The sequence below is a fragment of the Aquarana catesbeiana genome, linkage group LG07, assembly GCF_042186555.1.
Source record: "Aquarana catesbeiana isolate 2022-GZ linkage group LG07, ASM4218655v1, whole genome shotgun sequence".
Lineage (NCBI taxonomy): Eukaryota > Metazoa > Chordata > Amphibia > Anura > Ranidae > Aquarana > Aquarana catesbeiana.
In genome coordinates, this window is record NC_133330.1 from 168,388,551 (window position 1) to 168,532,729 (window position 144,179).

Here is a 144,179-nt window from a genome sequence, read left to right on the forward strand (position 1 = left end):
GCAGTGTAATAATTTGCTTGCTATGAAGTGGAGGGATAATAAGAATGTTTTCGTTCTTACCTCCCTTTGTGCAGACACGACGGTCCAAATTACTACGGCGACTGGTGTTGTGGAGAAACCCCTCTGTGTCCACGAATATAACCGAAATATGGGAGGGGTGGACCTCAATGACCAATTGTTGGTGCCGTACCTAGTTACCCGTAAGGCCAGACGCTGGTACAAAAAAGTGTCTGCTTATTTATTTCAATTGGCTTTGCTGTGCTATACAGAGCTTCAGGACGGACTGGATCCTTCCTTAAATTCTAGGAAGAGATCGTCAGAGCCCTTCTGTTTCCAGATGGTGCTCCACCTCACCTTCCCCAACCAAATGCAGTAAGCCGGCTGCATGAGAGGCATTTTCTTTATGTCCTCCCGAGTACCCTTACCCAACGAGCCCTCCAAAACAGATGTCGTGCGTGTCTGCAGCAAGCGCAGATATATGCGTGACACCCGCTATTATTGTCCCTCCTGTTCTAACAATCCTGGTCTTTGCATTGGTGAATGTTTTGAACGCTACCATACACTGGTTGAGTATTAGCGTAGGGTACAGCACTGCACAGACTAGGACACACTTTCACAGGGTCTCCCAAGATGCCATTGCATTTTGAGAGACCTGAACCTGGAAACAGTTACAGTTACAAAAGTTACAGTTACAAAAAAGAGTGTAAAAAAAAAAAAAACACAAAAAAAATATAAAATAAAAAAAACAAAAATAGTTGTCGTTTTATTGTTCTCTCTCTATTGTTCTGCTCTTTTTACTGTATTCTATTCTGAAATGTTTTATTGTTATTATTTTTTATCATGTTTGCTTTATAGGTATGCAATTTTTTTATACTTTACTGTTTACTGTGTTTTATTGTTAACCATTTTTTTGTTTTCAGGTACGCCTTTCAGCTGCAGAGCGGATTTATTTATCTTGACAGCAACAGCGTTTGCTCCCACGATACATAAAGCCGTGACTCCAGCGCTGTTGGAGGTGATTTCACCACCACAGTTACATACTTCAGCATATATGCCGAAGCATGGGGGCAGCAGGGGCGGAGGAGCGATTTGCTCTTACTGTAATACTGTAATGTTACTTTATTTTATTGTTAACCGTCATTAGCTTAGCAGGTACGCCATTCAGTTGCAGCGCGGATTTATTTATCTTGACAGCAACAACTTTTACTCCCACGATACATAAAGCCGTGACTCCAGCGCTGTCGGAGGGGATTTCACCACCACAGTTACATACTTCAGCATATATGCCGAAGCATGGGGGCAGCAGGGGCGGAGGAGCGATTTGCTCCTACCTTTTGCGGGAGAATGCCCCCATGCTTCAGCATATATATATATGTTTTAGGCACAGGTTGCGTTAAATGTTTTATTTTACACTATGTTTTTTTTTGTATTTACTTTGGAGGTATGGTAAGTCTTACTGTTATACTGTAATGTTACTTTGTTTTATTGTTAACCATCATTTGCTTAGCAGGTACACCATTCATTTGCAGCGCGGATTTATTTATCTTGACAGCAACAGCGTTTACTCCCACGATACATAAAGCCGTGACTCCAGCGCTGTAGGAGGTGATTTCACTACCACAGTTAAAAAAAAGAGCATATATGCCAAAGCATGGGGGCAGCAGGGGCGGAGGAGCGATTTGCTCCTACCTTTTGGGGCGGATGCCCCCATGCTTCGGCATATATAAACCATGCATGTATGCCCATCGTTAGAAGTGGGTGGATGAAGGGAGGTATTCTAATGGTGGGCATACCCACGATCAATCTCTTTTTTTCGTTCAGCCCACAGGCTGCATGAAAAAAAAGTTTACAATATATGCCCAGCAAGGACCAGCAACATACTGGTATGTTGCTGGACTTTGAGTGGTTATACCAGAATGATGCCTGCAGGTTTAGGTATCATCTTGGTATCATTCTTTTCAGCCAGCGGTTGGCTTTCATTTAAAAGCAATCCTAGTGGCTAATTAACCTCTAGACTGCTTTTACAAGCAGTGGGAGGGAGTGCCCCCCCCCCCACCATCTTCCATGTTTTTCTCTGGCTCTTCTGTTCCAACAGGGAACCTGAGAATGCAGCCGGTGATTTAGCCAGCTGACCATAGAGCTGATCAGAGACCAGAATGGCTCCAAATATCTCTATGGCCTAAGAAACCAGAAGCTATGAGCGTTTCATGACTTAGATTTCGCCAGATGTAAACAGCGCCATTGGGAAATTGGGAAAGCATTTTATCACACCGATCTTGGTGTGGTCAGATGCTTTGAGGGCAGAGGAGAGATCTAGGGTCTAATAGACCCCAATTTTTTCAAAAAAGAGTACCTGTCACTACCTATTGCTATCATAGGGGATATTTACATTCCGTGAGATAACAATAAAAATGATTAAAAAAAAATGAAAGGAACAGTTTAAAAATAAGATAAAAAAGCAAAAAAATAATAAAGAAAAAAAACTGCAAGCGTCGGTCTGGCGTCAAATGTAAACAGCAATTGCACCATGCACGAAGGTCAGATCGAGGGCAGTAATTTTAACAGTAGACCTCCTCTGTAAATCTAAAGTGGTAACCTGTAAAGGCTTTTAAAGGCTTTTAAAAATGTATGTAGTTTGTCGCCACTGCACGTTTGTGCGCAATTTTAAAGCATGTCGTGTTTGGTATCGGCCTAAGATCATCTTTTTTATTCGATCAAACATTTGGGCAATATAGTGTGTTTTATTGCATTAAAATTCAAAAAAGTGTGTTTTTCCCCCAAAAAATGCGTTTGAAAAATCGCTGCGCGAATACTGTGTAAAAAAAAATGAAACACCCACCATTTTAATCTGTAGGGCATTTGCGTTAAAAAAATATATAATGTTTGGGGGTTCAAAGTAATTTTCTTGCAAAAAAAAATTTTTTTTCATGTAAGCAAAAACTGTCAGAAAGGGCTTTGTCTTCAAGTGGTTAGAAGAGTAGGTGATGTGTGACATAAGCTTCTAAATGGCACAACCCCCCCCCCCAAATGACCCCATTTTGGAAAGTAGACACCCCAAGCTATTTGCTGAGAGGCATGTCGAGTCCATGGAATATTTTATATTGTGACACAAGTTGCGGGAAAAAGACACATTTTTTTTTTTTTGCACAAAGTTGTCACTAAATGATATATTGCTCAAACATGCCATGGGAATATGTGAAATTACACCCCAAAATACATTCTGTTACTTCTCCTGAGTATGGGGATATCACATGTGTGAGACTTTTTGGGAGCCTAGCCGCGTACGGGACCCCGAAAACCAAGCACCGCCTTCAGGCTTTTTTAAGGGCGTGAATTTTTGATTTCACTCTTCACTGCCTATCACAGTTTCGGAGGCCATGGAATGCCCAGGTGGAACAAACCAACCCCAAATGACCCCATTTTGGAAAGTAGACACCCCAATCTATTTGCTGAGAGGTATAGTGAGTATTTTGCAGACCTCACTTTTTGTCACAAAGTTTTGAAAATTGAAAAAAGAAAAAAAAAAATGTTTTCTTGTCTTTGCCTTCATTTTCAAAAACAAATGAGAGCTGCAAAAAACTCACCATGCCTCTCAGCAAATAGCTTGGGGTGTCTACTTTCCAAAATGGGGTAATTTGGGGGGGGGTTGTGCCATCTGGGCATTTTATGGCCTTCAAAACTGTGATAGGTAGTGAGGAGTGAAATAAAAAATTTACGCCCTTAGAAATCCTGAAGGTGGTGCTTGGTTTCGGGGCCCCGTACGCGGCTAGGCTCCCAAAAAGTCCAACACATGTGGTATCCCCGTACTCAGGAGAAGCAGCAGAATGTATTTTGGGGTGTAATTCCACATATGTCCATGGCATGTTTGAGCAATATATCATTTAGTGACAACTTTGTGCAAAAAAAAAAAAAAAAAAAAAAAGTTTGTAATTTTCCCGAAACTTGTGTCAAAATATAAAATATTCCATGGACTCAACATGCCTCTCAGCAAATAGCTTGGGGTGTCTACTTTCCAAAATGATAATTTGGGGGGGGTTTTGTGCCATCTTGGCATTTTATGGCCTTCAAAACTGTGATAGGTAGTGAGGAGTGAAATCAAAAATTTATGTCCTTATAAATCCTGAAGGCGGTGCTTGGTTTTCGGCGCCCCGTACGTGGCTAGGCTCCCAAAAAGTCCCACACATGTGATATCCCCATACTCAGGAGAAGTAACAGAATGTATTTTGGGGTGTAATTTCACATATTCCCATGGCATGTTTGAGCAATATATCATTTAGTGACAACTTTGTGCAAAAAAAAAAAAAGTGTCTTTTTCCCCGCAACTTGTGTCACAATATAAAATATTCCATGGACTCGACATGCCTCTCAGCAAATAGCTTGGGGTGTCTACTTTCCAAAATGGGGTCATTTGGGGGGGGGGGGTTGTGCCATTTTTGTGTCATACTCAGGAGAAGCAGCTAAATGTATTTTGGGGTGCTATTCCACATATGCCCATGGCCTGTGTGAGCAATATATCATTTAGTGACAACTTTTTGTAATTTTTTTTTTTTTTGTCATTATTTAATCACTTGGGACAAAAAAAATAATATTCAATGGGCTCAACATGCCTCTCAGCAATTTCCTTGGGGTGTCTACTTTCCCAAATTAGGTCATTTGGTTGGGGTTTGTACTGCCCTTGCCATTTTAGCACCTCAAGAAACGACATAGGCAGTCATAAACTAAAAGCTGTGTAAATTCCAGAAAATGTACCCTAGTTTGTAGACGCTATAACTTTTGCACAAACCAATAAATATACGCTTATTGACTTTTTTTTTACCAAAGGCATGTGGCCGAATACATTTTGGCCTAAATGTATGACTAAAATTGAGTTTATTGGATTTTTTTTATAACAAAAAGTAAAAAATATAATTTTTTTTTCAAAATTTTCGTTTTTTTTTCCGTTTATAGCGCAAAAAATAAAAACCGCAGAGGTGATCAAATACTATCAAAAGAAAGCTCTATTTGTGGGAAGAAAAGGACATAAATTTTGTTTGGGTACAGCATTGCATGACTGCGCAATTAGCAGTTAAAGTGACGCAGTGCCAAACTGTAAAAAGTGCTCTGATCAGGAAGGGGGTAAATCCTTCCGGGGCTGAAGTGGTTAACCGGTTCCCGACCGGCTCATGCAGATATATTGCAGCAGAATGGCTCTCCTGGGCGAAATCCCATATATATATATACAGCTTTGCCCAGGAGAGCCACCAGAGGGCGCGTGAGCACCGCTGGAGTCATACGCGCGCGCCCGCTGCACAGCGGGGGGACCCGATGTAAACACACAAATCCCTGTGCTGTTAGAGGAGAGAAGACAGATTGTGTGTTCCTACAAAGTAGGGACAGCGATCTGTTATGTCTCCTAGTTAGTCCCATCCCCACACAGTTAGAACACAGTGAGGGAACATACAGTTAACCCCTTGATTGCCCCCTAGTGTTTACCCCTTCCCTGCCAGTGACATTTATACAGTAATCAGTGCATTTTTATAGCACTGATCACTCTATAAATGTCATTGGTCCCAAAAATGTTTCAAAAGCATCCGATCTGTCCATCGCAATACCGCAAAAAAAATTTTGTTTGGGTACAGCATTGCATGACCGCGCAATTGTCAGTCAAAGCGACGCAGTACCAAATTGTAAAACGTGCTCTGGTTAGGAAGGGGGTAAAATCTTTCGGGGCTGAAGTGATTAACAGCTAACAGTAGAGGTCAGCAGATCCCTACAAGTGTCATGTTAGAATCTTATAAGAGGTGTTTATTAGTAAAATCTACATTTTACACAAATAAACAATGTAGGGAAAGTTTATTTGCTAATTGGAAGGGTAGACGTGTATCATAGAAAGGACTTTGAGGACAAGGTCTGGGTTCCATCAGGCCACCTTGCCTGGAATGTAAATTTAGGTTATTTCTTAAAGAAAATTTTCATACAATTATGGTTTAGCTATAGATTCATTTCTGATGGCCAATGGACAGCAACCTTTACATTTAATCAATCAGGCTTTAGACCTTTCACAAATTATGCACACTGATGATGAGATTTGCAGTATATTTGCTGAGGGTGTAGTTATGATTCTTTGAGTCTCCAAAACTTCACATTCCTTGCATAAAAAAGGGTTTTATTGTAGAAATCGGCCACTTTCTTGGATATTTAGGCATATAGGTGCAGTTGGCCCCTCTTCTAACGTGGGGTTGTTCGGCAGCCAGCATGCAGAGAGAGTGGAGGACAGGAGGAATTTGTGTTCCTCTGAGACCTCCGTAGGTGTCATCTGAACTCAGCGGCCATCTTTAATGTGGGCAGTGGTAGTAAATAGCACTGTCTCTTTGTTGTTGCAGGAACAGGAACCTGTTAGGCAGGGACAGCGTGTCTAGTCTAGTGTAGGAAAATGTTCCAGTGGAGGAGGGAGTCAGGAACCCTTTCCACATCCAGGCGCCTTGTTGCCAGACCACCTTCCAGCCACCTCCTCTGTCAGATGTTGCCGGGCATCATAAGTTGTTTCGGGTATCCTCTGCAAAACTAAACTGTGATTTGCAAAACTGTCTGTAAAAGCTGCGGCCCAGTTCAGCCATGTTACATAGACTCTGTAACCACCTTGTTGGAACTTTTATGTTATTCCTTCCTTTAGATTGTAAGCTCCAGAAGCAGGGACCTCCTATTCATTCTGTATTGAACTGTGTATTTAATTGTACCATCCCCCTTTATACTGTAAAAGTACTGCACAAACAGTTGATGCTATATAAATTCTATATAATAATAATAATCATAATAATATTACACTTTACTGCACTCATTGGTCTTCATGTGCATTCTCTACAAAAAGGGGTAATCTTTTGGCCCTGCCTACAGGCACCATAGCTTTTAGTTATAGTGATTGTAGATTGAGATATACCTTGAATTAAGGTCTAGATATCTCTCTGCAGGGAAAGCAGTGGTATGACCATCAGAGCTCTGAGGCTCACACAGCAAGACCTTTACGTTGAAATTTATAATATCTGAATTTGGCTTTGCTTCTCAGACAGAGAGGGAAGGAAATTGTGGTCTTCCCTGTATATTTGTTTGGTATCTAATAAGTAGAAGTATAGTTGTGTAAATTTAAAAAACCAGATCAGTTTACCATTAAGACCTCATATACTCAAGATAAATATTTTATATCAAAAAGAAAATTACTGGAAATTTTTGGGACTTTAGATGAGGTCATGGACAAAGTGAAGGCAACTAGGGTAAAAGTACATGTTTATTGGAAAAGATGAGATGCATAAAAACCATATCAAAGAGGAGGCCACATGAAGAAAGACATTGTAGTGAACATCATTTCATAGTAAATTGCAAACACATAAGTAGGTGGCTCATCTGCTCACTTGTGTGGGGGAGGCTGGGGAAAGACTTTGTTTGCGAGACTACAGGGACCCACTCTTCCCGGTTAAGGTGGGGTAGAGTTTTCCCACGGACTCCCAGGCCTCACATTGTCCCGCCGAGCCAGTTTCCTCTGTTTACAGTTTCTGGTCTACATTAAGGATGTTGTTATCCTGCGTTGCTACACAGTGGCATACACTGTGGATGTGTGAGACCCCAAGAGGGGGTGAAGGATCTGGTGAGTGCAGTCACTATAAGAGCACGAATTAAGGCACGCACCGAGTGTTTACTCATTGAAAAGTCCACCAGAGTCCAAACGGATCTCTTCACCGTCACTATAGCACCTTATAACTCAACTGCATATATCAATCAGATGCTCACCTGTTTATTCACACCAGCACTTTAATTTACACTATTTATTTTACTTTGTATATATTGTTTATATGGTTAATGTACATGCTTAGTAACGATTAGGAAATATTGCACTTATTTTATTTACGGTATATTTTATTTATTTATGAAACAAGTTGGTGTCTTACACATTGCACTTTTATTGAGTCAGATAAACAGCTTGACACTCATGCACTTTTAGGAGTTTATACACAGTTTCACAATAACATGCACAGTTGCACTGTGCATTTGGTTTGGACTTGAAGACACCCATTCAATAGGTACTACCTACATCATTTCTTTTCCCCACCTAATACCTTCCTCCCATTTAAGGGAGCAGCACACACCTGAATCCATCAGGTCTGGAACGGCGCCATATCTACTCCTTTTTCCTTTCTCAACATAAGTATGTGCATGTGCAATAAGGTGTCAAGAATAAATTAGACTTGGCGCCACATAGTGGTCTCATTTGATCGATAATACATACATACACACTGCTAACAGTAAAGTTAGCCCAATGTTTTTGCATAATGTGAAAGATGAAGTTACGCCGAGTAAATAGATACCTAACATGCCACCCTTCAAAATTGCACACGCTCGTGGAATGGCGCCAAACTTTGCTACTTAAAAATCCCCATAGGCGACGCTTTAAAATTTTTTACTGGTTACATGTTGTGAGTTACAGAGGAGGTATAGGACTAAAATTATTGCTCTTGCTCTAACATTGTGGTTTGAACACCGTTTTCATATGTGGGCGGGGCTTACGTATGCGTTTTCACTTCTGCATGCGAGCACACGGTGACAGGGACGCTTTAAAAACATTTTTTTTTTTTATTGTTCATTTTACTTTATTTATTTTAGCTTGACGCTTTTTTCCCCAAAATTAATTTTTTGATCACTTTTATTCCTATTACAAGGAATGTAAACATCCCTTATAATAGGAATATGGCATGACAGGTCCTCTTTACAGTGAGATATGGGGTCAATAAGACCCCACATCTCACCTCTAGGCTGGGAAGCCTGAAACAATAAAAAAAAGATCCTGGCTTCGATCGTAGCGGTGAGTCGGTAGAAGCACCGGAGGGTGGCGGGGGGGGCATCCCCTCTCGCCTCCCGTAAGAACGATCAAGCAGTGAAACAGCTGCTAGGATCATTCTTATGGTGTAGGGAATCGCCGGCTGAAAAAGCTGATATCTGAATGATGCCTGTAGCTGCACCCATCATTCAGATATCCCCACACAAAGTCAAGGATGTCATATAACGGCGGGCGGGAAGTGGTTAAAACGCTTTTTTTTTTTTTTTTTTTTTTTTAACACAAAGTTGTCCATTTATACAATATTTCTAACACATAGCATGTACATACCAAAAATGACACCCCAAAATAGATTCTCCTACTCCTCCTGAGTACGGCGATACCACATGTGTGAGACTTCCACAGCCTGGCCACATACAGAGGCCGAGTATGGCTGAGCATGGTAGAGTATGGCTGAGCATGGCTGGGTATGGCTGGGTATGGCGGGGTATTGCATAGTATTGCGGGGTATTGCAGAGTATTGCAGAGCATTGCAGGGTATTGCAGAGCATTGCAGAGTATTGCAGAGCATTGCAGGGTATTGCAGGCTATTTGCAGGGTATTGCAGATTATTGCAGAGCATTGCAGAGTATTGCAGAGCATTGCAGGGTATTGCAGGCTATTTGCAGGGTATTGCAGAATATTGCAGGGTATTGCCGAGTATTGCACAGGGTATTGCAGAGTATTGCACAGGGTATTGCACAGGGTATTGCAGAAAATTGCACAGCGTATTGCAGAGTATTGCACAGGGTATTGCACAAGGTATTGCAGAGTATTGCACAGGGTATTGCAGAGTATTGCACAGAATATTGCAGAGTATTGCACAGGGTATTGCAGAGTATTGCACAGGGTATTGCAGAGTATTGCACAGGGTATTGCAGAGTATTGCACAGGGTATTGCACAGGGTATTGCAGAGTATTGCACAGAGTATTGCAGAATATTGCACAGGGTATTGCAGAGTATTGCACAGGATATTGCACAGGATATTGCAGAGTATTGCACAGGGTATTGCAGAGTATTGCACAGGGTATTGCACAGGGTATTGCAGAGTATTGCACAGGGTATTGCAGAGTATTGCACAGAGTATTGCAGAATATTGCACAGGGTATTGCAGAGTATTGCACAGGATATTGCACAGGATATTGCAGAGTATTGCACAGGGTATTGCAGAGTATTGCACAGGATATTGCAGAGTATTGCACAGGGTATTGAAGAGTATTGCACAGGGTATTTCTGAGCATGGATGGATGGATTGTGGCTCTGTGTCACAGAGCAGCCCTGTGGGCACTACAGATGCAGCCCACAGCGCTGCTGCCATCCGATCCCTCCCCCTCTATACAGATCGATACAGAGAGGGGAGAGAGGAACCATGATGCCGGTTTGTCTACAAGTGATCGCTCCGTCATTTGACGGAGCGATCACATGGTAAACGGCCGCGATCAGCGGCCGTTTACCATGATCCGTGATGCGCTGGGTCCTCTGTACCCGGTGGTCACTGATGTTCTCGGGTGCGCGCCCCAGGGGGCGCGCGAGAGTGCAATTCTGGGAGGATGTCACTGTACGCCCTCCCAGAGTTAAGCAACCGCCCTGTAGCCGTCATTCGGCTATGGGCCAGTTGTTAAGTGGATAAGGGACCAATAGCCTCCTATGTGATAGCATATAGCTTGTGACAGGTTCTCTTTAATGAGACCCCTGGTGTCTCCCCTTCACCCCACTGAAGCTAATGGAGCACAGATTGTGCGCTATTTGCCATTTACGTGGCAGCGCACTTGCAGCACACTTGCGGTGTGACATCTCTGAAGCAGGAAGTGAAATAATACATGTCACTTCCCAGTTTACTAAGTGGAAGAAGGATCAGTGTATGTTCACTGAGCTACCTCTGCCCTGTCTGGCAACACCTGCTATGCCTGTCCCAGGCCTGTAGGTGGGACAGGAGAGCCACATGGTAGGGGGAAGTTGCACAGGGTGGGTGGTGGTTAATGAAATTGAAAATTATTTATAATTAGCACATACAGTATATAGCAATATAAACAAGAAAATATAATAAAAATACTAATTTTTTTTAGTATTTAGTTGCTTTTAGTAGTCATGTTTAATTGGACACCTTCTGTTAGGTTAAAGATGTTTTAAAGCTTGTCCAAGCAGCTTTTTTTTTCAGTTCTGATGAGTGTCAGGAATATACCCCATCATTTATAGTCATGTGGGTGATTCCATGACCTTGATACAATACCACTGGATGTGTTGAAGCGGATGTGGATTTTCCAAGAACATTCCCTGTGCTAATTACATAGTACAATGGGTGGTTATGTTGTTGACATTCATTAGAACTGAAGATGCTGCATAGATAAGCAGCAAAACATCTTCAACATTACAGAACAAGTCCAGTCTATGAGATCAACTATAACTATCTTTACAATAACCTTAAGGAATAATAATCTTCACAGACAACAATACAAATGACCTCAAATGCCAAATGCATAAATACAACAATATAAACAAAAATATAATTTATAGATTATAAAATAACAGGAATAATAATAAATAAAAAAAATAATGACAAATAATTTAAAGGCAATGGGGTTGATTCACTAAAGGCAAATAGACTGTTCACTTTTCCGGGGAATTTCCCCTTTGCTTAGTAAATGCAGTGAAGTAGTGCTGACTTCCATCATCTGCTCTTGAGCAAGCAAGAATCAGTAATTCAACCACAATATCTATTATATTGAATATCTACGTATATAGAAGCAATATATTTTTGCTTTGAGCAAGCTGTGTTACAAAATGGCATTTGATCTTGTGGAATCTTTTGCATACTATAGCAGAACCTTTGAGCTTTATTCCAGTTCAAGGGGCATTGTAAATCTTTTCTTGAAAAACTGATGAAAACAACTGGTTGGACTTGATGGACTTGTGTCTTTTTTTGACCTCATCTGCTATGTAACTATGTGTTGCTGCAAGATCATTACTGGTTAATTTTTCACAAGAAAAGGTTATTTGTCTGTTGCTCGCAAGCAGGTTACTAATACCTGTGAAAGTCTGGATGTTAGAAGAAAATAAGGTAGGTGCAGTATCCAAGGTTTTATTTTCTTGTTTTCTAACAATTCTTGGGTTACTGCGTAGTTCTTACATTGAAAATAATATAGTTATTTCAGTTGGTTTATTCACATACGTGTTTTTCATATTTTCTGCACTGTAATAAAGTACATAATAGAGTACTAGTTACATAGTTACATAGCAGGTGAGGTCAAAAAAAGACACAAGTCCATCAAGTCTAACCTATGTGTGTGATTATATGTCAGTATTACATTGTATATCCCTGTATGTTGTGGTCGTTCAGGTGCTTATCTAATAGTTTTTTGAAACTATCGATGCCCACCGATGAGACCACCGCCTGTGGAAGGGAATTCCACATCTTTGCCACTTATACAGTAAAGAACCCTCTATGTAGTTTAAGGTTAAACCTCTTTTCTTTTAAGTGGCCGCGAATCTTGTTAAACTCCCTTCCATGAAAAAGTTTTATCCCTATTGTGGGGTCACCAGTATGGTATTTGTAGAAAATAATAGTAACTGTGTGCCCATTCTTGGAGCAATAAGAATGCAGAAATAGTTCACCACTGTTCTGCTGTTTTACAATAAGAAAGCAACGAACAAATAGAGGGAATGAATCTTCCCAGAAGAGACACGGTGATAACATCTTGGTAAGGCCCCTTCACACAGGCGCCTCCACCTAATGGTATCCGCGTGCTCAACGATGTATTGCTACGCTGATCCCTGCTGAGCAAGCAGATGAGAGACGGACATAGTCCCGCTCTCCTCTATGGGGAAATCAGGTGAAAACCGACTGCTAGTCCGTTTTCATCCGATCCCATCTGATCAGATCCGACAGACAGATGAAAAATAGGACCACCATCCATCTGGATTTTGCGGGCAAATTCGGATTGGATAGCGGCAGATGTCAGCGAACATGTGTCCGCTGACATCCATCGTTCAATAGGGGAATGTGCAAGGTCCGCCTGAAAAACTGGACCTGACTTGATCGGAAAGCCTGTGTGAAAGGGACCTAAGGGTTTTAACATGACCCTCCATTCAAAACAAAAGAAAAAAAATATTGTCTGTTTACTTTAACCACTTGAGCTTGGGAAGCTTTTACCCCCTTCATGACAAGGCAATTTTTTGCTTTTCAGCACAGTGCTACCTTAACTGGCAACCTACACGGTCATGCAACACTGTACAAAAACAAAAATTTATATAATTTTTTTACACAAATAGAGCTTTCTTTTGGTGGTATTTGATCACCACTAGGTATTTTATTTTTTAATATATACTGTAAAAACCCTGAAATTTAATAAAAAAACAAAACAATATTTTCTACTTTCTGTTATAAAACATATCCAATAAAAAAAGGTAATATTTATTTATAAATTTAGGCCAAAATGTATTCTGCTACATGTCTGTGGATAAAACAAAACAATGGGTGTATGTTAACTTCCTTATGCCCCCGATATAGCCGAAAGACGGATACAGCACGTGCCTAAATTGTTGGGAGGGCGTCCATGTATGTTCTCCCATGCATGAGCTGCCTGCGCGCCCCCTGCGGGGTACACGCGTCGTACTCTGTGATCAGTGAGTCAATGAGATTCGGCTGATCACACATTGGAGTAAGGGGCCGATCCCAGCCCCTTACCACGTGATCAGCTGTCAGCCAATGGCAGCTGTGCTGCCCCAACAGGGCATAGAATTTATATATATTGTTTCCCTGAACCATTTTTCTATGGATGTTTATGTTTAGTTTGCATGCTGCCATCTAGTGACCTTTTGTGGTAATGCACCTATTTGTTATTTCTTTGTCTGATTTATGACACACTTCCTTTCTGTGTAATGCTCCACCCTTCTTCCTGTGTTTGTACTTCCTGTGTAATGGAGACAGCTTAACAGGCTACATGTAACATGGGCACATGTATTCTGCATAAGCTACAGACAGTATCATCTTTTGACCGCATAAATACTACAACCTTTTCATCTTTTTGTATCCTGTCATCTGCTGTAACCTGATGTTGAATAAAAGCATCTTGTGGATGGAATCGGTATTTGGTGAGTTCCAACTATCTGATGAGGATTGTCTTCAGTGATTATATCTTATACAGGCCAGGCATAGAGGTCTCACAAGGGATAGTCGCTTCACAACAATCGGAGTCAGAATAGTCAAAAGATGTATAGAATTCCTACAGCCTGCTGTGAATATGTGTGTGCCTAATCTGCAATCAAGCTCAGTTCCATCCGCCATCTTGTGAAAACACATGGTCGCACAAGGTTACTGCACCTCATGTGAATGTTAAAAACTGTTTCTCTACATTGAACTGTGTTACCCCACCTGTCTAAGCTGCTGTTCGTCTTCTTAAAGAGACTCTGAGCACCCTTTTGTGGCTGAACCATGCAGATTCATCATGCCTCTGAACCCGCAGATGTACAGGGAGCAGATTCTGCAGATATTGCCGAACAGAGTGTAAGACCCAAACGTACAATAAAACCTACACAGTAACGCAGAGAAAACTATGAAACCACTAGAGTTGAGTTTCTCCAGCAATCTGTCAGACTTATGGGACAGAACTTCATACTGCATGTCAGTTTTGTTTCACTTTAATGATCAACCAGCTGAACTAAGAGACTCTATAGATCGCTTATCTGGCGCGTACGAACGCTACCAGTGGCTGTTTGCAAAATACACAGCTTTCTTGCAGGACTGTAATATAGAGGACTCTTCAGCAGAACTGACCAGGGCTGATTCATTAAACCAACAAAGGGATCTCTTAGTGCAAAATGCCCAGTGTAAGGCAGAACTCTGCATTGCTCAATCGCAGGAGACCAGATCTCACAGATCCACAATAACCAAGCACACTGCACGTACTTCTAGATCCTCTCGCTCCAGAAGTTCAACATTAAGCAACAAGCTAATAGAGGCCCGTGCCAAGTCTGGAAGCAAATAAAGTGCGAAGCTCCTTTACCAGAAAAGAAGCAGAAATAGAAACACAAAAGGCAAAGATGAAAGCTCAACAAGCAGAAAGAGAAACAAAAAAAGGCAAAGATGAAAGCTCAACAAGCAGAGGCAGATTCCCAATTAAAAATTCTGCAAACGGAAAAGGAAGAAGCAACTGCCCTAGCAAGGCTGAGAGTTCTCGAACAAGCGATGGGAGAAAGTGCTAACTAAGACTGGTCCCTACCAGCGGAACTGCAAGACCCAGTTGAACGCACCAGTGAATATATACTAAAGCTTAATACTTGAAATGATACAGAGTTATCTCCTGTATGTCTTACTAACAGCACTGTTCTGACTCTCAACACAGAGACCTCTCAGCTCCAAATGCCTGAGCCTCTTCAAGTCTACAATACAAGTGCATCTATGCAGCAAACCGCATTACCTCTTGCTGACAACAAGGTGACTTCCAGTGACAAGCCACAGCTCAAGCCACAGCCAGCACAAGCCTTAGGGACTACACCACAGTTAAATGCTCTTGCAACATCATTTCATCCTTGTAAACCTCACCCTACTTCACCAGAGAACTTTCACACCTGAGGGGTTCCACAAGTTACTTTGGCACCGAAGAGTGAGAGATCAGACTTGAATGACTTTGCCAGATATATGGTACGCCGTGAGCTAATTAACACTACCCTCTCAAGGTTTGATGACTGTCCAGAGAGCTACAGGGCCTGGAGATCAACCTTTAAAGCTGCCATTGCTGATTTGAACTTTACTACCAAGGAGGAACTTGATTTGCTCATAAAGTGGCCGGGGCCAGAATCTGCAGATTATGTTAAAAGACTGAGAACAGTGCATGTTCACCTTCCAGAAGCAAGTCTTGTTGCTGCATGGGCAAGACTTGAGCAAGCCTATGGTAGCTCTGAAGCCATAGAAAGCTCTCTATTCAAGAGACTACAAAACTTCCCAAAAATGGGGAACAAAGACTAACGCAAGCGCCAAGATCTGAGTGATCTTCTCATGGAGCTGGAACTAGCAAAGACAGACCCACATCTACCTGGACTAAGCTTCCTGGACACTGCTCATGTTGTCAATACAGTGGTGTCTAAACTGCCATACGGCCTGCAAGAGAAATGGGCACAACAAGGCTCAAGGTACAAAAGAGACTATAATGTATCTTTTCCTCCATTCGCATATTTTTGCAGGTTCATCAGTGATCAAGCCTGGACGAGAAATGATCCCAGCTTCAGTGAACCCAACTTACCTGCTTCATCATCATCAAGGTATGATAACATAGCAGCTAAATGTAGAGACTTTAATAGAGCAATATCTGTTAAAAGGACAGACATCTCACCACCCGTATCCTCTCCTGCTTGGAATATGCTACAGGTGCTGTGTCATCAAGTGCACAGAATGCAGTAGCGACAGACATGTTACAGCCATGTATCCGGGCCCACCCTCAGACAATTCACAGCAGCCTCCTACCTCCAGCCCTGTCTCAAGTCATGGCGGGGAGCAACAAGGTCATGCTCCAGCCACAGTTAACGTTTCTTCTTCATGCACAGAAGTCTGTGGAGAAGGCTTAGATAACAAATGCTGTGCTAAGATACACCTAGTCAAGATATACCCAAAGGGTCAACCTGAGGAAGCTATTAGGATGTATGCCATAATAGATGAACAAAGCAACAGATCCCTGGTTAAGCCTAAATTCTTTGAGATCTTTGGTATAGAGGGACACGCATCCCCGTATACTCTCAGAACCTGTTCTGGTCGTGAAGAGACCTTCGGTAGAAGGGCTGATGGGTTCATGGTCTCTCATATCAATAAGGGAGAGGGCATACCCCTGCCAACATTAGTCGAGTGTGACCAGATACTAGACAAAAGTGAAAAAATTCCTACTCCAGAGGCTGCATATCACCATCCTCACTTGAGGCACCTTGTTAATGAAATTCCTGCAATGGACATGAATGCTGAAATCTTGATCTTGCTAGGAAGAGACATTCTCAGAGTACACAAAGTACGCAAGCAGTGCAATGGACCTGATGATGCCCCTTACACACAAAAACTTGACCTAGGCTGGGTAATCGTGGGCGACGTATGCTTGGATAGAATGTGTACGTCATTCGAGATCCACTCCTTCAAAACTTACATGTTAGGAAACGGACGTGCATCCCACTTCAAACAGTGCCCTCACCATTACGAAGTAAAAGAGAAGCCTCTTGACATCATCCAAGTACCTGATGTCACTTCTAACCTTTGTGATGACAACCTAGGTACCACAGTGTTTTGTACTACAAGCGATGACAACAAAATAGCCTTGTCAGTCGAAGACAGAGAGTTCATCAAAATAATGGACAAAGAGTTCTTCCAGGATGAGTCTAACAGCTGGGTTGCACCATTACCTCTTCATGCTGCAAGGGTTAAACTCCCAACCAATCGTGAACAGGCTCTATCCAGATTCAACTCACTTCAACGAACACTAAAGAACAGGCCTGAAATGAAGGAACATTTTATCACCTTTATGAAAAGGATCTTTGACAATGATCACGCCGAACCAGCTCCACTACTTCAAAGACATGATCAGTGCTGGTACCTGCTTTTCTTTCGAGTATATCATCCATGTAAGCCAAAGCAAATCAGGGTAGTATTTGATTCCAGTGCCAAGCATCATGGCCTATCCCTGAATGATGTTCTTCTCACTTGTCCATACCTAACCAACAACCTTGTAGGTGTACTTATGAGGTTTAGAAGAGAGCCAGTTGCCATAACTGCTGACATTGAACAAATGTTTAATTGCTTCACTGTGCGTGAAGACCATAGGTACCTCCTAAGGTTTCTGTGGCACCGTGACAACAACATGGACAATGAGATTATTGAACACCGCATGAAGGTACATGTTTTTGGAAATAGTCCCTCACCTGCTGTTGCAACATACGGTTTACGAAGGACTGCCCTTCATGGAGAAAAGGAGTATGGCAAGGATGCTCTACACTTGGTTGAGAGAGACTTCTATGTGGACGATGGACTTAAATCTTTACCTACAGACGAACAAGCCATAGACCTGCTCAAAAGGACACAAGGTATGCTTTCCGAGGCTAACCTCAGACTACACAAGATTGCCTCAAATAGTGTTGCTGTTATGAAAGCCTTTCAACCTGGTGATCATGTCACAGGGTTTAAAGACTTGAATCTGGGAATGGACATACCACCTGTACAGAGAAGTCTGGGCCTACAGTGGGACTTATTAAAAGACACCTTCGGTTTTCAAGTCAGCTCTGCAGACAAGCCATTTACCAAACGTGGTGTTCTGTCAGTAGTGAACAGCCTATATGATCCATTGGGATTCCTAGCTCCCATCACCATACTAGGTAAATCCTTACTTATACAGTTCTCAGAGACTATTAAAGATTGGGATGCTCCACTACCAATAGACCAGCTTTCAAAGTGGGAGTCCTGGAAACAATCTCTACATGCCTTAGTTGGAATTTGTATACCACGCTGCTACACTTCAGCCTCCCTTGCCACAAGTCAGAGGAAAGAGCTTCACATCTTCTCAGGTGCATCTACTGAGGCCATAGCAGCTGTCGCTTACCTCAAGGTAAGAGATTCTTCTAATCAAACCCACATAGGGTTTCTGTTTGGGAAAGCTAAGTTAGCACCTAAGCCTTAACACACGATTCCCAGGCTTAAACTTTGTGGGACTGTGCTAGCTGTAGAAATAGCAGATTTCATACTGCGTGAGCTAGACATTCAGATAGATGACGTCAGATTCTACACAGACAGCAAAGTTGTTCTGGGCTACATATACAACCAGACTAAACGTACCTATGTCTATGTCAGCAACCGTGTAGAGAGAATCAGGAAATCATCTAAACCTGAACAATGGCATTATGTTCCATCAGAAATTAACCCTGCAGATCATCCCACCAGGCCAGTGTTTGCAAGTGTCTTTGCAAATTCTCCTTGGATAACAGGTCCTGAATTCCTGCTGAGTCATCCAGAGGAAACCACAGCTGATGTTTTCAGTCTTCTAGAACCTGACAAAGATCCAGGGATTCGTCCTGAAGTCAAGACCTTTGCCATTGATCTGAACCCTAACCTCCAAGTTGGAGACCTTGTTCTGCCAGCAGGCTGAAAGAATCGAATGGCCCATGGGACTTATTGTAAAGAGCGTTCCTAGTGATTACGGTAAGGTACGTAAGGTGGAGGTGAAAATTTCAAGACAAGTAACTGTAAAGACTTTCATCAGACCTATCACGAAACTTATTCTGCTCTTACCCTTTGGAGAATGAACTTGTTTGCCTACGCTGCTGGATCCTACCTTCGACTTCAAGAAGAAAGTGTCTTGGACTTAAGTTGACATATCTTGAAGCCTTAATTAAGAGTTGTTGTTATTGCATTATATGCATGTTCTTTATGTCTTTCAGGTCTTCAAGATATCCAGCAAATTACACTGTTGTTATTTGCAGTTGCATCACTACCGTTCTGATGTATATAGTGACATTTACCATGCCAGACGGGGAGTGTGCTGCCCCAACAGGGCATAGAATTTATATATATTGTTTCTCTGAACCATTTTTCTATGGATGTTTATGTTTAGTTTACATGCTGCCATCTAGTGATCTTTTGTGGTAATGCACCTATTTGCTATTTGTTTGTCTGATTTATGACACACTTCCTTTCTGTGTAATGCTCCACCCTTCTTCCTGTGTTTGTACTTCCTGTGTGATGGTGACAGCTTAACAGGCCACATGTAACATGGGCACATGTATTCTGCATAAGTAAGCTACAGACAGTATCATCTTTTGACCACATAAATACTACAACCTATTCATCTGTTTGTATCCTGTCATCTGCTGTAACCTGATATTCAGAATAAAAGCATCTTGTGGATGGAATCGGTATTTGGTGAGTTCCAACTATCTGATGAGGATTGTCTTCAGTGATTATATCTTATACAGGCCAGGCATAGAGGTCTCACAAGGGATAGTCGCTTTACAACAATCGGAGTCAGAATAGCAGCTGATCACGTGATGTACACAGAAGATTGTAATCAGCTTTTTTTTTCTCCTCATGTTGCCAGCGCGAGGAGAAAAAAAAAAAGCAGATTACCGGCTTCTGTCAGAGGGACATCAGTCCCTCACATGGACACACACTTCTGCTAAGCAGTGCCCACGAGTGCCACCTGCCAGTGCCCACCAGTGCCACCTACCAGTGCATACAAGTGCTGCATATCAGTGCCCATCAGTGCCACCTACCAGGGCCCTCCAGTGCCACCTATCTATGCCCACCAGTGCCACCTATCAGTGCCCATCAGTGCTGCCAATCAGTGCCCATCAGTGCCTCATCATCAGTGCCACCTATCAGTGCTGCCTATCAGTATCATCTACCAGTGCTGCCTATTAGTGCCACCTATCAGTGCCGCCCATAAGTGCCACCCATCTGTGCCAACCATCAGTGCCCCTCTCAGTGCCATCTATCAGTGCCACCTATCAGTGCCCACCAATGCCACCTCATCAGTGCCCATCAGTGCCACCTTATCAGTGTCTATCAGTGCAGCCTCATCAGCGCACATCAATGAAGGAGAAAAATTACCTGTTTGCAAAATTTTATAACAAACTATGAAATTTTTTTTTTATTTTTTATTTTCGGTCTTTTTTTGTTTTTTTAGTAAAAATAAAAAGCCCAGCAGCGATTAAATACCACCAAAAGAAAGCTATATTTGTGTGCAACAAAATGGGTACAGTGTTGTTTATTTGGGTACAGTGTTGCATGACCGCGCAATTGTCATTCAAAGAGTGACAGCACTGAAAGCTGAAAATTGGCCTGGGCAGGAAAGGGGTCTAAGTACCCAGTAAGCAAGTGGTTAATTGGTTTGTGTGAAAGGTATAGTGTCTACAAACTATAGTATATATATATTTGAAAATTCATCAATCTTGATCTACTGACTCATTTCTTGAGATCCTAAATTGCCAGGACAGTTGAAAAGCCCCCCAAAGATCCCCTTTTTGGAAATTAGACAGTCTGAAGTATTTAGTAAGAGACACAGTGAATTTTTTGAAGCTGTAATTTTTTGTAACTTTTTTTTTTAAATTAAGAAATAAAATAACATTTGTTTTATTTCATATTTTTTACATACTGTCACCAGTGCAGTACAGCGTCATTGTATGACTGGTGTGGCGTGATCAGGTGTACTGTATGTAAAAAATAACAAATGTATTCATTTTTTTAAACATATTCTTTTCTTTTTTTACAATTTTTTTTTTTTACATCCTCTCATCAGAGTCGCTCATTGTAACCATTGTAACACTGTACTACTCTGGGGGGGGGGGGGGGGGATCTGTTATTGCTTATACAATTAAAATTACTCTATAAGCAATAGTTTTAGCTGTCAGCTTGCTTTTTGTGATATGTGATTGGCTACACATAACATGGTATAGGTAGCCAGGTACCGTGTGATTGCTGTGGGCCAATCACAGATCATAACAGTAAGCCAACTGTTCATGAATGGAAAGCTATTTATGACAGGTTACACACATTGTTATCATGTGATCGCTATGACAAAACATAGCGATCGCATGATACCTGGTTACCGATTACCGGTAACTGTAATCCTCTATGTCCGGTGGACACAGGAGTCACAGGAGGGGCATGCTGTGCGCTCCTAACTCAAAGCAGACACAATGACGTGCATGTACGACATTGTGCCTGCATGTGCTGCCCCACCACAGTGGTTAAAACCCATTTGAAGTCTAACACCTTTTTGCTTTCTGCCCCACACTCCAGTGCTCTATGCTGGCATAGTTGAGGAACAGCCACATCGCTTAGCAAAAATGTCTTTCACAGGTTTGTATTGCAGAGAAAGGGAGGAGGTGTGTTAAGCCTCGTACACACGATCGGACTTTATACAAACTTTTCATGGATTTCTGTACAAAGGGTGTTGGCCGTGAACTTGTTAAGCATACACACGGCAGGACTTTTTAGGCAACACGAACATAGTGACGTTTCAACGTACTGATGACACTTCAAAAGAGGACGTTCATTTCTCCGGCTCCACCCTTTGGTCAACTTCTGTATTGTTGTCTGATCTTTGCATTGGTTCTGAGCATGCGTGTTTGTACTTTGTACTAAAGTCCGATGGTTTTGTGTACACACGATTGGACTTGCCGACGTCAGACTTTTGTTGCCGCCAAGTTTGTCTGTTCGCACAGCCAACATTTGTCCGATGAAAACCGAAAAAGTTTGTCCGATGGAGCATACACACGGTCGGATGTTGCCTTAAAACAGGTAATTTGCATGTTTGTTGTCAAAAAGTCCGATCGTGTGTATGGGCCTTTAGATTAATTCTGCTACTGATGGCTGATTGCTGAGAGCACTGGCTCTAATTTAAGTTTCTGTTGGACTGCACAGTCATATTTACACACCCTACACAATTACTGTAGCAGGAAATGGAGGAAAGACAATACAAATTTAGGTTTGTTAATATAATGCATATATGACTGCAAATTGTTTCCCAAGACTTTGATTGGACTTTAAGAGAGTTTGAACTAAATGATTGGAAGATGCAAGTAGATCATGTGGACGTGTGGCCACTCAATGAAATTGGAGGAGAAATGGTTTACCCTTAAGCTGCATAAAGGGTTCTTTACTGTCAGAGCAGTAAGGATATGGAACTCCCTTTCACAATCAGCTGTATCAGCGGGAAGTGTCGATAGTTTGAAAAAAAAAACTCTTAGATGGGCATCTTAACAATCACAATACGCTGGGATATGTGAATTGGCATTGACATAAACACCCACACTCACACAGGTGGAAATGGATGGACTGGTTAAATATCATTCAGAGAGGGGGGACCAATTTGTTCACATATGTTGGTGGTGCTGGCAGTTTGTTCCTGATCTGGACATGGATATATAATATCTGGGGTGAGGGTGTTATGAATGCACCATAAGATTGAATGGGCTGAGATATATGGTTCTGCTAAGGTTGGTTTCCATCAAAAATCATTAGAAGTGAGTAGTTTTTATGTGCCATCTTCTCTGAATTTTTATTTTAAATATTTACCAATTTAATTAGCCATTGCAGGTTTGCTAGAATTGCCATTATGTGCAGATCAAGGGACGGGCTATGATTTGCACATAATCACTCATTTTTGAATGAAGGCTGCAGCTTCTTGGAATTTTATAAAACTCTACAGGCTTCAAACCCCTAGTCTTCTCCCTGCCCAACCAGGTAGCCCCTATGTGTATGCTCTGAAATGATCCAGCAAACCTTGCACTGTAAAATAGAAGATGTCAGAGAAAGTTGTTGGCGGCATGTCTAGTGAGCATAAGACCATAACTCCTTTAGACAGCAAATCATATTTGTAGCTTTCACAGTTTTTGCTCTTTTGTATTCTTTATGCAAACAGAAAAAAAGTTGCTGCAGAGAATCTTCTGCTTCTTTTTGGTAGGTGTGCCCAAGCACCCACCTTTGCTAACTGCCTGGTTACTGTAAAGAGAGGCAGGACTCAGTGGTGACTTGGACTTCCCAGGCATTATGGGGAGCCCATCTTCCACTTCCACCTGAGTCAAAATGATCCAGTTGATGAACTAAAAATTTGGAGTATTGTTTTGCTCATCACTAGTCAGAAATGGTAACAGTCAACAAATGACTGTTGAATCATTGCTTTTATGTCTCAACATATGTCAAATAAAAGGACCCTCTTGTTAGATAACTGACGGAGAAGAATTGATATCTGCCCATACAGGATGCAGCCCCTAAATTGTCTCCTTGTATATCTCGAATTACCCCAAGGATTTACATGCTCCTCCCGTAGAAAAATGTGTTTGTAATAAATCATTTTCTAATGATCTCTAAACATAACTAAACCTATACACTTGATGAAAATATACTATACTCTATCAAAGAGTGTATTATTTTACACATAATCATTTTCTTCAAGTAGGATTTTACTTATATCCAATAAGTTTTTTCCCCAAAGATATTTATGACATTAATACAATTCTTTTGTGTGCAGAAAATGGTGAAGAGAGTTGCTGTGATTGGTGCAGGAGCCAGTGGATTGACAGCTATTAAGTGTTGTCTTGATGAGGGACTGGAGCCCACATGCTTTGAAAAAACTGATGATATTGGAGGACTCTGGAGATACAAGGTGAGTGTAAAATCAGTTTTATAAATTAGAAGCTTCTCAATATATAACAGGTAAGCCATCAAAAGAGCAAATACATAAAAGTTCTCCAGCTTCAATCAACTACTACCAGTAAGGATAAGGATTGCTCTTCATCCCTAGTGCCCAAGGGAGTTATTGAGCACAGAAAGGGATTTTTATAGGCCACCTACCTGCCTCCCATGGGCAAGTAGGTTGAAATCCCTCTTCCTAAAAAGCTGTTTTTTGGCAACTTTGGACACTAAAGCCTCGTACACACGATACGATTGTTGGACAACTGAGCGTCTGATTTTTGTCAAAAGGGCGTGTGCCAGGATCTTGTCTTGCATACTAACGTTACACAAATTGTCGTGCCACAAACGCGAACGTAGTGACGTACTATGAGGAATTTTAGCTCTTGAGCGCCACCGTTTGGGCCCCTTCTGCTATTTTCATGTTTGGTGAGCATTGATTCCGAGCATGCGTGTTTTTACTTTCCACTTTTGTGTGATGGATTTGTGTACTGACCATCCAAAAATCTGACGTGCAGCTGTTGTTTGCCAAAAATTTACTAGCCTGTCATTCAACATTTGTTGGCCGAAAATTGGAAAACAATTGTTGAAAGGAGCGTACTAACGCTAAGAACTTCGGACAAAAGCCTGTCAAACGACAATCCCCTTCTGATTTTCGTACCGTGTGTACAAGGCTCAAGCCTATTCACGCTATGTCAGATACAAAAGAGTTCATAAAAAAAAGCACACTCAATTGTAAAAACCAGTAATATAATCTAAATGTCTTTGATGGGTCTCTCTTTATCTGTGCTGGCTGTGATCCTTAAAAAATTAATCTAATACATGTTCTTGCCATAGGATGAGTCTGAAGATGGCAGGGCCAGCATCTATAAATCTGTCGTTATTAACACTTCTAAGGAGATGATGTGCTTTAGTGATTTTCCAGCACCAGAGGATTTCCCCAACTACATGCATAACTCCAGAATTATGGAATATTTCCGAATGTATGCTGAGAAATTCAATCTTCTGAAATACATCCAAAATAAGGTACCTTAATTACTTTATCATACAACATAACACAGTAAGAAAAATGTATAATTATGGTCCTCTAAATTGTGAGTTAATTGTTTTCAGACAGAGAGCAAATATGTGATTCAAGGCTCTAGATTTAGTTACTTTTCCAAACAGGATTTCATATGTTCAATCTTTGCATATAGCCTTATTATTTAGATTTTTGTTTTTTATCTGCTTGCTGCTAGATATTTACCTGTATGTCTTGCAGAATACACCTACTCATGTAGTATTTTTTACACATTTTCTCCATAATAATGAGGGGCAAAGTGTCCTTATTCTTCAAAGCTGTATTAACAGTTTTCCTGAAAAAAAAAATTTAAACTAAAAGGGCCAAAGTACTTTCCTGTCCTGCTTCTCCAGCAGTCACCCTCCCATGCTAGTCACATATCCATAAACCAAGGCATTTAGGAACATGCACTGCTAATGAGGAGTGCAAACTGGTTGATCCTTCTCCATAGATCATTGGGCTGGCTTACTAAAGGATATCCAATCACGTACAGATTAAATAAGTAAACAGAAATGTGCTTTTCATAATGAATGGATAGTTGGAGTGAAGATTCGGACAATTTATTGCTTGAACATTCTCAGTCTCCATATGTTCAACTGCCAAAGCTTATCACAAGTGGTATTTGACACAACACCTAGTAGCATTTAGCACCAATATTTTCAGCACCCATAAGGTAAGACTGAGATTTTTGTTGTTTCAGTAAATGTAAACCCAATCACTAATATACCATATAATCCTTTTACATGGCAATGCAATTTCAAAAATCATTGATCATTTAATCATTTGAAATCTACAGCTTTCATTAACCACTTCCCGCCCAAGGGTGTCATATGACGTCCTGGACTTTTAGTGGGAATATCTAAATGATGCCTGCAGCTACAGGGATCATTCAGATATTCTTGTTTTCAGCCGGTGTTTCTGTGCACCATAAGAATGATCATAGCGGCAGTTCCGCCGCTTAATCGTTCTTACAGGCGACAGGAGGGGACAACCCCCCCGCCGCCATCTGTTGCTTCTCTGGGCTCTCCCGTGCCACCGGGGACCCGGAGAAAGAATCAGCCGCTGCCGGATGATGAGCATAGAGATTTCCGGTGACCAGATGGCCACCGGTCATCTCTATGACCGTCGGTGGCCCGGGCGCGACGTTATGACATCACGTCCGGGCCGCGGATGTAAACAAAGCCGCGATCGTGGCTGGTAAGCACAAGAGCGTGATTTTTTTTTTTCCGATCTCATGCTTTCCAGCCTGGAGGAGAGATGTTTACATTCCTTGTAAAAGGAATAAACGTGATAAAAAAAATGTTTATAAAAGAAAGTAAGAATAATAAAAACAAAGTAAAATAAAAAAAATAATTTAAAACGCCCCTGTCCCCGGTAGCTTGTGCTCAGAAGCAAACACACACGTTAGTCTCGCCCACATATGTAAACGCCATTCAAGCTACACATGTGAGGTATCGCCTCGTGCGTAAGAGCACGAGCAACAATTCTAACTCTAGACCCCCTCTGTAACTCTAAATATGTAACCTGTAAAAAAATTTAAAGCGTCGCCTATGGAGATTTTTAAGTGGCTTCATTCCATGAGTGTGCGCAATTTTAAAGTGTGACATGTTAGGTATCTATCATCTATAACATCATCTTTCACATTATACAAAACAATTGGGCTAACTTTACTGTTTTGTTATTTTTTAAATCATGAAACTGTTTTTTTTTTTTAAACGTGTTTGAAAAATTGTTGCGCAAATACCGTGCGAGCTAAAAAGTTGCAATGACTGCCATTTTATTCCCTAGGGTGTCTGCTAAAAATATATATATATATAATGTTTGGGAGTTCTGAGTAATTTTCTAGCAAAAAAATGATGATTTTTACATGTAGGAGAGGAGTGCCAGAATAGGCCCGGTATTGAAGTGGCTAAAGTAGTATGTGACAATGTGGTCTTGTAAACTAGCGTTAGAAATGGAGAATTAATTAAAATTAGACATGCTATTTGCCAATAGAACTTAACCAAAAAGTGCATTCTATGCATCCAAAAATATAGAAAATATAATAAATCAAATCATTATTATTCAACCAAAAAATAAAAGCCTCATGCATGTGTCCTGCTTCTTAACCTCCCTGGCGGTATGATTATGTAAGATTTTAGGTGCTGAAAGCGGTACAATTATTTTGCATGGAAATTTGGCGTTTTATATTGTAGGCCTGTAATTCTTAGGAATAACTCACTTAAATCTGTCCAAACCTCTAGTAGACACCTCGGGTATGATAAAGTTTGAAACACAAAATCATAAATTATAATATAATAAATAACTATAAATAATAACAAATAATAATATAATAATAATACTTTTTAATACATTTTAGTAAATAATATAATCAAAAACACTGACATTTTTTTTGGCCAAACAAGGGTGCAATATTAGTAGTCATATTGCTTCAGTAAACGTCCCGGGTATGGAAAGTTCACAACACCAGCAGCACGATGTCCAGATCTATTTACAGTTGTTGGTGTTTGGTGCTTGAGAAATATAAGTTTGGCAACTTTCCAAACAAAGTCTGCATGAATCACAGGCTTGTCACTCTTTTTTTTTTTTTTTTAGAAGAATTAAGGCATTCCACAGGCACTGTTCAAGAAGATGCCTGAAGATTTTTTTGTAATATTTTTTTGTTGTTTTCTCATGGCTGGATAAAAAGTCATGGCCTGGTCAGCTGTCAACACCTCCCATGGTGTTGTTGTAGTCCATCACGACTTGTGGTTTCATTACGTCTTTTCCACCTTTTGTGTGTACCATGACAGTAGAGGTGTTGTGAATAGTACTCATTAGGCACACATCTTTTTTGTCACGCCATCTCAGTGCCATCATTTTGCCTTTCTGTCAGGCAACTATTTCTCCTGCCATGAGCTTTTTTATTGCCAAAGGTTGGTGGCATGTCACGCCGGTTAGCTCTAATGGTCCCATATGCATCCGTCTTGTGCTGTAGAAGGAACTCATAGAGTTCTGGAGAAGTGTAAAAATTATCTGTGGTTACACAGTAGCCCTGATTCAGCAATGGCTCAATCAAAGTAAGAACGGAAGCGGTTGCTATTCCATAATTACTGAATCTTTTGTTGAATTTGGTTCCTTTCCCGGTGTAAAGGACCGAATTCCATATGTAACCAGTGCTGGATTCACAGAGCATGAATGATTTTATGCCAAATTGTGCTCTCTTAGACGCGATATACTGCATCCAGCTGAGTCTTCCTTTGTAGGCCATTAGACTTTCGTCGATACTGATGTCTCTATCTTCTACATAGGTCCGCTGGAAATTTTTCTGAATAATTTGATATACCTCCCAAATCTTTTTCAGTTTTGGTGCTGGATGAGAAATCTCATCAAATTCTTCATTATTTTGAAAGTGAAAATATTTCATTATCGGAGAAAATTTGTACTCCAACATGACCGTGCCAAAAAAAGGAGTGGCTAGTAATTTGTTGGTTGTCCAGTACCACTTCTGCAGGGTTTTCCCTACCACTCCCTGAAGAATTATAAGGCCCAGAAACTTCCAGATGTCCTCTTTGGTCACTGGTTGCCACTTTCTGCTCCTTGCAAACATTTGATGCGTAGCAGCTTGTTGCTCCTGGTACCGATTTGTCTCTGTAACAATTTTTTCTATAACCTTATCGGTCAAAAAGAGTTGGAGGTATGCCAAGGGGTTGTCATCTTCAACCTCCACTTTGATACCAGGTGCTCCAGTTAATGGGAATCTTGGGGGTGCTGCGTGCTCCGTACTGCAGTCAATTGAGTACCAAGTCCGCACAACACTGGGCACAGTCGCAGGATCATTGCTGAAATCGCTTTCCGTGCCTGACGAACTTCCCCACGAATCGCTATCACCACTATCACTCAATTCTGCAAGCAATTTTGTATCGCTGTTTTCCAGCAGGTCATATGCAGCTTTTGAGGTAGAGGCGTGCTTTTTTTGATGCCATAGTCCCTCTGCAGTTTCCAGACAGAATGTACAGTAAAACTGCAGGCAAGGGCACTGGATAAAGCACTGGGGGGCCGCCGGTTCCACCCCCCTGCGTCGCGACGCTCGCAGGGAACGGAAGCCAGGGCACACAGTGCATCAGGCAGAAGATCCGGTCGCTGTACACAGCAGGAGTATATGGCGGGATCCCAGGGCCAAGGTGAGTAATCCAGCGATGCGATCCCAATCCCTAATGGTACTGAAATCTCACCCTGAGCCACACTCGGGAATACCGCCAGGGGGGTTAATAAAGGGGGTCAACGATGCCAGGAGTTGGTGAAAGCAGGGATCCATCATCCGGAGATAATTCCAGAAGTCATCTGGATTATTCTTCTGGTGCTCCCGCAGCAATGGCATATGACATAATTGGTCACAATTAATAAAGCAACCAATTTTTGGTCAAAGAAATCCTCCTCCTCCTGTTCCTGGACTGGACTTGGGTCAAAGCAATAACTCCAAGGCCAATAATAAATAACACGTTATCTCCTCCAATTCCGCAACATGGCTGGTTGATAAACGGCCATTCAGAAACGAACAGAAAAGCACGAAATGAAAAGCGCAAAATGAAAAGCGCGAATAAAAAGTGCGAAATGGAAAACGTGAACTGAAAAGCATGAATCAACACTCACCAAACTTCTACAAACACGAAATTAGCAGAAGGAGCCCAAAGGGTGGCGCATGACGGTTGAACTTCCTCTTTATCGGCTTTTAGTACGTCTAGTACGTCACTATCTTCGTGTTTGTTGGCCGACAACTGTTTGCCGTTTGTATGCAAGACAAGTTTTGGGCCAACGCCCTTCGGACAAAAGTCCGAGGCTTTGTCAGCGGAAAATCTGATCATGTGTATGAGGCTTAAGTGTAGCATATGTGAAAAACGTGAAAAGGTGAAGCAGTAAGGTAATGCACTCACATAAAATTAAGTAGGCACAACATTTCTATGGGTAATTTTAATTCATTGTTTTTACACATATTACTTTTAATTCATAATTCTCTTTCACATGTGGCTAGATATTTATTTTGAGCTGTCTGATATGATAGGGATGGCTGCAGTTTGTGTCTCTACTGTTTGTGCTCTGCCTATATATTGTCATGTTTCCGAGCACTTGGCAGGCTTGATAAAGGGCAAATGTGTTGCCACACCCACCTATGTGTGACATCATTATGACCACTCTGCCAACCAAGACTCGCTTCTTTGCGGTACACAGTGGCCACCCTCTGCACATTCTCAGCTGGCTTTTCCTGGTTCCTGGTTACCCAACACTGCTTCCTGTGAAGCCATCCACTGGAGGAGCTTACCATTATACCATTCACTTTTTATTTTGCCACCTATTGGGACAGGAGCCTTGTATTAATGCAGTTTTTCTATCAACTATATGTGAGTGTTTATTTATTCACTAAACCAGTTTTCAGTAAATACTACATAGAGTGGTGTGCTCTTTCTTTTTTTGTTTGGTTTTTCTCTCATTCATGTCCATTGAAGAAACTGGAGAGACTGCCACCTGCTGGACACCACACAGATTACCCATAGAAATGTGAGCACATTACCTTATGGCTTCACCTTTTTACGTTTTTCACATATGCTACAGTTAGACAGTGGCACTTCTTTCTACTTTGTTCCATTGGGTTAGTGTTAGATTATAGAGAGATGTAGCATGAGGGTTAGTGTGAAATAGAGTTGTCACCTCATCCCTTTAAACCCAAACACATATTGATTACATAGGTTCTGAGGCTGATTAAGGTGGTAATTCATATGTGTTCAGGTTTAACGGTATGAGGTGGCAACCCTAGTGTGAATACAATGAAGGGTCAGTATGAGGGTTAGTGTGACAGGATACATAGAGGGTTGGAGTGAGGGTGGTCTTTGGTGCTATTACTAAGCGTGTACAGTATGTACTGTAACTTAAGAGATCCATGAAGAATGTCTATTTATTTCACAGCAAAAAGATTTAGTAGTTTCCGCATACATATTCATGTGTTATAAAAGTTTGTGATGACTATATATTGTGTTACTTTTAGTATCTGCCTTTACCATTATGATTTTGTGAATATCGTTTTAGCTGTATGTAAACAAAAAAAAACCCCTAATATTATTGTTGTTAATCATTTTCCTTGCAAGTGTCAAGCACCTCTTGTATCTATTTTTTGACAGCTGTCCAAAAAAGAAAAAGATTTTCTACTCACATTCAAAATGTAAAAATTTAGCACAGATATGTTGTTTAATATATATATCAATTCTGTATTTTAGACTGCTGTGTGTAGCATAAAGAAAACCCAGGACTTCCCCACCACTGGCCAGTGGATTGTTACCACTGAAAGGGAAGGCAAACAAGACGCAGCTATCTTTGATGCTGTGCTCATCTGTACTGGCCATCATTCATTTCCAAACCTACCACTTTCTTCCTTTCCAGGTAAGTGATCTGCCATTACCTTAAATGTTTAAATGTATCTAGCTATTTTTGACAATATGAGTTGATTACATTTATGATCCCTTGGTTTTACTAGGAATAACTTTTTCCCTTGCCTTATCTAACCAAAAGGTTAAAAGTTTTTGACTGATCAGATTATTAAACAATATTGCTAAATGGCTCTTGTCTTTACATACTTGGCATACTGTGGCAGGAGTTTGCCTTCCTAATGTTAGTGAACTAATGCTTGCGATCAAATGCAACTATGAGCCCTGGATTTCACTGGAGGTTGTATGTGACAGTTTCACTTGAGTGCCAGAAAGTATATACATTTACACATCATGTATACATCGTATACATATTTACACATCATGCTTCCCAGGCAGACTTGGATGATAAAACAATATTTTACATTTTACATTACTCCCCCCACCCAAGTCATATGATTATTTTTGTGAAAATTAGACAGTAAAAAGATAAGCAAAGGGTAGTTCCACTTTCATGGGAAAAATAGCAAATAACAAAAATATGATTGCTACACAGGCCATATTGTGATTAAATGCTATTAAAAATTACCTTTCCTTTTCAATCTGTAGCGCTGTAATTTTCTGTAAAATTCAATGCAATATGACAACTTGGAAGCATTATATACAACATTGGATGTTCTCTACACCCAATTTCCTGCTTGTGTGATTTTCCCCGAAGTCTGCACAAGGATACAAATCATATTTTAGGCATCCTCTTCAACAAAACTGGTATTTTTGGTCAGATACTCCCAAAAGGGCTATTCTCTTGTAAAGGGATGCAGACCTTGCAACTTTCCATATTAGAACACTGCATGTGCATCAGCTGAATAATAACGAAAAAGTCACTACCATTCAGATTCACTTTGCTCATTGATTTAAAAAACAAACAGCTTTTTCTTCAGAGGAGAATCTATAGAACTCTGCAACAAAGTTTGTTAAAATCCCTACTATGTACATTGATCACCCAGAGGATATTGTTTTGTTTTGTTTTTTCTCAACAAAAGTGGAGTTGCTATTGAATATTTAATGTTCAATATAGCAACAATTTGACTACCCCTAAATGAGACACCCTTATTGAACAAGCAAACCTGCTCCTGGCTATGATGTTATGCATGCTAGAAAATGTGAGCCAGCTTATGAACAGGTTTTAAATATGTTTTTATTTCCTTAGAGGGAACACACTGGGGGTTATTTACTAAAGGAAACTCCACTTTGCAATGCAAGTGCACTGGAAAGTGCACTTGGAAGTAAAGTAGCTGTCCCCGGGGGGACATGCAAGGAAAATAAAAAACAGCATTTTAGCTTGCTTATGATTGGATGATAAAATCAGCAGAGCTTCCACTCATTTCAGATCTACCCCTTAGATTTAGAGTGACTGCACTTCCAAGTGCACTTTCGGTGCAAAGTGGATTTGACTTTCGTAAATAACCCCCACTGCTCGCCATTACTGCGTAGATCTGATTTTGGACAGGGATAAAGTAGGCTAAAGCTATCAATACATGGTTAGACTTTCATTCGAACATTCTGTTGGAAATTATGAAAAATAATTTGTCAGAATATTCTTTCTTGCCATCACTGAGTCAACGGATTTAGTTTTATTATGAACAATGTTTCTCAAACAAAATCACATTCACAGTTCGAATTTTGTTTATTTGAAAAAAAATTTCCACCCTGTTTCTTCAAATTTTCTCATCAAGAAACTCAAACAAATTTGAACAAACTTCTACTGGTATATGGTCAGCTTAAGTGTGGCCATTCAAATAATAGGTAAAGTGAGACTAAGCATAAATACTGAAGGGGGGCTTAGTGTGGGCAGGGGAGACGGGAAGCAGAATGAAAACGGATTATCAATGTGGGTAGAAGGGAGAGAGGAGTGACAACTGATCATGTGCCACAGAGAATATGCCAGGAGAACCTCGCCATGGTAAAGAGAAAGAAGGCAAAATCAAAGTTGATCATGAAGGAGATGGGTCATGTCTGAACTGAGACAGTTCACACCCATTTCCTAACATGTGAAGATGTGGTGGAGTCGTTTACATCAGTCATGACATTCTTCCAAAAAGCAGTTGGATTTAGCAAAAAGGTTGAGGCTTGGATGGGATGGTGCAGCATATGTAAAACTCCTGTATATTTATGAAATATTAGGCAGCATTTAATATCTCCCTAGCAGTTTGTATACATTATGGCAGGCAGTGCACAGTGGTGACAGTTTTAAAATAATTTATTCATTTAACTTTTTATTACTATATGTTGCTTGTCACCTTATTCGCCATGTTTTCTTACCATTTGTGTTTATTTCTTCAACAATGTACTGTTGCAGTGTTGGCTTTTTTGTGTCATTGGAGTTATGCCCCGTACACACGGTCGGATTTTCCGATGGAAAATGTCCGATCGGAGCGTGTTGTTGGAAATTCCGACCGTGTGTGGGCGCCATCGGACATTTTCCATCGGATTTTCCGACACACAAAGTTGGACAGCAGGAGATAAAATTTTCCGACAACAAAATCCGATCGCGTCAATTCCGACCGTGTGTGGCCTCTTCCGACGCACAAAGTGCCACGCATGCTCAGAAGAAATTCCGAGACGGGACAGCTCGTTCTGGTAAACTTAGTGTTCGCAATGGATACAGCACTTTCGTCACGCTGCAATGTTCAAAATGGTTTAATACAGCACACTCTCTTCTTCTTTATAATGTGACAAGAATTAAGTAGTTTTGCTGCTCATATTCACACACACTTCTCACAAACTTTTATTTGTGTTTTTTTAGTGGGATTCCCTGAATATATTGTTATTAGTTGTCACATCTGACAGTTTTATATATTTTTTTTTTGTTTTTTTGGATTTTAAGCCTTTTTTTTATTTAATGTTTGGATTTTTTCCAAGGCTGATCTTTGTTCAATGTTATTTTTATTTTTACTCCAGAATATTTTTGTGTGTGTTTTGTGTGTCAAGTTACCCCAACACCATTGATATCTTGTATTATTTAATCTCCAGGAGATTGTTTGTTGTTGGTGTCCCTTGTTCATTTCACATTGTATATTTGTAAAAACACATAGGAGAGTATAATTCAAAACAAAAATCCTTTATTAAGGGATCAGAACCAAACAAAGAGGAAGGCAACACTGGATCAACAGGAGAAATTAGTGAAGCCTTGGACCCCCACGGCAGACATCAATTCTTCAACATCAAAATTGGTGGCCTGAGGAGTCCATATGTAAGGGAGGGCAGTCTGGTCCAGAATTCGCAGAGATCTGAATAGCAGCAGATGACATCTGTGTCCCCAGGCTGTGGTACCACAAGAGGCTGCATTTTTTGGCCGACCAGACTGAACCCAGGACAATCACTGTCTGGTCTTCTTTCCACGCTTCCTTCCGGGCTGTGGCTGTGCAGTTGGAGATGTGGCAGGAGGAGGAGTAGGACCTGGAGGAGGACTGGAAGGACCTGGAGGAGGAGGAGGAGGACCTGCAGGAGGAGGAGGACTGGGAGGACCTGGAGGAGGGCTGGGAGGACCTGGAGGAGAGGGAGGAGGAGGAGGAGGACCTGCAGGAGGAGGAGGAGGACCATCGCGAAGGTGTGTCTGAGGTGTAATTTGGCCCCTCATACCTTTCTCCAGAGCCTCCGATATGAGGGCCTCACACATTACTTTTTGGCCCTTCTCCATCCTCTGCATTTTATATGCAATGAAGGCAGCAATGTTCTCCTCCATGGTGTGGGGTGCTCCCAGGACCTCTGTAGCCCTCCAAAAGAATCCTATAGCAGCCTCCTCTAGGGCACTCCTCCTACTGCCACTTTCTGTTTTCAGGGGGGGTGGAGGGACCTGCAGATCAGCCAGCCGGCTCGGCCCGGCCACCTCCTGGCTGAGACTTCCCTGTGTATGAAAAAGGGACATGGTTTTAGTTGTTGCATCATCAATCACAATCATAAATTAGTACTCCCAACTAACATCTAGTTAACATCATTGATTGGACAAGCAGAAATCTTTAGAGGAATGCTATACCTGGCTCAATCTGGGCTCCTCCACATGTGGCCTGGAAGGCCCAGGTTGGGCGTCAGAAGCCTCAGCCAGGGGGGAAGGAAGTGTGGAAGGAAGACTGGAGAGGGATGACCTGGGTTCAGTCTGGCCTGCCAGAAAATGCAGCCTGTCGTAGTACAACATCCTGGGGACATAGATGTCATCTGCTGCTCCGGATCTCTGTGAATCCAGGACTTTCTTGCGCTCCCTCAGATATGTGCTCCTCAGGCAACCAATTAATATCTTTAAATAGGTGATGTCTGCCGTGGGGATCACCTGCTTCACAATTTCACACAATTGCTCCAGTGCTGCCTTCCTCTTTGCTTGGTTCTTGAAATGGGGGTGTTTAATCTCCCACAGACAGGGCAGCTCCCTTAGCATCTCTATGAATACTGACATGAAGTCATTATCTTTGAGTAGCATATCCATGTTCACTGCAAGACACAACACAAGACAAAGCCTAATGTCAGACAAAACTCTCCTAATCTTGTTACAATATAGGTCTCAATCTAGAACCAGTATAGGCACAAGTTTGTCTCTTACCTTCGTTCTTACGATCGGCGCGTCCAATGCTCCTTCCTCCGCTCACAGATCGTACGTAATACGCACGCGTGTTACGCTTTATACACACTGCGCATGCGTGTAACTCCGCCCGCGCCTGACATTCTTTCTAGTCTATTCCCCGCCCCTTTTCGTTCGGCGCAGTGGGTGAAGAGCATGATGGCGGATTTAGAGCAGGTGTGTGCTAATTATAGCAACGAGGAGGAGGAGGAGGAAAGCCCGGATCCGGACACGTCCCGATCCAGAAGGAGACGTTTTAAGGCCACAAATATGTCCTTTGGGGAGATGTTGGAGATGGTCGACATCATGAGGAAGTCCGACTATAACGGAAAATATGGGCCTTACCCCAACCCCAACATCCGAAAGGCCAAAATCATTGCTAAAGTGGTCAAAAGCCTTCACAGGAATTTCGGGGTACGAAGATCTAAAGATCAGCTCAGGAAGCGGTGGTCGGACCTGAAGTTGAGAGAGCCAGAGCAGTACCGAAAGATCCGGAGAGTGCTGCAAAAAAGTAAGTAGTTGTGCTGTGTTCCTATTCTTTCTGTCTTTATTCCGTTCGTTCTGCTCCATATGCTTTTATTAATTGTAACGTTTAAAAGGGCAACTTTAATGTTCATGGGCCCATTATTCGTTCGTATCCAACATTTTTCTTTCGGCCTCTAGAACACCATTGTTTAGGCCATATGCATTTTCACACATTTTTTTTGGGCCTACTTGGATGCCAAATATTTGTTTGTGTAGATGGGTTTGTTACTAGAATGAAATGCCAACTAGATTGTGTGTAAGGAGAGGACACTGAGCAGCTGTTTTCACATCTGGACACTGGAGCACTAGTGTGGGACACAAGAACACCATTTTTATTAGGGGGGCCACACAGGTGCTCCAGTGTATACTATAGAGGGGGCTACATCTGTGAAGCTTGTACCAAACAGGTAAAGTATTGCAGCTTGACAAAGGCCAATAAAAAATATACATCTTGGAACTCTGCTAAAATAGACAATTGTACCCCACTTCCAAGCAATGTTTACTATTTCTAGTTCTGCCATCAAATATTTGTGTGCTAATTATATCATTTTTGTTTTACATAGGGGAGAAAAGACTCGGAGGACACCCCTCATCCGAGGAGACCACAGACCCCCCACCTATGGAAGAAGGTGAAATACCCCCAAACGAAGCTGAGCAGGAGGAATAAGAAGATGTGGTGGAGATTGGCACCACAACAGGTGAGTGTCTGCGACCACAGGCTCAGGTAAAAGAGATGGATGGTGGCAGATTTTTGAGACCTTTTTTTTTTTTATTTATCTCTTTTTAGGTGATCGTGAGGTTGTGGATCCCCAACGCTTTACTTCTGTAAGTGCCCAGATCCTGATCGGGGAGATCATGAGGTGTAATGCCAAACTGCAAAACATCCAGCAAAAAATCCATGATGTTATTAAAAAAAATAATAACATCATTGATGTTTTGGGGCGAATTTAAACCCCACAAAATCACTTTTTGTATTATGGTTCAAGATTTAAAAATTTTTTGCAATGTTTAGAAAAGCCAAATTTGGAGGATGCACACAGTGTGCCAACATGTGCTATCTGCCATCACGGGAGATCAATGGACGCGTTTTGGGGGTGCAACCCATTCCTCAATTATAAAGTCGCGTTAAGGAAGGGCTTGCTCCCCCAAAACACGTCCCTTGATCCCCCCTGATGGCAGATAGCACATGTTGACATTCGTAAATTGGTGTGCATCTTCCAAATTTGGCTTTTCCAGGGGTGATTTCCCCCCATCTGAACGCTATATCAAACCCAGTTCCTAAATACTGATGTCTGATATAGCCTTCAGGTTTTACCTAATGTGAACTTTGTAAGTTCAAGTTTTTTGGCTTTCTTGTTGGTTTTACACAGGCCTGTTTTATCTGAAATGGATATTTCGATTTTTGATAATGCTACTGCAAAAATTGTTATACAACAAACATGTTGGTTTGTTTTAAAAACCTTTGGTAAATGCACATGTGATTGTGCAGGTATAAAAAAGTGGCTTACTCAAGAATGTGCAGATTATTGTCTCAACACTACAACACTTTTGGGGTGATGTAATAGCTGTTTTATGCAAAAATGGGGGTTATTTCCTAAGGGCAAATCCACTTTGCACTACAAGTGCAGGTTCAGTGCAGTTGCAAGTGCACTTGTAGTGAAATGTGTTTTTGCATTTAGTAAATAACAGCCAACAGTGCTTTGTATAAGGTTACCCAATCACGACATTTTCTACACTCAAAACATTTCTGTCAGGGTCAGCTAAAACAAACACAAGCAGTAAATGTCCACCAAGAATTTCTTTGGTTTTTTTATTATAAAAAGGCTTCACATATTGTCTGGCATATTGATAGCCCCCCTACCCGCAAATAACTCCAGGTATCGTAACCGGACATCACGGGCACTCAGGGAGGGCAAGCCAGGACGGCCACTTTCAAGCGCCGTCAGTGTTGTTGGATGTAGGATTCCGGCCTCAGGCCCAACTGAGCCAGCATAGTTGGCAGAATGTTTTCTTAAAAAATTATGGAGAACACAGCACGCCAGTATTATATGGTTCAGTTTATACTCCGCCATATGGATGGGTGTCAGAAATAGTCGGAACCGGCTGGCCAGGATTCCAAATGTGTTCTCCACCACTATTCGGGCTCTGGCCAGCCGGTAATTAAAAGCCCTCTGTTCCGGGGTGAGGGTCCTCATTGGGAATGGCCGCATCAGGTTGTCTCCCAGCGCAAACGCTTCATCAGCAACAAACACAAATGGGAGACCTTCCACATTGTCCTGTGGAGCTGGCAAGTCCAAGCTGCCATTCTGGAGATGCCTGTAGAACTCCGTCTGGGCGATGACTCCACCATCGGACATCCGGCCATTCTTCCCCACGTCCACATACAGAAAGTCGTAATTAGCCGACACCACCGCCAACATCACTATACTATTAAACCCCTTGTAATTATAATAGTATGACCCCGAGTTGGGTGGTGGGACGATGTGGACGTGTTTCCCATCAATTGCCCCTCCGCAGTTAGGAAAGTCCCACCGCTGGGCAAAGTGGGAGGCCACAGTCTGCCATTCCTGTGGCGTGGAAGGAAACTGTTGAGGAAAAAACAATAAACATTACGATTTTTTCATAGAAACATGGCAAGCAGATTAGACACAAACATTCTGGGGCAACCTCCAGATAGCATTTATTAAGGGGAATTTAACAAGGCCAAAGTATAAGGTACACCTATCATATTCCCCCTCCCCCCCCTCTCATGGGCCATTTCTAACATTATAGGGGGGGAACTCTTGGACAGGTAACCCTCTTCACTTCATTGAGAGAAGAATGCCTAAATACAGGGTATTACTTGGAACAGCCCCTCCTTAGTTACACTATTGGCAGACCACTGGACAGGTAAGAAGTGTCATAATACAAAGATATAAATACACACTGTACACATTTGAGGACATTTGGACATTCTGCGATTACCTATCAAGATAATAATAGGATACAAAAACTTTAAACAGTACCATTGGAAAGTATACAGGCAGGCCCTTGCACTACATGCTTTGGGGAATTCATTCATAAATCTGAGCACTAAAGAGGTGGGTATAGCGTGTATGGGTTTGGCAAAGTCAGCAGATAGATGATTGAGGATAGAGAATTGGAATCAGCTGACTTAGCAGTTGGGGGGAGGGAGGGTTACTAAAAATTATTTGGGGACACCACAAAAAAAAGCCTCTGCCACTCTGCCTGAATTTAAATCAAAAATAACATTTCCAAACATTTTAGGGGGTGTTTGGGGTAAAGCACTACTATGGAGCTGATAAAATACATTGTTAAGTGACTACATGAGGTGAATATAGGGCAGGAGACACTATGCTGGGGAGGTTATTGAAGGGCAAATATGTATGAAGGACATAAAATAATAATTACATAAAAATCCAGCATGCATGAGGACAAAGGGGACATTCACTGCATATTACAATCATGGTAATTAGGGAATGAGGAAAGAAATACAATATATTAGCAAACATTTAATACAATAAAATGTGATATAAAAGGATAAAAATCTTACCTTCATATACTCCTTCTGAAGGACCTGGATGATGGCAGAACAGGTCTCTGGGATAATGATCCCCAGAGCCTGGGGGGAGATGCCTGTCGAGAACTTGAGGTCCTGCAGGCTTCTCCCTGTGGCCAAATACCGCAAGGTAGCGACCAACATCTGCTCCGGAGTGATGGCTTGCCTCATGCAGGTATCCTGCCTGCTGATATAGGGGGTCAGCGAAGCCAACAAACGGTGAAATACGGGGTCCGTCATCCTGAGAAAGTTCCTGAAATCATCAGGATTATTCTCACGGATCTCACGGAGCAAAGGCATATGAGAGAACTGGTCACGCTGAAGCAACCAATTCTTGGTCCATGAACTCCTCCCCACCCTGTTCATGGACTGGACTTGTGTCAAGGTCAGGACCCCAACACCAAGCCCCCGCACAGCACGAACTCTACGAGGAGTACGCATACGAAACATGGCTAGAAAACGGTCGGCTGCTCAGAACGAAGTAACAGAACGCACTGAAGAACAGCAAGGCCTGTGAAGAGCGACCTGAAAAACAGCAACGAGCAGGCAAGATCACACAGAAAACTCTGATACGAACTGACTGCACGCACTGAAGAGCAGATACAAACCCACAAGCACAAACTGAACGCAGAAAACGATCTGAAAGCCACGAGTCTGAAAAAGCGTGAATCGTCTCTCACCAAACTTTTACTAACACGAGATTAGCAAAAGGAGCCCAAAGGGTGCCGCGCTTGGTTCTGAACCGGCCTTTTATAGTCTTGTCGTACGTGGTGTACGTGACCGCGTGGTTGCCGATCGGAAACAACTTTGTGCGACCGTGTGTAGGCAAAACAAGTTTGAGCCAACATCCGTCGGAAAAAATCCTAGGATTTTGTTGTCGGAATGTCCGAACAAAGTCCGACCGTGTGTACTAGAGTTGTTTGCTTATTGTTAGTTGTTTCTAATTTTTACCAAAATCCAAGTAGGCTTTCAGAATATTGGTAGAATGCAATAGTTCCTGTGAAAAAAAAAGACATCCAAGAGGTGCTCGGACTTTATAAGTCTTACATAAATGTAAACAAAGTAGTGAGAGGGCAAAAACAATTGAAGAACCCACTGCCTCAGGTTAGGCTGCTCAACAGACAGGACTACCCTCCAGTGGGTACCCCAGCAGGTTACCAGAAATGTGCATACATGGAAGGATCAATGAAAAAATATATGGACATTTATGTGAGAACTGTAGTGACCAGCAGATAAGTACAACCAAGTATACTGAGAGGAGAATGTCTGCCTGTGCAGGAAAGCTAATTGTTGGATTAAATAAATTACTCGCCAGCATCCATGTATGCAAAGATATGGGTATTTTTGGATGCACATATATGCATATGTATGTTATCCATGATGTTTCATGATTGTTAGACTCATTATTTTATCAATTACAATTATATTTACATTATATTATGTTTTATTGTAGCCTTAATAAAGGGGGCGTTCCATTTGACCCCCGAAACACATTGGCTGTCTTTTACCATAATACCAATGAATGAAATTGGATTCATTTAGCTCCTGGTCTGGTGCTCCTTCCATGTATGCACGTTTTTTGCAGTAGTTCCTGTGTCCTGCTAAGGCTCAGTCTGTCCTATTTAAACATTAATCATCAAATTCACCTTATCCTACACACACATACCTCCCAACTGTTGAACTTCAGAATGAGTGATACTTGAGTAAGGAAGTAACCTTGCACAGCGCGCCTCGGCAAATGTGGGCATGGTGAAACATCTGACAGTGGGAGCAGCTTAAGGGGCGTCATTAAACAAAACTCGGGCTTCCTTGTACCTATAAAATATGCTTTTGTTATTGTCCCACAAGCAAGAGTCTCATGGATACATACAAATCCCAGCACATTCATTAAAAAAAGGATAAAAGAATGCAGGATTTTGGAGTGCATTATGTACAGGGTGCAGGGTTCTGGGATGAGCTATATACAGGGTGCAGGGTTCTGGGATGAGCTATATACAGGGTGCAGGGTTCTGAGATAAGCTATATACAGGGTGAAGGGTTCTGGGATGAGCTATATACAGGGTGCAGGGTTCTGGGATGAGCTATATGCAGGGTGCAGGGTTCTGGGATGAGCTATATACAGGGTGAAGGGTTCTGGGATTAGCTATATACAGGGTGCAGGGTTCTGGGATGAGCTATATACAGGGTGCAGGGTTCTAGGAAGAGCTATATACAGGGTGCAGGGTCTTGGGATGAGCTGCGTACAGAGCGCAGGGTTCTGGGATGAACTGCGTACAGAGTGCAGGGTTCTGGGATGAGCTGCGTACAGAGTGCAGGGTTCTGGGATGACCACGGGAAAAAGGTGAAGATGCAGGAATGTCCCGCCTAGGGTGACCACATTTCCAAGCTGCCATCCAGGGACACCCTCCCTTCTCAAAAAAAGATGGGGGGGGTTTGTAGGAATGTAGTCTCGGGGTTGACGGGGAATTCGGTGGCGGGGGTGATTTGCTGGGCGAATGGCTGGTGTTGTACTACAATGTAATAGATAATGATGCAGCGTGTCGCTTGCCACCGCTGCCTGCTGCCAGATGCAGCGTGTCACTTGCCACCGTTGCCTGCCGCCAAATGCAGCGTGTCACTTGCCTTGCCACTATCGCCTGCTGTCAGATGCAGCGTGTCATTTGCCACCTGTACCCTGCCGCCAGATGCAGTGTGTCATTTGCCACCCATAGCCTGTCACACATCGGAGTCCCGGGAAAGTAAACGCCCCCCCCGCAGCTGGCTGCTGATGTGACCGTGTCACATCTGCAGCTCTGAGGGGTTCATGCTGAGACCTGTAGTCCCTCACTTTTGGAGGGGTCACATACCCAAAAGTGAAGAACTACAAGCCCCAGCATGAACCTCTGATATCTAAGGATGTGACTCTCCCCCCAAAAAATTGAAGGACTACAAGTCCCAGCATGAACCCCTGATATCTAAGGAATGATATCCCACAAAAATTGAAGGACTACAAGTCCCAGCATGAACCAATGAGAATTAAGGGTGTGACCCCCATAGATTTCATGGGGTCATGCTGGGACCTGTAGTTCTTCACGAATTGGGGGGGTCACATTTTCAGCTCTGAGGGGTTCATGCTGGGACCTGTAGTCCTTCACTTTTAGGGGGGCACATCCCCCCAAAGAGAAGGACTGCAAGTTCCAGCATGAACCCTGGCCTGATATTCAAGGATGTGTCCTCCTCCCATCCCTCCATCTGCAATTCTGCATCCATGCTGCTGGAGAATATACAGGTAGGAAGAATGGGTTGGAGCCAACTACTAGGCGCAGAGGAGGAGGAAGTTAAATCCTCCCCTGGCTCCGCTGTGAATGCTGGGGCCCCGGTCCCCTCCTTGTCATGACGTCACTGGTTGCTAAACGCCAGGCAGGCCACAGCTAGCAACCAGTTTAGGCACTGAGCCAGGCAGCAGCGGTAGCGACTCTCGCCCAGGAGTACAGTACACCAGGGCAGCGAGTGACAGCGGCGATGTGGCTGCATTTTTAGGGGGCATCGAATCGGCCCAGGGGGCAATTCCAGGACACTGTATTGTCCCAGAATGAAGGTGCCCAGGACCTGGGACAGATTTCTCAAAGGCGGGACTTTCCCGGGCAATCCGGGATGGTTGGGAGGTATGCAAACATCCTGTGCCTGCTCAATACTAAAATAAATTACTCTGGGGACACAGTAAAGAACTATGGCCCAAGCATACAAAAGCTGCTTAACAAACACACGTGGCTTCAGTTAAATAAAACAGTATAAACTTTATTCATTCAGAAAAATTCAAAAGCACTAAAATGACATTACCCCTTTACCTCAATTAAAATAGGACAAAATTGTCTCACTTAATATACCTAAACAGACATCACACATAACCAAAATAGATTTGCAAAATATGGGGTAATAGTCAGGTCACAGAGGACTCCAAAGGTAACACCCCCTAGAGATAATACAAAGCTTTCTCCCCAAAGGAACTTGCAGCAAGATCCATATAAATGCATACATGAAAGAAGCAGTGTAATAAAAAGGTGCATGTAACTACATAAGTCCGCAAGTCCATACAGATGAATCACTTTAAAGTAGACTTTCCATAGTGCACTGCGATAAGAATGGTTTGTGGAGGATTGGCAAGAGTTTTTTTAAATCGGGCCTCACAGTAAAACTTTGCTAACTGATTGCCTGGGGTGTGGCGGTTTGACTATACAGTCATATCTCCAACTCAGAACGGCAGATACTAAATCCTTCAATCCTCAAGAGTAGATAGTTGTAGAGAAATATTAACTACTCTTGTGTACAGCTCAGATATATGACCAGCAGCATGTAGAAGTGACCACAGCTAAGCAGAACTTAATGATAAGCAGTGTAATAGTAGCCTTTTCCGTGTTAGCTTAGGAAGGCAAATGCAGAGGATAGCATTCCTGCAGACTTTAGCGGTTGTACAGTGGTTGCACAGTGATAGAAGCAAGCAAGCAGGTAACAGCAGTCTATGATAGAGCCAGCCTGGATAGAGCTTGACAAGCAGGAGGCAGAGGTAACAGCAGTCTATGATAGAGCCAGCCTGGATAGAGCTTGACAAGCAGGGGGCAGAGCTTAAAGCGTTTGTTAACCCAAAAAAATAAAAATAAAGTTCGCTGCTCCCTTAAAGCATGTTTTACAGCACAGTGCTTGTGCTGTGTCATTTGGACCCCCTTATCACCTGAAATACCTGGCCAATCCTGCTTGGCTACACCCACCCCTCTGCAAACAGACCACGATAATCATGGCTGCTGAGCCCTGACATTGTGGTCCATTTGCGCAGCCTTCTATCTGTCTCCTGTGTCCTTCTCCCCCTCCTCCCCATCCCCTCTCTGCCTGTCTCTGCTATACCAGCGCCTGCCCCCCCCTCCTGCTGCTCTCATTTCAGCTATTAAATGCTCCCATCCTCTCTTCACCGTTATAATAATTCTCCCTGTGCCTGTATTTCATTAAAAAAACTGTACGATTGTACCTGTATGAGCTCCACTCCCGCCGCTCAACTGATTGTTGTCAGCTCTGTGCTCTCTCTCTCCCCCTCCTCCCCGAATGACGTCAGCAGGAGGGTTTGGAGCTGTGAGCCGGAGAGACAAGGGAGAAGAGGAATCAGCTGAGTGCCGGGAGCGGAGCTCATGCAGGTACAATACTGCCTTTTTTTACAGAACACAGGCACAGGGACAATTATTATAATGGTGCAGAGAGGACAGCAGCATTTAACCACTTAACCGGCCCATAGCCGAATGATGGCTACAGGGCGGTGGCTTAACTCTGGGAGGGCGTACAGTGACGCTGATCACAGCCATTTACCATGTGATCGCTCCGTCAAATGACAGAGTGATCACATGTAAACAAACCGGCGTCATGTCATGATGCCGGTTCCTCTCTCCCCTCTCTGTACCTCTCGGTGCAGAAGGGGAGGGATCGGATGGCAGCAGCGCTGTGGGCTGGATGTGTAGTGCCCACAGTGCTGCTCTGTGACATGTGCAGTCACATCCAGCCATCCATGCTCAGCCATTCCTCCATGCTCAGAAATACCCTGTGCAAAACTCTGCAATTCCCTGTGGAATACTTAGCAATTCCCTGTGCAATACTCTGCAATACCCTACCCTACCAACTCAACGCTACGATCGAAGCCAGAATCTTTTTTTTTTTAATTATTTCAGGCTTCCCAGCCTAGAGGTGAGATGTGGGGTCTTATTGACCCCATATCTCACTGTAAAGAGGACCTGTCATGCCATATTCCTATTACAAGGGATGTTTACATTCCTTGTAATAGGAATAAAAGTGATCAAAAAATAAATTTTTTGGAAAAAAGTGTCAAACTAAAATAAATAAAGTAAAATGAACAATAAAAAAAAAAAAAGCAAATGCATACGTAAGTCCTGCCCACATATGAAAACGGTGTTCAAACCACACATGTGAGGTATCGCTGTGATCGGTAGAGGGAGAGCAATAATTTTGGCCCTAGACCTCCTCTGTAACTCAAAACATGTAACCAGTAAAAAATTTTAAAGCGTCGCCTATGGGGATTTTTAGGTAGTGAAGTTTGGCGCCATTCCACAAGCGTGTGCAATTTTGAAGGGTGACATGTTAGGTATCCATTTACTCGGCATAACTTCATCTTTCACATTATGCAAAAACATTGGGCTAACTTTACTGTTTTTTTTTTTAAAAGCACAAAACTGTTTTTTTCCAAAAAAAACACATTCGAAAAATTGCTGCGCAAATACCGTGCGAGATAAAAAGTTGCAACGACCGCCATTGTATTTTCTTGGGTCTTTGCTAAAAAAACATATATAATGTTTTGGGGTTCTATGTAATTTTCTAGCAAATAAATGATGATTTTTACATGTAGGAGAGAAATGTCAGAATTGGCCTGGGTGCTCCAGAACGCCTGAAGGTGCTCCCTGCATATTGGGTCTCTGTATGTGGCCACGCTATGTAAAAGTCTCACACATGTGGTATTGCCGTACTCGGGAGTAATAGCAGAATATGTTTTGGGGTGTAATTTGTGGTATGCATATGCGGTGTGTGAGAAATAACCTGCTAATATGAAAATTTTGTGAAATAAAAAATTTAAAAAAAATCTTGATTTTGCAAAGAATTGTGGGAAAAAATAAATGACAAAAAACTCATCATGCATCTTTCTAAATACCTTGGAATGTCTTCTTTCCAAAAAGGGGTCATTTGGGGGTTATTTGTACTTTTCTGGCATGTTAGGGTCCCAAGAAATTAGATAGGCCGTCAGTAATTCAGGTGTGATCAATTTTCAGATATTGGCACCCTAGCTTTTGGACTCTAACTTTCACAAAGACCAAATAATATACACCAATTTGTACTTATTTTTACCAAAGATATGTAGCAGTATACATTTTGGCCAAAATTTATGAAGAAAAATTACTAATTTGCTAAATTTTATAACCGAAACAAAGAAAAATTCATTTTTTTACCAAATTTTCAGTCTCTTTTCTTTTATAGCGCAAAAAATAAAAAAGCCAGCGGTGATTAAATATCACCAAAAGAAAGCTCTATTTGTGTGAAAAAAAAAGGCAAAAATTTCATATACAGTGTTGCATGACTGAGTAATTGTCATTCAAAATGTGAGAGCACCGAAAGCTGAAAATTGGTCTGGTTATTAAGGGGGTTAAGTGCCCAGTGGTCAAGTGGTTAATAAAAGTGAGTTAACAACCACTTTAAAGTGGATGTAAACCCAATTCATGAAATTTGAGCTGGGCACATATATCTGTAGTGTTTTCTTATCTCTCTTCAAAGAGCTAAGTCCCATAGCTGTCTCTTCCTCCCAAGCTCTATTATCAGCCTAATAACTTCTCACTCATTCAGGGAGACCTCAGCCTGAGCTGTGTGTCAGAGGAGGTTGCTATAAATAGATTAGCAGCCAGGTAAACAATTCACAGAATTGCTCTGCATGTGTGGGGAGGGGGTGTGTGCCTTTCATCCAATCAGTTTCCTCACAGTGTCTCACATTGATCTCCTCCTAGTGGGGAACCAGGAAGTAAAAAAATCTAACAGGATGTGCACTTTCTAAACAGTATATAGAGCTGAAGGCAGCAGATATACATGTAAAACTTAGGAGGATTTATTTCATCTCTGTGTATCATCTACGGCTGTTCATTTCACTGGGTATTCATGAGGGTTTACATCCACTCTAAGCATAAGGCAAATAGGTTGCTTTGATCAGCATATCTCACTACTTCCATCTGCCTTTCACATTCCCGTTACACAGCTCTCTGTTCCCTGATGATTCTGCCCACACTGCAATCCAGAGTTTGCTCCGGGAGTAGATCCTGCTCCAGGCAGTCCTGGCCTTTATAACACCGAAGGCCCCACTGTGTGCCGCTAGGAATCAATCCATCTCCAGCTGGGATTGCCTTTGCTAATGCCACCAGTACATGCACTCAATGCCTTAATGCATGGGGGTGTAGCTAGCTAATGACATGATTTGTGATTTAGAATTTTTTGAATTAATAAAGTTTATACTGTTTTGATTAATTGAAGCCACGTGTGTCCATTAAGCAGCTTCTGTATGCTTGGGCCATAGTTCTTTACTGTGTCCACAGTTTTTAGCGTAGCCTGCTCAATCCTTTTTTTTTTTGATTATTTATTCTTTATTGAATTTTTTCTCAATTACAAAAACTCATAAAAAAGACATTACAATCAAAAATATTTTCCAGTATGTTATCTTTTTCCACATTGTGATACATGCCACCAGTCTTTACCCCCTCCCCCTCCAGTTAACACTCCCTAAACCTTCTATCTTATTCTTTTCTTAACTCTGTGGTTGTTCTTATATATATACCTATATATAGTAATTATTTTTTTTTCCTTTATAAGGTTTTTATTAGAAATAAGAGTACAAGCAAATGGAAAGTATAACAGAAACACATATACAAATCAGATGGCAGTTGACAGGGTATATTAGCGGTTAAGCTTATAGACTTTGTACTTCAAAATGTCAATTATGGTTATGTTGAAGAGAGTGAACCTCGAATCAATGGGGATTGAAACAGATTGGGTTTCTTGGATGTTGGTAGGACTTGTGGGTGTGTAGATCCAAGTCAATACGATAGCTGTTACAGAAATAATAGGTATGTTCAGGTTAAGCCGAGGTGTCTTAAGAAAGATTCAGATTGTGGAGAAGGAAAAGGAATTCAGGATGGGATCAGTGTATGCATTTCTGTCTGTCTAAGGTGGTGTTTTGGGGGTCTAGGGAGAAGTGTGTATATGGTGGGGGGGTATCGTTACGGTAAGGGGGATAGGGGGTGAAGAGAGTAGGGAGGGGGGCAGGGGGGAAGACAGGGGTGGTGTAGAAGGGGTGGAGGGGGGAAAGGTGGGTGTTGTCTCATTCCCTCCTGTGGGGGGGGTGGTAGGGGGACTGATGAATGTTATGTGGTTGTGACTAGTTGGGGTAGATCATTATGTTTGTTATTATAACAGGTTGTGAGGGTTTGTCCAGGTCGGGTCTGGGTTCGCGCGGATGTGGGGAAAAAATTTCAGACGGGTTGTGTGATGTTGATGGTGAGGTCTTTGTAGTCTGTTGTTGTCTGGCAGTGGGTCCCACATGCCCACTTGGTTGAGAACTTAACTGGAGTGTCGTGAGCAATGCTAATAAGACTTTTCATTTCAGCTATCCTGGAGACTCTGTTCAACCATTCTTTGACTGTTGGGGCATGTGTGGTGCCACAGTGTACTGTTTCACTGCATTTACCATGTGCATGGCTAGGGATTTAAAGTAAGTGTTGTTCGGTAAGGTGGTAATGTGTAAAAGGAATTGCGCTGGAGAGAAGTTCAGTGTGTAGGTAGTGACATTCTTTATAATTTGGTGGACTTCGCTCCAGAAAGCTTGAATAGGGGGACAGTTCCACCAAATGTGCAGGAGGGTTCCTTCATCCCGTTTGCATCTCCAGCATACATCTGGAATGTCTGGGTTGAATTTGTGGATAAGGGAAGGTGTCCGGTACCAACGTGTTTGGATTTTGTATCCATTTTCCTGTGTGGAAACATTTACGGATCCTTTGTGAATGCTCAGGTAAACTCTTTCCCATTCTTCCGGCAACAGGGCTAAGGAAAGTTCGTCTTCCCATGTTTTACAAGCCCGACCACTGTTGGATGGGACTTCTGAGAATAAAAGGGAGTGCAATGTGGAGATCAGGTGACTTTGAGGGGATTGTTTTGTGCATAATGTTTCGAAGGGGGAGAGGGGTCTGGAGACCTTGAATTTTCTGTCAAGTGCGAGTAAGTAGTGTGAGAGTAGTGCGTGATTCCATGGGGAGACATAGATGCCGACATCCTTTGATGGTAGCTTCTCACGATGCAGAAGCTTGCCCTGTGAGAAGAAGTGGTGTATCTGAATGTTTCTGTGTGGCCAGATATCATTTAGGAAGTTATTGTGCATTCGAGGGAGGAAGTCAGGATTAAGACGGAGGGAGGTGAGGGGGCCTGGTGTAGAGGACAGGGTGGTAGTCTTGCAGGTGTTGTGGAAGCATTTGATTGTTGGGCCAATTAAGGGATGATTCCGAATTTTGGGCAGTGTGTGTTTTCGGATGTTCCAGAGCAATAGCTGGAGGGGGGGAGGAGATGAATGAGGCTTCAAGGGTAACCCAGTCTTTGTATTTGTGGTGGATGTTCCAGTCAGGAACTCTAGAAAGGTGACAGGCAGTGTGGTAATTTTTAAGGTCTGGGAGTCCAATCCCTCCTATCTGTTGTGGTAAAGAGAGGTGCTGGTAGCTAATTCTTGGTCTTTTATTTCCCCCGAGGAATTTAGAGCATAGACTTTTGTAGTTCTTGAAAAAGGTACATATTAACTACTGTATTTTATTCTAAGTTTCATTTCCATTATTCCAGCACATCTTATCCTAATTATAGAGTTACTATAAAAATGTATTCAAGCGGATCTTGAACAACTTATCCAGAGTGTTGTTTCTGAACATATCCCATTTCTTTAGACACTTCCCTAATCGTTCTCTATCTCCTTCCCTCTAAAAGGGATATCCCATTTTATCCAACCACGGCCTCCACATCTTTTCAAATTCCCTAAGATTTACTCTTTTTGTATAGAGAGTTTTCCTTCCATATTATCTAATTTATAGTATGGATCCATTCACTCACTGACGGGGGTCTCCTCGACTGCCATCTCTGCACAAGTTTTCTTGCTTGAAATAAACACCTTAGCACCACTGCCGTGGTGCTCGCTCCTTCCATAGATTTCTCCCTATATCCCAATACACAAAGTTTGGCTTCCATCCCCAACGTCGTCCCATAGATCTTATTTATGGTGTCAAGAACCTCTGCCGAATATTGAAATAGCTTTGGACATCTCCACACCATATGTATAAGATCTCCAGTCTCCTGGCATGTGGGGCAATTAGCTTCAGGTCTCCTAGCCTGCTCAATACTACACTGACTTATAAGTTGTGCCAGTGGCAGCAACTTTATTTCTCGATTCATCTTATCAAACATAGGTGGCACACCTAAATGTATGCTAGTGAGATTTATATACCAGAGCTGCTTTAACACTGACAGATATGCAATGTGCTACCTTAGCTGAATATAGTTTTGGGGCTCTGTAACATGACCTTCATTTTGGCCATCAAATTCAAAAAAGATGTACAAATTATATTTTGGTTTTTCCCCTCTCAGGCTAACTGTGATAATAAAACTACTACACAACTATAAACTAGGAATAAAGGCTATATTGCCTATAAGGGGAAAAAGGGGAAAAAAAGAAGGATATTCCTTTTTCCCCAGGGACTTTTAAGGTGCTTCTTAACTCAACAATTTAAACAAAAAATTCCGTACCAATTATAAAAAATGTTTTTATTTGATAAAGATTAAAAACATCTGTGCCTCACATAGAGAAAATGAAACATAATTCTAAAAATGCATAAACATAAACAATTTCACCTAAATTCATTCACATTATACAGTGCTACATAAAGCAACTACTTAAAGGTGCCATGACAATCTGCCGCTTGCTCGACATGTTTCGCTCTAGTATGAGCTTCTTCAGGAGTATTTAAAGGCAATGATTGTAGTGGACTCTGAATAATGAGAAAATGAGCAAAAATCAATACATCAATAGTTTAAATATATACAGAATGCATCCAAAGATATTGGATTTAGTTGATAGAATAAAGATTAGTACAGAACATTCCAATATGTACACATAAGTTTGAAAACCAAACAATCCAAACAATTATATATAGAAAAGATTTGAATTTACATATCTTACCAGGCTGTAGTGCACCAGTGCAGCGTAAATGCCTGAATAGAATAGAGCTGCTGCCAATTTCAAACTGGGGGGTTCTCATATAGGAGGGACCTCACTGCCATAAAGTGACCACAGGGGAATATAAAGTATTTAGAAAGGCCCTTTAAGAAACACAGATAAATTGTAGATTAGAAGAGGGGGATCGCATCTGATATCAATCTGATATCAATCACCTTTGATTTTGGGAGTGTGTTACCTTTAGTAGAACCAATCATGAATCCTGGCCTGGAACATGAGAGTCTCACAGCCAATGCAAATTTTATGAATAGAGATAGCACCAAATTCTGATGAACTAATCCCTGGTAAATGCACAATTAGATTGTCCCAAGGGAGCGATTCCCATTACAGCAGTTTTCTAAATAGAGAAAGAGAGAATATAATAGAAGGACCATTAGAATTCAGAGAGCGCAGCGCACTATCAATGGTGACAAGGCTGCAAGGAAGCAACTTACTTTGGAGACATAGATACGGCACGTGGGCTTGAGGGAGCTTAACGCATCCTCTGTGGATAAGCACCGATAACAGAGCTGTGAGCGGTGTATAACCGCCTTTATATACCCCCATCACGGCGGCGTCTGATTTCACCGCCGGGATGCGGACGTTCACTGAGATTGCCTGCGTCATGACGTGGGAGGACGCAGCGGCGTCATTCTGACGTCAGCGGCGTCCATAAAGCTTAGTGCGCATGTTTGTGTGGTTTTTGAGCCTGTAAATCATGCAGGCGCCGCCGGCGCCATCTTGGATAAGGGAAAAAATAAGGGAAAGGCAAATATTTTCGCCTTAAAACAAAAATATCCATCCAAGATTACTATTGCTGTCCTAAAGCTTTAAAGGAGATGTTTCCTAAAGGAGTATTAAAGGCTCCTAAAGATGGTTGTCTGGCCTAAAGACCCAATCCTAACATGACCGGACTCAATTGTATAGGGCCACCATCGTGGGGGTGATTGGTTCTACATCCCCAACGGTGGGTGCCCCGGGCGTCCGTGTGGTCTAGATTGACAGGGATGGCCCCAACCTGAGAATCTTTCCGGGAAATTTTTTCAAACACATGAAATGAAAATGGGAGCAAAATTTATAGAAGTATATTAGTAACTACAGCCTGCAAGATAAACAACCAGTCCAGTGGAAATTCAATGATGTCACACACAACAATATACAATATACATGGTCATATTACATCTGTTTATATCCGTTTTATACAGCTCATATATACAGATAATGCCAGCTCAATTTAGAGTTGGAAATGTTGGATATAATTAATGACCAGAAAAAAGATCTAGAGAAGAAAGAGGAAGAGGAAAAAAGGAAGAGGAAAAAAGGGGGGGGGGGAGAGAGGGAAAGGCCAAACCAAGGCTGAAGATGCCTCAGTTTTCAAAGAAAGGGCTTGAAACTGAACGCATCGTTCATGCCTGGATATTTAAGGGCCGACAACTCGTGTATCCAGTGCGCCTCCTTTTGAAGGAGGAGCCTGTCGTAATTTCCCCCTCTATCTCCAGGAGGAATATGTTCCAGCGCAAAGAAATGTAAGCAATTAGTGTCAAAATTGTGCTGTAGACCTACATGGCGACTAATCGGGGTCTCCATTCTTTTTTTCCATATCAGGGAGACGTGATCCCTGATACGACAAAAAAAGGGTCTCTTAGTTTTACCGATATAAAACATCTTACATTCGCATAGCATAATGTACACAATGCCAATAGATTGACACGTTATTGCAAATCTTGGTTTATATAGGTGCCCGTTGGGCAATAGAAGATTTCGGGTCGCCAAAATATACCTACAGTAAGAACAATGATGACACGGTCTACTGCCTCTGTCAGTTTCTCTAACTTTAATAGTGTGGCTTTCATAATGACTGTGTACCAACGAGTCCCTCAGGGATCGACATCGTCTGAACGTGATCTCCGGATATGGGTTTAAATGTTTGGCCACTTTTTCGTCCCCCATCAGTAAGTACCAATACTTGCTGAGGATTTCACGTGTTTGTTTATGTTGACTAGAATAAGTAGTGATGAGTCTGACTCCAGGATTCGCTTTTTTAGGTCTGCTGTTGTGTAGAAGAGAAACTCTATTTTGATTTTTGGCTCTGAGATATGCTTTTTTAAGGCATTTTTTACTATATCCTCGATTCAGGAAACGCAAACGTAGACATTTGGCCTCCTTTTCGAAGTCAGACTCATCACTACAGTTACGTTTTGCTCGCAGATATTGCCCATAGGGCACACTAGTGATGAGGGGGACTGGATGGGAACTGGTGGCATGCAGCAAAGAATTTGCTGCAGAGGATTTACGGTATGGGGTCGTTCTAATGCTGCCATCTGGTTTAACTGTGATTTGAGTATCCAAAAAGGTCAGACTGGATTGACTGAATTCAACCGTGAACTTGAGGTTGAACCTATTGATTTTTAAATTTTCCAAAAAGGACAAAAGAAGGTCTTGGGGGCCCACCCATATGAAAAAAACATCGTCAATAAATCTCCTCCATAGGGGGATTTGTTCCATATATTGCTGCATGTCATCTCTGGAAAATAATTCCCGTTCCCACCCCCCCAGATACAGGTTGGCATAGGAGGGGGCACACTTGGTCCCCATAGCCACCCCCTGTATCTGGAGGTAGTGGGATCCCCCAAATAGGAAGATATTATTGGAGAGGATGAACATCAATAAGTTCAAAATGAACCCATTGTACTGGGAGGATATCTCATGGTTTTGAGAGATGAAATTTTTAACAACCTCTACCCCCTGCTGATGGGGAATAGAGTTGTATAGGGCCTCCACGTCGAGGGCTACCAGCCACGCGCCCGCGGGAAGGGAAATCCCATCGAGGGCGCGTAGCAGGTCATTGGTGTCCTGAAGGTAGGACACCAAGCCCTCGACGTGGGGCCTAAGGAAGTCATCAATTAATTGACTGGCTGTCTCTGTGAGACTGCCATTACCAGAAACAATTGGGCGGCCCGGGGGTTTAGTCTGACTTTTATGGATCTTAGGAAGTGCATATAATGTGGGTATTCGCGGGGATGTAACATTTAGGAATTCCCAAGTGGACTTATTAATGAGGCCGCTACGATGGGCAGAACCAATTAGGTGTTGGTAGCGGTTGATGGTTAGGGTGACATGAGTTGGTGATATTTTGCGATACCATTCCTGGTTCTGGACAATGGCCAGCACCATGGACTCGTATTGGCCCCTGTCCATCACTACCAGATTACCGCCCTTATCGGCAGGCTTGATAATGATATTTTGATCTAGTTGTAAAGATTTTAGAGCCTTGGTTTGAGAAGGGGTTAGATTGGTCTCGGAAGTATTCCTCCATTTAGTTTCCATAATCTCTTTGGTGACTTGGTTTGTGAACGCCCATACGTTGGGATTGCCTTGCAGGGCAGGAAATTTGGAGGATTTGGGTTTATAGTTACGAGGTATGACAGTATTGGAAAGGTGGGGATGGACCAATGGGGGTGGGGAAGGGGGCGGGGGATCAACAGCCGTTTCAAGGGCACAGGCCTCGAGCAGGTCTGTTTCATTGATCCCCCCCTCCTCCCACAGCTCCATTAGGTCCTCCATAGCCTTGATATCATTAATGGACATCTCCTTCCAAAGAGGATTATCAAAGGATGAACTCTGGATAGATGGAGGAGGCCTATCATAGAGAATTTTAAACATAAGTTTCCTTGAAAATAAATTAAGATCTTTTATCAATTCAAAGGGGTCTATCTTTCGCGTAGGGCAGAAGGTAAGGCCAAGTTTTAGCACAGAAATTTGTTCTGCCGATAGAGGATAAGAGGAGATGTTGATCACCTCGAGTTGAGTTTCTGTGGCTTGGGATTCCCCAAATCTGAACTCATGGGTCTTTTGGGATCCGACATCATCTGAGTGAAAATCGGGGCCGGACGAAAATCCTGCTGCGAAGGGAAAGTATTAGCATTACTTACCAAGGTGTTCAAACCAGTTGTGGGTGCACAGGTGGTTGTACAAGTGTTAGAAAATGATTCAGAGTGTACCGGTGCGCTAGTGAGTGAACTTTTGTTCGCACCCGCCCGAGTGACCATAGGTGTCTTAGGGTTGGGAGTGCGTCTAACTGAACCCGTGAGTGCATTTTCTTTAGAGTGTTTGGAATTCGATGAATCCTGAGTTCTTGTGAATCGCGTGAAGTCTTGTGCCTGTAGTGAAGAAACAGAGGAGACAGATGAGTCAGAATCACTAGGTTCACTATTCGCCTGTTTAGGTTGGCGTGTTTGGTTATTACGTTTTTTTCTTTTATAATTATTTTGTGACCAATTGTAGGCTTGTTTGTTATCATACGCTAGTTTGTCTCTGATATACTTTTTTTCTTTTGTTTTTAAAATTTCTGTTACATATGATTCTAAATTTGATTTAAGTTCATTTTCACGTGTGGAAAAGAGGGCATCTGCAATGATTGCTGGATTATCATAATACAGCTTCTCAATTTCCTTATCCACAAGGGATAACTCAGTCATATAGTGTTTGCATAGGAGCTCCATCATTTTTTTGGAGCAACTCAGCAAATTCTCCTCCCATTCAAGTCTGAATTCTGGCTCTAATTGGGTAATAGTGGGGAAGATCTGAATTCTCAAACCCCAGGGAGAGATATTCTCTTTGGTGTACTTCAGAAAATACCATTTGTTCCAAAATAGTCTTGATTTCTTCTCGAGCATGCGTTGCAGTCTCAAGAAGAAACGTTCCATAGATAGGCCTCCATTGGAGGTATTTTGTGATTTATGAATGTGGTCCATTAAGCCATCAAAGGCATTCCCACAGTAGTTGGCCATTATTTGAAATTGATAGTTCTCAGCGGTCAGACCCAAAAAGGCGACCAAAGGAAAACACCTCACCGAGACAAACCAAAAGCTAAACCCTGCCTCCCAAGGAAATGTGTCTACTCATTCAAGAAAGAAACAAAGTATAATGAATAGAAAAACAAGAAAAAGATTTATCATCGAACAACAAATACCACTGAATATTTTAATGTTAATCAGATCCAAAAATGGATAATCCAGTGACTATATTTGTCCCAGTAGGATGAAGGGTGGGTAACACCCCAAATTGTAAGTAAAATTTAGGAAGGACAAAGATAGTCAACTGACAGCACCACATCCCATATTTGACTATGAACTAGGAATAAAGGCTATATTGCCTATAAGGGGAAAAAGGGGAAAAAAAGAAGGATATTCCTTTTTCCCCAGGGACTTTTAAGGTGCTTCTTAACTCAACAATTTAAACAAAAAATTCCGTACCAATTATAAAAAATGTTTTTATTTGATAAAGATTAAAAACATCTGTGCCTCACATAGAGAAAATGAGACATAATTCTAAAAATGCATAAACATAAAAAATTTCACCTAAATTCATTCACATTATACAGTGCTACATAAAGCAACTACTTAAAGGTGCCATGACAATCTGCCGCTTGCTCGACATGTTTCGCTCTAGTATGAGCTTCTTCAGGAGTATTTAAAGGCAATGATTGTAGTGGACTCTGAATAATGAGAAAATGAGCAAAAATCAATACATCAATAGTTTAAATATATACAGAATGCATCCAAAGATATTGGATTTAGTTGATAGAATAAAGATTAGTACAGAACATTCCAATATGTACACATAAGTTTGAAAACCAAACAATCCAAACAATTATATATAGAAAAGATTTGAATTTACATATCTTACCAGGCTGTAGTGCACCAGTGCAGCGTAAATGCCTGAATAGAATAGAGCTGCTGCCAATTTCAAACTGGGGGGTTCTCATATAGGAGGGACCTCACTGCCATAAAGTGACCACAGGGGAATATAAAGTATTTAGAAAGGCCCTTTAAGAAACACAGATAAATTGTAGATTAGAAGAGGGGGATCGCATCTGATATCAATCTGATATCAATCACCTTTGATTTTGGGAATGTGTTACCTTTAGTAGAACCAATCATGAATCCTGGCCTGGAACATGAGAGTCTGATACGGAAAAAAAGAATGGAGACCCCGATTAGTCGCCATGTAGGTCTACAGCACAATTTTGACACTAATTGCTTACATTTCTTTGCGCTGGAACATATTCCTCCTGGAGATAGAGGGGGAAATTACGACAGGCTCCTCCTTCAAAAGGAGGCGCGCTGGATACACGAGTTGTCGGCCCTTAAATATCCAGGCATGAACGATGCGTTCAGTTTCAAGCCCTTTCTTTGAAAACTGAGGCATCTTCAGCCTTGGTTTGGCACCCACCGTTGGGGATGTAGAACCAATCACCCCCACGATGGTGGCCCTATACAATTGAGTCCGGTCATGTTAGGATTGGGTCTTTAGGCCAGACAACCATCTTTAGGAGCCTTTAATACTCCTTTAGGAAACATCTCCTTTAAAGCTTTAGGACAGCAATAGTAATCTTGGATGGATATTTTTGTTTTAAGGCGAAAATATTTGCCTTTCCCTTATTTTTTCCCTTATCCAAGATGGCGCCGGCGGCGCCTGCATGATTTACAGGCTCAAAAACCACACAAACATGCGCACTAAGCTTTATGGACGCCGCTGACGTCAGAATGACGCCGCTGCGTCCTCCCACGTCATGACGCAGGCAATCTCAGTGAACGTCCGCATCCCGGCGGTGAAATCAGACGCCGCCGTGATGGGGGTATATAAAGGCGGTTATACACCGCTCACAGCTCTGTTATCGGTGCTTATCCACAGAGGATGCGTTAAGCTCCCTCAAGCCCACGTGCCGTATCTATGTCTCCAAAGTAAGTTGCTTCCTTGCAGCCTTGTCACCATTGATAGTGCGCTGCGCTCTCTGAATTCTAATGGTCCTTCTATTATATTCTCTCTTTCTCTATTTAGAAAACTGCTGTAATGGGAATCGCTCCCTTGGGACAATCTAATTGTGCATTTACCAGGGATTAGTTCATCAGAATTTGGTGCTATCTCTATTCATAAAATTTGCATTGGCTGTGAGACTCTCATGTTCCAGGCCAGGTTTCATGATTGGTTCTACTAAAGGTAACACACTCCCAAAATCAAAGGTGATTGATATCAGATTGATATCAGATGCGATCCCCCTCTTCTAATCTACAATTTATCTGTGTTTCTTAAAGGGCCTTTCTAAATACTTTATATTCCCCTGTGGTCACTTTATGGCAGTGAGGTCCCTCCTATATGAGAACCCCCCAGTTTGAAATTGGCAGCAGCTCTATTCTATTCAGGCATTTACGCTGCACTGGTGCACTACAGCCTGGTAAGATATGTAAATTCAAATCTTTTCTATATATAATTGTTTGGATTGTTTGGTTTTCAAACTTATGTGTACATATTGGAATGTTCTGTACTAATCTTTATTCTATCAACTAAATCCAATATCTTTGGATGCATTCTGTATATATTTAAACTATTGATGTATTGATTTTTGCTCATTTTCTCATTATTCAGAGTCCACTACAATCATTGCCTTTAAATACTCCTGAAGAAGCTCATACTAGAGCGAAACATGTCGAGCAAGCGGCAGATTGTCATGGCACCTTTAAGTAGTTGCTTTATGTAGCACTGTATAATGTGAATGAATTTAGGTGAAATTGTTTATGTTTATGCATTTTTAGAATTATGTCTCATTTTCTCTATGTGAGGCACAGATGTTTTTAATCTTTATCAAATAAAAACATTTTTTATAATTGGTACGGAATTTTTTGTTTAAATTGTTGAGTTAAGAAGCACCTTAAAAGTCCCTGGGGAAAAAGGAATATCCTTCTTTTTTTCCCCTTTTTCCCCTTATAGGCAATATAGCCTTTATTCCTAGTTCATAGTCAAATATGGGATGTGGTGCTGTCAGTTGACTATCTTTGTCCTTCCTAAATTTTACTACACAACTATAACTCACTAGTGCTATCATGTGATCTCAGATTGTGCAACACATTCACATTAAGAAGACCTACAGTGACTTTCTTTTTGCATGCAATTCTCCATAAAGTTATTCAGTATGTATTTTGTATTTTGCCATAAAAAGTATTCATTTTAGAGCTTCTAACATAATAATATATGATGTAATAAGTTACAGTATATTACAATACTGACTATATACATTTAATTGATATCTTCAAAGGTATAGAACAATTTAAGGGGCAGTACTTACACAGTAGAGAATACAAGCTTCCTGACAATTTTAAAGGGAAAAGAATTTTGGTGATTGGCATTGGGAACTCTGGAGGGGACATTGCAGTGGAACTAAGCAGAACAGCTAAAAAGGTATGTATGTAGCTTGATTAGGATAGAGTGTTTAAGTACTACTAAATATGCAAAAATGTAAGTGTAACTGTTAAGTAATACTGAATGCAGTGGAGAAAATAATTATTTGATCTCCTGCAGATTTGTAAGTTTGCTCACAAAGAAATGAAGGGTCTATAATTTTTATCATAGGTGTATTTTAAATGATGGAGACAGAACATCAACCAAAACTCCAGAAAAAAACACATGATACAAATGTTATAAATTGAGTTGAAGTTCAGTGAGTAAAATATGTATTTGATTCCCAAGCAAAACATGACTTAGTACTTGGTGGAGAAACCCTTGTTGGCAAGCACAGAGGTAAGACATTTCTTGTAGTTAGTGACCAGGTTTGCACACATCTTGGAAGGAAATTTGGTCCACTCTTTTTTTCAGATCTTCTCTAAATCGTTAAAGAGGAACTGCAGTCTGCTCACATAATTTGTAATAAAAACATCTTTGCCATTCTGAATCTTCCCTCCAACCACTTTGCATATTATTTTATATATACAGTGGGGCAAAAAAATATTTAGTCAGCCACCAATTGTGCAAGTTCTCCCACTTAAAAAGATGAGAGAGGCCTGTAATTGTCATCATAGGTATACCTCAACTATGAGAGACAAAATGTGGAAACAAATCCAGACAATCACATTGGTGGCTGACTAAATACTTTTTTGCCCCACTGTATACTGTGATTCTGTACTTGCCAAATATGCTGCAGAAATCTCTCTCCACTGAGTCTGACTGCAACCATTTTAACTGTGGGCTACTGAAGCTGCTGCATGTTCACTTCCTGGATTTACACAGACACACAGAGGCACACCTCCAGCTCTGCAGCCCTGCAGCTCTCTTGGCAAACTCTCATGAGAGTGAGAGCTGTGCATGATGTCATAAGCCTAGGCTTTTTTACCAGACAAGAAACAGGAAGTGGGCTGTATAAGGTATTTACTGGCAGAAAAAAAAGTTTTCCTATCCAAAGTTAAAACAATAAGGGCAGAAGATTTAATAGATGGAAAGTTGAAAAAATTACTGAAGAGCCCCTATAAGGTTTCTTGGCTGTCTCTTGACAACTTGAAGTTTCAGCTTCCTCCATAAATTTTCTATAGGATTAAGGTCATCCAAGATTTTGCCCCCATCCATTGGCCCCTCAATGCGGCAAAGTTGGCCTGTACTTTTAGCAGAGCAACAGCCCCAAAGTATCATGCTTCCACCTCCTTGCTTGACTGTAGGGATGGTGTTCTTAAGGTCATAGTCATCATTTGCTTCCCCCAAACACGGCGAGTCGAGATAATACCAAAGAGCTCAATTTTGGTCTCTACAGCACTTTCTCCTAATCCTTCTCTGAATCATTTAGGTGTTCATTGGCATGACTGTACATGTGCCTTCTTGAGGAGGAGGACTCGTCTTGTTTGGATGAAGAAAAATTCTGACTATGACCCTAAGAACACCATCCCTACAGTCAAGCACGGAGGTAAAAACATAATTTTGGGGCTGTTTCTCTGCTAAACGTAAAGGCCGACTTTGCCAAACCTTCTTCCCTCAGCCAGAACACTAAAGATGGGTCTTTCAGCATGACAATGACCCAAAACATACCACCAAGGCAACAAAGGAGTGGCTCAAGAAGAAGCACATTAAGGTTATTGAGTTGCCTAGCTAGTCTCCAGACCTTAATCCTATAGAAAATGTATGGAGGGAGCGACAGCCAAAAACCTTAAAGTACAACTAAAGACAGCATGCTTATTGTAATAAACCCCTTATATAAACACCTTAAAGTTACACATGGTACAACATATAACAAACTAGTGATGGTGGGTGGAGTTCAGCAGAGCTAGCATGTATTTTCCTTTCACTGTGCTAGCTTCTACATCTCCCACAGGGAACTACAGTTCCCATGACTCCTTAAGCCTTGTATCATGCCCAGTCTATTTTACCACTGGTTATATTTCACAATGGGGATGCTTCCTGGACCTCGAGCACTCAAGGAGCCGGGGGATGACGACACTTCCAGGTTTGTGGTGGACCAATAGGCGACGCGTTTACGAAGCATGCGCTCCTTCTTCAGGCCTAACGGTGGCCATGTTGGTTAAGGGCTTATAAGCTCTAGTACCGGAGCTCCTGGGTCTTAATGTCCTATAGCTGTTGCGCTTGCCACATGTGAACGTAGCAGGGCAAGTATAGAGGAGGAACAGGGGAATTGGGTAAACAAGGGGGGGAGGGGAGACACAGCGGATTCTACATATAAAAAAAATCAATAAAGGGATTGATTGTTTTCCCAATTCCCTTGTTCTGCCCTGTACACACGGTCGGACATTGATCGGACATTCCGAAACAAAATTCATGGATTTTTTCCGACGGATGTTGGCTCAAACTTGTCTTGCATACACACGGTCACACAAAGTTGTCCGAAAATCCGATCATTCTAAACGTGGTGACGTAAAACACGTAAGTCGGGACTATAAACGGGGCAGTAGCCAATAGCTTTTGTCTCTTAATTTATTCTGAGCATGCGTGGCACTTTGTGTGTTGGATTTGTGTACACACGCTTGGAATTTCCGATTTTGTTTTCAGAAAATTTTATAGCAAGCTCTCAAACTTTGTGTGTCAGAAATTCCGATGGAAAATGTGTGATGGAGCCCACTACTACTACATATTTGGTTAATTGAAATGAACACAGATTCATCTTATTTACTAATCTAAATGAACATTTACTTTGCAATATAACCATTCTCTATTACTTTAGTAAATCAATCCCTCATTCTCCCTGAGCTCTCTAAAAACAATAAGAGAGCAGGAAAGCAGATCAGCTTAACAAAACTAGGTTTTGTGATGTGTTTTTTTAATTAATTACCAACCCACAGGCAAGCCTTAGAACGGCAGCCTCTCTGACTTGATCTTTGGAAAAATTAGATGCAATGGGTTTGATTTACTAAAAACAACTATTTCACTTTGCATCGGAAGCTGCATCTTGCAATAGAAATTACCCTGAGCTTTGTGAACATGTTGAAAGTTCACTTTACAGAGCTTCATCTTATTCACTGGGGAAAATTCCCTTGCAACGTGAAAAACCTACTTGCCTTTAGTAAATCAAACCCATTGTGAGACTGACTGTTAAGACAATCTATAACAAAACCGAAGAAAACAGGTCATTAAAGAGGAAGTAAACCCCGATAGGTTTTTAAAGCATTAAAAGCATAATGGGCTAGCATGCATTGCATACTAGCCCATTATATCACACCTGCAAAACGAAGCCCGCGGTGTCCCCTGTGCAGGCCGCGTCCATCTTCGCCCCTCTTCCTTCTGGGGCCGCGGACTCTGGCTCTGTGATTAGCCGGAGTCGCGTGACGTCACTCCCGTGCATGCGCGCGGGAGCCATCAGTCACGGCACACGCTGGGGGAAGAAACGGCACAGTGGTCCATTTATTCACAGCGCATGCGCTGATGACGTCATCGGCGCAGTACAAGTGAAATATCTCCTAAACGGCGCAGGTTTAGGAGATATTTCCACTACCTATAGGTAAGCCTTATTCTAGGTTTACCTATAGGTAAAAGTCACTTAAAAGGGTTTACAACACTTTATATGGTAGAAGTAAGGAAACACAATGGAATTAATTTACTAAAACTGGAAAGTGCAAAATCTGGTGCAGTTGTGCAGGATAGCCAATTAGCTTTTGACTTCAGCTTGTTCAATTAAACTTTGAAAATAAAACCTGGAAGCTGATTGGTTACTATGCAGAGCTGTACCAGATTTTACACTTTCCAGTTTTAGTAACTCAGTCTCTATAGGTTTTGGCAGAGGCAGAAGAGTAGTCTATGCAGTATTCTAAGGGTTCTAAAGTATGTAGAACTGCAGATTGTCATTGTAGGCTGTGATATTGTAGGCAGGCTTTGGGTGACAGATTAAATCTTTTCATGCTCATGTTTAACTCATATATAACTTTTAAAGCTGAACTCCAGACGTACCCCGCAGTCCCACACAGTTTTACAGGTTGCTCTCATGTACTAAAGATGTTTACTCTGATTTCACTGCATCATCTAACTCTTTCTTCCCCTGGCCTGCTCCTTTCGCTCATTGTCTCATAGTTCTTTTAACTATGGAAGCCAAGTATCAAATGTGGGTGTTTCCTAGGGCTGTCTGCATGCAAATGCAGTCTTACTAGGCATTCCACTCTTCTAGACTGACACCCACTCATCAAGTTATTTTAATATATGTGCATAACTCCTTCCAAGAGCCAACCCACTGCTTGCTTCAGGATTACTGAGTACTACTGCGGCAGAGTTCTGTATTATTTTAAGAAAGCTATGTACAACACCCTGCCAACCTGTCCCACCAGCCATCTACCTGCAGCAGGGGCGGATCCGGGGGGGGGGGGGGCAATGTGGCATTCCCCCCCCCAAGAAATTAGATGCAGGTGAGACTGAGAGAGCGGGCAGCCCGGTCTTGTGCCAAGATCAGTTTCCACAACAAAATCTGTTTCCCCTGGCTCTCGGCTGAGATCAGAACTCCGCCCCTCCAGCCCTCTGCACCGCTGCTCCTCCTACTCTCCCCCAGGTGATATTGTCAGACTAATAATGATGACATAATAGGGACCGCGGGGAAAACTTCCAGTGCCTGTACCGAAATAGGTTTCCCCAGAAAACTAGGGACGCGCAGGGGCCGGGGCCAGTAGAATGATGATTACTATTTGGGGGAGAGTAGGAGGAGCAGCGGTGCAGAGGGCTGGAGGGGCGGAGTTCCAATCTCAGCCGAGAGCCAGTGGAAACAGATTTTGTAGGGGAAACCAACATCATCTCTCACCGTCTGCCCTCACTGAGCAGGCAGCCGAGATTACATAATCTCTCTGCTGCCTGACTCTGGGACACAGCAAAAGACAATCCCCACCTTAGCAGCAAGTGACAGTCCGCAACTTGTGGCAGGCAACGTGGCAAGTGACAATCCGCAACATGTGGTAGGGGACGTGGCAAGTGACAATCCGCAACGTGTGGCAGGCGATGTGGCAAGTGACAATCCGCATCTGGTGGCAAGCAACGGTGGCAAATGACAATCCGCAACTTGTAGCAGGTGACATGGCAAGTGATAATCCGCAACATGTGACAGGTGACGTGGCAAGTGACAATCCACAACATGTGGCAGGGGACATGGCAAGTGACAATCCGCAACTTGTGGCAGGCGACGTGGCAAGTGACAATCCGCAACATGTGGCGGGGACGTGGCAAGTAACAATCCGCACCGTGTGGCAGGCGATGTGGCAAGTGACAATTCACAACTTGTGGCAGGTGACATGGCAAGTGATAATCCGCAACGTGTGACATGTGACGTGGCAAGTGACAATCCACAACGTGTGGCAGGAGACGTGGCAAGTGACAATCCGCAACATGTGGCAGGCAACATGGCAAGTGACAATCCGCATCTGGCGGCAGGCGACAGTGGCAAATGACAATCCGCAACTTGTGGCAGGTGATGTGGCAAGTGATAATCCGCAACGTGTGACAGGTGACATGGCAAGTGACAATCCCCAACTTGTGGCATGCGACGTGGCAGGTGACAATCCGCATCTGGTGGCAGGCGACGGTGGCAAGTGACAATCCGCAACTTGTGGCAGGTGACGTGGCAGGTGACAATCCGCAACTTCTGGCAGGTCATGGCAAGTGACAATCCGCAACTTGTGGCAGGTGACGTGGCAAGTAACAATCTGCATCTGGTGGCAGGCGACGGTGGCAAGTGACAGTCCGCAACTTGTGACAGGTGACGTGGCAAGTGACAATCCGCATCTGGTGGCAGGTGATGGTGGAAAGTGACACGCTCAGGGCTCCCACTGATTCTGCATTATGGTGAGTTGAACTATTTCATTTTATATAACAATGTAATAATAGAAATAATGCGTTTCAAACATCCTGACACCAGATCAACCATGGTGCCGGGATGATTGTAGCACCAACACCAGCCATTTCCCAGATAAAATTGCCCACAAAAAAACATATCTGCTGTCAGTGCTCCTCCTGAGACTAGACTCTGGATCCCCCCTGACCTGCAGTGCATAGTTAAGCAAACAGACCCAGTGATTACATTGTTGGGTCTGAAATTAGGAAAGGTTTCGACTAACAATTTTATTACCATGTTGATTTGGAGGCGGATGAACCAGGGAAGGAAAAATATAGGCAGCTTTTCACCCCATATCGGTAAAAACCCATGCAATCCATACATACAAAGAAACCAAAACAAATAGAAATTAAGTTATGTGTAATAAAATGGAATGACACAGGAAAAAAGTATTGGACACGCTAACTGAAATTTATTTAATACTTCATACAAAATCTTGGTTGGTAATGACAGCTTCAAGACCCCTCCTGTATGGAGAAACTAGTCGCTTGCATTGCTCTTAGGTGTGATTTATGCCCATTCTTCCACACAAACAATCTTCATATCTTGAAGGTTCTGTGGGCCTCTTCTATGAACTCTGATCTTTAGTTCTTTCCATAGATTTTCTTTTGGATTCAAGTCACATGAATGGTTGGGCCATTCTAGCAGCTTTATTTTCTTTTTTTGAAACCAGTTGAGAGTTTCCTTGGCTTTGTGTTTGGGATCACTGTCTTGCTGAAATGTCCACCCTTGTTTTATCTTCATCATCCTGGTAGATGGCAGCAGATTTTTTATCAAGAATGTCTTGGTACATTTTTCCATTCATCCTTCCTTCAATGACATGAAGTTTGCCAGTACCGTATTCGCTGAAAAACAGCTCCACACCATAATGTTCCCACCTCCAAACTTCACCGTTAGTATGGTGTTTCTGGGGTGATGTGCAGTGCCATTTGACCTCCAAACATGGCGTGTATTATGGCATCCAAAGAGTTCAATTCTGGTCTCATCTAACCAAACTGTATTCTCCCAGTACTTCACAGGATCTCAGTAGACATTTTGTGTCGGCGTCGATCCAAAGATGGCGACGTCATTGTTTCCGGTTTCTGATATCCAGAAGCGATGAAGAGATGGAGCGCATGACATCCCACGCATGCGCAATCCACTTGGAACGCCAGGGGCCGCACAAGGCCATTCAGCCTCTCTCAATCACACTGATTGTTCCCACGCCATTGTGTTAAACAATCAGTTAAATGGCCTTATATAAGGTGAACCTTTTGACATTAGACATAACCCTCCAGGACACAGAGGGAGCCACTACACCAGTCTCCAAATGGTGTTGGCATATATTCAAGCCATCGGGGGATGCTTTTAACTGCTTATTAGTTAGGTAATTTATATATATATATATATATATATATATATATATATATGTGTGTGTATGTATATATGTATATATATGTGTATATATATATATATATATATATATTTTTTTTTTTTTTTTTTTTTTTCATTGCTGCTTTTTTTTTATTTCTTTGAGCATTGTGGTTATTTTTACACATAACTTAATTTCTTAACTTATCTGTTTTGGTTTCTTTGTATGTATGGATTGCATGGGTTGTTAGCTGCATGTGGTGAACATTTCATGTTAATAGCACCTTTTGAAATATATTTACCTTGAAAAAAGGTGACGCGTTTAATACCTATTTTACCCGCTGTGTGTATAATATATATTCATTTATTTTATTTCAGGTACTTATATAGCACCGTCAATTTACGCAGCGCTTTACATATAGATTGTACATTCACATCAGTCCCTACCCTCAAGGAGCTTACAATCTAAGGTCCCTAATTCACATTCATACATACTAGGGACAATTTAGACAGGATCCAATTAACCTACCAGCATGTCTTTGGAGTGTGGGAGGAAACCGGAGTACCCGGAGGAAACCCACGCAGGCACAGGGAGAACATGCAAACTCCAGGCAGGTAGTGTCATGGTTGGGATTCGAACCAGCAACCCTTCTTACTGCTAGGTGAAAGTGCTACCCACTACACCACTGTGCTGCCCAGAAGTTCTTAAATATATAAGAACTTCTCTTATTTGCTCACTTTTTGCCTTTTGAATATACCATTGAAAGCATTTTGTCATATCCGTATAAGTGCAAAATTGCAGGAAATTTTATTAGGACTGCAAAACACACCCCCACCATGGAAAACAGGAGGAGAAGTGTTATGTAGTCCTAACAAACTTTTCTGTCTTAGGATCATAACACTGTTTGTCCATAGGTACAGTGGCAATAGATAAAGGTACAGTGACGGAGCTCTCAGACAAAATCTCTATTACTGGCAAAATCACAAGATGAAAATAAAGGGAAAAAAGCCAGATAAGAGAAAACTAATGCAGCCATCACATCTAAGGACTGGTAACTGGTATGTTACCTATTTGTTCTTGGGCTCAGATACACTTTAAAGTGGTTTCAAAGGCAATTTTTTTTTTACCTGAACACATCCGATCTCGATCCAGTGATATGCAAGAGAGCAGAGGTCTCATTGGCTCAGAGACAGCAGAGGGAGTTAGGAGCTCCTGTTGCTGTCATTACAGCCAGTGGGGGGGAGCAGGGGGCAGGACTAAGCCACATTCTGTGCGTCAATGGACACACAGAGTGGGGCTCGGGAGTGAGCATGCCTCCATAGCAAGTGGCTTACTAAGGGGGACTTGGCAAAGTAGAGGAGCCAGGAGCGCTGGCGGATTAGCTGTGAATAGGAGGGTTGGGGCTGCTTTGTGCAAAACCATAGGCGTATGACATATTTGGTATTTTAATTTAAAAGAAACAAGCATTTACAATCATTTTTAAGTTCACATTGCAACATTGTTTTGCTTGTGAATGTCATTTGAGGTTCATTTAGTGCCAATCTGTGTGGTATCCTCCATGGGTATTCTGAATTTAGATGCATCATCCTCCTAGGGAGCATTTGGACCTTATGGAGATTGCAGAGTGAACTGATTCAAGCATTAAAGTGATTTTAAAGCTTTGTTTTTTTGTTTTATTTTATAAAATAATTAACATGTTATACTTACCTGCTCTATGTAATGGGTTTGTACAGAGCAGCCCCGATCCTTCTCTTCTGGGGTACCCTTCTGGCTCGTCTCCTCTTTATTGAGTGCCCCCCATAGAAAGCCACGTTTTATAGGGGCACTTGCGTGGACTCACTCCTGAGCCACCCTGTCTACTTCCAATGACACAGACAGTGTGGCTCAATCTAGCCCCCCCCCCCCTCCACTCCCTCATCAGAGAATTTGATAGCAGCAGGGGCCAGTGGCTCCCACTGTTATCAATCTACCCTCTGAGGAGACAGAGAGAGCAGAAAGAGCCGCTGCTCTTGTACTCAGAGTGGCTCAGGTAATTATAAGGGGGTGGGAGAAGTTTTTTTTACCTTAATGCATTGAATGCATTAGGGTAAAAAACCATTCATGCGTTAGAACCACTTTAAGTTTAGTTAGATACAGATAGGTTTATATGGGTAAAATGACAAGTAGGAAGGTGTGGTGCAGGCCCTCCTGTATTTGTGGGAGGAGCCTCGCCTTTAAAAGGCCGGCCCCCGGTCCTCCCTTCTGTTGGCTTTGTTTTCCGGATTATCCCACCCACCCTTTCCCTTCATTTCACCACTCTTTTATTTTCATATTACTACTTAGGTATGCCCCCTTTAAAGCATACTGACCTCGTGACCACGGCACACCCCAGGTCACTTTCCAGCTCTCTTATTTCCTTTCCCTAGTTATCCACAATAGTCTCCGAGTACAAATGTAAGGGGCATTGAAAACAACCAAACTAGCAGCAAAGCTATCATGCTTTGATTAGACTGAGATTAGTTCTAACTAAACTCATATGCAACAAAAGGCTTGAGGAAAGGTTTAAAGTCAGTTCGACATTTGCATTCCGTTTCGTTCCGAATTGAAATTCGGACAAATTTTTCATTATTCAGAAATTCGGATGCATTCGAATTTCCGAATTACAACAGTAACGAATTTAAACAAATCCAAAAAAAGCGAAAGAATTAGAAAACAAATTCAAATCGAATTAGGAGAAAAAATAAAAAAAAAATAAAATATAAAATATATAATATTTGTTTTTAATACTGTTCTATTGTTTTTCTATGCTATTCTTTTCTATTATTTTCAATTTTATTCTAATCTTTTCTATTTGAATGCGAATTCATTCTATAGGAAATTTGAATTTTGGAAAATGGTAATATAGAAATAGAATGGGATCGAATTCTAATAGAAAAGACTAGAATAGAAAAAGCAATAGAACAGAATAGAAAAAAAAGAATATATATATATATATATATATATATATATATATATATATATATATATATATATATATATAAAACCATCTTCCGAAATTGGAATTTGGTACAGAATGAATTCGATTTTGAATAGAAAAGATTAGAATAGAATATATTATATTTTCTTCTGTTCTGTTCTATTGTTTTTCTATGCTGTTCTTTTATATTATTTTCTATTCTATTCTAATCTTTTCTATATTTTTTTTCTGTTCTGTACTATTGTTTTTCTATGCTATTCTTTTCTAGTATTTTCGATTTCGAATTCTAATCTTTTCTATTCAAATTCAATTTCATTCTATACGAATTTCGAATTTCGTAACATGGTTATATATAGTTTACTTTTTAAAATTTGGTCAAATTTTTTCGAATGCGTAGGAATTTTTTTCGAATTTGATAGTTTTTTTCGAATGTGGTCGAATTTTTTTCGAATGTGGGCAAATTTTTTCGAATTTGAATACAAAACTAAATTAATCCAAAAACGAATGTAACGAATGCAACAAATTTAACTAAACAAATTTAGTTAAATAACGAATCGAAACAAAACTAAACACATTTTTTCATCCTGCACATGTCTAGTGTCAGTATGCAATGTTTTGCAAATTTGTTGGATGGACAAGACTGGATATCATTCTAGGAGATCCTTTCCAACTAAAACTGGTTTCTGTGACCCCGCTGCCTATCTGATCATACTGTGACTTTTCTCTACCTGCTTTGTCTGTCCCATTAATTGTCAACCAATCGGGAGGCTCAAGATGAGGTTTTCCTTCATTATTATTGCTTTTATCACTTCAAATCACCAACTAGAAGGAAATTGTGTGTTCTTGCCTCATTGTCACAAGGTTTGGCAGAACTGTATTAGGAGTATGGTATACTTTATATAGCAATCATTTGATTAAACTCACAAATTACTTGTGTTCATTTATTTAAAAAATAGGAATGATATAGATTTTATTTAATATCATTTATAGGTGTTCCTTAGTACAAGAAGAGGTGCCTGGGTTACACACCGTGTTGCTAAGAATGGCTATTCTAGGGACATCGCAAACTTATCACGTTTTCAAAATTTGATCAGAAAAATCTTGCCTTCTTCTGTGACCAACTATATGGTAGAATCAGCTCTCAACAATAGATTTAATCATTGTAACTTTGGCCTTCTGCCACAACATAGGTAAGATGTGTACAATATGGATGGAAAGCAATTGTATCTATCTATCTATCTATCTATCTATCTATCTATCTATCTATCTATCTATCTATCTATCTATCTATCTATCTATCTATCTATCTATCTATCTATCTATCTATCTATCTATCTATCTATCTATCTATTTCATATACATTGTATGATACTCGCAAACTTGCCACTTGCTGAGTGGCAAGGTTAAGAAGCTTACAGTTGTAGCACTTACCCTAGCAGGGACTGCTGGTGATGATGGGTCCTCTGTTCTGTCACAACACTTAAAACTACTCGGTCCTCGCTGACACACTCCTACCTGGGGTGGAGGATTACTTGCACCTGGGTAACTTAAAGTGTTACTAAACCCAGCACCCTGCATTCACAAAATCTGGTCTCCCACATTACACAGAACATGCAAGTGCAATTATTTTAGTAAATATAAACTGCTAAATACCTTTTCTCATTAGTAATTAGAGCATTCTTGTGGCTCCTATTAGTGTCCAACCAAGCACTGATTAAAGCTTGTAGGAGGATTTTTCTGACTGACCTATGAGACTACAAGACCTCTGACCCTCTGTCTGGACAGTGCTGATTGGCCCTGTGCTGATCACATCCTCCCATGAAAAAAAAAAAACCTCTCTAGCAATACACACCAAACTGAGCATGTGCAGCCTGACTCCATAGTCTCCATAGACTCTGTGTTATCAGGATATTATTAGGAGTCAATAGAAGGAGGGGAGGATCAGTGAAGACAGGATGAAACAGCCTATTTACACAATGTGGATGATTAACCCCTTAGGTTCCACAGTGAGTAGAATAAGCATGCTTTGCTGCATATACAGACTGATTTTACTGTTGTGGGTTTAGTAACACTTTAAACATTAATAGGTCACAGATGTATAATATGACACAGAAATTAGGCCAAAGACTACCAGAAGTTTTGTCAAATACGTGTATTATATCAAATCAGGTAAACAATGAAAGACTTGCATCAAACAGTAAACACTTTAATGGTGCAGAACTAACAAAGGGAATTCTGGCCTAACACAGGAGGAATACCTAACTTGTGTCAATATTAGTCCAAATTTTAACTGAGATAACCATTATTGAGCAAAATCAGACCTAAGTAACACAATGATAATGTTCTTGAGTGCACTCTGAAAAGATACCCTAGATACGGGTATCCGTAAGTATTCCTAACCGGGATCCCCCTTAAAGGTGGTGACAAAGTACCTGGCGCCTTGATGCTAATGTCGGCCATCTTGCGATGGCGCCCTTCTGTCACTGGCACGCAAAATTCTGTCCCTTTAAGAGTAAGTGATGTATAGCTTCAGTGATACTAAGGAGCAGCCTATGTGGGACTGGGCATAGCAAGTGGTTAAATGTGGGCTCCTCTCTCTCTACACCTGCCAGGTCGACAGGTCATTTTCCACATGCTTGGCAGTTAGTGGATCTGGCCTTCAGGTCCCAGAGGCTCACACAGGCCGCAGTCTCTCAGCTAGGACCCCGCATGGAGCAATTCTCTCTCCTAACTCAGTCTCTGAAGGCAGCTTCAGCAGGCTCGAGTGCAGGTCTGTCCTCTCTCCCTAATGTGGAGGAACAGACACAGTAACAGGTCCTTTTCGCTCCTCTCTAATGACTTCAGGACCTCAGATGTGAGGCATAGTACTCAACAGCAGGTCTGTCCTCATTGCTCTCTTACCAGGACACAGCAGATCTTGATCAGTTTACCTGGGAAAGACTGTCTAGCTCTCCTCTGTAAGCAGCAAGGATTCGTGGGAAATTAAGTCCATTAGCCATGAGGGCACTTTCACACTAGGGTGGGGGGGTGTCAGCGGTAAAGCGCCGCTAGTTTTAGCAGTGCTTTACCATTGTTTTTGTGGTGCTTTTCGGCCACTAGTGGGACGCTTTTAACCCCTGCTAGTGGCCGAACAAAGGGTTAAAAGCACCCACAAAGCGCTTTGCAGGCGCTTCGGCAGCGCAGGCCATTGCTTTCAATGGCAGGGGTGTTTTAGGAGCGGTGAATTCACCGCTCCCGCAACGCCCCAAAGATGCTGCTCGCAGGACTTTTTTTCTCGTCCTGTAAACGCATGGCCCCAGTGTGAAAAAATATTCCAGCTTTTGCACTGGGGTGGCTTGAGGGGCACTTTTCAGGCGCTTTACAAGCTCTAATTTTAGCGCAATAACGCCTGAAAAGCACCCCAGTGTGAAAGTAGCCTAAGTCTCTATAAACAGGTATGATTCAGTGCTTTTTTAAGAACTACAATTCCCATGAAGGTGTGCAGCACAGCTAGTTTCTTTCTCATGCTCCAATTAGCTTAGTCCCTCCTGGTCCTTGATTGGCTCAAGCTCTCTGCCAGGAGGCTGGGGGAGTCTGAGGGATTTTATACCGATCCTCGCTGCCAGCTGCAGTGAGAGAGAGAGAGGAGAGAAGCAGGCTGCAGCACAAAGCTTCAGAGTATATATAAACTGTAAAAGCAATACAGATAACAAATTATTAAGGGCAGTTTTTAGCCAAATTCTTTCTCGTAGCTATCTTTTTTAACACTCTTTAATTTTTTAGTCACATTAAATATGTGTAAAAACAGTAACCACATGGATTGCTGCTGGTAAACTGGAGATACAGAGGGTACATTGGGTAAAGATAAGAAAAAAGTGTCTGAAATATAGTTTATGTCTAAAGAGTAGGACAGGTATATATGCATATACAGTGGGGGAAATAAGTATTTGATCCCCTGCAGATTTTTTAAGTTTGCCCATTTACAAAGAAAGGAAGGGTCTAAAATTTTTATCATAGGTGTATCTTAAATGATAGAGACAGAATATCAAACAAAAATCCAGAAAAAAACACATAACACAAATTATACAAATGAAGCTGCAGTTCAGTGAGTGAAATAAGTATTTGATCCCCAAGCAAAACATTGTTGGCAAGCACAGAGGTAAGACGTTTCTTGTAGTTGCTGCCAAGGTTTGCACACATCTCAGGAGGGATTTTGGTCCACTCTTCTTAATAGATCTTCCCTAAATCATTCAGGTTTCTTGGCTGTCGCTTGCCAACTTGAAGTTTAAGCTCCCTCCATAAAATTTTTACAGTATTAAGGTCTGGAGACTGACTAGGCCCTTCCATGACCTTAATGTGCTTCTTTTTGAGCCACTCCTGTGTTGCCTTGGCAGTATGTTTTGGGTCATTGTCATGCTGGAAGACCCATCCATGACCCATCTTCAGCGTTCTGGCTGAGGGAAGAAGGTTCTCATCTAATATTTTGCAATACATGGCTCCCTCCATTGGCCCCTCAATGCGACAAAGTCAGTCTGTACCTTTAGCAGAGAAACAGCCCCAAAGAATCATGTTTCAACCTCCGTGCTTGACTGTAGGGATGGTGTTCCTAAGCTCATAGTCAGCATTTTTGTTGAAAACCTGCTACAGAGCGCTCTGGACCTCAGACTGGTGCAAAGGTTCATCTTCCAACAGGACAATGACCCTAAGCACACAGCCAAGATAACAAAGGAGTGGCTACGGGACAACTCCGTGAAGGTCCTTGAGTGGCCCAGCCAGAGCCCAGATTTGAACCCAATTGAACATTTCTGGAGAGATCAGAAAATGGCTGTGCACCGATGCTCCCCATCCAACCTGATGGAGCTTGAGAGGTTCTGCAAAGAATGGGGGAAACTGCCCAAAAATAGGTTTGCCAAGCTTGTAGTATCATACGCAAAAAGACTTGTGGCTGTAATTGGTGCAAAAGGTGCTTCAACAAAGTATTGAGCAAAGGCTGTGAATACTTGCTGTATGTACATATGATTTTTTTGTTTTTTATTTGTAATAAATTTGCAGAGATTTCAGACAAACTTCTTTCACGTTTTCATTATGGGGTATTGTTTGTGGAAGTTTGAGGAAAATAATGAATCTAATCCATTTTGGAATAAGACTGCAACAAAATGTTGAAAAAGTGAAGTGCTGTTTAATACTTTCCAGATGCACTGTACCTATCTATCTATAAATCTATAATATTATATAGGGAAACAATATCAGTTGTATGTTAAATTTATTTATTGTCCTTATTAATTAATTCATTTTTCTACAGATTCAGCGGTCAGCATCCAACTGTCAATGATGATCTCCCTAATCGTATTGTCTCAGGCTATGTTCAAATTAGACCCAATGTGAAAGAGTTTACAAGCACTGATGTCATATTTGAAGATGGAACAGTAGAGGAAAACATTGATGCTGTCATATTTGCTACAGGATATAGTATCTCTTTCCCATTCTGTGATCATTCACTGCTCCGTGTTAACAACAACAAAGTCTACCTATACAAATATATGTTTCCTTATCACTTGGAGATGTACACATTAGCAGTGGTAGGACTTATTCAGCCGATTGGAGCCATTATGCCAATTTCTGAACTTCAGTGTCGTTTGGCAACTCGAGTTTTCAAAGGTACACCGTAGACTGCAGTGATTTATGCTTTGAATAATTATTGCCAGTATAGAAATGGCATACAAAATCACTAGCCAAAGTGATCCTGCCATGATGAAAAAGTGATTACCATATGTTTCTAAAAGCTTGAGTCGCAAGGTTCTTGCACATGCTTTTATATATTCCTAAATTAAATTGAGATAGTGAAAACACACTATCAAAAAGAAAAGCACCATAAATCAAGCAGTTTGATTCAAATTATTTATTAATGAAGTCTGTATAAATGACAGACTTCCTAAATAGGACACCTTTACACTTTTTGTATATTCCTGTCTTGAGCGCTTTGGGGTCCTCCTAAAGTACCCTTTCACATGAGAGATACAGGAGCTGATATTGTTGGCCTTCGTTTAACTACTTGCCTACTGAGCACTTTCACCCCCTTCCTGCGCAGACCAATTTTCAACTTTCAGTGCTGTTGCACTTTGAATAACAATTGCATGGTCATGCAACACTGTACTCATATAACATTTTTATAATTTTTTTCACACAAATAGAGCTTTCTTTTGGTGGTATTTAATCACCACTGGGTTTTTTTATTTTTTGCTAGGCAGCACTGATGGGCACTGATAGGCTACACTGATGGGCACTGATGAGGTGGCACTGATGGGCAGCACTGATGGGCACTGTTGTGCCTACACTAATAATCAGGACCAGGGCCAGACTGGGAATAAAAACCAGCCCTGGAAATAATTTCATACCAGCCCCATAACATTATTACACCAGCCCAACAGCATAACGTCATTATTTTCTTGTTCATAAAAGGAAAAACCATGCATTTTAAAGCACATTTGAAGAGTGTATTATATAAAGATAAGACTGATATGAAAGCACATAGGGCTACATATATATATATATATATATATAAGAGCAAATTCCGGTTAAAAGTGGTAAAAGTGCGGACATGGTGAAGGAGGTGGTCATAGGCTGTGCGTACATGGTAAAGGAGGTGGTCATAGGCTGTGCGGACATGGTACAGGAGGTGGTCATAGGCTGTGCGGACATGGAACAGGAGATGTCAGAAGCTGTGCGGACATGGTAAAAGAGGTGGTCATTGGCTGTGCAGACATGCCGTGATGAGAGGTGCGCACCACCGCTGAGACCTCACAGAGACGAGTGCCACTGCTGCCTTAGTGCAAACAGGAGGAGATGTCAGATGCTGCGGACATGGTACAGGAGGAGATGTCACAGGCTGCGGATATGGTACAGGAGGAGATGTCAAAGACTGCAGACATGGTACAGGATGAGTTGTCACAGGCTGCGGACATGGTACAGGAGGAGATGTCAGAGGCTGCAGACATGGTACAGGAGAGAAATAACAGGAGGTGGTCAGAGACTGCGGAGGGGTCCGGTCTTACCCGGCCTTGATGAGAGATGTGCGCCACCGCTGATACCTCGAGAGACAAGTGCCACTGCTGCCTTACATTTAAAAATAGCGCTGGCGCCATTATTCACTGTGCATGTGCCCCCCTGCCCGAAAATGGCCAAGTGTGTACAAGCTTACCTGAGCGGCGGCGGCGCATGTGCAATTAACATTTCGGCCCAGGCCCACTGCCATTATATTTACAGGTGCCGCTGCCCTCAAAGTGGCCCCAGGGCAGACGGTCTTGCCAGCCTACAAGGAAATTTCTCGTTATCTCAGTGGGCCAGGTCGGCCCTGATCAAGACACTGATGATCAGTGCCCTGGTTATCAGTGTAGATGTCCTCTTTCACACTTCTTCTCCTCTCCTAACGCTGTTACAGAGTGAGGAAAGGAAATGCTGATAACCGGAAAATGTTTTTACATTGATTGGCCTCAACTGATCACATGGCAAAGGGCTGCTGTAATTGGTCATTTACCCCGATCTGTAATCACAGTGATCACAGAGTGCTGCAGCGGCACGCATGGGGAGTGGCTCTGGGAGGACATCAATAGATTCCCTCCCAGAACTGTACGACTGTGCTGTAGCCGTCATTCATAGGCCGTCATAGGCCATCACGGTCGGCAAATGGTTAACTACTTCAAGACGGGACTGATTCACCCCTTTGCTGTCCTGGCCATTTTTTAGATTTAGCGTAGCTGCCTGCACAACGATCACCCCAGGGGTTAATCTCAATCAAAACCAAATATATGCGGCGCTACTGCTTACTGGATGTGTATGTTACCCAATAAAGTGCTTAACTGTAATGCTTTTGTTACCTAGTGCTAAATTTTGTAAACTAGTAAACTATAAGATCAATTCATAATATTGAAAAATTGGGGTTGTGACCTGTCCACTTATTTTGGTATGGATGCACCAACATGCCTCCATCCCATAAGGTACAGCAAAAATAGAGAATGGAGGCGGGACTTTGTGTGAGGCATGTTGGTGAATAAGTCCACATTACAAAGAATGTTATAATGGGATGTCTAAAGTGGATCCTATATCCAGTGATGATACCCACAACATATATTGCAAGAAAATGATATATACTTTAATACAAAAAGATCATAAAACCAAATACATAATAAAGGGGATACACTTGGGCTACAATAAAGGATGTTATCATACGTAGGTTTACAGACATGATTCGAATAGTGATTATACATGTACAGGACATGATAAAATGGTATATTACATGGTACAGTGGATAAAAGTATGCATCAATAGATGTTAACTCTACGTGTTTCTTGGCTTGAAACCAATCGTCAGGAGTCTGATGCAGTGTAGCTGCATTGAAAAAATAACTATGTATCAGTAGAGATATGGGGAAAATGGACGCATAAAAATGCTAATTTGTTTTAATATACTCACAAAAGATGCATGGGTGGATGATAACCCATACATTATGGTGCAATGTTGGTCCGGGTACACTGAATCTCCCCCGGGGTTGAGGCAGAGAGCACGCTCCAAAAGGCCGTCGGCCCCGACCGACAGGGTGGCCAGGGCATCTACAAGGGCCACCAAGTGGGGACAGATGACGAGGCCCTGGGAATGGGAAAACCACTGGGAATGAAAAGAGGAGATGTGAGTGTGAGTGATTTGAGTGAAAAGTAGGAAGTGAGTGTGGAGGGAGGACAAGAGATAGGGCCCAAGGTGTGCATAAGTATGAAAGTGTGAAATAGCCCATCACAAAAGAAAGAAGTGTATGAGACAAAATGTGAGTGTACAAAACGGGAAGCCACTGCAGGTGTCAGTGGAGAAGTGTGGAAGTGTACAGGGAGATTACCTGTGGTGAGGCTGCCGGGCCAGGTGACGTGCCCCGAGAAGACATGGTGAGCGCTTGAGATGCCCGGCCAATGATGGCCGTTATAAAGCCGAGGGCTAGGGGCGCGCTCCCGCCAGCGTCATGGGCGGGCATAGTGACGCGACGGGGGGCGGGCAGCCAGGAACATCGTGCGGCCACCTCCCAACCCCCCAGCACGTCAAAGCCCTAGTAGGTAAGTCACCAAGGAAGCTCCGCCTACGGCATCCGAAGGCGCCAGAGGCGGGACATGGACTGGGCGCATCGCAACCCCGGGAGAGGACCAGATAAGTCCCGGTACCGACTGCATCAAGAGAGTAGTAGAAAGATAATGTGAATGATCGAGAAGGATAAGATGTAGATATTATGGAAAAAGGAAAATAAGGAAAATAAAAGGAAAAAGCAAAGTAAAAAATAATAATAAACAAGCCTTATGAAGGCTAATAATCTCTGCCCTGATTGTCAGCAATGGTTGGCAGAGAAAGTGACATAATAGCCACAGAATCTTGCAATGAATAAAATCATTAAGCAAGAGAGTGTGGAGGTAATTAGCTATAGCCCTGAATAAATATGTGGTATTACTAAGGGGAAAGCAGAAAAAGAGTACAAAATGGGAGACAAATTATGGGGGTAAAAGAATGAATAAAAGCAAAAACAGAGAACAGCTTTAGCCCTGAATTGAATCAGTTTATATTGTCTGACTAAAGGGAAAACAAATAAACCCAATAAACAAAGAATAAGAAAAAAGAGACAAACAAAAAACAATTGGGAACAACTTTAGCCCTGAATTAAATCAGTATTTGCCTGACTAAAGGGAAAACAAAGACGACACAGATTTTCAGCCCTGAATTGAATCAGTATTAATTTAGCTAAAAAGGGGAATGACGAAAGCAAAGAAAAAGAATACCCATACCCACCCATTTCCCATCCTACCTACGCTTCATTCTGCCTCATTATTTATCCCCCATTTTTGTTTTGCCTTTGTCGTCTTCCCTTTTTGGTATTTTTCATGTTATAGAGACCTATGGTCCCCCTCTCGCTTACTGACTTACTTCAGTGCAAGAGTTACACTAACATAGCTATTGATACCGTTTGTATATCTAATTCTTTTTCTTTGCTTTCGTCATTCCCCTTTTTAGCTAAATTAATACTGATTCAATTCAGGGCTGAAAATCTGTGTCGTCTTTGTTTTCCCTTTAGTCAGGCAAATACTGATTTAATTCAGGGCTAAAGTTGTTCCCAATTGTTTTTTGTTTGTCTCTTTTTTCTTATTCTTTGTTTATTGGGTTTATTTGTTTTCCCTTTAGTCAGACAATATAAACTGATTCAATTCAGGGCTAAAGCTGTTCTCTGTTTTTGCTTTTATTCATTCTTTTACCCCCATAATTTGTCTCCCATTTTGTACTCTTTTTCTGCTTTCCCCTTAGTAATACCACATATTTATTCAGGGCTATAGCTAATTACCTCCACACTCTCTTGCTTAATGATTTTATTCATTGCAAGATTCTGTGGCTATTATGTCACTTTTTCTGCCAACCATTGCTGACAATCAGGGCAGAGATTATTAGCCTTCATAAGGCTTGTTTATTATTATTTTTTACTTTGCTTTTTCCTTTTATTTTCCTTATTTTCCTTTTTCCATAATATCTACATCTTATCCTTCTCGATCATTCACATTATCTTTCTACTACTCTCTTGATGCAGTCGGTACCGGGACTTATCTGGTCCTCTCCCGGGGTTGCGATGCGCCCAGTCCATGACCCGCCACCCGTCCCACCATTGACGGGGGTGGGCCCTGGCCTCGACGCATCGGCGTCATGACTCCCATGTCCCTCCTCTGGCGCCTTCGGCTGCCGTAGGCGGAGCTTCTTTGGTGACTTACCTACTAGGGCTTTGACGCGCTGGGGGGTTGGGAGGTGGCCGCACGATGTTCCTGGCTGCCCGCCCCCCGTCGCGTCACTATGCCCGCCCATGACGCTGGCGGGAGCGCGCCCCTAGCCCTCGGCTTTATAACGGCCGTCATTGGCCGGGCATCTCAAGCGCTCACCATGTCTTCTCGGGGCACGTCACCTGGCCCGGCAGTCTCACCACAGGTAATCTCCCTGTACACTTCCACACTTCTCCACTGACACCTGCAGTGGCTTCCCGTTTTGTACACTCACATTTTGTCTCATACACTTCTTTCTTTTGTGATGGGCTATTTCACACTTTCATACTTATGCACACCTTGGGCCCTATCTCTTGTCCTCCCTCCACACTCACTTCCTACTTTTCACTCAAATCACTCACACTCACATCTCCTCTTTTCATTCCCAGTGGTTTTCCCATTCCCAGGGCCTCGTCATCTGTCCCCACTTGGTGGCCCTTGTAGATGCCCTGGCCACCCTGTCGGTCGGGGCCGACGGCCTTTTGGAGCGTGCTCTCTGCCTCAACCCCGGGGGAGATTCAGTGTACCCGGACCAACATTGCACCATAATGTATGGGTTATCATCCACCCATGCATCTTTTGTGAGTATATTAAAACAAATTTGCATTTTTATGCGTCCATTTTCCCCATATCTCTACTGATACATAGTTATTTTTTCAATGCAGCTACACTGCATCAGACTCCTGACGATTGGTTTCAAGCCAAGAAACGCGTAGAGTTAACATCTATTGATGCATACTTTTATCCACTGTACCATGTAATATACCATTTTATCATGTCCTGTACATGTATAATCACTATTCGAATCATGTCTGTAAACCTACGTATGATAACATCCTTTATTGTAGCCCAAGTGTATCCCCTTTATTATGTATTTGGTTTTATGATCTTTTTGTATTAAAGTATATATCATTTTCTTGCAATATATGTTGTGGGTATCATCACTGGATATAGGATCCACTTTAGACATCCCATTATAACATTCTTTGTAATGTGGACTTATTCACCAACATGCCTCACACAAAGTCCCGCCTCCATTCTCTATTTTTTCATAATATTGAAGTGTTCAGTGACCATGTGTCAATGCATGTGTGAAAATCACATATATTTATATATATAAAAAAAAACATGCAGTGCCTTGAAAAAGTATTCATTCTCCTTGAAATTTTCTACATTTTGTCATGTTACAGCCAAAAACGTAAATTTATTTTGATTAAACCAGAGAAAGGGGGTATAGGGATTATGACGGTGCCAGGAAGAACACAATATGTTCCAATATTAAAATAGGTAATTTTTATTAATACACAAAAGTTGTAAACAATAAACAATAGAATCACAAAGACATGGTGTGCATAAATGCTAAAAACATATCTGTAGCGAGCTTCACGTCACTTGGCCTCATGGATGTAACGGCCAATGCAGTAGGTAGGTATTTTAAGTACCCGACATGTTTCGCCAGTATTGGCCTCTTCAGGGATAGGTTATTAATACCTAGAGCGCTACAGTAATTCTATGAGAGAAATATGACAATCAGTGAATGTAGTGGGACAAATGATACATCGAATACAGGAAAAATATCAAAAATCCAAATATATACATGTTTGCGAGCTGTCAGTGTAGACTAACCCCCACCACCAATCAAAGAGCACCAAGGGGACCTTCTCACATATACAACATCGGGTAGCCAGAAACCCCCCACCCCAAAACAACCACCCAACCAGACATTCTACAGATGGAAATGAGGTACCTGCAAGTCACCAAGGGGGTGCCACACACTTCCAGGGCTAAGCCTCCAGCAAAGATCACAGTAGGTAGCTGCAGGGGGCAATAGGAAGGACCTGGCCAGATGTATATCCTGAGAGGTATAATTGTTTGCAATGAGTTCATTATCATAATTTTTCTTTCTAAGGGGGTCATATGGCTCTCATTAGTTAATAAATAAAGAGATTGTATGGGACTAACATAGTCTCCAATTAATTTACTTACAAAGAAACACTCTTTAAAATGAGTAACAGGACACCGATAGATCCTTGGCGTAGAGAAGAACTCTAAACAGGAAACGTATCTCTATAAGTTAAATAAACGGGAGAGAATTTTGTGGCATTTATGAAATTATCTGAGGGGAAGTGTGATTGCGAAATGCACTTTAGCTGATCAGTGAATGAATTACACCAACAAAGAACGAAGTAAGTTAACACTTACCACTAAGTAGATATAGAGTGAGATGCTGGGCTAAGAAAAAGCCTACAGCCAGTAATAGCACTAAATGAAATAAGCTGGAAAGCAAAAAATAGTGTCAGCAAAAGGTAAATCTATTTATGCCCCAAACATAGATGGTCCATAAAGATGCCTACCGGGTCAGATAGCAGTCAGCACGTCGGTGTCCTGTAGCATCCCTGGCGTGTGTGCTGGCCTGGGATGCCGGCGTTCTTATGCACCCCACACACGTGCGGCGTCTGACATCACCGCACGTGTGAGCGGACGAAAGAGGCCACAGCGCATGCGCCAACCGCATATCCATCCAGGCCTACGAGGTCCAGAGGGCATTGCGGTGGTGTCCATGGTGATGTACACAACATCACAGACAAGACGCGGTACCGAACGCCGCATAAGGCAGCATGATACCTGGAAGGAGGCATTAATTTCCAGTGCGCCGTGGCTGGGGCGGGCAGAGGAGAATCCAAAGCCCTTGAGCTGAATATGTCCTTGACAGGGGGCTAAAGGCACCAGATCGGGTGCACATCCCCCACAGCGGAGTGCAGGGGCTCAAAGGCAGTAGAGAAACCAGAAGGGGAGCTGGAAGGGGAGGGGAAGAGGGAAAAGGGAGGAAAGAGAGAAGGGGGACGGGGGGGGGGTTTAAAAGGAGGGGAAGGGGAGAGGAGGGGGGAAAAAAAGAAAAAAGAAAAAGAAAAAGAAAAGCTTAGGCATCCGAAGGTACGGTGATTCCAACCGAGGCACACAGAGGGAAGAGGTGGAGGTGGGTGAGAACAGTCCAAGGATATATATAAAACCCCAAAGAGGCGCCTGCACACATGGCATGAAAAATGGGACAGAATACAGGAAGAAAAAGTAGAGAGGGGTTGAATCCTTGGGATGTGCCCACACAGGTCACTCTGACAGCTCGCAAAGACAACATTTAAATGATAATACGGAAAATTCATAGATTACAAATCAAACAGTTAAGGTCAGAGTATATATTTACAGTGATATACATGTCATGGTAAGAGAGAAAATATGTCTTAATTATACATATATCGTATGTAGTCATGTATCCAATGGTGAAAAATTAAATGAAAAGGGAAAGGGGAACTGTTTCCTAATCCAACAAGGCTATCTCATGCGTAGGAAGGGCCAAAGGGAGGAGAGTAAAGGAACATGAACAAAATGATAAGAGATATGTCTTAAGATACAGTAGGACTTGAAAAAAGACTTTAATTGAAAGACCCATAAAGAAAAATATTATGGTCCACCCCCGAAGGGGGTTTTTTATAAAAAGGGTTTAAAACTAATATTTTCATTAAGCCCAGGATATGTGGTAGCATCCAAAATGTGTATCCACTTGGTTTCCAATTGTAAGAGTTTCTGATCAATGTCTCCACCCCTCACATGTGCAGGGATGTGTTCCAATGCTGTAAATCCTACAACATGGGGATTGGAATCATGGTACTGTGCTATATGTCGATTGATAGAAGTAGAAGTCTTACCCTTCAGTAAAGGTTTGATATGATCTTGAATCCTAACGCAAAATTGGCGTTTAGCTTTGCCTACATAGTAGCTGCCGCAAAGGCATGTGGCAAGATATACTACACTGATAGTTTGACACGTGATCTTGTGTTTGATTTTGTATGTTTGGCCATTGGGAAGCGGTTTCTCGCATGTATCATAAATGAACTCACATATGTCGCAGTGGCCACATGGGAATGTGCCATACACAGTTGAAAGACACCCTAGTTTAGGTGTATGATGACTCGCCGTGACTTTGTCCCTTAGGGATGGGGAACGACGGTAGGTGATTTGAGGCTGAGACTGAATATATTTTTTGATGGTGTTATCTGCTGTTAGGAGGGGCCAGAATTTACATAAAATATCCCTTATCTCCTTATGATGTTGGGAATATTGGGTTATAACCCGAACCGGCTGGACGTCGTCCCTCTTTTTGGTAGAGAATATCAATTTTTTGCGATCCAATTTTTTAACTTTGTTAAAGGCCTGCTTCAACAAGTTATGGCTATACCCTCTTCTTTTTAGTCTTTCATAAAGTTCATGTGAGGCCCTGAAGAAATCTCCCTCATCAGTGCAGTTTCGTCTAATGCGCAAATATTGGCTGTAAGGAATGCTATTAAGTAGGGATGAGCCGAACACCCCCCTGTTCGGTTCGCACCAGAACATGCGAACAGGAAAAAAGTTTGTTCGAACACGCGAACACCGTTAAAGTCTATGGGACACGAACATGAATAATCAAAAGTGCTAATTTTAAAGGCTAATATGCAAGTTATTGTCATAAAAAGTGTTTGGGGACCCGGGTCCTGCCCCAGGGGACATGGATCAATGCAAAAAAAAAGTTTTAAAAACGGCCGTTTTTTCAGGAGCAGTGATTTTAATAATGCTTAAAGTCAAACAATAAAAGTGTAATATCCCTTTAAATTTCGTACCTGGGGGGTGTCTATAGTATGCCTGTAAAGGGGCGCATGTTTCCTGTGTTTAGAACAGTCTGACAGCAAAATGACATTTTGAAGGAAAAAACTCATTTAAAACTACCCGCGGCTATTGCATTGCCGACAATACACATAGAAGTTCATTGATAAAAACGGCATGGGAATTCCCCAAAGGGGAACCCCGAACCAAAATTAAAAAAAAAAAATGACGTGGGAGTCCCCCTAAATTCCATACCAGGCCCTTCAGGTCTGGTATGGATATTAAGGGGAACCCCGGCCAAAATTAAAAAAAAAAAATGACGTGGGGTTCCCCCTAAATTCCATACCAGACCCTTCAGGTCTGGTATGGATTTTAAGGGGAACCCCGCGCCAAAAAAAAAAAAAAAAAAAAAAACGGCGTGGGGTCCCCCCAAAAATCCATACCAGACCCTTATCCGAGCACGCAACCTGGCAGGCCGCAGGAAAAGAGGGGGGGACGAGAGTGCGCCCCCCCCCTCCTGAACCGTACCAGGCCACATGCCCTCAACATTGGGAGGGTGCTTTGGGGTAGACCCCCAAAACACCTTGTCCCCATGTTGATGAGGACAAGGGCCTCATCCCCACAACCCTGGCCGGTGGTTGTGGGGGTCTGCGGGCGGGGGGCTTATCGGAATCTGGAAGCCCCCTTTAACAAGGGGACCCCCAGATACCGCCCCCCCCCTGTGTGAATTGGTAAGGGGGTACAAAAGTACCCCTACCATTTCACTAAAAAACTGTCAAAAATGTTAAAAATGACAAGAGACAGTTTTTGACAATTCCTTTATTTAAATACTTCTTCTTTCTTCTATCTTCCTTCATCTTCTGGTTCTTCTGGCTCTTTCTCCGACGTTCTCGTCCAGCATCTCCTCTGCGGCGTCTTCTATCTTCTTCTCCTCGGGGCGCTCCGCACCCATGGCATGGGGGGAGGCTCCCGCTCTTCTCTTCTTCTTCATCTTCTTCTCTTCTTCTTCATCTTCTTCTCTTCTTCTTTTCTTCTCTTCTTCATTTTCTTCTCCGGGCCGCTCCTCACACATGCTGGCATGGAGGGAAGCTCCCGCTGTGTGACGGCGCTCCTCGTCTGACAGTTCTTAAATAACGGGGGGCGGGGCCACCCGGTGACCCCGCCCCCCTCTGACGCACGGTGACTTGACGGGACTTCCCTGTGACGTCACGGGGAATGCCACAGGGAAGTCCCGTCATGTCTAGTGCGTCAGAGGGGGGCGGGGTCACCGGGTGGCCCCGCCCCCGTTATTTAAGAACTGTCAGACGAGGAGCGCCGTCACACAGCGGGAGCCTCCCGCCATGCTAGCATGTGTGAGGAGCGGCCCGGAGAAGAAAATGAAGAAGAGAAGAAAAGAAGAAGAGAAGAAGATGAAGAAGAAGAGAAGAGCGGGAGCCTCCCCCCATGCCATGGGTGCGGAGCGGCCCGAGGAGAAGAAGATAGAAGACGCTGCGGAGGAGATGCTGGACGAGAACGCCGGAGGAAGAACCAGAAGAGCCAGAAGAACCAGAAGATGAAGGAAGATAGAAGAAAGAAGAAGTATTTAAATAAAGGAATTGTCAAAAACTGTCTCTTGTCATTTTTAACATTTTTGACAGTTTTTTAGTGAAATGGTAGGGGTACAAGTACCCCCTTACCATTTCACACAGGGGGGGGGCCGGGATCTGGGGGTCCCCTTGTTAAAGGGGGCTTCCAGATTCCGATAAGCCCCCCGCCCGCAGACCCCCACAACCACCGGCCAGGGTTGTGGGGATGAGGCCCTTGTCCTCATCAACATGGGGACAAGGTGTTTTGGGGGGCTACCCCAAAGCACCCTCCCAATGTTGAGGGCATGTGGCCTGGTACGGTTCAGGAGGGGGGGGGGCCGCACTCTCGTCCCCCCCACTTTTCCTGCGGCCTGCCAGGTTGCGTGCTCGGATAAGGGTCTGGTATGGATTTTTGGGGGGACCCCACGCCGTTTTTTTTTTTTTTTTTGGCGCGGGGTTCCCCTTAAAATCCATACCAGACCTGAAGGGTCTGGTATGGAATTTAGGGGGACTCCCACGTCATTTTTTTTTAAATTTTGGTTCGGGGTTCCCCTTTGGGGAATTCCCATGCCGTTTTTATCAATGAACTTCTATGTGTATTGTCGGCAATGCAATAGCCGCGGGTAGTTTTAAATGAGTTTTTTCCTTCAAAATGTCATTTTGCTGTCAGACTGTTCTAAACACAGGAAACATGCGCCCCTTTACAGGCATACTATAGACACCCCCCAGGTACGAAATTTAAAGGGATATTACACTTTTATTGTTTGACTTTAAGCATTATTAAAATCACTGCTCCTGAAAAAACGGCCGTTTTTAAAACTTTTTTTTGCATTGATCCATGTCCCCTGGGGCAGGACCTGGGTCCCCAAACACTTTTTATGACAATAACTTGCATATTAGCCTTTAAAATTAGCACTTTTGATTTCTCCCATAGACTTTTAAAGGGTGTTCCGCAGCATTCGAATTTGCCGCGAACACCCCAAATTGTTCGCTGTTCGGCGAACTTGCGAACAGCCAATGTTCGAGTCGAACATGAGTTCGACTCGAACTCGAAGCTCATCCCTACTATTAAGCAATGGTTTGGGGTGAGCGCTATCAGCGTGTAAAATAGTGTTCCCTGGCGTTTCTTTACGATACAGAGACGAAGAAAGATTTCCTTCAAAATCCAGTCGTATTTCCAGGTCAAGGAAAGTGATCCTTGTCTGGCTGCACTCCATTGTGAACTTAAGATTATAAGGATTAACCGCCAGAGTGTCTACAAATCTTGAGAGATGTTCTCGAGTACCTGACCAAAAGAAAATGATATCGTCTATATACCTGTGCCACGAAATCACGTGGCACAGGGAATCGACTAAATCACAATTAGAAAATAGGTCCTTTTCCCACCCCCCCAGGTACAAATTGGCGTAGGATGGCGCACATTTAGTGCCCATGGCTACGCCTTGCACCTGGAGGAAGTGGGAAGTACCAAATACAAAATGATTACGTGTTAAGATGAAGTTCAGGAGATCAACAACAAATTGATTGTATGCCTCAGAACTGGGGCCTCTATCCTGTAGCAGTTTAGAAATGACTTGAATACCAGTATCATGAGGTATAGTATTGTACAAACTTTCTACGTCCAAAGCCACCATCCAGGTGTTCTTTGGAAGCTTTAAGTTCTCAAAAATACGGAGAAGGTGTACTGTATCCTGTACATAGGAGGGAAGGGCCTGAACATGTGGATTCAGGTATTTGTCCACCAGAGCACTCGCATTTTTTGTCAAACTTGAACATCCTGATATAATCGGACGCCCAGGGGGGTTTTTTAAGGACTTATGTAGTTTGGGCAAGGCATAGAACGTGGGTATTCTTCCATCTTTAACATTTAAGAATTTCCAGGTATTAATGTCTATGATTCCCTTCTGATAGGCAGAGAAAATAAGTTCATAATATTCGCGAGCGTAATTTTCAATAAGTGTGCGTGAAATGGGTCTATACCAGTCAGGGTTGTCAAGGATGTTGCGGCACATGGTTTCATATGCCGCAACATCCATGACAACCACGTTGCCACCCTTGTCGGCAGGTTTTATAACCAAACCTGGGTGGTTTTGAAGAGATTTCAAGGCCTGCCTCTGGGCACCAGACAAATTGGAAGAGCATGGGGTGGAGAAATCAGTATCTTTGATAGTCTTGCTTATTTGTTCAACGAATGCCCAAATATTGGGATTCATGGAAAGATTAGGAAAATTGGTAGATTTAGGTTTAAAAGATAAAGGAGGGGGGAAGGATACTCCAGAGGCAACAATGCCGTGGTCATCAGATTGCCACTCGCATTCGTCCTCTGTGCCACCCTCTTCAAGAAGCTTTAAAAGGTCTTCGATGGCCTGAATTTCAGCCACCGTAGGGACAGTATTATGTGAAACTGAGGCTACCGTTGAAGTAACCGTGGTTTTATCAAAAATGACCTTGTACATTAATTTTCTTGCAAACAATTGTATGTCTTTGACAAATCGAAATTTGTCAAATTCTGCTGAAGGACAGAAGGTAAGGCCTAATTGCAAAACTTTTATTTGATGTTTAGTTAAAGAAAAAGACGAGAGATTAACCACATCTAGGTCCAGAGTATTAGACACAGGAGTAGTAGGTGCTACAGTGTTGGACTCTGGGTTGAGTCCAAGGCTTGGGATAAAAAAATAGGGGCTAATTTAGGATCAGTCGACTGAGATGCTGTAGGGAACATAGTAGTTAGAGTAGGTTCACTTACCTGTCTTGCCATAGGAGCAGGGAGTGCAAGTGGTGCCGGAGTGATGGTAGGGAGTGCTGAGTGCGTGGTACGAGTGGAAGTGAGTGGTGGTCGTGGTAGTGCTCGTGTGAGTGGAGTGGAGGTGCTCGTGGTTTTAGGTCGGGCCCCTAGGGGCTTAGCGGAGTGCATAGTTCCAAAAGTGCGTCGAATGGAGTCTGTGGAAGAGGTAGGTAAATCGCTCTTTCTTTTTTTAGGAATTCCATCTTGTGAAAGCTCACGGTAGGTGGTGGATGAGCTGGAGGAAAAGGAAGTAGAAAAAACATTAGGTGCTTCAGTGTTATTTTTGGGTACATTGTCCGAGTTGGATTTAGTGGAGGGTTTTTTGGGAATATTTCCGTCCCATCTATAGGCATAACCATTAGTATGGGCAAGTTTGTCCCGCAGAAACTTGTTTTCTTTGGCATTAATTATGTCTATTGTGTACTCCTTGAGGTGAGCGCGGAGGTCCCTCTCCCTCTGGGCAAATCTCGAGGAGGCTACATCTGCGGCCCGATCCGCAAGCCATTCATTAATGGAGACATCCAGAACTGCTAGTTCCTTATCGTATTCCTCACAGAGCGTACGGATCATATTGAAAGAGCACATTTGTAAATTATCTTCCCAAGCCTTTTTAAGGGGGTCAGTGATTTTTTTAATATTGGGGAATATTTGAATTCTAAGTCCCCGAGGGACAATCTGGTTCTCAACGTATTTTTCAAAGTAAGTTTTGTGCCAATAGACACGGACCTTCTTTTCCAATAATCGTTGCAATCTAATGAAGTATTTGTCTAACTCAGTATCCGTGACATTTGAGCTTATATGTGACGTTTGCATTTTAGTCATAAGGTCCTCCCAACCTTCCCCACAAAAATCCGCCATGACTTCAGAGGAAACAGCGAAAAATGTTTACAGAAAATTACACGGTTTACAATGTATCCAGTTCTAAAGGCTTAATTTGAGAAATTTAGGGCAAAAAATAGAAGATAATTAATAAACAATGACATAGAGTGCATGTCCTGGCATGGACACAAATACAAGTATAAGAGGATGACCCAGCCTGGAAAACGTGTATTGAAACACTGTAATTTCAGGATAAGAGTCCAGAAAGACCACAAAGATTACTATGTAGCTGGCGATCCTCAATATAATACAGCACCTCATCCCAAGATTTAATGATTAAACCAGAGAAAGGGGGTATAGGGATTATGACGGTGCCAGGAAGAACACAATATGTTCCAATATTAAAATAGGTAATTTTTATTAATACACAAAAGTTGTAAACAATAAACAATAGAATCACAAAGACATGGTGTGCATAAATGCTAAAAACATATCTGTAGCGAGCTTCACGTCACTTGGCCTCATGGATGTAACGGCCAATGCAGTAGGTAGGTATTTTAAGTACCCGACATGTTTCGCCAGTATTGGCTTCTTCAGGGATAGGTTATTAATACCTAGAGCACTACAGTAATTCTATGAGAGAAATATGACAATCAGTGAATGTAGTGGGACAAATGATACATCGAATACAGGAAAAATATCAAAAATCCAAATATATACATGTTTGCGAGCTGTCAGTGTAGACTAACCCCCACCACCAATCAAAGAGCACCAAGGGGACCTTCTCACATATACAACATCGGGTAGCCAGAAACCCCCCACCCCAAAACAACCACCCAACCAGACATTCTACAGATGGAAATGAGGTACCTGCAAGTCACCAAGGGGGTGCCACACACTTCCAGGGCTAAGCCTCCAGCAAAGATCACAGTAGGTAGCTGCATATATGTATATATTTGGATTTTTGATATTTTTCCTGTATTAAATGTATCATTTGTCCCACTACATTCACTGATTGTCATATTTCTCTCATAGAATTACTGTAGCGCTCTAGGTATTAATAACCTATCCCTGAAGAAGCCAATACTGGCGAAACATGTCGGGTACTTAAAATACCTACCTACTGCATTGGCCGTTACATCCATGAGGCCAAGTGACGTGAAGCTCGCTACAGATATGTTTTTAGCATTTATGCACACCATGTCTTTGTGATTCTATTGTTTATTGTTTACAACTTTTGTGTATTAATAAAAATTACCTATTTTAATATTGGAACATATTGTGTTCTTCCTGGCACTGTCATAATCCCTATACCCCCTTTCTCTGGTTTAATCATTAAATCTTGGGATGAGGTGCTGTATTATATTGAGGATCGCCCAGCTACATAGTAAATTTATTTTATTGGGATTTTTTTTGATAGACCAACACAAAGTGGCACATAATTGTGAAGTGTAAGGAAAATGATACATGGTTTTCAAAATTTGTTACAGATAAATATCTGAAAAGTGTGACATGCATTTGTATTCAGCCCCCTTTACTCTGATACCCCTAACTAAAATCTAGTGGAACCAATTGTCTTCAGAAATCACTTAATTAGTAAATAGAATCCACTGTGTGTAATTTAATCTCAGTATAAATACAGCTGTTCTGTGAAGCCCTCAGAGGTTTGTTAGAGAACCTTAATGAACAAACAGCATCATGAAGCCCAAGGAACACACCAGACAGGTCAGGGATGAAGCTGTGAAGAAGTTTAAAGCCGGGTTAGAATATAAAAAAAATATCCTGAGCATTAAACATCTCACGGAGCACTGTCCAATCCTTCATCCGAAAATTGAGAGTGTGGTACAACTGCAAACCTACCAAGACACGGCTGTCCACCTAAACTGACAGGCCCGGCAAGAAGAGCATTAATCAGAGAAACAGCCAAGAGGCCCATGGTAACTCTAGAGGAGCTGCAGAGATCCACAGCTCAGCTGTTCAGAGAATCTGTTCACAGGACAACTATTAGTCGTGCACTCCACAAATCTGGCATTTATGGAAGAGTGGCAAGAAGAAAGCCATTGTTGAAAGAACGCCATAAAAAGATGCTCTGGTCGGATGAGACCAAAATTGAACTTTTTGGTCTAAAAGCAAAATGCTATGTGTGGTGGAAAACTAACACTGCACATCACTCTGCACACACCATCCTCACTGTGAAACATGGTGGTGGCAGCAACATTTTTTGGGGATGCTTTTCTTCAGCAGGGACAGGAAGCTGGTCAGAGTAGATGGGAAGATGGATGGTGCCAAATACAGGGCAATCTTAGAAGAAAACCTGTTAAAGTCTGCAAAAGACTTGAGACTGGGGCAGAGGTTAACCTTCCAGCAGGACAATGACCCTAAACATACAGCCAATACTACAATGGAATGGTTTAGATCAAAGCATTATCATGTGTTAGAATGGCCCAGTCAAAGTCCAGACCTAAATCCAATTGAGAATACGTGGCAAAACTTGAAAATTGCTGTTTACGGAAGCTCTCCATCCAATATGACAGAGCTTAAGCTACTTTGCGAAGAAGAATGGGCAAAAATATCACTGTCTAGATGTGCAAAGCTGGTAGAGACATACCCAAAAAGACTTGCAGCTGTAATTGCAGCGAAAGGTGGTTCCACAAAGTATTGACTCAGGGGGCTGAATACAAATGCTCATGGGAACAAGCAGGGAAAGATCATGTGGCCGCAGCATAGCAAACTTTAACAAAAGGTATTAAGTTTATTTTTAAAAAGAGAAGCAGCTGTATTGTTTATAACCATATTTAGCATGTTTTATGGCACTTAACTGCTTCCTGTCCAGCATCATACTGGTACGTCACTGAACAGGAAGTGTGATATCTCAGTAATCACTGCAGATTACCTAGGTATCAATTTTTTTAGCTGGTGATTCTGAAGCTAGTAAAAGTACCTTGAGTGGCTAGAGTGAGCTATTGAGGAGCCTGGTAAGGATGCGACTGGCGGCATCTGGCTCTGGGCATACAGTGAGAGGAATTGCTGTTGTTCCTCTCACTATGTGACTTCAGAAACCGTCGAGGATTTTGTCATTCCTGATTTCGGCTTTATGTTCACTGGCCAATTAGCGGTTAGTAAAGAAGCCGATCAGACTGATCTGTGTCTGATCGGCTGCAATAGAGGCCAATGGAGAGACCCCAGATCTCTCCATAAAAAGGACTTGTCACAGCCCATGCTGTCACAAGGGATGTTGTTCATCCCTTGCAGCAGCAACAAAGTTAATACAAAAAATAAAGGGACAGTGCAAAAAATGTTTATTCAAATAAAATAAATAGTACTTTTTTTTAACATTGCCCCTGTCCGCTTGTGCTCGCGCACAAATGTGAAAGTGCGCCCCAGTCCATTACACGTATGTAAACGGAGATCGCACCACACATGTGAGGTATTGCCGCAAACGTCAGAGCGAGAGCAATAACTCTAGCACCAGACCTCCTGTGTAACTCTAAACTGGTAACCTGTAAAGGCTTTTAAAATGTCGTCTATGGGGATTTGTAGGTACCAAAGTTTGGCACTGTTCCACGAGCAGGCACAATTTTAATGCATGACAGATTTGGTATCTATCTACTTGGTGTAACATCATCGTTTATATTTTACCACAAAATTTGGTATTATATTGTGTTTTTGTGCATTAATATTCATTAAAGTGTATTTTTTCTGAAAAACTTTTGTTTGGTAAAACCGCTGCACAAATATTGTGCGACATAAAAATATGCAACACCCACTCTGTTATTCTCTATATATGTGCAAATACAATAAAATTAATAAACCACAATATTGTTGAAGTGTAGATCAACAGTGATAGTGTATATAAAGTGCATATAGTTCATGTATGACATCAAAATGGTGACTATAAATGAGTGTGAACTGGTTGTCTGTAGATAATCCACCACCGTAAGGAAAGAGGCTTACCAGACAGGTTGAACCCAACAAGGCGTATGCCTGATGAGTCAACCAAGCTTTTGGTGTAACATTGCTTTGATTTTATCCAAACAGTTTTAATGTCTTCTTAAATGTGAGTGACCATTTTTCCATTTTTAATAAATGTTTTACATCTAAACGGAATCACACTATGTGGCCCAATTTTTTCTCCTTTTGCTATATGTCACACTGAGAGGAACTGCTCACGAATTCCGGTTGCTATTCATATGGTGGATACTCACTGATGTCATAATCGTCATGGATCCACATCCGATTCGGTCTAGATTGGAAGTCATGGTTGCTGTACCTCCTTGGGTGTGTTACACCAAAAGCTTGGTTGACTCATCAGGCATACGCCTTGTTGGGTTCAACCTGTCTGGTAAGCCTCTTTCCTTACGGTGGTGGATCATCTACAGACAACCAGTTCACACTCATTTATAGTCACCATTTTGATGTCATACATGGACTATATGCACTTTATATACACTATCACTGTTGATCTACACTTCAACAATATTGTGGTTTAATCATTTTATTGTATTTGCACTTATATATACCCCAATTTCCCATTGGGATATCTTCATTGTTTTTTTTTCATTGCATTAGCGCTGCACTATACTATCTTATTTGGTTTACTTTTTCACAGACTATCTGATGTGCTGGCAGCTACTATTTTTGTTTACAGCGCGGTTTCTTTCACACTTTTTTTATACACACTGTTGTTCTCTAGTGCCTCTGCTTAAAAAAATATATAATGTTTAGGGGTTATAAATAATTTTCGAGCAATTAAAATTATGCTTTTTACACATAGGAGAGGAATGTCAGAATTGGCCTGGACTGGAAGTAGTTAAAGTATAACTAAAGGAAAATATTTTTTGGAGTGGAGAGAGCTTAGAACATCTGTCCGGTTTTCATTGCTACCCCTGTTACCTCTGCCCCTGTTAGGGAGATTCACCCTCTGTATTTGTCCCTTTTACCATTATCAACAAAAACAAAAGTAAAAGAAAATCACACATTTTTGGTTGTCCCCAGAAAAGTAATAGATGGGGAATCGTCCAATGGGGACACTATTTCTGCTGACCTGGGGGGCCCCAATGAATTCCCTTTATTTACAGGTATTTCCTCTCACTTCCTGTTTTGGCTATGTGACAGGAAGTGAAGTTAAATCTCTCCAATGGGACACAGATGGCAAAACAACTGACATGGTTGATAACCCTCCCTTACGCTATCCAAAAATAAAAAAAAAGTTTTGCCTATAGTTTTACTTTAATCATTGTGACTTTAATATTACTCTAACCACGTCACGCAAATCGCTGAACTCGTACGTCGGCTTGAGGAAGTGGATGTATCAGATTATAGCCTGCAGCTGAAGGCTATACCCCGGTACCGTTTTTCAGAGCGGGCGGTCGGCTATCTGGTGATAACGGCCGATCAGGCTGCCGTTAACCCAGGCAGCGGGAGGGGACATCCCCCTCACATCGCCGTCCGCCAATCTTCCCGGGCCTCCCGTCCCACCAGGAGACCCGATCCACGATACGGCGCATCTACGGGGCTAGGCTGTGACCCTAACGAAGCCGGATTCGGCTTCGATCGGGTCTCCATAGTAAAATGCTGGAAGCGACGTCACAACCGGTTTACTCTGCTGCCAATGGCACCGATTTAAAAAAAATTACAGTGTTCAGAATCGCAGTGTTCAACTTTGAAGTGCAAAGGAGGGATTTGGGGTCTTTTAGACCCCTGATCCCTCCAAGAAGAGTACCTGTCACCACCTATTACTGTCACAAGGGATGTTTACATTCTTTGTGACAGCAATAAAAGTGATCAGTTTTTTTTTTTCCCTAAAGGGACTGTGTTACAATAAATAAATAAAATAATTTTTTTTTTTTAAAGCGTGCCCACGCAGCAAAGAAAACGCATACATAAGTCGCGCCCGCAAATGTAAACGGTGATCAAATCACACATACAATTTTCAACTGTAACATGTTTGGTATCTATTTACTTAGCGTAACATCCTCTTTCACAATATACAAAAAAATTGGGCTAACTTTACTGTTTTCTTATTTTTTAATTAAAAAAGGTGTATTTTTTCCCAAAAAATTGTGTTTGAAAGACCACCAATACCTCGCATATACCATGTGACAAAAAATTTTGCAACGACCGCCATTTTATTCTCCAGAGTCTTTGCTTAAAAAAATGTTTGGGGGTTCTAAGTAATTTTCTAGCTAAAAAATACTGATTTTAACTTGTAAACAACAGGTTTACAAGTTAATGAAAGTTATGTGAGCATGAACCCAAGTTTAATTTCTAGCACCACATCCCAAGAAAAATTGTGTTTAGAACCAAAAGGAGTGGGGATTTTTAAGGTGCAAGTTGGATTAGTATCAAATATTTTTGTATAAAAAGACTTTTACTTTATTAAGAAAATACAATAAAATATTTTCCACATCAAAATATAAAAAGGAGATTTATATACGGAAGTGCCACATGTACTTAATTGCAGATGCAGTAACATAGCATAAACGATGTACTTCCCAACATGTTTTGCCCATCCGTCGGGCTTCCTCAGGGGATGCTGGTCACATGCAGAGTACACTGCCTTCTAGCCTAAAACATATGACAATGGTTGTATATTAGAACACAACATAAATACAGAGAATATGAATTCATTTGCTTAAATTACATGCATGTGCATCTTAGCTGTCATAATGCGATTGCCTACCTGTATCTCCTAGAACGGGGGGAAAAAGGGGAGAGCGGGGTAGGTCTGCCAGGATAGAGAAATGCTACCGCCGTACCGAGGTAGCCCTGCGCTGAAGGTGAGCGTAGATGGTACAAAAAGGCCAGCTAAAATATATAAAAGGAAATGATAATGTCCTAATGTGTGAGGGTAAGCTGGAAATAACCTTCACATCATCATGGCACACAATGAATAATAGGGGTTAACACTCACAGGGGCTGATACGGCAGCTGGCTTAATGCCAGGGACCACACACCTCCAAGGATACAGATCACTTTAAAGGAATGCCTGAATAAAGCACAAAACACACTATATAATACCTGCTGCTGTGTCAGCAGTAAAGAGGACAATGTCCTTCAGTATAAGCATCAAGTGGCACAGAGCGGTAACAGGAATGATGAATTTAACACAAAAAAAAGCTACTTATGTAAATACCTGAGTGGAGAGATTGAAGTGCATGGGTCCCTTGGTTCCTGCAGCATGAACTGACTGCTAACAGCGGCTTTAAATACCATCCATCCGGTACTGATACCGGAAGGGGACCATGGACTGGGCTGCACAGGTGCAAGCATCGTCATGGCTGCTTACTCCCCAGTCTGCCGCCGGGTCCTACGGTCCGGAAGGCACGACAAGACGGGGAGCTCCCTCTGGTGGTAAGCGGAGGAAATCTCACATACAAAGAAAAAATTGTGCGCTTGCATTAGATATTTGAATCTATATTACTACATGATTATCATAAGTAGATAAACAAATAAATAAAAAAATAAATAAAAAACACCATCAAAGTTAATTGTGAGTGAATTAGAAAGTCGCTATGCTACAGAGCAAACAGCGACATGTAAGTCAAATACTAATATTGATCATTGCATACATATAAACACACAATAAAGTTATAAACTGGTGTGCAAAAAAGAAAAAACAAAAAAACAAAGGTTATTCCACCCAAGTGCAAAGTCATAAGTGAAAAAGTTCAAAATTGCATCCTGAGTCGCAGGAAAAACGCATATCCAAAGTTCATGAATTGCATTCCTTAGTGTGTATAAAGGAATAAGGGGATGTGAAGGAGCCTCCAACCACCAGTGGATCCGAAGGTTGATAATAGATGTATCCTTACCAGACACGTTGGACCTCCTTTATAGCAAGGTCTTAGAAGCATGCAGAATTAGCCCTCTGCAGGGACAGTAGATGACAGCTCACCACACAGCTGGAGATGGTTCTGACACTTCCGCATTGATGTAAACACTCCCTCTTTGGACTCGTAGACACTGTAGACACTTGCTCTGTAGCATAGCGACTTTCTAATTCACTCACAATTAACTTTGATGGTGTTTTTTATTTATTATTTTTTTATTTATTTGTTTATCTACTTATGATAATCATGTAGTAATATAGATTTAAATATCTAATGCAAGCGCACAATTTTTTCTTTGTATGTAATTTTTCACCTCATTGATATTTGTGGTTTTGTTGCAGCTGCAGTTATAATAATTTTTGCTTGATAGCGCAGGTTTTCTCTTTCTTTTTTTTATCCAGGAGGAAATCTCACGTCTTTAAAAGAACAATATGAGATAAAGAGGCCAGGACAGCAGACACATGTCAGCACAGTAAATCAGGTGCCCTGCTGAAGGGACAGGAACACCCTGGGTGTCCATACGGTTTACAAGTTAAAATCCCTCTTTATCTAATATCATATTTGACAAGGAGTTAAAGAAGTTTATGGGTAGCTCAAAGCAACCAATGGGATCAGAAGTTAATATGGACAATAAAGATAAAAGCTGTTTTCTTTCTTTCTTTACCTTTTCTTATACTGTATAGCAGGGTTTCTCGACTGAAGTTCCACAAGAGGTCCCCAGGGGTTCTGACACAATCTACCAGTCACAGGCAGCTGATGGGTAGATCACATCCCCACTGCTGACATAGGTAGAGCTACCTAGGCAAACAACTGTAATCATGTTGACTATGGAGTGCTGTTCTTCGCCAACCCTTTCTCTCCTCTTGTCCATCCCAGGTAGTTGTATGTGACATCACATGGGATATACAGGAGGGGAGGAGGGACTAAAAGGGAACAGCACTCCACAGCCAGCACCATCACAAGCGCTTCCCTGCTTAGCTCTGCATATGAAGGAGACCCATGCTCCCATGTAAAGTGCCCTGCTCTCATGTAATGTTCCCTGCTCCCATGCAATGTGCCCTGCTCCCACATAAAGTGCCCTGCTCCCATGTAATGTGTCCTGCTATGTGGCCTTATCTACTCGTTATGTGCCCTGCTATGTGCCTTGATCCCATGTAATGTGCCCTGCTGCATGCCATGATCCCATGTAATGTGCCCTGCTTCCATGTAAAGTGCCCTGCTCTGATGTAATGTTCCCTGTTCCCATGTAAAGTGCCCTGCTTCCACATAATGTGCCCTGCTCCCACATAAAGTGCCCTAATCCCATGTATTGTGCCCTGCTGTGTGCCCCGATCCCATGTAATTGCGCATCTGTGCAGGAAAAAGCAAGCACAAATTTCACAATAAATAGGTATGTTTTAATATTGATTCTATCATTTAATGCTGTTTCTAAAAATAATTGCTGGTATATCAACAGATTACTGATTACATCAATGTTCCATGAGCTGTAGATGTGAACTAATTTCAGGGGTTCCCCCGAGACCTCACACTTTTTGCCAAGGGTTCTTCCAAGCTAAAAAGGTTGAGAAACCCTGCTGTATAGTGTATTTTACATTTAATTTTCAATTTGTTGATTGACAACAGTACAGTACTGCAGACTTAATAGCACTACCTTGTAAATATGTTAGAGTTTATCATGGTTTTAGCATACAAATCTATACGTTATTCTATTATAATAGAAGTGCACAGTAACTTTCTCACGTATTTTGACTCTACAGGTTTGGTCAAACTACCTGACAAAGAAGCTATGACGTTTGATATTGGCAAGAAAAAATTCAAAATGGATCATCGGTGAGTTATCTAGGTTGTATATTTGAAACATTCTAAACAAAAACAACTTTCAAATAAAATGTGTAATTTATTCTTTGGTAAAAATACTTAAAAGCGAGTTCAAAAGGTAGGACTGGACCCTGCTGCTTGAGAAAAAACGTGTGAGAAATTGTGATGAAAAGGGAATAGGTTTGCTAACCTCTGTTAATTCATGAGCAATCCATAAACTCTATCTAAAGTATATAAAGTCTGAATATTTTCTGTTTATTCACTTACTTTCCATAGCTACATAGTTGATAAGGTTGAAAAAAGACACAGCTCCATCCAGTTCAACATCCATCCATGTGTGTGTTTGTTATGTTTGCAAGTTTAAATCTCTAAAAAATTCCATGCCCATGTACGCAATGCTTACCGATGAAAACATCTATTTTTTTTTTTTTTATCTATCTACACTCTTGACTGATACCAATACCTAGGAAAAGGAGTTCCATGTTTTCTTTTATAAAAGATTTTATTTGCAAAATAATTTGAACAGATAAGTTAGGTAAACAATGAGACGGTTAAATTATATATGAAAAAAGCTGAGAAAAACAAATCAAACAACAAAAGGATAAAACAAGATAGTTGCAGAGCTTCTGAGTTCCATTTAGGATCATAAGGAATGTCCAAAAGTCTTTGGTTAAGAGGAAGTTCCACGTTTTCACTGCTCCAACAGCAAAGAAACAGTAAAGAATATACAATTTATGATTAAACCACCTTTTGTGTCTCAAATGATGTTCACATGTCTTCATATATCATGTTCCCTCTTGAGTATCTCTCCTTCTGAGTGAATACGTGTAATCCTTATAATTGTTTTTGTTGCCGTTCGCTGAACTCATGCTAGTTCAAGGACATCCTTCCTGTGGATTGGTGACCAAAACTAAACAGCATACTCAAGATCAAGCTGAACCAGTGTTTTATAAAGGGGTGGATTTATTGATATACCCCTTAAATGTATGCCCTTTTTAATGCATGAGAATATTTTGCTAGATTTGTTAGCCGCAGTTAGGCATTGCTAAGTCTGCAAGCTACAACAACCCACAAACCTTTTTCCATCATCAGTTCTCTCAGAGTAGCCCTTCCTAATTTGCATTTTTCATGAATTTTTTTAGCACAAAAGTGCATAACTTTATACAGTATTTTTCAATAGATGTGCAAAAAATAGATAGAACAGAAATCAAAGACATCAACATGCCTGTTAGGACAATATCTGTAATGAGTGGAAACCAATGGCCGACAACGTCAGGCAAGCTCTGTTCTCAGGTCTGCAAGAGAGAGGAAAGTCTTAATCGCTAGACCGATGATCAGTGTCGGGGTCACAAGCCAAGGTCGGTGCAGGAGAGAGTTTCGTAGTCGAGGTAACAAGTCAAGGTTGATGCAGGAGGAGAGTTTCGTTGTTATACTATATATAGTATATAGTATATAGTATATATATATATATATATATATATATATATATATATATATATATATATACCAAAACCAGAAAATATCTTAAAAATGGGACTTTTATTGTGCCAACATAGACGTACACATATTTAAAAGCTAAAAAAAAAAATGTTTTGATACCAAATAATTTTTATAATGTCACATAGACGTAAAGTCTAAAAGGCTATAAAATACATGGGTTAAAAGGCAATCAATTACACATTATAAATGAAGAGAAGTAAGCTCCTGTACATTTCCTAAATAGACCCCTCGAGTAGTCATCTCAACATGTTTCACATTTGTCTGGCTTCATCAGGAGCTTTTCTACTTAAATGTATATCTGTATCAAAAAATTAATGATAAATATTATAATGTGTACATAAAGAATATTGGACCACAAGGAAAATTTATTGGATCACAAGAAAAATGTTATTGAAGGGCATCCTTACCACCAGAAGATTGAGGAGATGAAAAAACACTCATCAGACCACTAAATTTCCGGGCTTAAATGAAGCTTTTAGTTTCAATCGATTGTTATGCGTATATAATTTTAAGACTGTTCCACGTTGTCAGCCTTTTTTTATTTTTTATTAGTTTTTTTATACCATTGTTGGTATTATACGTTTGCATATCTGCTATCGTTGTTTCCACTAGTTTATTGAAAGCTAACCATTCTTCTTTATTTTTAAATAATCATGGATTTCAATATTATACATATATATATATGTTAGCCTCCAATTGGTTTCCTGTGTGGTCATACCCTGGGTTCCTGAGCGGGTGAATAGGTAGCTGCACAGGCGCAGAGAAATGGGCCATTCGCCTATGGGTCTGGTGGCAATTTTGCACTCATGCCCATTAGTGCTTTCACTTGCACCAACCTGTGCCCCGGTGTCCCGTCTGCCCTCTTAATTTGTTCCCCCTTTTGTATTTTCCATTCTTTTCCACCCTTATGGTTTAGGCAACTTTTTACTTCTTTGGGCATCATTCAGAAACTGGAGGTTATCTCAAAGTACTCTGTTTTTAATGGGTTGCCTTCTTGGATTGCGGTACCTTGCTCCCCTGCTGCTTCCATCCCAGCCTGACTATGTTTACGGTGCCCAGGTGGGTGTGCAGTATGACGTTGGTGCTACGCCCTTGCACAGTGATGTGGGTGGGGGTATTGCCAGGCATGCAAGGTGGTGGTCAATTGTGTCTGCAGCACTTCATGATGTCAGAAGCAGACGGGGTGGAAGTGGTGTTTAAGGCGGCCCTTCCGGTGGACATCTTGCCAGAGCACAAGGGTGCTTTCTCACACCCAATAATACAGTAGAGTCTAGATAACAGGTGCTTATGTTTTTGTGGGAGTTTTTTTTTGGATGATTTTTTTTCCCATATATATATATATATATATATATATATATATATATATATATATATATTTGTGCAGTAATTGATTTTACCTCTCTAATATATATTTATTAACATAATGGCTTTAACAAAGGTGAAACATGTTGAGATGACTACTTATAATAAATGTATAAGAGCTTACGTCACTTCACTTTATGTATATGGTCTAATTGACTGGCTTTTGGACCATATATTTTATTGTCTTTTAAACTTTACGTCTATGTGTCTTTATAAAAATTCTTTGGTATGAATAAAAAATTATTTTTTGGCTTTTAAATATGTGTATGTCTTATGTTGGCACCTTGAAAGTCCCATTTTCCAGATATTTTCTGGTTATGTTTTTTCGATATTGACTCTAATCTGCCATGTAGCTGCTCATATCTTCATTTTATCAAGGTCTTCTTGCTACATCCTTTTCCATATTGAGTTTCCTGCTATATGTGGTATTATCAGTAAACACAGAAACTGAACTCCTAATTGGGCATTGGACAGAACTTTGGGGCACACCACTCACACTACATTTATCACTACTCTTTCTGCAACCTGTTTTCTATCCATGTACATACAATTTCGTTCACACCAATATAGCAAAATTCAGATATACTACATTCATTGGCCTTTCTCTATGTAGATTCCTGCAAACTTTTTCATTAAACATTATGTATTTTGGTCTGACAACAACGGACTTCATAAATCAATGCTAATTGTTACTTATGGTACCTGTATAGCAGACAAATTCTTGAATATAGTTCCTTACCTTTCCCTAGAATAACTTACTGTCACGGTCAGGGGTCAGGCTTGGAGACCAGTAGAGACTATAGCAGTCCTTTAATTCCTAAACGATTTTACCTGAGATATGTATTGACCTTCTATTCATTTATATTTTGGACAAGCATATTTTCCAGTATACGATTGTGGTGTGCTGCACACTGTGCTCGCTCCTAACAAAAAAACATAATGGCAAGCCCACTTTACATGTTACACTCTTATGCCCCGTACACACGGTCGGACTTTGTTCGGACATTCCGACAACAAAATCCTAGGATTTTTTCCGACGGATGTTGGCTCAAACTTGTCTTGCATACACACGGTCACACAAAGTTGTCGGAAAATCCGATCGTTCTGAACGCGGTGACGTAAAACACGTACATCGGAACTATAAACGGGGCAGTGGCCAATAGCTTTCATCTCTTTATTTATTCTGAGCATGCGTGGCACTTTGTCCGTCGGATTTGTGTACACACGATCGGAATTTCCGACAACGGATTTTGTTGTCGGAAAATTTTATATCCTGCTCTCAAACTTTGTGTGTCGGAAAATCCGATGGAAAATGTGTGATGGAGCCTACACATGGTCGGAATTTCCGACAACAAGGTCCTATCACACATTTTCCGTCGGAAAATCCGACCGTGTGTACGGGGCATTACAGTCTAATCTTATTTAGGATTTACCATGTAAAATGACAACCTGCCTATACTATTCAACCAATCTGTATCCAGTCAGAAAGGCCCTTGCACTACATAGCTTTTGATAGAGCTAAAGGAGCTTGTACAGTCAGATTATAACATGTATGGTGAGCTTTAGTGGCAGAAAGTCAGATCTGTCCAGCACTTCACAGCCAGCTGACTCCCAGCAGTAAGAAATCATATTTGTGGGAGTTGTTCCATGTACAAAATGAACATGCTTGCAACTTCATTGCAAACTCATGTGGATTGCAAATAGTTCAGATGTTTTATTATCAATTGTGCAATCTGCTGTATGTACCAGAAGTCAGACATCTAACAACAATCTGTAATGCCCTGTACACAAGGTCGGACATTGATCGGACATTCCGACAACAAAATCCTAGGATTTTTTTCAACGGATATTGGCTCAAACTTGTCTTGCATATACACGGTCACACAAAGTTGTCGGAAAATCCGATCGTTCTGAACGCGGTGACGTAAAACACGTATGTCGGGACTCTAAACGGGGCAGTAGCCAATAGCTTTCATCTCTTTATTTATTCTGAGCATGCGTGGCACTTTGTGCGTCGGATTTGTATACACACGATCGGAAATTCCAACGGATTTTGTTGTCGGAAAATTTTATAGCCTGCTCTCAAACTTTGTGTGTCGGAAAATCCGATGGAAAATGTGTGATGGAGCCTACACACGGTCGGAATTTCCGATAACAAGGTCCTATCACACATTTTCCGTCGGAAAATCCGGCCGTGTGTACGGGGCATTAGAATGAAATATTTTGAGATTTATCTGGTTTTATGTTAACCCTTTCAAAGTATTAGTATTCATTTATATAACAGTGCAATATATCGGAGATCCCCTTTCTAACAAAATGGGGCTGATTACTACTCATGGAATTCACAGACTGATAATATATACAGTAAGTAATATGTTCTATGACCAAATATATATGAATTGGGAAATATGGATCATGCACCCTTGATTATCTGGCTCATAAGTGAGTATAAGGCAGGGGTTTTCCAAACTTTTTTCAAAGAGGGCTAGATTTCATGAAGTGAACATGCATGAGGGCCGACCATTTTGCCTGACTTTTTTTGAACCATTAAAATTAAATGCAAATTAAATTTTTATGCAAAGTTTATTGCAAACGGCATACTTTTCATTTTGTCACATGTATAACAAATCTAAACAGGTGTTAAATCACTCTGCCTTTCATATCTGAAGGCCGGATGAAAAAAAAAATCCAGTACATTACATATTATAATAAAGGCTGTCTGTCAACTTTTCAGTTCAAAAAATATAAACAGGAACATAACACCAAGTATACATCTTGTGTCCAAATATATTCATAACTGATTTAGACCAACTGACATTAACTGAGATTTTACAATATATTTATCTCCATTGAAAAAGAAAACTTGTCTGCACTAATGTGAAGGGTGAAACTGAGATCTGGTCTGCAGCACATAGGCTAGGTCTGTGTCAAAGGCAGTGGTTTTGATGCGCAAAATGTCCTGCAGGTGAGAGTCACTTAGTCTTGTCCTCACGCGGTTCTTGTTAAAGTTCACAGAGAATGTCTTCTCTCACATATATGTTGAGCCAAACAAACTCAGCCTTTTCTTAGCCAATGTTCAAATCTCTTGAAACCGGCTCTTATCCAGTTGGCGGTAAAAGTTTACAAGAGAGAGCTGTTGGTGACGACTGCGTAACTCACTGTCACAATGCAGCTCAATGAGCTTGAGCTGCAGCTGATCTGGAGCATCATTGGGGTCAACAGAGAATGGAGAGGAGAAAAGGCTTATCTCCTTTTCAATAGCTGCAAAATTCTGAAAGCACCGTTTAAACTCCCCAGCCAGAGATGTGATGTCTGCTGCATATCTGCTCATTTGTGCACTGATATTGTCCTGTGGAAAACTGTTCATTATTTCCTGCAATGCTGAAAAATGTATGAGATTGGGCTGTGTTTGTGATAACTGCCTTATAAAAAGTTGCAGCTTTGTTCCAAAGGCTTTGAGGTGTGAATAAAGCAGGTTCACTGCTGCATCTTTCCCCCGAAGACTCGTGTTCAGTACATTCAGATGCTTTGTTATGTCAACTGGAAACCCCAAATCAGCCAGCCAAATCGGATCAGATAGTTCTCGCATTGGTTGTCCCTTTGTTTCCAAGAATTCTCAGATTTCCTTTTTGAGAGAGTAGAAACGCTGCAGTGCAGACCCCCGACTGAGCCCTCTTACATCGTTGTGATATATAACATCCTCGTATTCAGCCTGGATGTCCAGTAGAAACTGTTTAAACTGGCGGTGGCACAGGGCTTTAGAGCGAATAAAATTATTAGTCTTTACCACCGGTTTCATAACATGGTCATATTTGAGATGTTTAGCACAGAGAACTTGTTGATGAATGATACAATGGAGTTTAATAGCTTTGCCTCCTTCTTCGATCACCTTGTTACAGATTAGGGTTGCTAATCCACTTTGTTCACCAGTCATGGTAGGTGCCCCATCAGTAATAATCCCAGTAAGTTTGTTCCAAGGCAGTTTCATGTCATCTATGGCGGAACTAACAGAAACAAATAAATCTTTTCCTCTTGTTTGGTCCGTAAGGCTCTGGAGGTCAAGTAGCTCTTTAGTCACATCCATTTCATCGTCCACCCCTCTCATAAAAATCAGCAACTGAGCCGTGTCAGATAGGTCCGTGCTTTCATCACAGGCTACTGAAAAGAAGTCAAAATCCACTCCTTTGGATGTCAACTGTCTCTTAATATCTGATGAAATCTCTTCAACTCTCCGTGCTACAGTGTTACGAGCCAGGCAAATTTTGACAAACTCTTGCTTCTTCTTGGGACAGATATTCTCAACCATTTTTATAACACATTCTTTGATAAAGTCACCCTCAGAAAAAGATTTGCAATTTTTAGCAATTAACGTTGCCACCTCATAGCTTGCCTTTGTGGCATTTTCATTTGACTCACGGGCTCCTGTGAAAAATTGCTGACTCAGGGAGGATGTCCACAGATCCTGTCTGGTATCTCTGGTGAAGAATGCCGCTCGGAAGTTGGAAGGAGGTTACCAGCTGTCCCTGGACAAAGTGTGAGTACAGACCCCCTAAAGCAGGGGTAGGCAACCTTGGCCCTTCAGCTGTGGTGAAACTACAAATCCCATCATGCCTCTGCCTCTAGGAGTCACGCCTGTGATTTTTCAGGGTCTTGCAATGTCTCATGGGACTTGTAGTTTCAAAACAGCTGGAGGGCTGAGGTTGCCTACCCTTGCCCTAAAGGGATCCCTGAGACTGAGTGTTACTAAAATCACCCTCTTGGTCCTAGAAGTGAGAATCCTGTTTGTGTGAGCTAAAGGGGACACTGGCTAGTGTCTTGAAGAAGCAAAGACCGGCAAATACTCTCTGCTTGAAAAGGGACTTGTTTCACCATATTCAGCCGGCTGCATAGGGCTACTGACATTCTGCTACACAGTCCTATTGAGAAGTTGTCCTCGCTGTGAGTAGTTAATTTGGAGTATCCTAATTCCCTTCTCCTATCCAAGTTCCAAATAAAACATAACAATTCATCCCCTAGACTGGTTATTGAAGACAATGAGCGGAAGAGTGTGTGCATCTGGCTGTGTGGAAAATACAGTGTAACTGGCTGTGTAATACTCACAGGCAGAATAATTCAGCAGCTCCTTTGGGGGTACCGCTGTGTGTATGTATATATATTTTTTTTTTTTTTTTTTTACTTATTTGGACTTTAAACGTACACAGTAAATGGCCCTGATGGTTTTTCATGATTTTCAAATGTTTTTTATGTGTGTTTTTTTTATTAGATCATAAAATGGTAATATATAGTATTACATATGTCAAGTCATTTTGTACTGTATGTGTAACCCTCCTTGAGGTGTGTCTATGGTCAAAATTTCTGAGACACAGTTGTTTCTGTAAAGTGTGATATTACTTGGCCTTGCATAGCACTTGCAAGTATTTCTCTAATTGCACTGTACTTTGTAAACTTTGTTAAAATTAATAATTTTACTAACAAATATACAGTTTGTAGTAGAACGGAAATCCAAAACAAATAATTATAAACAAATTATGTATTCCTATTTTTAAGCTATGTGCCAAGCCAGCGTCATACAATACAAGTAGACTATGTGGAATACATGGATGAACTGGCCACACTTCTTGGAGTAAAACCAGATCTGCTGCATCTCTTTGCTACGGATCCAAGATTGGGCTTTCAGGTGCTGTTTGGTCCCTGTACACCTTACCAGTTTCGGCTTATGGGGCCAGGAAAGTGGAGTGGTGCCAAAAATGCCATCATGACACAGTGGAATCGCATTATAAAGCCGACAAAGACACGCACTCTTAAAAATTCTACCCAAGATGCGTCTTTTCCAAGAATGCTAATAGTGGGTGCAATTGTGATTATCTTGGCCATTTTTATGTTTCACTATTAAGTGTATATCTAGTTTTTGATTTAAACATTTGAGTTTTTTGCTGTATATAGGAAGTGTATACTTTTCCTTTGAGTTATTAACAGATAAGCATATGAAAGTATATGAAAGGATATGCAAGTAAAGAAAAGCAAAACAAAAAAATACTGTATAAGGACACAGGTGAATAATGCTGATACTGGAGAAGAGTGAACATTAGTAATAAACAAGGAAACACTGTATTTTATTTGAAAGCTTTTGTCTGGATTTCTATTGCATTAGGGGTCTGCAAATCTTAAAATGTTCTATATGTGAAAGAGGCACTTACAACATTTACAGTTAAGTATCTAAATTTCTATTGCTGTACAAAAAAAGCAGATTGCTGGTATTATTTATCTCTTTGCTCTGTAATCCACTGGTCTGCGTTAACCTCCATTTTAAACTAAAACAGACATAAAGGTGACAATTAACAGCATTCTTTTATGTGGTATCTGGACAAGACGTCAGCTGTGTGTTAGTAACTACTGACCTCACAATACCTCAGTTATTTTAAATATATTTAGCTGTGGTAAGTACCACATGCTTAAGCCATGAATGCCCCACTTTTCCTGTAAACCAGCTTGTCATTTACATGTGCTGGCCTTTAGAATTCTTTCAAAAATTGCATTTCACAAACATGACAAATATGCTGATCATAAAAACTTTACATGGCAAATGTATTCCTTTTAGGGATATCATCTTCTGCCCTGCTAATGCAAGTAATAAATATATAGAAAAACAATAAATCCTCGATAACCGATAGCAAACAAAGCAAGCCCTGTTCTGATTGTACACAAACAATGCATTGTGGAAATCCGTCTTTTATTATTGATAATTGCATCTTATATTATTGATAATCTAACTGTTTTACCAATAGAAACATGTAGCAGCTGTTTTATGCATCTCTGTGCCCAAGCTAATTCATAAAAGAAATGTATATACAAAAAAAGCATGAAGATTTACTGTAATTAATCAATACAGGTTTGTGTATTTGTCAGTATGGAGCTGATTTTGAAAAAAAAACAAGCTAAATCTGGCAGACAGATTTTTCCTGGGGTGAGGGGGGCAGGAAGCAGAGATTTTTTTGCTGAGGGGGACTTTAGCTATTGGATGGTGAGGGGGGATATTTTTGCTAAGGGGGGAAAAAATTTTAACTGGCTGAATCGGTCACAATTGCTCATTTGTTGTCCATGTATTGTAACAATTGACTGCTGACTGTACATTTTATTTGACTGCACATTTCTAGCTTATGTAATATCAGAACTTACGATTTTTACTTATATCTTCCCAAGTCACATTTGTTTATAGGACCATATTACTGTAAATTAAAGTAGAACTAATTTTTTTTTTTAGTTTTGGATAGAGTGGTGAAGAATTAGAACACCTGTAAGGTTTTCTATTGCTGTCTGTACCCGTTATGGAGATTCACCCTCTCTATTTGTCCTGTTTACCTTTATCATCAAAAATAAAAAGTAATAATGCCTGTTCTGCCCACTGGGCTTCTATTCAGTTTACTTGTGTTTATGTTGCTTAAAATAACATGTTGATGTACACCAAGCTAGCTGTTTTGTAGCAGTTACATATTGTAATCTCTTAGTATGTGTTAATAAAGTTGTTAGGATCCAGTGCATTCTGGGAGAATTGTCTAGAGGGAGTAAGTCAGACAGCATTTTTAAGAATCTACAGCAAGGCATGTTTCTTCAATCACTCGCCATCACCCCTTAGCGAGCTTAAAAAGTGATTCTTGTTATCCTATTCTTTGTTATAGAGCATTGTTTCTTTATTATATGCAAATTTGTACTGATTAATGTTTATTTTTTCAGTTTGTAGTCTCATCTGGCTTGTTTCAATAAATTTAAGATCAAAACAAATATGGTATCTGAAGTTTATGGAGCAAAAGGTTTAGCTCTCTATCCTAAATACAGAACAATGCCAAATATTGGGTTGAAACAATATTATTACCTCCCAAGCTTAAAGTATAACTAAAAGCAAAAATGTGTGCCTTTTAAATTATTTAGTTTAGTATACAGCGGAGAGGGATTACAACCTCTGTCAGATTTTCATTGCTTTCTATGTCCCCCTTTAGGGAGATTCACCCTCTCTATTTGACATTTAACGTTATCACTGAAAGTGAAACAAAATCCCACATTTTGGGTTGTCAGCAGAATAATAGAGGATAAACTTTCCAATAGGGACACTAGTTCTGGTGACCTTGGTGACAAATAGGGATTCCCTCACTTTGGAGGGAACTCCTCCCACTTCCTGTTTTAGCTATTGGTGTATTCTCTTGCTTGATGCCACTGTTACCTGTAACACTTTTCCTGATCAGGGAGGGTAGTAACTGTTAAGAATTGCATAGAATAAAGTGTTTTAGTTTAATTTGATAACATCTGACTGAAGTCCAGTTTTGTATCTGAACTCAGTGTCTGTTTTAGCTTCTTATCTGACCTACATTCCCAATTTCATATACATGTGAAAAGAGCTGCTCATTGCAGTCCAGGAGCCAGCGACTGCACAAGTTTGACAGAGTCTAATCCTGAGATGGAGACACAGACCAAAGCAGAGGACACATGCATTGGCTGTGACAGGCGGCCTGGAGATAGAGGAAGAAGATTATGTCTGGTACACACAGCAAGGCTTTCAACCCAGCAGGCTGAAAAAAAAATTGAGCAGGTCTTTATATTAACTATGCAATGCTAGTAGAGCAATCTTCCCGCTGTGCTATTGTGTTCTGACAGGAGGACTGCCCGCCCTCCCCACCAGAGCTCTGATCCGGTGCTGATCAGCTGCCGATTTTCCAGCATGCTCATTTGATAAAAGTTGGTTGTGAGATCGGCTTCTGTCAGACAAGCACCTGTACACACAGGCCGAAAGTCGGCCAGTTTCTACTGTAACGGCTGATTTGGGCCAATGTTCAGGCCATGTGTACGGGCTTCCTATACAATGGAAGACTGGATGCAAAGTAGCATCTTCTGATAAGGGTGTGCTATACTTGTACATCAGTTGAGGAGAATATATCTACTCATTTTGTTATTTTATTTATTAACCACTTGAGCTCCGAACGATTATGCTGCCTAAGGACCAGAGGTCTTTTTCCAATTTGGCACTGCGTCGCTTTAACTGCTAATTGCGCGGTCATGCAATGCTGTACCCAAATGAAATTTGCGTCCTTTTCTTCCCACAAATAGAGCTTTCTTTTGATGGTATTTGATCACCTCTGCCGTTTTTATTTTTTGCGCTATAAACGGAAAAAGACCGAAAATTTTGAAAAAAAATGATATTTTCTACTTTTTGTTATAAAAAAAATCCAATAAACTCAATTTTAGTCATACATTTAGGCCAAAATTTATTCGGCCACATGTCTTTGGTAAAAAAAAAGTTAATAAGCGTATATTTATTGGTTTGCGCAAAAGTTATAGCGTCTACAAACTAGGGTACATTTTCTGGAATTTACACAGCTTTTAGTTTATGACTGCCTATGTCATTTCATGAGGTGCTAAAATGGCAGGGCAGTACAAAACCCCCCCAAATGACCCCATTTTGGAAAGTAGACACCCCAAGGAAATTGCTGAGAGGCATGTAGAACCCATTGAATATTTATTTTTTTTGTCCCAAGTGATTGAATAATGACAAAAAAAAAAAAAATATTTACAAAAAGTTGTCACTAAATGATATATTGCTCACACAGGCCATGGGCCTATGTGGAATTGCACCACAAAATACATTCAGCTGCTTCTCCTGAGTATGGGGATACCACATGTGTGGGACTTTTTGGGAGCCTAGCCACGTACGGGGCCCCGAAAACCAATCACCGCCTTCAGGATTTCTAAGGGCATAAATTTTTGATTTCATTCCTCACTACCTATCACAGTTTTGAAGGCCATAAAATGCCCAGATGGCACAAAACCCCCCCAAATGACCCCATTTTGGAAAGTAGACACTCCAAGCTATTTGCTGAGAGGCATGTTGAGTCCATGGAATACTTTCTTTTTTGACACAAGTTGCGGGAAAGTGACAATTTTTTTTTTTTTTGCACAAAGTTGTCACTAAATGATATATTTCTCACACAGGCCATGGGCATATGTGGAATTGCACCCCAAAATACATTTAGCTGCTTCTCCTGAGTATGGGGATACCACATGTGTGGGACTTTTTGGGAGCCTAGCCGCATACGGGGCCCCGAAAACCAAGCACCGCCTTCAGGATTTCTAAGGGCATAATGTTGTGATTTGACTCCTCACTACCTATCACAGTTTTGAAGGCCATAAAATGCCAAGATGGCACAAAACCCCCCCAAATGACCCCATTTTGGAAAGTAGACACCCCAAACTATTTGCTGAGAGGCATGTTGAGTCCATGGAATATTTTATATTTTGACACAAGTTGCGGGAAAGTAACACTTTTTTTTTTTTTTTTTTTGCACAAAGTTGTCACTAAATGATATATTGCTCAAACATGCCATGGGCATATGTGGAATTACACCCCAAAATACATTCTGCTGCTTCTCCTGAGTATGGGGATACCACATGTTTAGGACTTTTTGGGAGCCTAGCCGCGTACGGGGCCCTGAAAACCAATCACCGCCTTCAGGATTTCTAAGGGCATAAATTTTTGATTACATTCCTCACTACCTATCACAGTTTTGAAGGCCATAAAATGCCCAGATGGCACAAAACCCCCCCAAATGACCCCATTTTGGAAAGTAGACACTCCAAGCTATTTGCTGAGAGGCATGTTGAGTCCATGGAATACTTTCTTTTTTGACACAAGTTGCAGGAAAGTGACAATTTTTTTTTTTTTTGCACAAAGTTGTCACTAAATGATATATTTCTCACACAGGCCATGGGCATATGTGGAATTGCACCCCAAAATACATTTAGCTGCTTCTCCTGAGTATGGGGATACCACATGTGTGGGACTTTTTGGGAGCCTAGCCGCATACGGGGCCCCGAAAACCAAGCACCGCCTTCAGGATTTCTAAGGGCATAATGTTGTGATTTGACTCCTCACTACCTATCACAGTTTTGAAGGCCATAAAATGCCAAGATGGCACAAAACCCCCCCAAATGACCCCATTTTGGAAAGTAGACACCCCAAACTATTTGCTCAGAGGCATGTTGAGTCCATGGAATATTTTATTTTTTGACACAAGTTGCGGGAAAGTGACAATTTTTTTTTTTTTTTTTTTTGCACAAAGTTGTCACTAAATGATATATTGCTCAAACATGCCATGGGCATATGTGGAATTACACCCCAAAATATATTCTGCTGCTTCTCCTGAGTATGGGGATACCACATGTGTGGGACTTTTTGGGAGCCTAGCCGCATACGGGGCCCCGAAAACCAAGCACCGACTTCAGGATTTCTAAGGGCGTTAAGTTGTGATTCCACTCCTCACTACCTATCACAGTTTTGAAGGCCATAAAATGCCAAGATGGCAAGAACCCCCCCCAAATGACCCCATTTTGGAAAGTAGACACCCCAAGCTATTTGCTGAGAGGCATGGTGAGTATTTTGCAGCTCTCATTTGTTTTTGAAAATGAAGAAAGACAAGAAAAATGTATTTTTTTTTTCTTTTTTCAATTTTCGAAAGTTTGTGACAAAAAGTGAGGTCTGCAAAATACTCACTATACCTCTCAGCAAATAGCTTGGGGTGTCTATTTTCCAAAATGGGGTCATTTGGGGGGGGTGTTGTGCCATCTGGGCATTCCATGGCCTCCGAAACTGTGCTAGGCAGTGAAGAGTGAAATCAAAAATTTACGCCCTTAGAAAGCCTGAAGGCGGGGCTTGGTTTTCGGGGTCCCGTGCGCGGCTAGGCTCCCAAAAAGTCCCACACATGTGGTATCCCCATACTCAGGAGAAGCAACAGAATGTATTTTGGGGTATAATTTCACATATTCCCATGGCATGTTTGAGCAATATATCATTTAGTGACATCTTTGTGCAAAAAAAAAAAAAAAAAAAAAAAAGATTTGTCTCTTTCCCGCAACTTGTGTCACAATATAAAATATTCCATGGACTCGACATGCCTCTCAGCAAATAGCTTGGGGTGTCTACTTTCCAAAATGGGGTCATTTGGGGGGGGTTTGAACTGTCCTGGCATTTTATGCACAACATTTAGAAGCTTATGTCACACATCACCCACTCTTCTAACCACTTGAAGACAAAGCCCTTTCTGACACTTTTTGATTACATGAAAAAAATAATTTTTTTTTGCAAGAAAATTACTTTGAACCCCCAAACATTATATATTTTTTTTAAAGCAAATGCCCTACAGATTAAAATGGTGGGTGTTTCATATTTTTTTTTCACACAGTATTTGCGCAGCGATTTTTCAAACGCATTTTTTGGGGAAAAAACACACTTTTTAAAATTTTAATGCACTAAAACACACTATATTGCCCAAATGTTTGATGAAATAAAAAAGATGATCTTAGGCCGAGTACATGGATACCAAACATGACATGCTTTAAAATTGCGCACAAACGCGCAGCGGCGACAAAATAAATACATTTTTAAAAGCCTTTAAAAGCTTTTACAGGTTACCACTTTAGATTTACAGAGGAGGTCTACTGCTAAAATTACTGCCCTCGTTCTGTCCTTCGCGGTGATACCTCACATGCATGGTGCAATTGCTGTTTACATTTGACGCCAGACTGACGCTTGCGTTCGCCTTTGCGCGAGAGCAGGGGGGGACAGGGGTGCTTTTTTTTTTTTTTTTTTTTTCTTTATTATTTTTTTGCTTTTTTATCTTATTTTTAAACTGTTCCTTTCATTTTTATTTTTTTTTAATTAATTTTATTGTTATCTCAGGGAATGTAAATATCCCCTATGATAGCAACAGGTAGTGACAGGTACTCTTTTTTTAAAAAATTGGGCTCTATTAGACCCTAGATCTCTCCTCTGCCCTCAAAGCATCTGACCACACCAAGATCGGTGTGATAAAATGCTTTCCCAATTTCCCAATGGCGCTGTTTACATTCGGCGAAATCTAAGTCATGAAATGCTCGTAGCTTCCGGTTTCTTAGGCCATAGAGATGTTTGGAGCCATTCTGGTCTCTGATCAGCTCTATGGTCAGCTGGCTGAATCACCGGCTGCATTTTCAGGTTCCCTGTTGGGACAGGAAAGCCAGAGAAAAACATGGAAGACGGTGGGGGAGGGGGGGCATTCCCTCCCACTGCTTGCAAAAGCAGTCTAGAGGCTAATTAGCCGCTAGGATTGCTTTTACATGAAAGCCGACCGCTGGCTGAAAAGAATGATACCAAGATGATACCTAAACCTGCAGGCATCATTCTGGTATAACCACTCAAAGTCCAGCAACATACCAGTACGTTGCTGGTCCTTGTTAGGCATATATTGTAAACTTTTTTTTCATGCAGCCTGTGGGCTGAACGAAAAAAAGATATTGATCGGTGGGTATGCCCACCATTAGAATACCTCCCTTCATCCACCCACTTCTAATGATGGGCATACATGCACCATTTATATATGCCGAAGCATGGGGGCATCCTCCCGCAAAAGGCAGGAGCAAATTGCTCTTCCACCCACTGCTGCCCCCACGCTTCGGCATATATGCTGAAGTATGTAACTGTGGTGGTGAAATCACCTCCGACAGCGTTGGAGTCACGGCTTTATATATCGTGGGAGCAAACGCTATTGCTGTCAAGATAAATAAATCCGCGCTGCAACTGAATGGCGTACCTGCTAAGCAAATGATGGTTAACAATAAAACAAAGCAACATTACAGTATAACAGTAAGACTTACCATACCTGCAAAGCAAATACAAAAAAAAAAATAGTAAAAAATAAAACATTTAACGCAACCTGTGCCTAAAATATATATATGCCGAAGCATGGGGGCATCCTCCCGCAAAAGGCAGGAGCAAATCGCTCCTCCACCCACTTCTGCCCCCACGCTTCGGCATATATGCTGAAGTATGTAACTGTGGTGGTGAAATCACCTCCGACAGCGTTGGAGTCACGGCTTTATATATCGTGGGAGCAAACGCTGTTGCTGTCAAGATAAATAAATCCGCGCTGCAACTGAATGGCGTACCTGAAAACAATAAAATGGTTACCAACAAAACACAGTAAACGGTAAAGTATGAAAAATCTGAAAAGGAAACATGGTAAAACATAATAACAATAAAACATTGCAGAATAGAATAGAGTAAAAAAGAGGAGAACAATAGAGAGAGAATAGAGAGAGAGAGAACAATAAAACAACAACTATTTTTGTTTTTTTTATTTTATATTTTTTTTTTGTGTTTTTATTTTTTTTAATTTTTTTTTATTTTATTTTTTTACACTTTTTTTTAGTAACTTTTAACTTTTGTAACTTTTGTTCCAGGTTTGGGTCTCTCAAAATGCAATGGCATCTTGGGAGACCCTGTGTTAGTGTGCCTAGTCTGTGCAGTGCTGAACCCTACGCTAATACTCAACTAATGTATGGTAGCGTTCAAAGCATTCACCCATGCAAAGACCAGGATTGCCAGGACAGGAGGGACAATAAGTCCGGGTGTCACGCCTAAATCCGCGCTTGCTGCAGACACGACATCTTTTTTGGGGGGCTCGTTGGGTAGGGGTACTCGGGATGGCATAAATAAAATGCCGCTCATGCAGCCGGCTTACTGCATTTGGTTGGGGAAGGTGAGGCAGAGCACCGTCTGGAAACAGAAGGGCTCTGACGATCTCTTCCTGGAATTTAAGGAAGGATCCAGTCTGTCCTGAAGCTCTGTATAGCACATGAGCATTCAGCAAAGCCAATTGAAATAAGTATACAGACACTTTTTTGTACCAGCGTCTGGCCTTACGGGCAACTAAGTACGGCGCCAACAACTGGTCGTTGAGGTCCACCCCACCCATATTAAGGTTGTATTCGTGGACACAGAGGGGTTTCTCCACAACACCAGTCGCCGTAGAAATTTGGGTCGTCGTGTCTGCATGAAGGGAGGTGAGAACGAAAACATTCTTCTTATCCCTCCACTTCATAGCGAGCAAATTATTATACTTCAAGCAGGCTCTCTCCCCCAGCCTAAGACGGGAATCTACAAGCCGCTGGGGAAAGCCCCGGCGATTAGGTCGCACGGTGCCACATGCTCCAATCTGCTGATCAAACAAGTGACTAAAAAGTGGCACGCTCGTATAATAATTGTCCACGTACAAGTGGTACCCCTTTCCGAATAAGGGTGACACCAAGTCCCACACTATCTTGCCAGCGCTTCCTATGTAGTCAGGGCAGTTTGTCGGCTCTACGTGACTATCTCTTCCCTCGTAAACCATAAATCTACATGTATAGCCTGTGGCCCTGTCACAGAGCTTATACATCTTGACCCCGTATCTGGCACGCTTGCTGGGAAGGTACTGTTTGAATGACAAGCGGCCAGAAAACTTAATCAGGGACTCATCAACGCAGACAACTTGATGGGGGGTAAACAAGTCTGCAAAACGTTGGTTGAAGTGGTTTACGAGGGGCCGAATTTTGTAGAGCCGATCGTATGCAGGGTCTCCACGAGGACGACAGAGTTCATTGTCGTTGAAGTGCATGAACCGCAAAATCTGCTCGTATCGTGCCCTGGTCATGGAAGCAGAGAACAAGGGTGAATGGTAAATTGGGTCAGTGGACCAATATGACCGCAACTTACTCTTTTTATTCAACCCCATGAGGAGGGAAAGGCCCAGAAAGGTCTTAAATTCGGAGACCGTAATTGGTCTCCAATCTCTGGCAAGGGAGGACTGGGGATTAGCGGCGATGTGTTGACCAGCGTACAAATTGCTTTGGTCCACAATAGATCTATAGAGATCTTCGGTGAAAAACAGTGAATAAAAATCCAGTGGCATAAAGTCAACTGTTTCCACCTGAATTCCGGGTTGGTCAGTGAAAGGGGGAAGTACGGGTGCTGCAGAAGTGGAAGGTTCCCAATTCGGATTGGCCAATGCAGCAGGAAGGGCACTATGGGCACGACGGGCCTGTCTTTGTCTTCTTGGTGGCAGCGGGACACTACTACTGCTTGCCACCTCGCCAGCTTGAACTGCACTTATGGGACTCGCCACGTCACCACGTGATACTGCAGTGCTGGATGTACGACCAGGGTGTACTAGGCCGCTGGTGCTTGCCAGTTCACCAGAAGGAATAGCGGCGCTAGTACTGCTCTGCTCCATACGAGAGCCCTGCGGTTCTTGCACTTCAAGGACAGCATAAGTTCGGGGTCTGGTACGCCTGACCCTAGCAGGGACCACAACTCTGTCGTCAGAGCTATCTGTCATGGAGCCGCTGTCCTCTACAGGTTCGTATTCTGAGCCTGAACTTGACAGATGAGTGACTTCCTCTTCACTATCTGTCATGCTCAGAATCCTGTAGGCCTCTTCACTAGTGTACCTTGGATTTGCCATTTTGGCCTCTAAATTTAGGGGTACACTAGTGAGACTCACAGGCAAAAAAGCTCCTGACTGTTGGCGACTGTATCAAAACGCTACCAAAAAACTGTTAGCGATCGCAGGGATCAGGCCTGACTCTGCGACCGCTGCAGTTATGTGTGCTTAGTGTTTTGTAAGTGTCAGTAATCGATCGATACTGCACTTGGGTGGGCTGGGCAGGGCTGGGCTGAGGAGCAAAACGCAGGTGCTAGCAGGTATCTGGGCTGATCCCGCTAACACTGCGTTTCAGGGAACCCTAAACTGCTGGGGAGTATAGATCTGATCGGATCAGATATCGATCCGTTCAGATACTATAGCACTAAGGGAGGTGTATGCTGCGTGCGTGGGTTTTAGCTGTACTGGCGCTAACCTGACGCTGCCTGGGGCGACGCAGACCTTATCTGATCCTAAAAACTTAACTTCTATCACCGCCGGGCAATTAGGGGGTTAAACCTTTATAGGGTAATAAACGGCGGGTGCCCTAAAACTATAATAAACTGTAATAAACTGTAATAAACTACAAAAAACAAACGAGCTAATCAGCGTCACCCGTAACACTTATACGGTGATCGCTGGTGAAAGGGTTAACTAGGGGGCAATCAGGGGGTTAAAACCTTTAGCAGGTAGTATATGGGGGTCCCTGTCGCTATAAAACACTGACAGCGAACCTATATACTTACCTCCCTAACTAGCGTCACCTGTGTCACTAATACAGCGATCAGAAAAACGATCGCTTAGCGACACTGGTGACGGGGGGTAATCAAGGGGTTAACTTTTATTAGGGGGGGTTAGGGGGGTACCCTGGACCTAAGGGGGGTACCCTAGACCTAAAGGGGGCTAACCTAACTGCCCTAAAACTTTTAACTGACACAAACTGACACCAATGCAAAAAAAAAAAAAAAATGCTATTGGTGTCAGAGTGACAGGGGGTACAGGGGGGTGATCAGGGGGTGATCGGGGGGTGATGGGGGGTGACAAGTGTGCCTGGCGTGTTCTACTGAATGTGTAGTGTTGTGCAGACTTACTTGGATGTCTTCTCTCCTCGGCGCGGCGACGAAAAGACCACTCGAGGAGAGATGACATCACTTCCTTTCCCTCTGTTTACATTACAGAGGGAAAGGAAGCATTTTCATTCGCCGGGAGCGATCGGGAGGGGGTGGCCAACAATGGATGGCCTCCCCCTCACCTCTCATCGCCCGGGAAGAAATGGCGACCGCCTCGGGCACCGGGGGGGGGACCGATCGGACCCCCCACCCGCGGAAGGCAAATCACGTACCCTGTACGTGATTTTGCCTGTCCGTGCCACCTTGCCGACGTACATCGGCGTGAGGCGGTCGTCAAGTGGTTAATATGGCTACTCATAGAAGCACACCCATTTTCTTTTTTCCTACACCAGTGTCCCTCCCCTTACATCAGAGTCCCCAGCATTCCCTCCTTACATCATAGTCTGCAGTCCTCCCCCTTACATCAGAGTCCCCAGCGTTCCTCCTTACATCAGGATTCCCAGAGCCCCCCTTACTTCAGAATTCACTGTGTTCCCCTATGCATCAAAGTTCACAGATTTCCCTTCTAAATCAAAGTCCCCAGCATTCCCTCCTTACATCAGAGTCTGCAGTGTTCCTCCTTACATCAGGATTCCCAGAGCCCCTCTTACATCACAATTCACAGAGTTCCCCCATGCACCAGAGTTCACAGATTTCCCTAATAAATCAAAGTCCCCAGTATTCCATCCTTACATCAGAATCCCCAGTGTTCCACCTTACACCAAAGCCCCCTTACATCAGAGTTCCCAGTGTTTCCCCTTAAATCAGCATTCCCAGAGCCCCCTTTACATCAGAGTCACCAGAGTTCCCCCTTTTATTAGAGTCCGCAAAGTCCCTCCTTACATCAGAGTTACAAGAGTTCCTCCATACACTGTAAGGGGGAACTCTGTGGACTTTGATATAAGGGACACTCTGATGTAATGGGTCTGGAAACCCTGATTTAAAGCGGAGCTCCACCCTAAAGTGGAACTTCCGCTCATCGGACCCCCCCCCTCCGGTGCCACAATTGGCACCTTTCAGGGGGGAGGGGATGCAGATACCTGGTATTTGCACCCACTTCCGAGAATAGCTAGCCGCAGATGCCCGCCCCCCGGTTGTGTTCTGGGAAACACACAGTTCCCACAACACAACAGGGACCAGTGAAGACACGCAGCGCAGTAGGGAACCGGGCAGTGAAGCCGCAACGCTTCACTTCCTGATTCCCTGACCGAGGATGTGGCTTTTAATAATTTTTTTTAAGGTGGACCTCCCGCTATAGGGCGGGCGGGAAGTGGTTAAAGAGGATTGACGTCCGGGAAGTGGTTCTGTTATCCTGACTGGACGTCATATGATGTCCAGCAGGATAACATGCCGCAGCGTGCCCCCGGGGGCGCGCATCGCGGCGATCGGTGGAGCGGTGTGTCAGTCTGACACACCGCTACACTGATCTTGGTAAAAAGCCTCCGGCGGAGGCTCTTTACCACGTGATCAGCCGTGTCCAATCACGGCTGATCACGCTGTCAATAGGAAGAGCCGTTGATCGGCTCTTCCTCACTCGCGTCTGACAGACGCAAGTAGAGGAGAGCCGATCGGCGGCTCTCCTGGCAGGGGGGGTCTGTGCTGATTGTTTATCAGCGCAGCCCCCCCTCAGATCACCCCACTGGACTACCAGGGATGCCACTAGGACCACCAGGGAAGGGGCAACGTGGATGGCCAGGTATGTACCCCATGGCCATCCACATGTGCCCAATCTGTGCCAATCAGTGCCCACAAATGGGCACTGATTGGCACTATTATGTCAATGATATGCCCAGATCTGCCCAGCAATGCTTTATCAGTGCCACCTGTCATTGCCCATCTGTGCCACCTGTCATTGCCCATCGGTGCCACCTGTCAGTGCCCATCTGTGCCCATCAGTGCCCACCTATCAGTGCCCATCAGTGCCACACATCAGTGCCACACATAAGTACCCATCAGTGCCACCCATATATACCAATGAATGCCACCTACGAGTGCCCATCAGTGCCGCCTATGTGTGCCCATCGGTGCCACCTATGAGTGCCCATCAGTGCCGCATACCAGTGCCACCTATGAGTGCCCATCAGTGCCACCTATCAGTGCCCATGAGTGCCGCCTATCAGTGCCCATCATCAGTGGTGCCACCCACCTCATTGGTGCCACCTCATCGGTGCCCATCAGTGCCGCCGTATCAGTGCCCATCAGTGCAGCCATATCAGTGCCCATTATTGAAGGAGAAAGCGTACTTATTTACAAAAAAATTTAACAGAAGCAAAGAAAAACTTGTTTTTTTTCGAAATTTTCGGTCTTTTTTTATTTGTTGCGCAAAAAATAAAAACCGCAGAGGTGATCAAATACCACCAAAAGAAAGCTCTATTTGTGGGAACAAAATGATAAAAAATTTGTTTGGGTACAGTGTAGCATGACCGCGCAATTGTCATTCAAATTGCAACAGCGCTGAAAGGTGAAAATTGGGCTGGGCGGGAAGGTGTCTAAGTGCCTGGTATTGAAGTGGTTAAGGTAACATTCTGGAAACTCTGATGTATGGGGGGCTCTGAAAATGCTGATGTAAGGGGGGAACACTGGGAACCCTGATTAAAGGGGGGCTCTGATGACCAGAGAAGGCAGTCTCAGGCTGTTTGTCCTCCTCCTTCCCATCTCGTTCAAACTAGTTGTAGAAAAGGCGCCAAGCACCATGGTCCCATGCATTCTCCTGGACCCGCCCGCTGTCCAAGCAAAGGTAAGCTTAGCTACTAATCAGCCAGCTCTGGAAATGCACAGTACAGAGCCAGTGAGCAGCTGACAATTTTACAGGTGCTTTCTCCTGTCCACAGACAATTACAGACAGTAGAAAATGTCCTTTCAATTAGAGGCATTTGCATGTTCGGACGGGAACTGACGAAGGGAGAGGCTGATACAGTTGCAATAAACTTATGGTTCCCCCACCCCCCTCTCTTCTTGGGAATGCAAATGAGGCCCTTTGGCCTGTAGGTAGTTGGTACTCCTCCCAGAGGAGGTTTGATGCGGTTGAAGGTCCCCATGTTTTTGATTCCAAATCAGGGTACTAATATAATAAAGTTTCACAGAACCTGAAGAAGTGGGGTGTCTCCTGTGGCTCCGATTATTCTACTAAGCCTGTTTTGACCCCCCTGGATAAGGCTTTCCGGTAAGCCTCCATTGCTTTATCACCAGGTGGCGGGCAGCACTAGCGGTGGAATACAGACCCAGGGTCTTGAATTGAACATCTAATTTTTGGACTTTATTTCACTATATGAACTGTTTTTCACAACTGTTTTATTTATGTTTTTGCGATATTTTCATTAGCACCATCAACTGATTTTATTATTTATTATTTATCAATTTATCTCATGGTAATACCATTATTTATTGGATATTAGTTACTTTTGTATGTTATTGATTCATTGATATATCACACACTTTTTGTGGTATTTGTCCAGCGCTGCACTTTTTCTCTCTATCTTTATCCTTTGTGCCCTTGTATCAGGGTTATAGTGTTCAGCTGCAGGACATCCTTCACAGTTTTTTAATATAATTTTTCTCACACTACTAGCGCAATTCTCTTTTTTATATTTTGTACCTGTTTTGTATGGCTGAGCATTTACGTTGAAGGATCGTTTATCATCTCATCAGTAAACCTGCCATCCTGTGTCGTTCTCTGGATATCGTTCTAAGCCTTATTGACTCCCAGACTGAAAAGCTGGGTGTCATTGTGATTTGGTGAGTGGGGACACATGTGGGGGTGCCTTGGTACGCCAGAAAATATTTTTCTGCAACATTTTTTTTCTGCACTCTCTGCACACCAGATGTGTACCATTCCCTGCGATTTCGTACATTAGTTGTGAAGCACCTTTTTAGTTTTATACAGACTGTATTTAGTTGTGAAACACTTTTTTTTAATATGGACTATATGTTTTTATCACCTACTATGGGTCTCTGTTAGTGAGCGCATTCCCTGCGATTCTCTGCAAAATCGCACATTAGTTGTGAAGCACTTTTTATTTTATACGGACTGTATTTAGTTGTGAAACACTTTTTTATATGGACTATATGTTTTTGTCACCTATTATGGGTCTCTGTTTGTGAGCGCTGTATTTATATATTTTGTCAATCTTCAAACTACGGCTCTCCAGCTGTTGCAGAACTACACATCCTGTGAGGCATTTTTATACTCTGACATTCACAGACATGACTAGGCATGATGAGAATTGTAGTTCCTGAACAACTGGAGGGCCACAGTTTGAAGACTCCTGTGCTAGACCATTATTATGCCTCCAGAATTGGGAGTGTGGCATCTACCCAACTTCTCTCTGCTGGTGGACACAAGAACCTACACACATATAAATATATATATATATATATATATATACACACACACACAATTTACATTGGCCGGAAGTGAATCTGTACACAGGAAGTAGGTGTGTGATTTGAGGCCAAATCATTTAGACATACACACATGACCCACACAAATACCACCCCATGTAAAAATAAATTAAAAAATATCTTAATTTGAAAATAAGGATTATCACTTCCTCAGAGAACAGTGAGCGGGGCATGGTGGTGGGAAGAAATTAGCAGCAGTACAAGCAGCGTCCTGGAGGGGCGTGATGTCACTCCTGTGTGCTGGCCACCGCTTCCGGGAACCAGATGCGTGCCACGGGTACATACCTCTGTGCACACAGCAGTTGCGCATCTCACATACACATTGGTCACGCATCTAGATGTATTTGGCGCATCTAGCTGCAGGAACCCAATTTTTATGGAAATTAATAGTAAAGCAGATGCAGATTTCCAGGACTGGACTAACAAGTGTTTATAGTGAAAGGCAACTGGTGTTTTCTATTAACCGTTTGCTGACCAGCCGCCGTCATTATACTGCGGCAGGCCGGCACGATCCCGCATACCAGTGTAGCTATACATTGGCTCTTGGGATAGCAGGCGCGCGCACGTGCCTGCTGCACAGCGGGGGTGCGATAGTGGGCAAGAGAGACAGAACAGGGACGTGTGTGTGTATGTAAACACACAAATCCCTGTTCTGTTCTGTGAGGAGTGACAGATCGTGTGTTCCTAATAGCTAGGAACCACGGTCTGTCACTTCCTCTAGGTCAGTTCTCTCCCCCTACAGTTAGAAACACACTGAGGGAACACAGTTAACCCCTTGATCGCCCCTTAGTGTTCCTTTCCCTGCCAGTGACATTTGTACAGTAATCAGTGCATTTTTATAGCACTGATCACTGGATAAATGCCAATGGTCACAAAAATGTGTCAAAAGTGTCCCATGTGTCTGCCATAATGTCGCAGTCCCGATAAAAATCGCAGATCGCCGCCATTACTAGTAAATACATAAATAAATAAAAATGCTATAAATATATCCCCTATTTTCTAGAGGTTATAACTTTTGCGTAAACCAATCAATATACGTTTATTGTGATTTTTTTTTTACCAAAAATATGTAGAAGAATACATATTGACCTAAACTGAGAAAAAATTTGCTTTTAAAAAAAAAAAAAAAAACGGGAATATTTATTATAGCAAAAAGTACAAAATATTGTGTTTTTTTCAAAATTGTCGCTCTTTTTTTGTTTATAGCGCAAAAAATAAAAACCACAGAGGCCATCAAATACCACCAAAAGAAAGCTTTATTTGTGGGAAAAAAAGGACGTTGATTTTGTTTGGGTGCAACGTCACACGACAATTGTCAGTTAAAGCGACGCAGTGCCGAATCGCAAAAAATGGCCCGGTCATTCAGCAGCCAAATCTTCTGGGGCTGAAGTGGTTAAACAAGGTCTAAATGGGGGCCATTGACATCACAGTTGAAGGAATGTGTCTTTGCAAAGTTAAACTAATTGAAATCCTTTCTTATTTTTGCTTGGGGATAGAGTATAGAGGGAATAGAAGTCTAGTCAGTTTTTGGCGGTTCTAGCATTTTGCTGTGTATACCATAAATTTTTAGGTATCTTGGACTTTGAGGTTTATTTACTAAAGGCAAATTTACTTTGCACTACAAGTACACTTGGAAGCGCAGTTGCTGGAGATCCGAGGGGGACATGTAAGGAAAATAAAAAAACAGCATCTTTGCTTCTACATGATTGGATGATAAAATCACCAGTGCTTCCCCTCAGATTTACAGCGAGTACACTTGTATTGCAAAGTGAATTTGCCCACAATAAACCCCAAAATACTTAATAATTTGGGGTGTACGCAACAAAGTGCTAGAATGCTTAATGGGGACACTAGTTTGATTGACCTGTGTGTCCCCAAGGAAAGACATTGGTAGGGTTTTACCTTCACTTCCTGTTTGGCTATGTGACAGGAAGTGAAGCCAATTTTCAGAAAAGGGACACAAAGCCCAACCTAAAAAAGACAAGCAGGGGTTCTAACACTTACTTGGTTTCCCTTAAATGCCCACAATTAGAATAGGATTGTCTTGAGTAGGGATGAGCCGAACACCCCCCGGTTCGGTTCGCGGCAGAACATGCGAACAGGCAAACAATTTGTGCGAACACCATTGAAGTCTATGGGACTCGAACGTGAAAAATCAAAAGTGCTAATTTTAAAGGCTAATATGCAAGTTATTGCCATAAAAAGTGTTTGGGGACCTCGGGTCTTGTCCCATGGGGCATGTATCAATGCAAAAAAAAGTTTTAAAAACGGCCGTTTTTTCGGGAGTAGTGATTTTAATAATGCTTAAAGTGAAACAATAAAAGTGAAATATTCCTTTAAATATCGTGCCTGGGGGGTGACTATAGTATGCCTGTAAATTGGCGCATTTTTCCCATGTTTAGAACAGTCCCTGCACAAAATGACATTTCTAAAAGAATAAAAGTCATTTAAAACTGCTTGCGGCTGTAATGTAATGTCGGGTCCCGGCAATATAGATGAAAATTATTGAGAAAAACGGCCCTTTGGGTCTGGTATGGATATTAAGGGGAACCCCGCACCCAAATAAAAAAAAAAAAAAAAGGTGTGGGGCCCCCAGGCCCTATATATTCTGAACAGCAGTATACAGGTGGACCCCGGGTTACAAACAAGATAGGGACTGTAGGTTTGTTCTTAAGTTGAATCTGTTTGTAATTTGGGACAGGTACATTTTTTAAGTATAGCTCCAGCCAAAAAATCTATTTTTAAGCTTTTTGAATAACATAGGGAAGGGTTATCACCCCTGTAACATTTGTTTTGCTGTCTGTGCCCCTGTTCAGAAGATTTCACCTCACTTTCTGTCCCAATGACAATAGGCTTTTGAAAATTTTGGGTTATTAGGGAAACTCGGATTGGTGATAAAGCATCAGTGGAGACACCTTTTTTCCCATATTAACTCTTACAGGAGAGAATTTCCCTTCCTAGGGGTAGATTTCCTCTCACTTCATGTTGTCTCCCTCTGTTTGTAAGTAGGAGTCATTTGTAAGTCGGATGTTTGAAAATAGGGGACCGCCTGTATATACTATACGGCCTGCCCTATACACTTTGCAGAAAATTGGGCCTTAGGTGTTGGTGGTACCAGTAAATAAAATAGACGTCATCCGCGGCTACTGCGCATGCTCCACCGCTCGCATTCACTCTGCTGTGTGTTTTCATTGTCAGCGTCCTGGCACTTGTGAAGTGCCTGCTATGTAAGTGTGTTTTCATATTCTTTCAATAAAGTATGCTATATGGAGAGCACTATGTCTGTCCCCTTTTTGTTTATATGAATCACGCTGACCCCCTGCTACGTGGTTATCTGGAGGAGTCTCTTGCCATTGGACCTTACCTTCACTTTGTTGATCCCTATGGGAATGCTCGCTTGACTCTTCTTTGAAGGGTCCTGGTTATCAGGTGAGAGGCCATTCGGTTTATGGTGAAGGGTCCTTCTATCAGTCACACATCATTGTTGTGAAAATCACGTTTGCCTGGTGGATTCATGTTTAATATCTGGACAATTCATGTTTAATATCTGGACATTTTTTGTGCTCTGCATAATTTCAAGGACATTACCCTAGTGTTATTTTCCTCATCCCTGGATTATACTATATATTTTTTGGTTTTTGTTGTAGCGCTGCACCTATTTTATTTATTTGTTTAGAGGGATTTGATCGTTTGACCCTGGTGTTCAGCTGCTTTTAGGTTTTGTCATACATGCGCTGATACATTTTTTATATAGTTGGTGGTACCAGAACAATGTAAGCCCACACAGTTACTCTTGGTGGGCGCTGGAACCGGTCCTGCTGTGAAATATTGTAATTACATGCCCCTGTTAAACAGGGGCAGAAAAATTGGGCCTTAGGCGGTGGTGGGGGTGGCACAACACTGTAAAGCTTCACAGATACTCTTGTTAAGTGCAGGAAGGAGCCCTGCTGTTAAATATTTGATCAAAAATTGTAATTACACACCCCTGTTTAAGGGGCAGAAAAATTGGACCTTAGGCGGTGTTGGTGGTGGCAACAACACTGTAAAGCCTCACAGATACTCTTGTTGAGCGCAGGAACGAGCCCTGCTGTTAAATATTTGATCAAAAATTGTAATTACACACCCCTGTTAAACAGGGGCAGAAAAGTTGGGCCTTAGGCACTGGTGGTGGTGCCACAACACTGTAACCCCTCACAGATTCTCTTGTTGAGCACAGGTACAGGCCCTGCTGTGAAATATTAGAGCAAAAATTGTAATTACATGCCTCTGTTAAATAGGGGCGGAAAAATTGGGCCATAGGCGGTGGTTGTGGTGGTGGCAACAACACTGTAAAGCTTCACACTGTAAAGCTTCTTGTTGAGCGCAGGAACAGGCCCTGCTGTGAAATAGTTGATCAAAAATTGTAATTATGCGCCCCTGTTAAACAGGGGCAGAAAAATTGGGCAGTGGTTGTGGTGGTGGCACAACACTGTAAAGCTTCACCGATACTATTGTTGAGCTCAGGAAGGAGCCCTGCTGTTAAATATTTGATCAAAAATTGTAATTACATGCCCCTGTTAAACAGGGGCAGAAAAATTGGGCCTTAGGCGGCGGTGGTGGTGGTGGCCCAACACTGTAAAGCTTCACAGATACTTTTTTTGAGTGCAGGAATGAGCCCTGCTGTGAAAAATTAGATCAAAAATTGTAATTACATGCCCCTGTTAAACAGGGGCAGAAAAATTGGGCCTTAGGCGGTGGTGGCGGTGGTGGTGGCACAATACTGTAAAGCCTCACAGATACTTTTTTTGAGCGCAGGAACGGGCCCTGCTGTGAAATATTAGATCAAAATTTGTAATTACGAGCCCTTGTTAAACAGGGGCAGAAAAACTGGGCCTTAGGCAGTGGTGGAGGTGCCACAACACTGTAACCCCTCACAGATTCTCTTGTTGAGCACAGGTACAGGCCCTGCTGTGAAATATTAGAGCAAAAATTGTAATTACATGCCTCTGTTAAATAGGGGCGGAAAAATTGGGCCATAGGCGGTGGTTGTGGTAGTGGCAACAACACTGTAAAGCTTCACAGATACTCTTGTTGAGCGCAGGAACACGCCCTGCTGTGAAATATTTGATCAAAAATTGTAATTATGCGCCCCTGTTAAACAGGGGCAGAAAAGTTGGGCCTTAGGCGCTGGTGGTGGTGCCACAACACTGTAACCCCTCACAGATTCTCTTGTTGAGCACAGGTACAGGCCCTCCTGTGGGGCAGATAAATTGGGCGGTGGTTGTGGTGGTGGCACAACAGTGTAAAGCCTCACAGATACTATTGTCGAGCTCAGGAACGAGCCCTGCTGTTAGATATTTGATCAAAAATTGTAATTACGCGCCCCTGTTAAACAGGGGCAGAAAAATTGGGCGGTGGTTGTGGTGGTGGCACAACACTGTAAAGCCTCACAGATACTATTGTCCAGCTCAGGAATGAGCCCTGCTGTTAAATATATGATCAAAAATTGTAATTACACACCCCTGTTAAACAGGGGCAGAAAAATTGTGCCTTAGGCGGTGGTGGTGGTGGTGGTGGCCCAACACTGTAAAGCCTCACAGATACTTTTTTTGAGTGCAGGAATGAGCCCTGCTGTGAAAAATTAGATCAAAAATTTTAATTACATGCCCCTGTTAAACAGGGGCAGAAAAATTGGGCCTTAGGCGGTGTTGGTGGTGGCAACAACACTGTAAAGCCTCACAGATACTCTTGTTGAGCGCAGGAACGAGCCCTGCTGTTAAATATTTGATCAAAAATTGTAATTATACGCCCCTGTTAAACAGGGGCAGAAAAGTTGGGCCTTAGGCACTGGTGGTGGTGCCACAACACTGTAACCTCTCACAGATTCTCTTGTTGAGCACAGGTACAGGCCCTGCTGTGAAATATTAGAGCAAAAATTGTAATTGCCCCTGTTAAATAGGGGCAGAAAAATTGGGCCATAGGCGGTGGTTGTGGTGGTGGCAACAACACTGTAAAGCTTCACACTGTAAAGCTTCTTGTTGAGCGCAGGAACAGGCCCTGCTGTGAAATAGTTGATCAAAAATTGTAATTATGCGCCCCTGTTAAACAGGGGCAGAAAAATTGGGCAGTGGTTGTGGTGGTGGCACAACACTGTAAAGCTTCACCGATACTATTGTTGAGCTCAGGAAGGAGCCCTGCTGTTAAATATTTGATCAAAAATTGTAATTACATGCCCCTGTTAAACAGGGGCAGAAAAATTGGGCCTTAGGCGGCGGTGGTGGTGGTGGTCCAACACTGTAAAGCTTCACAGATACTTTTTTTGAGTGCAGGAATGAGCCCTGCTGTGAAAAATTAGATCAAAAATTGTAATTACATGCCCCTGTTAAACAGGGGCAGAAAAATTGGGCCTTAGGCGGTGGTGGCGGTGGTGGTGGCACAATACTGTAAAGCCTCACAGATACTTTTTTTGAGCGCAGGAACGGGCCCTGCTGTGAAATATTAGATCAAAATTTGTAATTACGAGCCCTTGTTAAACAGGGGCAGAAAAACTGGGCCTTAGGCAGTGGTGGAGGTGCCACAACACTGTAACCCCTCACAGATTCTCTTGTTGAGCGCAGGAACGGGCCCTGCTGTGAAATATTGGAGCAAAAATTGTAATTACATGCCCCTGTTAAACAGGGGCAGAAAAATTGGGTCTTAGGCGGTGGCGGTGGTGGTGGTGGCATAACACTGTAAAGCCTCACAGATACTTTTTTTGGGCGCAGGAACGGGCCCTGCTGTGAAATATTAGATAAAAATTTGTAATTGCATGCCCCTGTTAAACAGGGGCAGAAAAATTGGGCCTTAGGCAGTGGTGGTGGTGCCCTGAACCAAAAATATTCTTAGAAGCTATCATCATGAAGATTGAGGAGGAATAGGATAGTCACTCAGCATAATAGGATAGTCACTCAGCATATCCAGTCTTCAAGGTAATCCAAGACGGATTCATTTTTATGAATGTGAGCCGATCAACAGAGTCTGTGGACAGGCACACTCTGTGATCAGTTACAAAGCCTCCAGCAGCACTGAATGTGCATTCAGAAAGAACGCTGGATGCAGGACAGGCCAGTAGCTCAATTGCATATTGAGCAAGCTCTGGCCAGTGTTCCATCCTCAAGACCCAGTAACCCAGTGGTTGTTCTGTTGGAAAGGTCTCCAAGTCTGATCTTGCCCCTAGATATTCCTGCACCATGTAATTCAGACGCTGGCGATGGTTGCTGGAACTGATCAGACCTTGGCACTGAGTACTGAAGAATTTTTCTGAAGGCATCGGTCAGCCGGCCACCTTCTCCACCGCTCTTTCTGTGACTGAACGAAGCCTCGGCAACACGTTGTCCAGCATCAGGAAATTGTAACCTCCCAGGCTCTGGAAACGCGTTGCACAAACCTTTCTGCAAGGCCTCCCAAAGATGTTTCATCCTCTGCTCCCTCTGCAAAGGCTGGATAAGTTCTATAACATTACCCTTGTAACGTGGATCAAGAAGGGTTGCCAGCCAGTAATGATCCCTCCCCTTGATACCATGAATCCCAGGTTCCTTTCCCAGGCTTTGCAGGAACAGGGAGGCCATGCAGCGTAAGTTTGCAGAGGCATTCAATCCTGAGTCCTCTGGGTCACTAAGGATCACATGATCCTTAACCACCTCCTCCCAGCCACGTACAACTCCATGGGTTTCTGGGGACTGAAAACGATCCCTTGAAGACTGCTGCTGATGCTGAGTGTTATCCTCCACCTCCATGCTGACACAATCCTCCTCCTCTTCTTCTTCCTGTGTGATCGGCGGGCCCGCAGGAATACTATCGGGATAAAGGGGGCCTTGAGAGGTAAGGAAGTCCTCCTCTTTCTCCCGCTGTTCTGCCTCAAGTGCCCTGACCATTATTCCACGAAGCGTGTGCTCCAAGAGGAAGACAAGAGGGACAGTATCACTGATGCATGCACTGTCACTGCTCGCCATCCTCGTGGCCTCCTCAAACGGTGACAGGACAGTGCATGCATCCTTGATCAGTAGCCACTGGTGTGGCGCAAAAAAGCCAAGCTCCCCTGACCCTGGTGCCATACTCACACAGGTACTCATTGATGGCCCTCTGCTGCATGTGCAGCCACTGCAGCATTGCCAACATTGAGTTCCACCTGGTGGGCATGTCACAAATGAGGCGGTTCTAGGGCAGGTTGCATTGCCTTTGAAGGTCAGCCAGCTGAGCACTGGTATTATATGACCGGCGGAAATGACCACAGACTTTCCTGGCCTGCCTCAGGAGATCCTGTAAGCCCAGGTACCTGCTCAAGAACCACTGCACCACCAAATTCAGGACGTGAGCCAAACAGGGAACATGGGTCAAGTGTCCCTGTCGGAGGGCAGGGGGGAGGTTGGTGCCATTGTTGCATACAACCATTCCTGGCTGAAGCTGGCGTGGCATCAACCACCTATGAGCCTGCCCCTGCAGAGCTGCCATTATCTCTGCCCCAGTGTGGCTCCTGTCTCCTAAGCAGACCAACGCAAGCACCGCATGGCATCTTTTTGCCTGAGTGCTTGCGTAGCCCCTTGAACGTCTACGGAGCACCACTGGTACAGAGGACAAATATGCAGAGGAAGAGGCCATAGAGGAAGAAGAAGAGGAGGGGGTGGAGGAGAGAGCTGTGGCAGAATCACCACTACTAGCATTTTGGAGGCGTGGTAGTGGAACACGCTCCAACAATACTGAACCCTGTCCTGCATCCTTCCCAGCTGCCAGCAGAGTTATCCAGTGCGCCGTGAAAGAAAGGTAACGTCCCTGTCCATGCCTGCTGGACCATGAGTCAGTGGTAATGTGCACCTTACTGCTGACCGCCCTGTCCAATGAGGCCAAGACATTGCCTTCCACATGCTGGTAGAGAGCTGGAATGGCCTTCCATGAAAAGAAATGGTGTTTGGGAACCTGCCACTGAGGTACCACACATTCCACAAATTCACAAAAGGGGGTAGAGTCTACCAGCTGAAAAGGCATTAGTTGCAGTGCTAGCAATTTGGTCAAGCTAGCATTCAGATGCTGAGCATGTGGATGGCTGGGACCGAATTTCTTTTGATGGTTTAGCAACTGGGGTGGGGAAATTTGCCTGCTAAAATCCAATGTTGGTGTACCGCTAGCAGATTGGCCGCAAGTACTTGGGACACCTATTTCTATACCTTCATTCCTCTCAGTGCAGGTTTCTGAGAGGACTGGAGGTATAGTGGGGTTGGAGATCCCAGCTGATGAGGAGCAAGGAGAGGTCCGCCTTGTTCTTTGATGTGGGTCTTTTAAGTGCTGTTGCCAACGGACTGCATAGGAGGTCGTCATATGTCTGGTCAAGCATGTGGTGCCCAAGTGGCTGCTGTTTTAGCCACGCTTGATACGCTTCAGACATATGTTGCAAACAGCGACGGTGCGATCTGCTGCACACGTGTCAAAAAAGGCCCACACCAAAGAACTTTTCAAAATATGTGGGGAGTCAGCAGCGCCCTGCACCTGCTTAGCTCTGCGGTGTGATGCAATAGGATGGCTGCCCTTAAGCTGCCCCCTGGAGGGCATCCTGCCTCATGTGCCTCCTCCTCCTCTCTTCTATTAGGCACCCAAGTAGAGTCAGTGACCTCATCATCCCCTCCCTCCTCGTCACTGGAGCAAACTTGGCAGTATGCTGCAGCTGGGGGAACATGACTGCCAGTTTCTTGAACTTCTTGGGCACCCCCTCTCTCTAAGCTTATGTTACTCCCTTCCTCAACATGGGTACCATCATCAGAGCCTTCAAATCGCTGCGCATCCTCCTGCAGCATGTACCCGACACTGTGGTCGAATAGTTTGGGGGACTCCTCCGTGCATGATGGTGGGGCTAAGGAAGGAGTGACTGCTGACATGGAGCCGATGGAATAGGCCACTTTGGCAGATGCATTGGCAGGTAAACTACTCTGAGCCAGGGTGACAGAGGATGAGGAGGATGAGGACGGCTTTGTTATCCATTCCACCAACTCTTCTGCATGTTGTGGCTCAATAAAACGGCCAGCTGCAGAAAAAAAGGACAAGCGTGCCCCATGGCCACATGCTAAGGATGCACAGTGTCCATGACCAGCACTGTAAACTGTAGACACAGAGCCTGCTTGCCCTCTTTTAGTGGCCTGTGAGCTTCTGCCTCTCCTTGGTGGCCTTCTGGACATGCTGTAAATTTTGTTTAGCAAAACCACACTACACTGTATTGTGTACTGTGTACACCACCAGAAAAGTAGTAGCAACTGCACTAGGGGTGTACGGTACTGTGTACACCAACAGAAGTGTAATAACAACTATGGGTGAACTGTATGTATTATGTACTGTGTACACCACCAGAAAAGTAGTAGCAACTGCACTATGTTTGCACGGTACTGTGTACACGAACAGAAGAGTAATAACGACTATGGGTGCACTGTATGTATTGTGTACACCGCCAGAAAAGTAGTAGCAACTGCACTGGGGTGAATGGTATTGTGTACATCACCAGAAGTCTAATAGCAACTATGGGTGCACTGTATGTATTGTGTACTGTGTACACCACCAGAAAAGTAGTAGCAACTGCACTAGGGGTGCATGGTATTGTGTACACCACCAGATGTCTAATAGCAACTATGGGTGCACTGTATGTATTGTGTACTGTGTACACCACCCGAAAAGTAGTAGCGACTGCACTAGGGGTGCACGGTATTGTGTACACCAGTGTTTCTCAACTCCAGCCCTCAAGGCACACCAACAGATCATGTTTTCGGGATTTCCACTATTTTGCACAGGTGATTTGATCAGTTTCACTGCCTTTAGTAATTACCACAGCCGTTTTATCTGAAGGAAATCCTGAAAACATGACCTGTTGGTGCGCCTTGAGGACTGGAGTTGAGAAACACTGGTGTACACCACCAGAAGTCTAATAGCAACTATGGGTGCACTGTATGTATTGTGTACACCACCAGAAAAGTAGTAGCAACTGCACTATGGGTGCACGGTACTGTGTACACCAACAGAAGTGTAATAACAACTATGGGTGCACTGTATGTATTGTGTACACCACCAGAAAAGTAGTAGCAACTGCGCTAGGGGTGAACGGTATTGTGTACACCACCAGAAGTCTAATAGCAAATATGGGTGCACTGTATGTATTGTGTACTGTGTACACCACCAGAAGAGTAGTAGTAACTGCACTATGGGTGCACGGTACTGTGTACACCAACAGAAGTGTAATAACAACTATGGTTGCACTGTATGTATTGTGTACACCACCAGAAAAATAGTAGCAACTGCACTAGGGGTGAACGGTATTGTGTACACCACCAGAAGTCTAATAGCAACTATGGGTGCACTGTATGTATTGTGTACTGTGTACACCACTAGAAAAGTTGTAGCAACTGTACTAGGGGTGCACTGTACTGTGTACACCAGCAGAAGTGTAATAACAACTATGGGTGCACTGTATGTATGGTGTACACCACCAGAAGTCTAATAGCAACTATGGGTGCATTGTATGTATTGTGTACACCACCCGAAAAGTAGTAGCAATTGCACAAGGGGTGAACGGTATTGTGTACACCACCAGAAGTCTAATAGCAACTATGGGTGCACTGTATGTATTGTGTACTGTGTACACCACTAGAAAAGTAGTAGCAACTGTACTAGGGGTGCAAATAGTAAGCAAAAAACCAAGCGCTGAGATGGATATAAATAAATATGAGTGAATAAGAATAAATAAATAATTATATGAAGGCAGATTGATCAATAGAATTAAGCTGCTATCAATAAAAGGTGATCAGAATCCCACAAGGCATAAAAAAAACATATAAAAATTGATGCGCTCTAATAAATGACCAATCAGTGTATAAAAACACTGTGCTAAATGAAGATGTGCAAAAAATGGAAATATACCATTATAAAATTCACTCAAATGGGTAAATATATAAATGAATAAATAACTGACAAGTGCAAATAAAGTAAAATCCTGGTGCTAGTACATGCAAACAATCCCCAAAGTACTAAGTAGCAATATCAGAGAAAATAAATAAATGCCAATCTGATGAATAAATACTGCCAATAAAATGTAATCATAAGGTAAAAATTCAGCACAGGTAAATTAATCCAGAATATAAGTATAATTGGCCCAGCAGTTCATTCCTTATTAGAATAAATTGATTTGATTTAATTACTGTGTTTGATCGTTGTTCATGATTTTTTCTCACATCCCGCTTCAGCCGTAATAATGTTGATAGTTTGGTTCTCAACAAGGATGATTTTATGAAAAGCAAGTAAAGAAATAGATCATTGCGTGATGAACTAGAAGAAAGTACACAAGCAAACAGCACAGAGATACACTCACGTGCGCCCGGTTTAGTATAAGCATACAGGCATGCAGATCGCAGTCAGCCGCTGTGGACGAGGCTTATCACAAAAGCCGCTGCTGTTCAGCTCAATGTGTCATACAGCAGTGAACGTCTTAGGCTCCTCCCACGCGTTGCGTCACTGACATGTGACTTTCTCAAGGATAAACCCGAGATGCCACAGTCTCCGTATTTAAGTCTGATGGCATTCTGGTTACCATGGAAGCAGCGCTATGTTCATTGGATCATCATACTGCTTACTGCTTGTATTTATATGTATATATTTCTTTAAAAGACAATGTTTAATTGTAACATACTTTAAAAAACAATGTATGGTAACAGGATAAGAAGATAAGGAAGTAAAAACATAAAGAAGTAAAAACATTAACCGTATAATAATGGACTCCCTCCAGTGGTACATATCAGTATTGCACACTCCCAGATTTAAATGGTATGTTAAGCTGTCTCCCATAACGGAGACCAATATTACGACCAATGATGGGGCAGACTAAAAAGGTAACTCAAATTACCATGAGTCATTGTGACCCGACACTGCGCACCCACCTGGAAAAGGCTCAATTTGATGGCGATGGTGCGCTGTACATGATCCAAGGACATATCTACATATATAAATTTATTAATAATACACAAATAGCCCATATTGTACATGAGTGTACCAAAGACGTATAAGCTATAAAAATATCATAAAAAATATGTGTCATCTAATTCATGAGGGTTAAAAATTACATAAAATATAGGGATGAGAAAAAATGAAAAATTAAAACTATATATGATTAAAATATAATTAAAAATTACATATGCTTATAGGACAAATGTGAGGTATTTAATAGTCTGATATGAAGCAAGTAAGATCAAATTCAATGTTCAAGCCTTTAGGCGCAAAAGTACCCATCTCAAATATCCATTTTGACTCGTTTTTACTGAGTTCTCCGATCTTATTTGAGCCTCTCCAGTGTGGCTTGTATCTCTGTATTGCCCAAAATTTTAAATCTGTAGGATCTCTATTGTGCTGCATAGCAAAGTGTTTGGAAACACTATGCTTAGGGAAAGCTTTTTTAATATTTTGGATATGTTCCCTTATGCGTTTCCACATAGGCCTTTTTGTTCTGCCTATATATTGCAGTGAGCAAGAGCATTGCAGAACACATACTACACCTTCAGTTCAACATGATATCATATTCTTTTCCGGTGCTAGTTGATGTAAACTTATTGCACTTTTGCCCATTTTGTTGAGTATTTTTACAGGCATAACACCTCTTGCAGGGAAAGAAGCCTTTCCCCTGGAAGAAGGATAATTCTGTCATTCTTTTGGGAGGTTCCGGGACATTTTTGGCTATTAAATCTCTTAGTGTTGGAACTCGCCTATATATGAAGCGGGGTCTGTCAGGTTTAATGCTGCAGAGAGTTTTGTCTGTTTTTAGAAGAGGCCAATATTTATTGATAATTTTTTCCATTTTTTTATGTTGGACACTAAAATTCATTATCAGGGGTATGTCATTGTTAATTTTATTGTCCTTGATTTTATCTTGGATCAATAACTCTCTTGGAGTCTGATTGAATTCTTTGATTTTTTCCCCAATAAATTCTTTGCTCTATCCTTTATCTTCAAACTTTTTACCCATCCATTGTGCTTGTATTAAGTATTATTTGTTATCAGAGCAGTTTCTTCTTAAACGTATGAATTGTCCCTTTGGAATATTGATTAGCCATGGTTCGTAATGACAGCTGTCAACTGGTATGTAGCTATTCCTCTCGACTGGTTTGAAGAACGTTTTGGTACTAATGGAGTTATTCTCAAGCTGTATTTCTAAATCTAAAAAGTGAACTGTTGTCTCACTAATCTCATATTCAAGTTTGATGTTCTTCTGGTTCATATTTAATTGATTAAAGAACTGCACTAGACTTGATTCATCCCCTCTCCATATTACTATACAATCATCAATTAATCTTTTGTAAAGTACCATATTGTCTGGAATGTCAGAAAAAATTTCTTCTTCCTCCCATTTGGCCATGAAAACATTGGCAACACTTGGGGCATACTTGGCTCCCATTCCAACCAGTTAATTGTCTGTAATAGTTTTCCTTATACCAAAAGTAATTGTGTTGTATTCCAAAGGCTAGGCTTCTCAAGATAAATCTTTTTTGTTTTGTTTGTCTTTGTTGTCGGAAAATTTTATCTCCTGCTCTCCAACTTTGTGTGTGGAAAATCCAATGGAAAATGTCCGATGGAACCCACACACGGTCGGAATTTCCGACAACACGCTCTGATCGGACATTTTCCATCGGAAAATCCGACCGTGTGTACGGGGCATAAGAGATTTAATAGCCAAAAATGTCCCGGAACCTCCCAAAAGAATGACAGAATTATCCTTCTTCCAGGGGAAAGGCTTCTTTCCCTGCAAGAGGTGTTATGCCTGTAAAAATACTCAACAAAATGGGCAAAAGTGCAATAAGTTTACATCAACTAGCACCAGAAAAGAATATGATATTAAGGACTTCATATCATGTAGAACTGAAGGTGTAGTATATGTTCTGCAATGCTCTTGCTCACTGCAATATATAGGCAGAACAAAAAGGCCTATGTGGAAACGCATAAGGGAACATATCTAAAATATTAAAAAAGCTTTCCCTAAGCATAGTGTTTCCAAACACTTTGCTATGCACCACAATAGAGATCCTACAGATTTAAAATTTTGGGCAATACAGAGATACAAGCCACACTGGAGAGGCTCAAATAAGATCAGAGAACTCAGTAAAAACGAGTCAAAATGGATATTTGAGATGGGTACTCTTGCGCCTAAAGGCTCGAACATTGAATTTGATCTTAATTGCTTCATATCAGACTATTAAATACCTCAAATTTGTCCTATAAGCATATGTAATTTTTAATTATATTTTAATCATATATAGTTTTAATTTTTTCATTTTTCCTCATCCCTATATTTTATGTAATTTTTAACCCTCATGAATTAGATGACACATATTTTTTATGATATTTTTATAGCTTAAACGTCTTTGGTACACTCGTGTACAATATGGGCTATTTGTGTATTATTAATAAATTTATATATGTAGATATGTCCTTGGATCGTGTACAGCGCGCCGTCGCCATCAAATTGAGCATTTTCCGACTTCCGGTTCCGGCGCCACATGAGGAGGAGGTAGGAACCCTCAGCTCCCGCCACACTCCCCGTCTAACCGGCCATAAAAGCCCAGCAAACGCCTCGGGGAGACCCCCCTTCCACCGGTTAACAAGAGGAGACACATATGGATCGCTTTGTGGAGCGATCATATGCACGAGCGGCATCCTCCTCACTGACACTGACAGGAGGGACAGAGACAGGCGCAGCTAAAATGGCGGCCGCGATCTCCTCAGCAGAACAGCTGCAGCCACCTCCACTGCCTACACAGCCATCCTCACAGCACCCCTCAGCCCCAGTAACGGTAGCCGCCGACCCTGCCTCTCCTGAAGGCATAGCCCAAGCAGTGGTAGCACTGCTAGGACCTACACTTGCTGCCACAGTAGACACAGCAGTAAATAGAGGGCTGGAGCTATATATAGAAGTGCAGGCACAAGCACAGAGGATTACACACACAGAGGAACGGATCTCCTCTCTGGAAGATGAAGCTGCTGCCACATCTGCTGCAGTAGCACGTATGAGCATTGCACACAGAGAGATTTGGGATAAACTCGATGATCTCGAGAATCGTTCGAGACTAAACAATTTAAGGATAATAGGACTCCCTGAATCAATCACTACTCAACATCTAAGAAACATATGTGCAAAGATCATTCCCGAACAACTGGGCCTCCGCATACCGTGCGTAGTGGAAAGAGCGCATCGCATTGGACAATACACGGAAACCGGTACCAAACCCCTACATGTTATTGTCAAATATTTTAACTATGCAGACAAGAACGCCATTATGCAAAAATTTCACCACTCCCACTCACTAACAGTAGATTGCGCAAAACTGCTATTGTTCGCGGATTACTCTGTTGAGGTCATGAATAAGCGCAAGGCATTTTCTCCAATATGCTCCATTTTGTACAACAATCAGCTCAGATTCTCCTTGGCAGATTCTACCCGGCAACCCTCCGTGTTCAAACACATGACGGGGAACAACTCACTTTCGCCACGCCTGATGAAGCGGAAAAATTTGTCTCTACTCTAGGCACGGAAATGGAACATCTCAACTCTACAGAGGGATATGCTACAACTTCGACGATCCCTCCATCTTCATCCGCTAAACCCCAACGTAGTCCAACCAAACCCCCATACAAGCGCATTCGTGTTACGCAAAAAGAGGATCGTTCGGGACACCGCTGAGGGCTTACAAGGACCGGATGTTGTTACACTTATCTGGGAGACGGGTAGTATTACTCCCCCCACATGCTCCCTTTCTTCCTTACTTGAGTTATTTTTACTACTTCTATACCTTATATGCCTAAGCGAACTGCCACAGTTAGTATTATAACATGCTGCTATGTTTAGGCACGGTTATGTTTGATCAATGTTTGCTCGGTTAACCATAGATATATGGCTTTGTAAAACTCACACTGTTTACGGGTTTAGTTGTTTGACCACCACAGAGGCTTCAGTTACAGATCCGCTCCTTTGATTCCCCCTATTTCTAGATCTGGTTCACAAGATATAGTCTTTTATTGACGCTTCCCTCCTAGGTGTGGAGCCGATACGCTCCATTTAAAACCTTAGTCCTTATGACTTGCAATTTATTTACATCTCCTCCCCCCTGCCCTTCTACCCCCCTCCCTCTGGCTTAACACCTGCAGCCGAGAGACTGGAATGGGAGACTGATGGGAGCCATGAAAAGTAGTCAAACCTCATGTGGAAAAAAGTGAAGCTTATAATGTATGTTAAAGATTTTTCCCATTTAACCTCTGCCAAGCTGTTTTTCTTCATCCATAGCTATATTTATTTATCGAATGTATTCACCTGTTCAATACTTGTAACCTCAGGAAGCTTTAGTGACCTCCAGATTGCAGATGCATTGTCTGATTGGGGGTCTTATTACACACCCTCAACCCAATATACTTCTCAACATCAGACATGGCCTCTTCAACTAGTGGGAACCACTTAAAGTTTACTTCATGGAATGTCAAGGGCTCTGCTCTCCATGTAAGCGGATGGCTATTCTTAGACATCTGAAGTGTCTTCGGACAGATGTAGCCCTATTACAGGAAACACACCTGACTGCAGATGATCTAACCCGCTTACGCAAATTGTGGGTGGGTACGGTGTATGGTTCGCCTGCACTTGGTCGCAAAGCGGGTGTGGCTATCTTATTACATAAGAATTTAAAACACACGTTAAGGGATGTTAGGATTGACTCGACAGGCCGCAAGATGACCCTACACATGACTTTAGACACCAAACATGTGGCTATCACTAACATCTATGCTCCTAACTCGCCAGACATCTCTTATTTCCAAGACATGGTTCAATGGATACTCTCCGCTCCTGAAACACTACACTTAGTAGGCGGGGATTTCAACTTGGTCATGTCCACGCTAGCAGACCGCACAAAGGACTCCACCCCCCGAACACATAACTCCACACCGCAAACACCCGACTCTACTCTCCTGGCACAAGCTGTTGATTCCATGCAATATATAGATACTTGGCGTCTGAATCACCCGACTGATAGGGAATATACTTTCTTCTCGCCCCCACATAACTCCTTTTCTCGCATCGACTACTTCTTTGCCTCCCCTGCACTAATCAACACCTTATGCGACTCAGAGATTTTAGACGCTAGGATATCTGATCATAGCCCCATCTCTATACACCTGTCACAGGCCACACCTTCCTCCCCCTCGCCCATATGGCGCTTTCCATCTTACTTGATGGATAACGAAGATTTTCGTCACACACTAAGCACAGCTTGGAATGACTATGTCTCCACCAATGGAGCTCATATTACCGAACCCAATCTCTTTTGGGAAGCTGGCAAAGCCTTCTTAAGAGGGACAATCATTTCCTATACCACACAATTCAAGAAACACACTAAACAGCAATACAGACAGGCCAGTGAAGCTCTACGTACAGCGCATGAATGCTTAACTATAAATCGTACACTTGATAATATCCGAACGTGGAGACAGGGTAAGTGCACGTTTGATCTCTGGGCGGAACAACAAGAGGCGGCTAAAATGTCATACTCTAAATTACATTTTCACAGGTATGGCAACAAGGCGGGCAAGCTACTGGCTAAACTATGTGCAGGACCGAGACGACCCACTCGCATCTCTACTTTGAGAAATGCGGATGGATCCCTAACTACATCTACTGATGAAATAAGCAATATAATTACGAAATACTACACAGACTTATATGCAGCTGACCAAACCGATCCAGCCATTGCTGAAGCTCTCCTGTCTAAAGTACGTCTACCCAGACTTCAAACTGCACAATTAGAGGCACTCAATGCTCCTATCACAACCGACGATATCCGGCTAATGATCAAAAATATGTCATCTAATAAAGCCCCA

General features: G+C 42.2%; 1 protein-coding gene across 1 annotated transcript; it reads left to right on the plus strand.

The window, feature by feature from the left end:
• Positions 1 to 23,839: 23,839 nt before the first annotated feature.
• LOC141103358 (flavin-containing monooxygenase 5-like) lies at positions 23,840 to 111,292 on the plus strand. The gene is made up of 8 exons (XM_073592868.1): positions 23,840 to 23,971; positions 24,835 to 25,023; positions 31,306 to 31,468; positions 60,053 to 60,195; positions 71,389 to 71,588; positions 75,680 to 76,035; positions 100,597 to 100,669; positions 109,067 to 111,292. Exons 1-8 carry the CDS (start codon positions 23,840 to 23,842, stop codon positions 109,410 to 109,412), a joined length of 1,602 nt encoding a protein of 533 aa, XP_073448969.1. The 3' UTR covers positions 109,413 to 111,292.
• The last annotated feature ends 32,887 nt before the right edge of the window (positions 111,293 to 144,179 follow it).

Coding starts and splice junctions, on each gene's coding strand:
- LOC141103358 (XM_073592868.1), top strand. CDS start 23,840: ATGGTGAAGAGAGTTGCTGTGATTGGTGCAGGAGCCAGTGGATTGACA. Junction 60,196..71,388: donor TAAGCAGAACAGCTAAAAAG/GTATGTATGTAG, acceptor TATCATTTATAG/GTGTTCCTTAGTACAAGAAG. Junction 71,589..75,679: donor GGCCTTCTGCCACAACATAG/GTAAGATGTGTA, acceptor ATTTTTCTACAG/ATTCAGCGGTCAGCATCCAA.